This window comes from Tachysurus vachellii, chromosome 4 (assembly GCF_030014155.1).
Source record: "Tachysurus vachellii isolate PV-2020 chromosome 4, HZAU_Pvac_v1, whole genome shotgun sequence".
NCBI lineage: Eukaryota > Metazoa > Chordata > Actinopteri > Siluriformes > Bagridae > Tachysurus > Tachysurus vachellii.
Genome location: NC_083463.1, coordinates 13702432 through 13846610, shown reverse-complemented (window position 1 = coordinate 13846610; position 144179 = coordinate 13702432). Strand labels below are relative to the sequence as shown.

At 37.2% G+C, this 144179-nt stretch overlaps 1 protein-coding gene across 1 annotated transcript in view; it reads right to left on the bottom strand.

The window, feature by feature from the left end:
- Positions 1–3635, bottom strand: part of ptprfa (protein tyrosine phosphatase receptor type Fa) — a 194593-nt gene extending 190958 nt beyond the window's left edge. Inside the window, exon 1 of the mRNA XM_060867851.1 lies at positions 3283–3635. The gene's annotated coding sequence lies outside the window, so the exon portion shown is untranslated. The remainder of the gene's footprint in view (positions 1–3282) is intronic.
- Positions 3636–144179: the final 140544 nt, after the last annotated feature.

Here is a 144179-nt window from a genome sequence, read left to right as displayed (position 1 = left end):
TTACACAGATATAGGTGATTCAGATTACAGCCTCCTGCTGGTTTTGTTTTGGTGTGACAGACTCGACCTGTGGTCTGTTGATTGAGTCAGGCTCTTGGTCTATGTGGAAATAAAACACAATCATTGCTGAATGAATGACAACTGAGCAGGAGAGTAATTGTAACTCCGGGACTTCAGTTTTGTGAGATGTCGAGTGATTCTGGATACCTCAATCAGTAGACCTGGGTCCTACAAAACATCGAAGACATGCTTGACCAGCATCCAGTTATTTCCATGCTTGTGATAAGAAAATATGTTAATATATTCATCCAGTGCACTATGAGGTGACAGGGAATGCCATGGAGTGAAATGCAATGGTTTGATTATATTTTAGACACAATTCTGAAAAACAATTAATTAAAATGAAAGTACTGTACATCATACAGGTTATGGAATGTATGCGATTTGACAAACAGATTTAATTAAACCAGTTAATTTTATAAAACTTTTGCCAAGTTTGCTATTTATCCCAATGTTTGCAATTCATCATTTATTATTCAAAACACAAAGCTACAATTAACATAACAGATGGTGATGCATGTGGGTGGAAGAAGCAAATGTTCATTGATTAAAAAGAAAGTGGATGAAAAGCCATTAAAAATGAATCTATTCATTAGAAATGTAATTTGATAATCATTAGGACTGCATGGCAATGACTATTACTATTAATTAACATTATTATTTGCCTCAACATTGACATCACTAGTATCAAAAAATATTTCAGCCTATTTAAAAACAAATCTTTAATTTTAATCAATCAATGTTTATTCACTGGAATCACATTGTGCTTAACAATATTGACTTTCTTAAAATGTATAAATACTGGTATAAAGTCATACCAATGTATCGTCACTCACCTAATTACATCACTACCCAAAAGACGTCAGCATGACTCAGAAACCCATAAAACACAGAAGTAATTTTGCAAGCAAGCGCTCTGTGAATGAATAAAAAGCCTAAAATGGCTCACAGATGCATCATATAGGCATAAATGCATCATTACACCAAAGAGGTTAGGGGTTGATAATAAAGAAGGCGACCCTTTCCAAGGATATGAGTCATGCTTCAATTTCCGTTGGAACAGATTTCCTGCCCGTGTCATGGTGCATGGGGCATCATGGTGTGTGAGTCCATTCTAATGCAGAGCGATCATGGATCACTTCTGAGGTGTACCTCAGCTACTGAAGCCTGTTAGAATTAGTAGAAGCGCAGGGGGACAGAGAGAAAACATGCCAGGAATAATAAAGGACTCCAAGAAGAAATGAAAAGGCCATAGCAACCCACTTTGACTAACCCTGAAACTCAATATCACTAATCAAACCTATGCATGGGCTGATGAGCTGTCACCTGTGTTAAAAGAAATGAAGGAGCAAATGTCCCCAAAATATGAACCAGTTTCCCCTCAGAAATGAAAACAACGCTTCAAAATGAATGAATGTAATATTATGTATAATGAATTCTTGCATTGCATAGGCTTCCCTGTCTATCATTAATATTGCAGCTGATTTATTAACATGATATTCCAACTAAGCATGACAGTCCATTGAGAGAGAGAGAGAGAGAGAGAGAGAGAGAGGGAGAGAGAGAGAAGGAAGCTCTCACAGTCTCCATCAGTGTTAATGCTCAGCATGAAGGAGAAACTGAAAGATTGAGAGATTTTGTGTGAGACAGAGAGAGAGAGAGAGAGAGAGAGAGAGAGAGAGAGAGAGAGAGAGAGAGAGAGATAGGGAGAGAGAGAGATCTCCAGCAGTGCAATGTTAATCATCAGCAATGTGTTTGCTCTGTTTATGATTCAGGCCTCGGCATTGACACTTGAGTGGGATTCTATTAGCAGAGGGCAAAGCTTTATATTGGACTAGAAACGACAAACTATATTCTAATAAACTAGTAAACTGTGGGATAAGAAGATCGTTCCAAACTAATGCAGAGCGATCTGCATATATATATACACGCACACACACAGAATCGTCCCTGCCAAGGGAATACAGTAAGCGTGCAAGAGTCTAATATATAATCAGATTGAATTATGGGAGCTTATGAAAGCTCCTTAATCACTTAAAAAGTTTCTACACAGTACTAAAGAACATATATAGTATAATAAAATGCTAAACATCCCTGATTTTAACATCAAAACAAGACATGCCTGCAAAACGAGTTGAAAATAACAGCCTTCAACAGCAGATTTTTCTCTAGGCTTCTGTGCCAATTTAACTCTGACAGAGCCAAATTAAAGGAATAGTGACTTTTGCTTCTTGCTTTTACATTTTACACTTTTTGCAATATTATTGCAATAGCCTTGCAGCTTCAGTGCAAATATGATTCAAATGTTAGACATTGGTACAATGACTAAATGAATGAAAAATGGTGAACATATGGTGAATTATTTTAATACAGTACATATACAGTGCACTTGGATGCTTTTAAAGAAAAGCTAAGAGTTCATTTAAAATTGGCAATATTGTTTTGCTTCGAGTAAAGACAACCAGAAAAAGTGATTGAACTGCAGAGTCCGCTCCCTGGGGCATCTGTCTCGCACAAGCATCCAAGCACATGCCATTGTTACAAAATCCCTGAAACAGATGCAATGATGAACCCATATTCATATTCCAACAGAGTGGCCAATCTCCTAATCAAGCTCTTTGTGTTTGTATGTGTGAGTAGGTAGTGGTTCTTTAAATCACAGCACCTCGCACTCACATCTCTGCAGCGGCTTCATCCTGGAATAAACCTACATCGTGTCTGCTCTTGTTTCCTCGGATGGTGCAAAATACCATCATATTTAACAACAAGCAACCCTTGTCCCGTATTATACCCTGCTTTCTTTACTGTGCAATACATCCAGGTCTGAATCTGGTAGGCTAAAGTTTCTTGTCATGTGTCATGTCTAATGCTTACAACAGGACTGACACTGAAGACATGCTGCATCCGTTCTGAGTCATGTATGTGCTCTTATGCAATTCTAAATGCAACAGATTTGCAACACTCAGCCTGTGCAACCAAATATATATGTAACAGGTTTTTAAGCACAGTACTTCATGATGCTATTGATCTGGAAATACACCCCCCAAAAAAAATCAATTAACACTTGAGAAATAAGGGAGGAGGTTGGAATTCAACCCATGCAACTGCTGTCATGGGCGGTGAAAGAAAGAAAGAAAGAAAGAAAGAAAGAAAGAAAGAAAGAAAGAAAGAAAGAAAGAAAGAAAGCATGCATGAAATAAACACACATGCAGTTCAAGATACCTGAAGTGTTTCTTTTTTCCTCTAAACCCAGAGTCGGATAATGTGAGCGGTGCGCATTTTAAACTCTCTCCATGCATTGATGCTCTAAGGTTCCGTGTCCCCTGCTGTATCTCGTGCGCGCGCGCTCCTCTCTCCGTCTCTCCTCTCTCTCTGTCTCTCTCTCTCTCTCTTTTCCTCTTCTTTTTTCTCTCTCTAGCTCTTCTGTCGTGTCCTGTTTTCTCTCCACAGAGTCTTTAGGCAGACAGAAAATTCCCCCACGCAAATTCAAAGTATATTCCTCAAGCACGAACGTGTGGTCCGACGGACGATACAAATAGATCTTCTGTCGTACGTGTGCGCGCTTCTCTGTGTGACGGGCGGCGGAGCTCTCTCTCTCTCTCTCTCTCTCTCTCTCTCTCTTTCACTCTCTCTGTGTCTCTCTCTCTCTCTTTCACTCCCCCCCCTCTCTCTCTGTGTCTCTCTCTCTCTCTCTCTCTCGCTCTCTCTTTCACTCTCTCTGTGTCTCTCTCTCTCTCTCTTTCACTCCCCCCCTCTCTCTCTGTGTCTCTCTCTCTCTCTCTCGCTCTCTCTTTCACTCTCTCTGGTCCCCCCCCCCCCCCTCCCGCCGTGTCTCTCTCTCTCTCTCTCTCTCTCTCTCTCTCTCTCTCTCTGGACACCGGGCGTGTTTCCTTCAGCAGTGTCTCCCCCCAGGTCCTGCTCTTCCATTCCAAATCTCACACTGTTTGCTATTCCAGCACACATGATGAAACTCATCCTGAGGATAACGTGTGTGCGGGATCAGTAATTCCCATAGTTCCCCTGCTCACCTGACTGAACTCCTCAGCTCATTAACATACCAGCCAATGAGGTTGACTGGGTATCAGAACCTCATAATGTGCAGATCATCACACACTCACATCAATACGTGTTTGTTCATTCATCTTCAGTAGACACTTGATCCTGGTCAGTGTTACAGTGAGCATGAGGCAGTTCTCAGATGAATGGAAAAAGGAGGAGCAACCTTGATGGGACACTAAATGATTGCAGGTTACCATACTGTACATGCATTTATTCAAACCTACAAACCAGTGAACTGGAGGAAGCCCACATGAGCACAAGGAACACATTTTATTTCTTTATTTTTAGGTGTTGGGGGAATAATGTTTTTCATCCAGGAATTCCGTATTTTAACACCTAATGATATTTAACTTCATTCTAAAACTATTCAGTGGATGAAGGAGACGGATGCTTTAGAAGTGTTATAAATGTGTAAATAAACTCTCTCTCTCTCTCTCTCTCTCTCTCTCTCTCTCTCTCTCTCTCTCTATCTATAAATATATATATATATATATATATATATATATATATATATATATATATATATATAAAAAACTCTAGTAGCATTCAGATATAAAAGCAATCAGATGCAGGTCAACAGCTTCAGATAAAGTTCACATCCAATAGAATGTGGGATAGGAATATTTATATAATGCCATAAACCTTATTATGAATAAATATAGTCAGATTTTATAGTCAGAATTATAGTCAATAACATTCAGATTTTACCTAAAGCCATATGTAGACATTATATATCGAACAAACCGGGTGACTCTTAGAAGTAAAAGCAGAAATGTGTACAACAAAAACAACAACAATTAAACAAAGATATAGAAACCTTTACCCAGGTGGAACAAGCCACCTTCAAAGTAAAAGATGAGAATTCACATTTATTTTAGGATTAAAGGTGAGGAGACAAAAATTGGATTCAAATTCAATTGCTAATTGTCACATACACAGCCATACAGGTATGGCATGGTGAAATGCTCTTGGATTGTCCATATCATAAAAAGTAGAATAGAAATAGTGATATTACTGTATGTTAGCTATCTGGTTGAATATGGAGGTGACATTTATTTCAGCATCTTTTGTGTTCATCAAATGGCAAAGAAGAGCAAAATTAGAAAGATGAAAGCTTTAATGGTGGGTGTCCAAATTAGCTTGTCACTTAATTATCACCTTTAATCCGGTATAAAAGGTGTGGACTTACACTGGCATCACTTAAGTGTTTCTGTCTGATCCTTTCTGTCAGATCCTTGTCCAGGAAGTCAGCACCTCATGGCTAAATCAATGCACATCTTCACATCCTACATTTATCTTTATCTCTAAGGGAATTGTTTCTGATCCTTGCACTGTGTGGGACCAAGTCTGTAACCGGGTTCTTGTCAGATCTGGCTCCGCATTGGTGGAACAAACGGTTCAGTTTTTAGCATTCGACCAAGCATACATAATGGAGCAATACTGCTCATTACATAACAGTCTTCTTTACCTAATAACCTGTCACTCATAGCTCCAGATGATATAAATATAGATCTGTTATAAAAAAAAAAAAAAACTAAATTACTAACAAACTAACATAAATTAAAATATTCAAAAAGAGTAAAAAAAAGTCTACAAGACTTTGTTGGGTGTGCACTGTGATATTAAAGATACATATTTAATACTTCACTAATAAATATGACTTCTACATTTCAATGAAAATTGAAACAAAATTGGGATTTTTTTTGTTTTTATGTTTATATAATCTAATACTAAGTACCACACACAAACCTACATGCAAGAAACAAAGGTTTAACCACTTTCACTTTAGGAGAATAGCACACAAAGGAACTCTGGTTGTTTTCCTGTAGAAATGTAACTAGGCCTGCTGAACAAGCATAAATCACTGCTCTTATATATGTTTCCTGGAGAGTAAAGAAAGTAGGTACATTGAACTATAAAAAAAGAGCTAGGAATTTGTTCTGCCTGGATTGGAGCTTCTGCTCTTGTGACCATGTGGATGCTCCTACATGGATATTCTAAAGACATGCATTTTCAAAAAAGTTTATACTTAAGATCCAGCCTTACTTCAGTGGATAATCTTCTAACAACTGCTATTATAATCATAAAAGCTGTCTCCAAAGATTCTTCACAATATGCTTACATCTTTTTTAACACACGTACTGCAATTTTTTCTTTCAAATACTGATTATAATAATGATTTATTAATATTATTATAATGATTTATAACACCTCCAATCCTTGTGCCACCTAGAAGAGAGGTGAATGCCATTTAATCTCAGAGGGTTTTCCTTTCCTACAGCTGGATTTCTGTTAAGGTGCCTACGATGAGCTCTGTTCAAATGGCTATAAGAATAAGATCCAATTGAATATAATAACATTTCTTAGTTTTGCAATGTTTCTGAAGTGGAAATAGGCTCTCCTCTTATTCAAATAAGTGGCTGGCATCAATAACCATGCCAAGGTTTTTCACAGCTTCACATGATGCAACGTCAAGAGTTACAATATAATCAGAAAACTTACTGCTAGCTGCCTGAGGCCCTAGTCAGAGTGTGTCTGTCTTCTTGGAAATATGTAGCGTGAAGAGTTTAATCTTTGACATAGTCCTCAAAACGATTAAGCTGGTGTGTCATCAGCATAGCAACGGAAGCTAATACCATGTTGACGAATAATTGAATAATTGACCTTGGACCCATGTACACACAAGCAACATAATCTAGTAGCACAAACAGTCTGGTTGTGATCATTTGTGCATGATATGTTAGAAAGGCAGTACTGTGTTTGGTCCATGAGCTCATCCTCTGTCTGTGCAATCCGCTGCTTACAACGAGTGCTTTTATGTGCTTGCGTTTCACTTGTTATCATAAAGTACCATTAAAAAAAGACAAATCACATCAGAAACTATTCATAATCTGCTCTATTTAGGGAAGTGCATAGTGCTTAATTGGACTATCAACAATACATAATACAGTGACCTGAAGTGTTAATAATCCTGCATTGTGTTAATAACTACACCAGTGCTGAGGCAACCTTTTCAGTTTAAAGCTCAGGGGGATTATTAAGATTAATTTCTGTTTTAGAAACCTATTACACAGACGTAACTCAGCTCTCTTATTACTGGTCTAATATTAACATCCATCAGTCCATTGAAACTGAACCTCAGAATGAAAACTACACAAGTAAAAGTAATAAATGCTGTGATGTGAAAGTATGTGAATTCATCTCACGCATAATGAAGTAAAGCACAGGCAAACAGAAATTATTACTATTTTAAATACGGCAAGCAATAGAGAATTAGAGAAATGAATAATATTGAACGACTACACGTTTAGACAACTTGGGTTGTGATCTTGTGACCTCCATTGCCAAATCATACGATTTACATCATTTTATCCATTGCATGATTCTTGTGTTCTTGTGTATCATTGTGTCATTTCTTCTCTAGCACACGATGGACAATGGAGAGAAAGCTGCAGAGACGATAAGCTATGACATAACTTCTACATGTAATATAATTTAATTATTTAAAGACAAAATATTGTTTCCGTTCTATACAAGAAGTGACTAAAACGCTTGGTGCCATTGACTGCTAAGTTAAATGCTAACATCACAGTTTGGTAAATTAGACAGTTAACACAGAGAAGGAAACAAACAATACAATACATTGTAACAGATTTGAAACTATGATTTGTTTAGCAAAATCAGCACTTAATTCAACGTTAATTCAACAGTCATGCAAGCCCTTCACATCCGTTTGACAAACAATATCACAATATCAGCATTTATTAGATTTGATTCAGATCAAGTGACTTTGACTCAGTCGTGATGTTGAGCATTAAAATGCCTGCTAGAAAATAACTTGCTAGGACAAAATAACAAAGTGAAAAGATTCTAACCCTCTTAAGTGTCTTACGTACAAATTGGCATACTGTAACATTCCATATCATATAACCATTTTTATTATAATTCCAGTTGGAACATAACAATAGAGTGGGACAATATTTCATTTATGATGCTGAAGAAAAAAGACTTTCCAAAAAGTCCTTACATGATTTGTATTCAGAAACGTCCCAAGACTCTTTGTGTTTGTTCTGGTTTTGTATAGTTTGTATAGTTGCTTTTTTTTTCACCGCTGCTGCCATGTCCACATCTTCTTCTCAGTAACACTGAGCAAGTGGTTCAAGATTTTTTTTTTAACAGATTTATTAAACAGTGAATAAATTTCAAGCATAACTGGTTGTTTTTTTATATTATCTTATATTATTATATTTATTTATTTAATCTTTCACACAGTGTAAAGCGGTGCTTTATGAACTGCATAACAAATGTTCTTAACCTTTATTTTGAACAAAAAAGCATGCCTGTCATTTTGACAGCTAGGATGAAGAAGAGTCAAAAATCACTAAAGACTAAAACAAATAAAAAAAAATTTATTTCAGTGCTCGTTCATGCTCTGCCAAATGCTATAAATATAAATGTAAAAGAAAAAAGAGTTCAAACTGATATTTAATAGATATTACTCTGTTGAGGACTGTTATGTTTGTGTTTTAGGCAGATATCGGACATGAATATGATTGACTGTTGCAAGCTAAGAGTCAGCTTACGATGCTGTGTGTCTCGCCTCATACTAGCTCTTTAGTGAAATGTCTATTATCCTGTTAGATCTTTATAAAGGAGGAACCTTGTGCTTAAGACCCTGTCTGTTTTAGCAGAATATAGAAGAGAAAAAAGCATACCAGCAACTCATCACACAATCACAGAGTGAGCTAAAGTGAACACGGTCCGTAAATCGAGGACATGAGTTTGTTTGCCTATAAGAATCACAATATTATTAGATAGTAATATCTTACTAACAGCTTTTTAAACAGGAATGCTTTGACACATCTATACACAAGTTACCCAAGTCAGAATATCATGCCATGGTAAAGCAGTCTAAGAATATCATGGAGGTGGCAAAACTTTAAGAGGTGCTAAGAAAAGTGGAACATTTTCTTAAAATGGAAGCTTTTTGTCTAGCCTGTTCAGGGTTAAAGTTAATTCTCACCTCTACCCTTGGAGATAGAGTGTTCACGTTCTCCCCATGCTTCAGGGGTTTCCTATGGCTACGCTGGTTTCCTCCCCCAGTCCAAAGACGTGTCGTAGGCTGATTGGGATTTCTAAATTGTTCATAGTGTGTGAGTACCTGGAAGAAACAACAGGGACATGTGGAGAACTCTATGTACATAGGGCAGAGGTGGAAATTGATCCTCCAACCTCAAAGGAGTGAGGCAAATGAGAGCCACTAAGCCACTGCACCCACATTGTTCTCAGTCTTGAAAAAAGCTGGTCCTCTTGTAAGCAATGTAAGCAATGTCTAGTGAAAATGGATGTAGACATTTTGGATAGAGACATATATACATATATGTATGTCTGGCATGAACTTATATGCAGTAATGATCTAAGCAGTGATGCACATGTCTGATATGTTTGGAAAGTATGCATGATTCTAACACAGTTACACAATGTACTCAAAAATGAAGGCTTTTGTTTTTAAGGAAATGAACTGATTTGCATCCTGTAATTGCTTCATGTCATTTATTAATTACAATGCCGTACTTTAATTAATTGCCATATATGTTCCCATTGTTTGGTTGGACAGCCAGACAGACATGACATCAATGATTTAAAGTGATTACAAGAGAAGAGCTGAGTTTTGCTCCACGTATCCAGCATATATGATTAGTCAATGATGTGCAATTGGCTTGGAAAACTGGACAGATGGGAAACAATGTGAGCTTCAATAAGGCTCCTGGAATGACATCTGTCCCTGACAAATGCATCGCCCCCACTCCCTCACCATGACCCCTGACGTCAAGTGCAAACGCTTCGGTTGTTTTGAACCTTCGCATCAGGGTGGATTGGGTTAACCATTCAATTAAAGTGAAACACACACACACATCACATCAGGAGTTTCATTACAGGCTCAGACACTGAGTCATCAAAGGCTTCTTTATACTGCAGTAAGGGGATCAGCCAACCCTCTTTCATGTCTTAATTAAAAGTGCTGTTGAGGAAAACGGGGTGACTAAAGGGCTGTGATATAAATTTTGATTTGTCAAATAAATGAATAAATGAATTTATGTTCATTAAGTATGATTATATATATATATATATATATTATATATATATATATATATATATATATATATATATATATATATATATATATATATATATATCTAGAAGGGGTGCTGGAAAGTGCTCCAACCGGGGACTCCATCGTTCTACTGGGGGACTTCAACGCTCATGTGGGCAGCGACAGTGACACCTGGAGGGGCGTGATTGGGAGGAACGGCCCCCCCGACCTGAACCCGAGTGGTGTTCTGTTATTGGACTTCTGTGCTAGTCACAGTTTGTCCATAACGAACACCATGTTCAAGCATAAGGGTGTCCATCAGTACACATGGTACCAGGACACCCTAGGTCGGAGGTCGATGATCGACTTTGTGGTTGTTTCATCTGACCTCCGGCCGTATGTCTTGGACACTCGGGTGAAGAGAGGGGCGGAGCTGTCAACTGATCACCACCTGGTGGTGAGTTGGATCCGATGGCAGGGGAGGAAGTTGGACAGACTTGGCAGACCCAAACGTACTGTGAGGGTCTGCTGGGAACGTTTGACAGAGTCTCCAGTCAGAGAGAACTTCAACTCCCACCTCCGGCAGAGCTTCAACCAGATCCCGAGGGAGGTTGGAGACATTGAGTCCGAGTGGACCATGTTCTCCACCTCCATTGTCGACGCAGCCACTCGGAGCTGTGGCCGTAAGGTCTCCGGTGCCTGTCGTGGCGGCAATCCCCGAACCCGGTGGTGGACCCCGGAAGTAAGGGATGCCGTCAAGCTGAAGAAGGAGTCCTATCGAGCCTGGTTGGCTCGGGGGACTCCGGAGGCAGCTGATAGGTACCGGAGGGCTAAGCGAGCTTCAGCCTGGGTGGTTGCGGAGGCAAAAACTCGGGTCTGGGAGGAGTTTGGTGAGGCCATGGAGAAGGACTATCGGTTGGCCTGGTTGTTTACAGTGGGAGTGGGAATCTGCTGACTTCGACTGGGGACATCCTCGGATGGTGGAAGGAGTACTTCGAGGTTCTCCTCAACCCCACCGACATGTCTTCCATTGAGGAAGCAGAGGCCGAGGGCTCAGTTGTGGACTCGTCGATCCCCCAAGCTGAGGTCACTGAGGTAGTTGAGAAGCTCCTCAGTGGCAAGGCACCGGGGGTGGATGAGATCCGCCCTGAGTACCTCAAGTCTCTGGATGTTGTGGGGCTGTCTTGGTTGACACGCCTCTGCAACGTCACATGGAGGCTGGGGACAGTGCCTCTGGACTGGCAGACTGGGGTGGTGGTCCCTCTGTTTAAGAAGGGGGACCGGAGGGTGTGTTCCAACTACAGGGGGATCACACTATTCAGCCTCCCCGGAAAAGTCTATGCCAGGGTACTGGAGAGGAGAATTCGGCCGATAGTCGAACCTCGGATTCAGGAGGAACAATGCGGGTTTCGTCCCGGTCGTGGAACACTGGACCATCTCTATACCCTCGCCAGGTTGCTGGAGGGTTCCTGGGAGTTTGCCCAACCAGTCCACATGTGCTTTGTGCATCTGGAGAAGGCATTCGACTGTGTCCCTCGTGGTGACCTGTGGGGGGTGCTCTGGGAGTATGGGGTCCGGGGCCCTCTGCTAAGGGCTGTCCGGTCCCTATATGACCGGAGCAGGAGTTTGGTTCGCATTGCTGGCAGTAAGTCAGACTTGTTCCCGGTGCATGTTGGACTCCGGCAGGGCTGCCCTTTGTCACCGGTCCTGTTCATTATCTATATGGACAGGATTTCTAGGCGCAGTCGGGGGCCGGAGGGAGTCCGGTTTGGGGACCACAGGATTTCATCTATGCTTTTTGCAGATGATGTTGTCCTGTTGGCTTCCTCAAATCAGGACCTTCAGCGTGCACTGGGACGGTTTGCAGCCGAGTGTGAAGCGGTGGGGATGAGAATCAGCACCTCCAAGTCCGAGGCCATGGTTCTCAACCGGAAAAGGGTGGCTTGCCCTCTTCAGGTTGGTGGGGAGCTCCTGCCTCAGGTGGAGGAGTTTAAGTATCTTGGGGTCTTGTTCACGAGTGAGGGAAGGATGGAGCGGGAGATCGACAGGCGGATCGGTGCATCTTCTGCAGTGATGCGGTCGATGTACCGGTCTGTTGTGGTGAAGAAAGAGCTGAGCCGCAAGGCGAAGCTCTCTATTTATCAGTCGATCTACGTTCCTACCCTCACCTATGGTCATGAGCTTTGGGTCATGACCGAAAGGACAAGCTCCCGGATACAGGCGGCTGAAATGAGTTTCCGCCGCAGGGTGGCTGGGCGCTCCCTTAGAGATAGGGTGAGGAGCTCGGTCACCCGTGAGGAGCTCAGAGTAGAGCCGCTGCTCCTCCACATCGAGAGGAGTCAGCTAAGGTGGCTCGGGCATCTGTTTCGGATGCCTCCTGGACGCCTCCCTGGGGAGGTGTTCCGGGCATGTCCAACCGGGAGGAGGCCCCGGGGAAGACCTAGGACACGCTGGAGGGACTATGTCTCTCGGCTGGCCTGGGAACGCCTCGGTATTCCCCTGGAAGAGCTGGAGGAAGTGTCTGGGGAGAAGGAAGTCTGGGCGTCCCTGCTTAGACTGCTGCCCCCGCGACCCGGCCCCGGATAAGCGGTAGAAAATGGATGGATGGATGGATAAAATGAGAAAATATTATTAAAGAATTTTTTTTTTGTGCTTAGATGTATGTATATATACAGGCTTTTGAATTTTAATAAAGACGTTAATAAAAGACAGAAACAAACACCGAAAATGGACGAAAATGACATAATACAAAATGAGGACAGAGATTTGATTAGGAAAAAAACAACTTGTAGAATCTTCATGCCTCAAACTAATGCTTTAATACTCACAAAGTAAAACCACACACACTCACACACACACACACACACACACACACACACACAAACACACACACACACACCCCAAACATACAGAGTCTGGCCTAATTCAAAGTATACTAGGATAAACTGGAAGTAAGATGGAAAACGAAAACTAAGGAGCCGAGACTGTGACAGTATGTAAAAAAGAGAGAAACAGAGAGAAAGCAGTGAAGAGGAAAATCTGTTCTGTCTGCTGAGAAAAATGGAAGAAAACTTGACAGGCTTGTAGTCAGAGTTCAGTCTTCTGTTCAGTGAGTGAAAAACAGCAACTGAGCGTCACAAAGAAGAAAATGTAGACCTAGAACAAATTTACTATTTCCTCTGTGTCTGTGTGTTTTGTGTGTGTGTGTGTGTGTGTGTGTGTGTGTGTGCGTGTGTGTGTGTGTGTGTGAGATAGGCTATATAAACAGACAGAAAACAGCCAATTTAAAAAAATACATTTGCAATTTGAAGACATAATCTTAGCTGTAAAGTCTAATATATTGTAGTCTTTGTACACTAAGGGGGGACACGGTGGCTTAGTTGTTAGCACTTTCACCATATACCTCCAGGGTTGGGGGTTCAATTCCCGCCTCCGCCTTGTGTTTGTGGAGTTTGCATTTTCTCCCCGTGCCTCGGGGGTTTCCTGCGGGTACTCTTGTTTCCTCCCCCAGTCCAAAGACATGCATGGTAGGTTGATTGGCATCTCTGGAAAAATTGTCCATAGTGTGTGATTGCATGAGTGAATGAGAGTGTGTGTGTGTGTGCCCTGCGATGGGTTGGCACTCCGTCCAGAGTGTATCCTGCCTTGATGCCCGATGACGCATGAGGCACAGGCTCCCCGTGACCCGAGGTAGTTCGGATAAGCGGTAGAAAATGAATGAATGAATGAATGTACACTAAGTGAGCATTTAGTTTGTAAATTATTTAGGTCCAGAGTCAAATACGTAGAGTCGTACCTGTAACAGTCAGCTAGAACAACCTCTTGTTAAATCATAACTCTCTACAGACACAGTGCTGTTGAATCCTTGGATCTGATTGGTTGGATGATTATTTTGTTTATTTGTTTTTATTTTGCTCTGTCAGCTGTAGTGCCAGCTGTAATACAACATATTATTTATATTAATGTATTTGTTCTAATACATTATCATTTCTATAGTAACAGATCATTCACAGGAGCTGGTGCAGTGGTCAAGCCACAAAATCTAAAGGTAATATTAAATCGATTCAATAAAGTATAATCATTGATATGTTGAAGCTTTCTATACAAATACATTTATGTAACATTTATAGAAGGGTACCAGCACTTTGTAACTGTCGGTATTTAGTTTATGTTTTAGCTGTGTTGACATTTGTGCCAATAAATTACAAACTTTTCAAATTGAACATGATGTCAGTGAGCTGTACTTCGCTTTGCTGTGAAACACTCACACTTTAAAAGCTACAAGTACCTCTGACATCTTACAAGGGCATCAGGCAGTTTTTTTCTTGAGTGAATCACATCTGTCAGGGTTTTCAGACTGACAGTATGTATCAGGAGAGCCTCAGTTTCCAGGCAAAAAATGTTTTCAGGACCAGAAGATCTGCAGTGATGGAGGAACACAGCTTGAAGCCAATCAATGTCTTCTAGAGGAATCAATTAAGAAGACATGAGGCAAGAATGTACTGCCTTTTTCCTTCATGCATAGAGAGCAAATGAGGAAAAGCTTTATTTTCTTACCGTTGTAGTGAAATTACACAGTGATGCTAATGAGATGGAAGGAAGACAAGGTTGGATCGTAACGTGTGACCTTGGCAGCTTCGTCAAAAGTAGAGTGTCTTAAGATTTAAGGTCATTCTCACATGGGTGAAACTAGTTCCATCTCATGCATCAACTTAATTATAGGAAGTGACTTCTCGGGCACTTAGTCAAGGTGTACAGTTTAAAGATATATACATAACTAAAATAGTTTCTTTCTATCACAAATAGATATTTGAAGCTAGATGTATGCTTTTTTGTGCTACAAGGCTAGTATTACTGACACCTCAGGGAAGAATTTACCTGACACTTTAACCTTCCTTCATTTATATGTCAATTTGTTTGTTTCTCCTGTCCATCATTGGTGTGCTTTCATATTGTGTCCTGGTGTTCTATATTAAGCTCTTATTTTCTCTATATATTCCATACCCTGCTGTTTCATGTTAAATATTTCTGTATCGTTAAAAATCTTGAGGATTTTGTTTATCAGCTGCCTGCTTTAACACATGACTCATACACTCATAAAGATCACATCAGTTTTATACAGTATACGTCAATCCTGCCACCAACTACCATATTCACCATACACACAAATAGTGCTTATAAAAACAATAAGGCCATGAGATATTGCTGTATTAGGAATACAATTCAAATAAATTTGAAGGTTGAAACATGGACACCACAGATTGCAGCAGGTGGTCTTTACATGGGTGCCATGGACAGCTTAGACAATTGTCCTGTATTTATGTTTATGTCCTGTGCCATGTGCTTTTGTTTATGTTTTGTGTTTTTATGTGTGTTTGCCCCACCTGATCCTTAGCCCGTTCCCACCTCTACACATTCACTTCACTGTTCTTTACCTGATTACCTCCACTATTTATACCTGTTGTCTTGCGCTGTCCTGTTTTATGTTTTATAGTTGCTCTCCCTAGTGTATCTTCATAAAACCCCTGTCTGCCTTCTATCCTTGCATTTGGGTTTGGATTTTGACAGTGGGCCCGGTGTAGTGTTTTTTGTTTTGTTTTGTCTTATAAAAAATACCCCTTTAACCTGAACTGTTATTTCAACTCTTCTGTAAAAAATATAGAAAGAACTAACAGAAAATGAAAGTGCTTTATAAATACAATGAATGTAATGAATGAAGATCAACACTGTTACCTGATTAATCCCATTTGTTTGACAAATTTTAAACTGTAACATCAATATTGATTGTCACATTCTTAATACAATAATATAATAGTAATAATAGTATTTGATAAAACTCAATCACTGGGATTTGAAGCTGCAATATTCTCAAATGTGTACAATTGAATTATGGGAATTAATTTGATCATTTTATTGACAGAGAGGCCATATGGGCAGAGGTAGCTCAAATGCTTAAGGCTCTCGGTTGTTAAACAGATAGTCAGGTTTTAAGCCCCAAAACTGCCGAGCTGCCACTGAGGGGCCCCTGATCAAGGCCCTTAACCCTTTCTGCTCCAGGGCTGTATCATGTCTGGCCCTAACTCTGAGCCCAACCTCCAAAGCAGGGATATGTGAAGAAAGACTTTTACTGAGCTGCAATCTATATGTCCTAAAAATAAATAAAGGCTTTTTCCCTTAAGGTGTTTTCACTTTTGGCCCTCATGTGAAAACTGTAAAAAATTTTTACAAAAAATATTTGATGTCATTTATTTTAAATAATCTGAAGTGAAAATATAGGATGTCACAGAAAATGGACTACATTATATACAAAAAGGCAGTTGGATTTAGAGTTCTTGTATCCAGTGACAGATGCTACACAAAGCCAATATATTTGGAAGTTAGGAAGGCCACAGCTCTGGGTTCACAATGTACTGTAATCAATACACTGCTGCTGCCATCTTTCAGGTTTCTGCAGTTCTGTGAAATATTTCCTACAGAAGGTTGATGAAATCAAGTGTAAAAACAAAGAGCATATTCCTCTGTGGTAAAATTATAGCCATTTCATAAGGATTTGTTAATAATTATAATTAGTAGTTGATCTGCCCTTCTGTTTCAAGCTGTTTCAGCATTTTTGTGGATTATTGGGTTTCTGACATCACCCGAGCATCGGGAGTCTCTGCTTTCTATGACAGCCTGAGATATCAAACTGCTTAATTTTTAATCTGCTGAAGGCAAAGCCATGTAGTAGAGGGCTCTGAGCTAATGGCCTAAGATTGGATAACCCGTGATCGCTTCTGGAAATGGCAGAGATCCTCTTCTGGTCTTCTCTGGGGTGGCTTTCATTACATGTGATGGTAAAACAAGCTGTTCTAGGAGCTATTTATCCAAATCAAAACCCATCTGGAGACAAACTCTGTTCAAAACCATCTCATATTGACTGATACGTGACAGCTGCCCATTTTCTAATGCGTCTGTCTTAACTGGAAAACTTGACAATGGAAATTTAACAGAATATCTGAATATCTAAACATCAAATATGTAGTGAATTATTAATGATAGACTGTGCAGTTCAGAGTAATGCACAATTAGACTTGATCCTGGAAAAATTGCTTCTCAGTACTGTTCCATCAATGATAGTGGTATAAACAAGAAATCTGGCATGAAAACTAATGTTGATAGAACATACAATATTTGGGCATTTAATGGGACAGAAAAATATGAACAAGCAGTCTGTGAAAGGGAAAATAAAAATGCCTAAAACGTCATCATAATAATTTTTCATTGCAGTGGTTCTGAGCAATGGGAAAAGAAATACTATGGAAAGAGAGCAGTGATTATAGTTTTATAACACTATAGATGTTCTATATGTCATAAAGTATCTGTATTGTCTTTAGACATCACATGATTACAATCATAACTAATATCTTTCTTTTTCAACATCCCCCCTTCCCAACCCCTGCTTTTTTCACTCTCTCTCTGTCGAGCTACACATGCCACTCCCAAGCTCCCAGTGTTCTGAGATCCTAGACTGATCGTCTCTTCTTCCGGACCTACTTCATCAATCCTGACGCCCTACGCCTGCTTGAAGTCTCGTCGCCTGGTGTGCACTCCGCTGGGGATTGATCTGCATGGACAACAAATGAGTTATGGGATTGCTGTAGATTGCTGGGCCACTCAGAGTCTGTCACAAATTCTTTGAACCACTGTTGTGTCAGTCAGCTTTATGTTCAGGTCTTCATCAGTGATCATATGAAGACTTTGGCAGGAAGAAATTAGTATTGGGTCTGTGGTGAACTCGGAATTTGCTCTGACCTATTAGTTCCCAACTACAAACTGTTGTAGAAAGGACATTATTTACATTTATATGAATGAGGATGAGGTTCCCTTCTGAGCCTGGTTCCTCTTAAGGTTTCTTCCCCATATCATCTCAGGGAGTTTTTCCTTGCCACCATTGCCTCCTGTTTAAACAATAACTTAATTTTAAACTATTCTGTTTCTATACTTCTGTAAAGCTGCTTTGAGACAATGTGAATTGTTAAAAGTGCTAAACAAATAAATTAAATTATATCTACTGTGTGTGTGTGTGTGTGTGTGTGTGTGTGTGTGTGTGTGTGAGTGTGTGTGGTATACAGCGTATACAGGGTATATTTTGGGGTTGGATCTGTGGCCACTCTTTACAACAAGATGCCTGAAGTTAAAAAAAAAAACAGTAAATTAGAGTTTATTATTTTGTGCTATTGTTTTGAAGATACAGTATATTCACCCATGGTTTTTTGTTAGTACCCACCTGGTGTGGTGTCCCATCTTCCTAACACAATGCAGTGTCAGATTCAGGGGTGAGCAAAGTAGGACACAGAACTCACATCGCTATAACAAAGTCAAACCTATCTAAATAACTGTGAATATCTAAAAGCGCAAAATGCTATAGTTTGACACATCAGATTTTCCAGCTTATGTGCAAATACATTTCTTGGTTAGAATCATTGTATAGCAAATAGTGCAAATACATCATATTTGTAGTGTTGTTTTTATCTTTGTATTTATCCTGCATTTGCATTTTATTAAAATTCATGTACATTTTCCAGGCCGGCTATGCCTTTTCTTAACCATGCAATTGTCATAGACAGAGTCAGACTGCACAGACAGACGTGGGTTCAGGTGGAAATGATTTATTAGACATTTCAAACATGAGGCAAAATTAGGGTCGAAAAACAAGCAGGGTTCAGACGATCGGCAAACAGTGGTACAAGGGCAAAGTCAGAAACCAGGTTTGCACACAGAGAACAAGAGACTATGCCTGACACATCACACATAAGGGTTTATATGCATATGTATATTATGAAGTAAAGTAAAAACAGGTGAGTGAAATGAGGGTAATGACCATTTACATTTACGCCATTTGGCAGACTCCTTCATCTACAGCGACGTACAAAAGTGCTTTTAAACCTCTATCAGTGAATACATTGAACACTGGTTCACTAGGTTACAGACTTACCCAGAGACAATACAGGGGTGGATACAAGACAGGAACCAAATCAAAGCACATGTAACGTAAATAAAGCAAACACAAGAAAACACTGAAACAGTGAGAAACATCTTATCGATTAAAGAGATCAGAATAGAATAGCCAGACTGGTCTGAGCTAACAGGAAATCTACAGTAACTCAACAAAGCACAACCATGTGAAGCTGAAAAGCACTTCAACAATAACACAACACACAGAACAGAATCCTGAGGTGGATGTTCTATAACAGCAGAAGAACACATCAGACTCCACTCTTCAGAACAGGAAATTTGCAGCTACAGTAGGCACAGGCTCACTGAATCAGGACAGTTCAAGATTGCAAAAAGACTGAGAATTTTTTTTTAACCTTCATCTAAGTAATCTAAGGCGTCAGATTCCTGCTTTTGGCTGACGGACCGTAAGAAGACTTGGTCTTCTTCTGTCGCATCATTTGATTCAACATGCTGTGCAGAGATGACCTCCATGAATACCAGATGTGTCATTTATTTTGCTGCCTGCATGAAAATGGGCATATATTACTGATATATTATACATAATACAACCTACTCCCTAAGACAGATTCTCATATGTGTGCTCTACTGACAGCTGCTGTGGAAACCTCACACTTCACAAGATAAGAATTCACAGAGAACAGCCATTGTGATCAAACAGCCAGCACAGATCTCTACAGATCACATCAGATTTTTAGCAATCAGATTTTTATTATTTTGTTTCATTAAAAAACTGTCAAGCTTGCTTATAAAATGCTTATAAAATAAGAAAGTGTACAAAATACAACTTGAATACGAACCGGTAAACTAGCTAATAGGACACCATAATTACTGAACATACAGTTGATATGTTGATGATCATATCCGCCTTTTTTGTTTATTTGCTTTAGCTTTTCTCGCGATGAAACAAGATAACAATAACATGATACTTACAATGATGCTAACAGTAACAGTAAATGAGCCAGATCCAGATTCCTGTATAGCTGAAATACTTTCCCCACACACCTACACACACCTACACACACACACACACACACACACACACACACACACACACACACACACACACACACACACTTTCATTGACTTTCCAGAGTGAGTATTAATGCAGTTACTCTTATAACATAATAATAAATACTAATCACTTTAATAACATTAAATGCTTATTTAATGCATACAAAAACATTAACTGATGATCTGTTGCAAACATTGTATGGTTTCTCTTCCCTACAAACATAAATCTCAAGCTGATAGAAAAGGAAAAATATCCTCAGCTGATAAATCCCACCAGCTTTAGTGAGCAGAATGTCTAAAAACAAATTAGCACTAATCACTGAAGATATGACAAAACACAGGTCAGGAATTGGGGTTAATTTGCGGCACTCACTGAAAGTGCTCTGGGCTGCATTTTATTTTTATGAGTGAAAAGGCAAGGTCAAGAGCACTGTGTTGGTTTGAGTACATCTACACCGCGTGACATGGGACCCAAGCACAGAGCTGCTTGGACAGATGGCTATCCCCGGGACACCTTGTCCAACGGGATGTACACTGGGTGAGAACAGGGGGAAAAAACGCTAATATTAGATATATTCAAGTATCTCTCAAGGTAGCAGCACTAACAGATGGTGAAAAGAGCTCTGACTCACGACCCGGGAGGAGAGCGACAGTACAGACTGCTCCCGGATGATGCAGTTTGCAATGAAAGGCAGAAGCTATAAGAGATCCTTGGGGAGAAATAACTCAGTGAAGCTTGCACAACCAGCTTCGTTTCTTTCCTCTACAGGATTTTAAGAGATTTAAAAGGTATTCCTCTATAGCAACGCAACTGCTGACTCTGCCTAGGTATTGTTCTCATGAGGCCCTGACTCTTTTAAGGAACTGTACATGAATAACATTTACATTTATTCATTCTGCAAATTCTATTTTACAAAGCAACTTACAACTGAGGCAAGATACAATTCAGGAATAGAACTGAGAGGTAGCGCTAATACTTTTCTCAAGGTCCCAACTGTGGCTTTGGTTGGTATCCAGTTTGAACTTAGCAGCTTCCAGTCACTAGCACAGATGCTTATGAGTCCAGCTGTCCTACTGTTCGGACAAAGTTTCCTGTTAAAGGTTATGGTGCATCTCAGGTCACTGTGTAAAACTAGACATCCATGGATTCCATTTTTTCAGACTAATCCTTGTGAGCATTATGGTCAAACTGAGCATTATGGAGTTTAAAAGCACTATAGAAAAAAATACCTAAACGTCCTTTACACCTAAATTGTCTTTATCTCAGCTCAATCCCAAACAATATAGATACCATTTGTGATCACATTAAATAAGGAAATTGTCGTTTGTTTTTACAATAACATTATCATTTATGTAACAAAATACACTATAATAACGACCTTGGTGGCATAAATAAATAAAAAATAATTTGTTTAATGTTTATCAGGGCTGTCTTGAAAGATCTTATTAAGTTTTATGTTGGTTGCTACAATGTCCTACTAGTAATTATCTCCTTGTCCTGAGTGTTTTGTTGAAGATGTTGTGGCATTTAAACAGTAGAGAGTGCAAGGACAGCCAACCTCAGTGAAAATGAGTGCAAGCCGGTGCTGTGAATTGCACCTTGACTCTAGCAAGTGTAGACTGTCGTGAGAGAGAGAATAGAGAGCATCAGCGGTCAGAGCATGCAGACCTGAAGCCTTTTCACTTGCTACCATTTCTCTGCACTCCCTGCTCCAGATTCACTAATACCTTTGTGTGTGCACAATACTGTACACAGCACCTTGTGATCATTTTTAATGTCTACATTCACTGGCAATGCTATGGACACGCTCTATTATAATATTAAGATACTGCTTGGAATAGCATACAATGTTTTATTAGGTTATGTGTAATGTAGGATCATGTTTAGTAGTAAATTAAGCACAGAATCAGTCTGAACCCAAACCTGTATAAAAACGGGAGGGTTGCGCCAGGAATGGCAAAAACTGTGCCAAATCTAACATGTGGACCAGATGATCTGCTGTGGCAACCCCGAACAGGAGGCAGCCAAAAGAAGAAAAAACAAACAAACAAAAAAAAATCTGTCTTATAACCAATGCAAATTTTGGTGTTGATCACTAGGGGGGGCATGGTGGCTTAGTGGTTAGCACGTTTGCCTCACACCTCCAGGGTTGGGGGTTCAATTCCCGCCTCCGCCTTGTGTGTGTGGAGTTTGCATGTTCTCCCTGTGCCTCGGGGGTTTCCTCCGGGTACTCCGGTTTCCTCCCCCGGTCCAAAGACATGCATGGTAGGTTGATTGGCATCTCTGGAAAATTGTCCGTAGTGTGTGATTGCGTGAGTGAATGAGAGTGTGTGTGTGCCCTGCGATGGGTTGGCACACCGTCCAGGGTGTATCCTGACTTGATGCCCGATGACACCTGAGATAGGTAGTTCGGATAAGCGGTAGAAAATGAATGAATGAATGAATAAATGTATAACTAATTGAAACAACACAATTTTGATTCATTTCAAACTGACAAAAGACTAGTGACTACCAGTTTGTCAAACTGGTCCATTGTCATCAGAGTATTGTGTAAGTGTGTCTGACATATTAAATGTCCTATATTGTTTATACTACACTATATATAATAGCAGCTGAACTCCACAGTCTTTGTTTCCAACGTACAGACTTATGCTATTTGACATGTGTTTGAATCACTTGCATTCGGTAGGTCAGACCGCAGCCCAGCAAAAAGCTTATTAAGAGTGTATTAAGGGTTTAAGTATGGAATAATGTAGCCAGGAATTCATTCTGGAAAATCTTGTATGAAATGTATGGGATTGCTGTTCATAGTACCACCTGGAGACCATGGAAGTGGATTGGACTGCTGTTTCTATAGTCGGTTTTGTGCATCACTGGACATGACTGATGGCTTCAAAGGCAGGAAGGAATTTATGTTAAATGACAAATTTGAAGTTGCTCAAAAGCTAATGGTTACACAAATGTATTTGTCTATATAGAAAATAAATAATTTAAATCACACTCTCCAGTGTCACCCTGATGAGGATGAGTTTTTCTTGCCACTGTTGCCTCTAGTTTGCTCTTTAGTCATAAATGTAAATAAAAGTTTGGAACTGTTTTGCTAAATTTTTTAATTCCTGTAAAAATTTTAATTGACGTTAAACTAAGTCTGACACAAACATACATTTTGTCATAGTGTTATTGAGAACATCTTAGCTAATCTTGCCATGTTATTGATGTTAATAGGCATTCATGTCACCTATAATGAAAATAATTACAATAACATGCTAGTAATAAGGAAAAGTATATGATTTTATTTTACCACATAAAACCAGATAAAACCAGACATTTTTTCCCCCTCCTGCAGCAGACCTCCAGTACTTCATTGGCTGTCACCTTGATATTCCTCTGCTTGATATTCCTCTGCTTCCTCTGAAAAGATTTATTCTGTTAAACTGGTACTTTTTCATGGTCCTGTGAAGTTTGCTTGTAGTTAATTCTTGAAAAACTTTTCACCGTGTTAAAGTGGAAACTGGAGGTAATGTGTGGATTCAAAGTCGTTTAAAAATGTTTTAGTAGAATATTTTTTTATTGCAGGTACAGGAGTTTCATTGGTCCAGCTCACATCTGTCACAACATCAGGATACAGATGTTTTTGTTTCTCAGCCAGAGTTATATCCAGCATGTTCACATTGTGTGGAGGTAAAGAGCTGAGACTGGAGACAATATCCTTGTGTTCTGTGATACATGCCTTTATTTGTGGAAGTCCAGCAGTGGAATGAAAAGGTGACAATGTTTGATTTCAAAAGCCTTCACTTTTTGTCTGCTTATCTTTCATGGCGGTTGTAAATGTACTCCAAACCTGGCTGATGTGGCACAGACAACATTAGTAATTTAGTTTCATTCTATCAAATCCTGATCTGCTCCAGACACACAGCTCACACAAATCTTCTTTCATGAGAATACTGGTGGAATTTTTTTTAAGCAGCATTTTAATAAATGAATCCTGCTGAATGAATTGGAGTGAAAAGGTGATTTGCTTTAACAGATGAATCACCTGAAAATGATTCACGTTTTTTTGTCAGACAGGCTCTCAGAGGCTCATGTAACTTGTTGAACATAAATATGGCCTTGTGATGTTCTACCCATTTTTCAAACAATGAATACTGTCAAGTTATTTTGCAGACCGAGATGATGAAATAGCATTTTGCCACCAGCTAGTGCCCCAAACTAAGTAAGAGCTTTGAAATCTCGTTTGAAATGTCATCTCATGTCAGCCACTTAAGCTCTGTCATTTTGTGTCGATTGCAGGATGACTTCTGGATGCTTAATTTGTCCAGCCGCATCTTCAGTGACATCAAATACCAATTCATAAGTATTTCAGCATAATTACAAAGCAAAAATGCACAAGATGGAATAAGCTGACAGAAATATATTCCAGAAACACATGTTGGTTATAGCTAACCACCCAGTCTGCATATCACAATGTACTGTATGAACTCACATCTGATATCCTCATCAATTTGGATATTAAGTGACCTTTCACTAGTCAGTTTCACACTTTAAAATGTAAATGTCATTACTCTGAATGCCGTACTAACCATTGCTAAGAAAATTGATCTCAACACTAACTGGAACCACTTCAATAAAAATCAATCCACAGCTTTCTTTCAAGAAAGTTGGAAACTATTGAAAAAAATATCTCACATCCGGATACTAATTAAAAAACCTTTTTCACAGATGAACACATCCAACATTTACACACATCTATGTGTGTGGGATGTGTTTGAGTTTCTGGTACTCTAGCAGAAAATCTTTAATGCATAAATAAAAGGAGGAATGGACCTCAGTAGGGTAGAGCAGTAATACAGTACATGCTCTAATGTTGCTATACTTTTGCTCTCTGTGAGTCTATACATTGGGTCAGAAAGCACTGTTACAGACTTTCATGGTCTGATCCGTACGTTCAGTGCGTTTATGAGAACAAGTAAAAGAAATCAAAGTTCAATATCAAAGGTGTGTCAGGGAGCTAGTCCATTCTCTGGCTAGTCCAACAGCCCAAAAACGCCATTTATTGATGGTAATATATGGGAGTAAAATGCTGACATATTGCTGGATGGGACACAAATTACAAAGTCAACAACAAAATGAAACAAATGCCACTATTAGCTTACCACACTTACAGACATTCATACTGTATTTAAAAAAAATAATTATATCCCTACAAAGATATTCTATGCTATTTCTTTTAAAATTAATGTTAACCCTACAAAATTAAAATGATCATTTCCTTAAAAAGCTACATTTACAATAAAACAGATGGAAAATATATATGATTATTCATTCATTCATTTTCTACCGCTTATCCAAACTACCTCGGGTCACGGGGAGCCTGTGCCTATCTCAGGCGTCATCAGGCATCAAGGAAACCCCCGAGGCACGGGGAGAACATGCAAACTCCACACACACAAGGTGGAGGCAGGAATCGAACCCCCAACCCTGGAGGTGTGAGGCGAACGTGCTAACCACTAAGCCACCGTGCCCCCCCAATATATATGATTATGATATGCATTATTTTATATTATCAGTAGCCATGATGGTTAAGGATTGAAAGGTAACTGTTGTCACTATTCAGCTATCTAAGTTGCTTATCTAGACTTTTAAGATGAAGAAATTTTAAATTCAGATTTTGCTCAAAGTTTCATTAAATACCTCTGCCATAGAAATTAAATGCCAAAAAAGGTATTTATGATCAAATGTGCATGACCACATGGATATGGATCCACTACTAGACATTTATATAGCAAAGCATGAGGACAATTCCAACTTTTCTTTGAGACTGTGTTGCAAAAATGTTATCAGAATGACTTGCAAGGTGTGTCTCTTCATTTACTTTGATCAATGATTTTCAATTTAGCTTCCAGCCAAAATGTCTGCCTTTGCTCTGATTAGCCATATGCCTGTGCAATAGTGGTCATAAGCTTGGCTGCAGGCTCTATCACACTCAGCAGTTGCACTCTCAATAATGTCACTTCAGAACTGGGCAATGGCACATGAAGAACTTGAATTTCTTGCCAGAATATTTTGATTGAAATAGCAGAGATATGACACATCATGCCAGAAAAAGGCACAGAGAGACTTCTGCACTGCGACTGTTTTTAGCATATAAGTTCTTGATTCCAAATATTGTCCTCCACACTCAGATTAGCCATATGTCCATGGAATACTGGCCATAAGCTTGATTGCACCCCAAACCATCACAACTTCAGTGCTGGATCTACAGAAATGTGCAGTGACATTAACTCACCCTACCATTAAAGTGTGGATTCAAATGGCTAGAATATGTAAGAAGGATAAATGCAGACATAAAACATAGCTAAAGGTGTGTACTGTAGCTATCTGACCTTGACACCTACTGTACATGTTCTTTTTAAATATCTAATTCCAGATTTAGCTTAATTTACTGTTCATTCCAGTGGTGTTCTGGTTAGGGCTTTTGAGCAGGTCACTTGGGTTCTTCCACTCAAACTTGGGCAAACCCTGTTTATGTGGACCTTGCCTTGTACACTGGGGAAGTGTCATGCGAGATCATGTTTGGGTCTCTTAGTTCCAGAGAACAGAAATCTTATTTTTGCTACAGTATGCATCAGAGACAATTGTGTGCTTCTTACTTTATGGCAACAGTTTTGTAAAGGTAAAATATATTATCACCAACCTTGTTTAACACATGGAAGTCAGAAACGACTGTGCTAGCTATACTAAAAATCACACTAACAATAAGAAAAAACAAACAAACAAACAAAAAACAGTAAAGAACTATAATCACATGTTTTGGCACTATTTGTGATGCTGTCTTGGTAGTATAAGAGTCTAGAGTTAGGGTTAGGGTTAAGTTAGTTTGCGAGTACAGGTCTCGGTCAGGGAAAAAAACATTAGTTACGATTACATTAGGTGTGCACTTCTGTTACCATTCAAAACAGATGGCTTCCTGAGAATTTAAAAGAGCGGAACATTGATGAAAATAAGATCGTAAGAGAGCTGTGCACAAGCAATGTTACAAGGAAGAGTTGGGAGAAACTGATCAACTCGTATGGAAATATTTACTTCAAGTTGTTGTTGCTAAAGGTGGTTCTACATTGTACTGAATTATAAAGTGTACTTATTTTTTTCACTTGGTTTCTGAATGTTGGTAAAAAAAAAAAAAAACATACTGAAATCTGTTGTGTTTTTTTTTGTGATCTGAGGTAATTTCTTTGCTTATAGAAGTGAAGACTATTATATTATACTATAAATAGATCAGGAGGGTGCACTTTCCTTTCCTCAAGGCTGCATAGTGTTTAAAAACTAAAGAAACAGGCAATTCTTATTCATCTCATATTTTGGACCACTAATGATAATCATCTTTTATATTTTATATCGAGCTAAATGAGCGTGTGGAGTGGAGGAGTGGAGAGCTCTCTCATGCATTCAGGTAGATGTTTAACGCAAAGCCCCATCTACTTAGACAGCTAACAAAGTTATTTAGCAGATAAATGAAGTGAGCATCAAATATCTTACGATGATTTCCTTAATGCAAAACATAATATTTATGAGATCTTAAATACTAAGAGATGAAAAGTTTATTTTGGCTAAAAATCTCAATGTGACTAATAATAGAAAGCATATATCCTTATACAGTATAGCACAGTAAGAGCAACGGTCATGCTAACTGCTCACTACAGTATTACAGTATTTTTTAAATCCTTCATCTCATAGCCTGTAAATTAAAAAAATATAAGTATGCATAGTGTCATTATGAATGATTTTAATTAGTCCAGCATTGAAAAACATAATTATGGATGGCACAGCACTCCACTGTAGGGAACTAAAAATAACAAAGAGAAAATTAAATAAACAGAAAAATGATATTAATAATAAAAAAAAACTCTCATATGAATGACATCCTATGAAGTGATGTCATGAAAAAGGCTATTTATGGTAAATGATGATTTTTCCTTGCTGTCACATATCGTTGTATTTAGGCGACAATGATACAACAATACGACATTATATGGCTTCTGAAATTCTTCATATTTTATTATTCAAAATTTTTAGCTTTATCTGAAAATGTCTTTTGCTTATTAATTAGTAGCAGACTGTAATTTGATTTGTCGACTGATTTGTCGCAATACAAATTCAAACATTATTTTTTCTTAAAAACACACATTGTTTTGATTTCATTAGCATTATTCTAAAGTTAACCTTAACATGGCATTAACGAATCTTTAAACCGGTTCTGTGGTGATCTAATGTAAAAAAAACCCCAAAAAACAACTAGATCCAACTTTCTAAACTCTTGCAGCTTTTTAAAGCAATAACATACCAATCATTGCTCCTGTTCCTGACAGGATGTACAGTCTGTACATTTTTATCACTCTGTCTCTCTATCCTCTACCCAGAGAAGTGCAGATGCAATGATAAAATCTGCATTATGCAGACAATAATGTGTAAATCGTAGGCATTTCCATTCTCACACTCAGTCTGGTCCTCATTATCTCTCACCATTTCTCTTTCTCCACCGCTCAATTTTTAGCTCTCTCTCAGTCCTGAAATAAACATACTGCATGTGTTATATATTAGCAATATCAATCTGGAAAATCTTTACAAATATATCAATAATTAATGTGTGTTGATGTGGAACCAAGTGTTATCATGAGCAATATTAGTTGCTATGGACCAGTGCATCATTTCCAAAACCTTGATCTGTATCCTGCTTCTTCTTCTTCTTCTTCTTCTTCTTCTTCTTCTTCTTCTTCTTCTTCCCTTTCCTTATACAAAAACATGAAAAATAGTATAAAATCATCATAAAAGTGTGAAATAATGCACACGTCTAAAATATAACATATTACCACAATTGCATGCATACATTCAATATATATATACCACAAACCAAAAGCTCATACTGTAGATATTGTTAGTGATTTTTTGCAGTTTTTACCAGGAAAAAGCTCCTTATTTTATTATACCCCCATTGTTTTTCTTTTAAATAATAATTATTGATGGTATTATCTTGGCTGTGAAGCTCTTTGGCATTAAAGTAAAAGATAATCAGTGGCATTAGCCCTTGTCATTTGTGAAACTCTGACACTGACACTTATTTTTGCAGTTCATTCGGAAAAAGAAAAACACAAAGCTGGTGCTCATCAGGTCATTTAAGATGATTTCCAACAAAGCAGAGATTCATAGCCATTTTGCAAAAGATAGCTTGTGATGCAGATAATTAGCTCTAAAGCTGCCTAGTTACAAGGGGCAAAATTGCTTTGCATTTGTGAAGCCATTGTTTTCTTGCAGTGAGAGCAATAATGATTTACTTAAAGCCAGAACTACCTTGGGTGTCATGTACCACTTGACGTGTATGCGATTGCCATTGACCTTTCAAAGTGTTGCCAAAGGGAAAACCCCAAAAGGGTTTTGAGCCAAATACAGTGGAGTGGGAAAATGTACATAATAACATGACATTAAACTAACTAAGTAACTGACTGACTGATAAACTGACTTATTAATGTATTTCAGTTTCATAGTGCTTTATAAAGTTGTTGGTCAGAATAAGCAGAATACAATTTTGTAATAAATGACAGTGACGTCCTGGACACCACTTTTCAACGAGCAAAAGCACAATAGAATGTATGTGAAAACTTGCGTGAATCATAATTCTATGATAATCAAGAAAACTTAATGTTTCCAAGTTGTTGGCAGCCATGAGAAAAATTAAAGTGCCCTTAACATATTTGAAGGATGTGTTATATACACTAGCAAAGAGGAAATACAGTAACCTGACTTCCAATTTTTAAACATTACCAGAACACCATTAGGAAAAAAATTGGATAATCAACTGTAAACAGAACTTAGGTTGCTGCCACCAAACAGCCTCTCATTTAATGTTCAGTGACATGTCTAACATTTAGGGTTGTCAAAGCTAAGTAGATAATCTCAAAGCACTTTTTCAACTATCATAGTTTCTTTGCCCTGTGTTCTGACTCCTGCTTTGTTCATACTACTGCCTGAATGTGTGGATTTTAGTATAAAGTTCTCTCTCTCTGCGTCTGATGTGTTACATATGACCTGACTGGTGTGACATCAGAACAAGACACTGGAGCAGCAAAGTAGACACAGGGGGAACAATCAGAGAACAAGGGCAGGTGGAACTGCCACAAGGATTGGACACTCTATCCTATTCCTTTAAAAAATGTAAAATTAATAAATAAAAAGATACTAATTATATCTTGAATGAATATTCCTACATGCTTTACTAGTCTCTGTGCTGAACCTTGACTGAACATGTACACTTCCACCCCAGTGCAGCTACACTCTCAATCTCTCTCAGGCATAAGTCAAGAATTTACTGGGATTGGCATTCATTAAAAAAAATCTTTTTAATTAGAGAAACATTGTTTTAAAAAAAATAAAAAAATAAAAAAAAATATATATATATATAAATATATATATATATATATATATATATATATATATATATATATATATATATATATATAATATTATATAAAATATATATATAAGTCCACTAAAAAATAATTTAGTGAGACAGCTTTTATGGGTGTAATAACACTTACATCCCAGATAAACCACAGCTGTCAATAGATTTAGCTTTAAGTCTTTATGGTGGTAATTTGCAGTGAGGTCAGATTTAAGAAGGCTACACAAATCAGCACTGAATTACTTCAGATTACTGAGTTGATTAAAATAAATGTTCTTTTTATTACAAATTGGTAAATCTGTCCTTTCTGTACCTGTTATAAGTGTGGCTTGCACACAGAGTAACGAATGAATGAATGAATGAATGAATGAATTAATTAATAATTTTAAGTACATGAGCACAGATCAAAAGTAGTATGAATCTATATTATATAAAATCAAACTCTATATTTTTAGACGGAGGGTCAACATTACAGGAACAAGACTGCAAAGTGACAATACACCTTAGTTAAATTTTAATGTTCAGTGAAACAGTGCCGATCATTTCTGGTTTCTTCTCTAGTTGAATCATTGTACCAATCCAGTACGCAGTACAACTGCTCTTTCTCTCTCTCTCTCTCCCTCTCTCTATCTATCGCTCTATCTTCCCCCCTCATTTCCCCATCATTCTGTTTCAGGCTTCAGACATTTATCTCAGAAACATAAGCACTCCTTTAATGCTCTTCAATTTAACCAAATCTCTGTAGCTAGGGACAAAAAGCATGCCGCTACACTATTCAACAGAGGTGTAAAGAAGCATGTAGGTCCTGTGTTCCGATTTTTTTTTCTCTTTGCTGCATTTGAAACACAATCATTCAGTCTCAAACCCCTGCTGCCTCCTCAGGGAACAACCCGATTGATCTGGCTCTGCATTATCAGCCAGGCAGGGAGGTTATGATGACTACATCGCGGTTGGAGGGAAAGTGAGGAGAAAGAAAAACCTCACCACAGAGCTCTCAGTGGACTTACTGAAATTACAGAGCACACTGCACCATAGCTAGAAATGTGTACCAAAGATGACTATGATAATAAATGACTAGGAGTCCGTTGAGCAATCATTTTAAAAAATAAGAACTAAATAAATCTTTTTTTTTTTTTAAAAAAAGGAGAAATACAGAGGAAATGTACTAAAGTGTACAATCTTAGAAAATGTTTAAGCTTAAATGTTTAAAGCTTTTCTAAGAGTGTAGCCTACAGTAATTTGCACAATATAGCGAGTGCTGAGTCACTGGTTGGGGCACATTTTGGTCATAGATTAGAGTGAGGGTCAGATCACAGCAACAGTCTCTTTCTCTGAGCATTCCTTCTCTTTCTCCCAATCAGTCTTTAAAGACTGTCAAACAACTAGATGAACCTTGGGTCTGTGCTCATTCTCGTTCCCGTTCTTCTCTGTATCCATGCCTACAAAAAAGAGGCAATTTTACACATTCAGTAAATCAAATATATGGCATGGCATCTGTCCAAATATTAAACTAGACTTCAGATCATGCCATGTTGCATTTCACTCTGACATTTTGACATAAACAATCTCCATGATGTCAAATAATATATGGCCAGAAATATCACATTAACGTCACATCATGTCTCACAGTATGAAAGTGTCTATTGCAGATAAGGAACATATATGATATCAAAAAGCTCTCAAAACCCTTGATCAAGCACAGAAAACATTTCTATTCCTTCCTTTATTCATCTTAAGTTGAATAATAATATTGTATTCAAGGTCATGGTGGATCTCTGTTCAGGGATGTCAGAACTTCCATAATTCTAAAAAAGGAATTAATCATGGGCATGAATTCTTGAGGAATAATAATCATATACTTTAGGTGAACTAACAGAAAGATGATTAGAAACAAAACTAAATGCTTGTCCTAATAAATTGGTTGATATTTACAGCATATGGCAGATTTCCTCATCCAGAGAAACTTACAATTCATCTCATTTTATACAACTAAGGGAATGGTGGACCAGGGATTCAAGCTTTGGGTATGTGGTAGCCCAGTAGTTAAGGTGTTGGACTACTAATCAGAAGGTCATGAGTTCAAATCCCAGGTCTGCCACTGTTGGGCCCCTGAGCAAGGCCCTTAACCCTAAATTTCACAGTTGTATAAATTAAAATTTAAGGATAAGTGTCTTCACTCTGGATAGGGTGTCTGCTAAATGCCAGAAATGTAAATGTGAGCTCACAACCTTCTGATCAGTAGTTCAACACCTTAACCCCTAGGCTATCACAGCCATGTATCTTTAGAAGTCCAGGCATACAATGATCTTTCTTGTCGAGGCAAATGAGACAAAGTCATAGTCACGAAACAGGTAAAAGGCAGGTGATGAACAAACAGTGTAAACAGACTATCAAAAAATGATAAGAAAATCCAGAGAGACTAACAATACAGCAGAGGCTTGGCAATGAATAGAACAAAAAGACACAGAGCACATACTTCACACGTGTGTTTGTGTTCAGAGTCCTTATTACTGTGAGAGTGTTTTGTGAAGGTGATTGAGTCCAGGTGTGTGTAATAAGTTCATGTTTGTAAGCATCACAAACGGTGAGTCAAGATAGATGCAAATGCAGTTTAACAGTTAAAATTAAGGCAGAAAGGTATCCAAAATATTAGTCATCGCACTCATGGGTCATGTGTTGATCAAACAGTAGATTGTGCTAAATTCTGGGATATTCTTTCTGGATTCTGGTGGTATCTTGTGTGGAGGGAAAAATATAAAACCCAGAAAAGGCATATTTCTGAAAGCCACACATCTAATTACTACCTATGTAATTGATACCACTGAAAGGCAAGTAAAGCAATTTCAATTTCAAAAGCTCCTAAAGACAAACCAATATTAAACTGATTTACAAACTGTTAAATCTAAATTATTGTTTGAGTGACGTGGTAACAACAGCAGGGTAATTTTTGGATTCAAAATGTGCCACATATTTTCACCCCAGATGCCAATTGTCCTCTGAAAGCACATACAGAACAGTACTGTACACACATAGTAACTTGCACTCAACTCACACTCATGTCTCCATTCATTTTATATTTATACAGTTTTGAGCATGTTGTAAGCATCATTGCAGCCATACTCATGGTCAGACAAAAAGCGAGAGCGAGAGAGAGAGAGAGAGAGAGAGAGAGAGAGAGAGAGAGAGAGAGAGAGAGAGATCCATATATTGTCATTCATTTCAATGAATTTCTGTAATTTAAACAATAAGCCTATATAAAAAAACATCTTTAAGTCAATTAATATATAGTCTTATACTGGCTAATGTATCCAAACCTTGATTGGTATTGTATGCTACCAAATTCTTTAAATTGACTCTACAGTCATGGCTAAAAGAGATCTAATATCATCCTCCTAACTGGTGCAAGCACTATGCATGTAGTATCCTATTGGAAAAGCGATGGTGTTTTGCACAGCTGAGATCAGATAACGTTAGTCTGTTACAGGCATTATTTTGATTACTTACATTTACAACAATAACCTTTATCCCAGTATATACTGTACCCTGGTAATTACTTATTTTTAGTTCAGGAAGGTGTATAATCCATGTAAGAGACAAGAGCGAGAGCTCCTGGTGGGCAAACACACCGCCATAACAAGGAGGATTGTCTGATCATTACAGATGCAGCTCAAAGGTTATTAAACAAGACCAGTGTTCCCATTTAAAAAAGGTCCGAAATTAATTTTAGTGGTTTGATTTAAAATGGACAAGAATTGATCAGTCTCAGTATCACTGAATTCAGAAGTGTGACACTGTCAGAGGCAACAAATTCATCCTCATGGAATGGAATACATTTAGACTCCCTGCAGATGTAAATAGTATGAAGGAAGACAACTGCATGTGAAATCCTCTGAATTCTAATAGAGAGAAAGGAGGAGGAGGACAGACTGTGGAATCTAATGAGGCCCCGGTGTGTGAAGTGCACTTAAAACCGGCAGAGGCTGGGTCACAATGCAGCAGGGAGGCATGAAATGATGAATGTGAAAGCTTGCATGTAGTATATTGTTAAAATGTGTGTATGATATGCATATGAGAATAGGAGGGCCGGTGTGTTTAATGTCGGCAGATGATTCACTTGATGGAATTCAAGAGAAATTCAGCTAATCATTTCTAAAATTGTAGGCTGTCTTGTCCATATTGTGTGTGAATGTGTGTGCCCCGTAATGGACTGGCACCTCCTCCAGGGTGTTCCTCGCCTTGGGCCCAGAGTCCTCTGGGATAGACTCCAGGTTCCCTGTGACTCTGTGTAGTCTAAGCGGTACAGAAAATGGATAGATGGATTGCCTTCAAAAATTCATTCCACACATTTAATTTTTTATGCTATGCAGAAGCTCAATTATAAATGATGTCCAAACCAGTGATTCCAAATGAGAGAGAGAAGACTGCAAATGTGCTAGGAGTGCGCTGTTATTGATTCACAACAGGCATTAAAGCTCATTATGTTGTATTCAGACTTTCAAAAAACCTGAAAAAAATCCCAAAACATTCAAGCAAATACAATTTCATTAAACTACAATATACAACTACTTGATCATCTAATCTAAAGAAGCACATCATATTATGTTTGCTTGCTACTTATAATCACACCATCGCTGTAATATTAACTGATGCTATTACAATTGTGTCAATCAGCATCATGTCCTTCATTACTGTATAGCAAACATGTGTTTTGACAGGGCAGAGATAATTCTGGTTCTCAGATACCAGTTTCTTGGTATAATGTGTCCAAAATGTGTCCGAGACCTGAGCATTTGTATTTAAATCTGGGTTTAATGCAGCTTGTGTGCTTTCACAGTTCTGAATAAAAATGTGAATTAAAATCCTGATAATAATGATGCATGAAACAAGCGGCGTGAAAGACATCCCTGATATAAGACGACACACTGTACGACACATTGCGCATATATGTGCTTCTTTGTCTAATATTAACAATGTGTGTAATTTTTCTTTTTTTAATAAATATATAAATAAATAAAAACACCATGATTATGGAGTCAGTCTGAAAAAAACTGTAAAACAATAATCTGATGTTGTTGCTGTGAGTCACTCTTGCCAATCTTGTAATAGTAATCCACAGTCAGCAGTGTGTCAGGAGCTTTGAAGTGAAATTGGTAGAAAATTGGTAGGCATACATCATACAATAACTCAATTTATAACTAACTAGGAAATACAAAATTCCTACTATGTCAAAAGAAGTCAAACTACAAAATGACAGGAAGAAGCAGGGAGAGAGAGAGGGAGGGGGGGGAGAGGAGAGAGAGAGAGAGAGAGAGAGAAAGGTTTAACAATACTTTTATTCGTTATTTGCCAGACACATACAGTATGTGTGCTTCACAATTTTTCATCATGGGTCTTCCCTAGTATAATAAATCCCTTGAAAACAATTATAAAATAGAAAGAAAGAAAGAAAGAAAGAAAGAAAGAAAGAAAGAAAGAAAGAAAGAAAGAAAGAAATAGGCAAAGGATAAAATAAGGGGCACGGTGCCTTAGTGGTTAGCACGTTCCTTTAGTATTCACTTAGTGGTTAGCACCTGCGATGGGTTGGCACTCTGTCCAGGGTGTATCCTGCCTTGATGCCCGATGACGCCTGAGATAGGAACAGGCTCCCCGTGACCCGAGGTAGTTCGGATAAGCGGTAGAAAATGAGTGAGTGAGTGAGTGAGTGAGTGAGGATAAAATAAAAAAGCTGCAGACATTTTACCAGTTTAAAATAAGTATATCCTTAAGCAACCGTTAAGAGGTTAAAAACAAGTTGATTCCCATAAACTGTGCATAAAACCTCGTTCACACACCATGTTTCATTAAAACCCATTGCATTGCTGGTCAGCTTGTAGTAAGCAAATTCAATCTTTAGCCTTGCTGCTACTAGCCGCTTGCAGAGAACCTCTGGATCTACAGTAGCTCTTTGTAACCCTTTGTTTTTCCGTGTTATCCACACTGCTAGTTTAGTTGTGCCCATCAGATTGTTCAATAAAACCAGTTTTCTCCTTTTCAAGAAGCAGAATTTCAGCTCCTGAGTAGCTTAAAAAGATCTTTTAATCTCGGGCATCTTAAAAAACAAGTGTTCTAGGTCTTCCTTTACCCCACAGAACCTACACTCCCCCTTCACCACTAGATTGAGATGTGCCACATGTCCATCTGTAGCTATCACCCTGTGAATAATCCTCCACTGCAGGTCAGCAGTACGCTTCTCTACAGGGGGTTTATACAGGGTCGTCCACCTGTCTCACACAAGAACGTCTGGGTTCAACATCCCTGGCTACCTTGAGACTTTTTTCTCCTCAAGGAATCTTCGTGCAGCCCTTTTACCGTTATTTGGTATATGGTTTTCTTAGACATGTCCTTAAAGATGTTCGACTGTGGAGTCTTGAAAGACAAAATGGAGTCTGTGACTTTGTACTCTTCCTTCGCTCTCGCCGCAGGAAGAAAACGAATGTCGTTCCTCCTGTCATGAGTAGTCCCATGTCTCTGTCCATTGTACATTTTGTACCTGCTTGGTAGTGAATTGTACAGTTCTTCCTGCAGTTTTGCTGTTAGATGTGAAGATTTCAGCCCCATCACTGCTTTCAGCTCTTCTGTTGGTATCTAGCCTCCTTCGTCTAGCAGGTGGCCCAGCTTTGTGATGTTGTTGTCCAGTAAGCACTTGTCTTGTAAGTAAGTCCATGCTCACTGAGTACAGCAGTCTCAATTTTATGAAAGAGTTGAAGAGTGGTTCTTCCAAGAGTCCATTGCTCTAGATTGTCCATGACTCTTTCTGTTCTTGTTACCGTTTTCCATGTGTGCAGCACGGATCTGTAATAAGGAGTCAGCTCGTACAAGCTCAACACTTCCAGCTTCATTAAGAACAGATGTTTGTCTATCTCGAGGCCACCTACTCTTCTCAGGATGGCATTTGCAGTTTTCTCCCACACCACATCTTTGTGGTATAGGAGTCTCTGCGCATCTTTTATCCGGAAGGCAGGGATTCTGCTTCTCACGTCTACCAGCCCTTGCCCAGCTTCCTGTAATGGCAGGTAAAGTACTGCAGCACGCAGCCAGTGTTGTCCACTCCAAAAGAAGTCAACTATTCTTCTTTGTATGTTTGAAACCAGTTCTTATAGTGGTTTCATAATAATAGTCCTGTGCCACAGAGTTGAGGCAGCCAGGTTGTTTACTTATCAGAACTCTTCCTCTGTAAGACAAATGTGGTAATAGCCATTTCCACTTGGACAATCGAGCAGACACCTTTTCAAGCAGCCCCTCCCAATTTTCTTTCTGGAATTGTTCATTTCCCAAAAAAACCCAGGATTTTTAGTCCATCTCTTCTCCACTGTAGCCCTCCTGGAAGTTGTGGAACTGCTCTGTGCTCCCAGTTGCCTAGCATATAACCTTCACTTTTTGACCAGTTTTCCAGTGCAGAGGAAGCTTTTTCATGTCCCATGTCCCAATGGTCTTTTTTAAAAGTGCGATGTCTTTTTTCTCAGTGATAAAAACAGAAATGTCATCCGCATAAGCTGCTAAGATCACCTTAAAATAACCATTAACTTTTGGTATTAAAGTCCCTTTCAGTGTTGCTCTGAGCCTACATAGTAGGGGTTCGATGACTAGACTGTATAATTGTCCGGAAAGCAGACAACCCTGCCTAATACCTCTAGTCACTGGTACTGGGCACTTAAACCTCCCCCTGCTTTAACCATCACTCATACTTCAGAGTACAGAAGTTCTACATAGGATATAAAACCTTCCCCAAAGCCAAAGTTCTTCAACACATTAAAAAGTTACCCATGGTCTACCCAGGGTGTTTTACTCTGCATGCATTCTGATAAAACCTCATGTAAGTCTTGTCCCATCAAAATCCAGAAATGTTGATAAAAGTCCACGAATCCATCTATTCCATGGGATCGTCCCTTGGATAGCAGAGACATTGCCTCTGTAAGCTCCTGAAGGGTGATGGTCCTGTCTAATTCCTGTTTTTGAGTTTGCAGTATTTGTGGCAGCTCTTTGAGTAAGTCCTCAGCAGATTCAGCATCACAGCTCTCAGCACTGTATAACTGTCTGTTACTTGCTAGTCTTCTCATTTCTGCTGGGTCGGATGTGATGGATCCATCCGGAAGACAAAGATGGCACATCGCCTTCTGCTGAACACTTTTTTTCTCAAGATTAAAAAAGAAAGTACTGGGAGTGTCCAGGTCTTTAATGGAGCAGTATCTTGCTCTTATCAGTGCCCCTTTAGCTTGTTCCTGTAACAGGGAGCTGAGTTCTTGTCTCTTTTTTGTTAGTCCATCTTCCTTTGTGGTGTCATTGCTGTCCATGACGTCTTTTGTTTTTCAATTAGTTCAATGTCTCTTTGTAGAGACTGCACTGTTTCTTTTAGCATAGTACTTGAGAAGGATGTATAATTCTGACACAGCATTTTTATGTTGACTTTCCCCACATCCCACCACTGGCTAAGACCAGTGGAAAGAACCGTTCTTCATTTTCCAGCTATCCCAGAACGTTTTAAAAAATTCACAAAAAGAAACATCTTGCAATAATTTAACATTAAAAACCCAATAATAGTTTGCTTTCAATGTTTTCTTTATATTTATATCTAATAATACCATGTGATAATCTAAAAACCCATTGGGTGCAATAACAACATTCATCACTCTGTTATTCCAGGTCTTTTTTTTAAATAAAACCTGTCTAACCTTGCTCCACTGACCCTGTTATTTACCCATTTACTTTAAGCCAAGTGTACTGCATTACACCTTCATGTCTATTTCTCCAAGTATCAGTCATTTGAGATTCTTTGATAATTTTGGATAAAAAGATACCTGACTGACAGTAAGGTTCTTCCCCATTTCTGTCCAGAGTAACATCAGTGGTACAGTTCCATTCACGCCCCAATATAAAACACATACTGAGCCACTGCTGGGAGCATAAACATTTATAAAAACAAAATCAGTACCTTTATATTCTACTTTTGTTAGTAACAATCTTCCTTTAACTATTTCCTTTACCTCTAAAATGTTATTTACATGTTCAGAAAATAAAATTGCAACCCCAGCACTGTTTCTTGTCCCATGACTCATGGAAATATTCCCTTTCCACTACATTCCCCATTCTACTTCATTATCAGTGTCAGTATGTGTTTCTTGTAAAAAAAATAACATTGAGTTTTTTAATACTTATAAACTCCTTTACCATTGTTAATTTATTCCTGTCTCTGCCCCATTAATGTTTAATGTTCCTATTTTAAACATTTCCATGGGAAAAAGGTAAAAAAAACGATAGAGACAGAAAGGAGACAGTTAAGTACAAAAGACACCAGATGTGATTTATCCATTTAACTATTTTATATTACTTTGTTTTTCCTTAGTTGAATGAGTGTGTGTGTGTGCCCTGCGATGGGTTGGCACTCCGTCCAGGGTGTATCCTGCCTTGATGCCCAATGACGCCTGAGGCTCCCCGTGACCCGAGATAGTTCGAATAAGTGGGAGAAAATGAGAAAGTGAGTGAGTTTTTCCTTAGTTTCATTACCATCTTTTTCAGTCTAAACCTTTTCTTTTTATCCAGAACTTCATAACTCACTGTCTTTTGTAATAGTACTGCTGATGCTATGATTTTGTCTACATCCGACTACATGGTTGAGGGGAAAAAGTCTTTCATCTCAACCACTTTGCCAAATGTTACATACAGAAAATCATTTATGTCTTCAAGAGAGTACGTGTCTTCTATTGCCTGTGACCCAACATTTGTGTCTTCATCCCTCATTTCTGCATCAACAATGTCCGAACCTTTTGACCTGTCTTCTCTGACACCAGTTATTCCACCACTACCACTGACAACAACTTCTTCAGTCACAACACAATTTTCCTCTGATTCCACCATTTCAGTATTCAGGCTCACAGTGATCCCATCTGAGCTACACTCTTAACTGTATCTGTGGCCTGCACACCTTCAGCTTCCTTTACTGCAACACTTATAGATGGAGATGGACTCCTCATTACTATGTCTAAATTCCTCCTTAGTGATCTGTTCAACCACACCACCCTGTCCCGCTGCCTCCTCAATCCCCTGCCCAGCTGCCTCCACGTTACCCTGCCCATCTGCCCCCAGGTTACCCTGCCCAGCTGCTCTCATGTTACCCTGCCCAGCTGCCCTCACAATACCCTGCCCAGCTGCCCCCTCAGAAACCTGAGCCTTATGTGGACAAACTAACCTCTTATGTCCAAAATCCCTGCACTCAAAACACTTTATGTGCCCTGTGCTAGCATACAGCATGAATGATACACCACTCATAAACCACTCTACATGTCCAGTTCCTGTTGGTTTAAGAACATGAACACGTGTCTCCCAAAAGAACAATAGGCATTTGTTTATTTGCTCATTTATAAAAAGATTTTTGTCCATGACAAAAAGTTCTCTGATTTGACTGAAATGTGGTAAATACAGCTGATTATTCTCATTGTCAAATTTGTATTGTTACTCTGTTGGGATGTTGTTAAGCTGGACATATCATGAGTGTTGCCAGTATTTTTGTATTTACATCAGCTGAGAGTGAATCATCCAGGACATCTGCTTGCCCTTGGTGTGTAACTTATATTTATTACTATGTTTTGGCTAGTGTACTAACACTGTTGGGCTGCTGCCTAATGATTCTGACAGGCTGGAAAACAAAATGCATACATCAGGTAATAAAATTCATGGAGAACACAAAAGGAATAATAATAGCAAGAATTTAGTTCTCTACACTTTATTTGAGATAGCTAGTTCGGTTTATTCAGCAGGTTGGCATTAATCTGTCACCTCTGATATCGATATACACAAGTCTACACAGAAGCACACTGTGTGATTACGGTGGAATGTTTTTTCCATTTTTTCCATTTTTTTTTTTACAAACTCGATTCCAAAAAAAGTTGGGACACTGTACAATTTGTGAATAAAAACAGAATGCAATGATGTGGAAGTTTCAAATTTAAATTTCATAGCATCAATACATCTCAAAAAAGTTGGGACAAGGCCATGTTTACTACTGTGTGGCATCCCCTCTTCTTTTTATAACAGTCTGCAAACTTCTGGGGACTGAGGAGACAAGTTGCTCAAGTTTAGGAATAGGAATGTTGTCCCATTCTTGTCTAATACAGGCTTCTAAGACTTCTAGTACTGTCTTAGGTCTTCTTTGTCACATCTTCCTCTTTATGATGCGCCAAATGTATTCTATGGGTGAAAGATCTGGACTGCAGGCTGGCCATTTCAGTACCCGGATCCTTCTTCTACACAGCCATGATGTTGTAATTGATGCAGTATATGGTCTGGCATTGTCATGTTGGAAAATGCAAGGTCTTCCCTGAAAGAGACGATGTATCGATGGGAGCATATGTTGTTCTAGAACTTGGATATACCTTTCAGCATTGATGGTGCCTTTCCAGATGTGTAAGCTGCCCATGCAACCCCATACCATCAGAGATGCAGGCTTCTGAACTGAGTGCTGATAACAACTTGGATTGTCCTTGTCCTCTTTAGTCCGGATGACATGGCGTCCCAGTTTTCCAAAAAGAACTTCAAATTTTGATTCGTCTGACCACAGAACAGTTTTCCACTCTACCACAGTCCATTTTAAATGAGCCTTAGCCCAGAGAAAATGGCTGCGCTTCTGGATCATGTTTAGATATGGCTTCTTTTTTGACCTATAGAGTTTTAGCCGGCAACGGCGAATGGCACGGTGGATTGTGTTTTCTGGAAGTATTCCTGAGCCCATGTTGTGATTTCCATTACAGTAGCATTCCTGTATGTGATGCAGTGCCGTCTAAGGACCAGAAGATCACGGGCATCCAGTATGGTTTTCTGGCCTTGACCCTTAGCCACAGAGATTGTTCTGCACTGTAGATGATAACTTCAAACTCTATGCAATTTGAGAAACTCCTTTCTGATATTGCTCCACTATTTTTCGCCACAGCATTGGGGGAATAGGTGATACTCTGACCATCTTGACTTCTGAGAGACACTGCCACTCTGAGAGGCTCTTTTTATACCCAATCATGTTGCCAATTGACCTAATAATTTGCAAATTGGTCCTCCAGCTGTTCCTTATATGTACATTTAACTTTTCCGGCATCTTATTACTACCTGTCCCAACCTTTTTGGAATGTGTAGCTCTCATGAAATCCAAAATGAGCCAATATTTGGCATGACATTTCAAAATGTCTCACTTTCAACATTTGATATGTTATCTGAGATTTGTAAAGATTTGTAAAGTCACAACTCAACTTATTGGTGGCACACAATACAGGCACAGAAAGTCCAAGTATTGTATAATCTTTTTTTTTTTTTTTTTTTTTAATCAAATGATAAAGCAGGGAAGGCAAAAATAAAATAAAATAAAATAATAAAAAAAAAAAAAAAAAAAAATTCTTTTAGTTAAGGTGTGAGAGGGAATAAACAATTCAAGCCTTTGCTTCGAAAATTATATAACTAGACTCGAAAAATCTAAAAAATCTAGCAATATCTGAATACAATAAGCATTTGAACTACAAATGCAAAATGACACATCCTGAAGAAGAAAGAAAGGCTAAAGTAATAATGATTGATTTTCTACATCTGAGAAAATCAAACAGAACTGTGAGCCTTTCAGCTGCTCAACATGATAAGAGTGCAGCGGACAAAAAGCTGCTCCATTCCACTTCACATAAACACAAATACAAGCATAAATGGCCTAATGCATCTTTATATAAAGAATACATATTGATGAGCAGTGTAGCAGTGTAGTGTGGTGCAGCCAGGTCCAAGGCCAAAGTTATTTATTTCTATTCCTATAACATCACATCTTGAAGTGTTTTATAGATTTAATAACAAAGTAGTGATTATACTGCGTCTGTTTGTAACGACTGACATCATACTCTTTAATCATTTGCACTTACATTTAATTGTAGATAGCCTGCAAACCACATTATTGCCTGGTATCACTTCACACATCAAATCAGCTATTTACCAACTGCCCACATTCTCATTCTCTAAGTTAAATTAAGACAAAATACCTTAGAAGAAAACTTTAACAGTTACAGCTTTATCTGCTTGTAACAGATTTGTGATACTGGTGACTACTTCCATGGATATTAAATAAACATTATCTTACAGACTCACCGTGACAACAATTATATACTGTAGTTTTATTTGGTATATTACAACATATTTTAATCTGTTCATTATTCAGATCTATCTATCTATCTATCTATCTATCTATCTATCTATCTATCTATCTATCTATCTATCTATCTATCTATCTATCTATCTATCTATCTATTTCAGTAATCTCCTACAGGAACAGTAAGAAGAGAGGGACAGGCTCAATGCTCTGCCTGTTTCCTCTGACTTTTATGTGCTCCCGTTACAGCAGAACCCATTACCCAGAATCCCTTGGGCTCTCCTGGCTCACCATGATTAAATGCCCCTAGCTTGAAGTGCCTGAACTGAGCTCACCCCTCCGTGTTATTAAAATGTTGAATAAATGACTAAAGAAAGCAAACAGAAAAATGAAGCCGTGTCCAGAGATTGCAGCTCTTTTTTTCTTTAATTCAGGTTAAGGTGTTGATCATAGAAATATATGAAAACACAGCATACTTCTTCTTTTACTGTGTTTAATTGTATTTCTTTTCTTATTATAATGAATAGGAGTAAATTGCATTCTTCTTTGCCAGTAGACATATTCACACAGTAACGCACACAAATGCCCAAACTCATACAGTATACAGTATGCAGCTCATAACACACTCCAAAACATAACGCAGGAAACAAAAATGTTAAATATCATTGTCTGAAAATCAAACTGGTGACTTCACTGTTTCAAGTGAAAGAACAAGAGCTCAATTCTGCAACTTATGTGATGCACTGCATTTATTTATGTGTTTATCACTGTGTGAGAAGCACACTACAGCAGAGTAACAAGGTGACCCTGTGGAAATATATGGCCAGATGCTGCCAAGACTTCCCAAGGTGTTATTTGTCATCTGCAGGCCTCCTGTGCAGAATTTCAGAGCTACTCTATATCAGTCACATAATCAACACACACACACACACACACACACACACACACACACACATTTAGTATAAGATTTTCACATTTTAAAAAGCACAAATCATTTCCTTGCTGTACAGAATTTACTTCAAATACTGACCCAGAAATCTACTAGCAAGTTCATCACTTATCAAAAATGAATGCGGCATTTTACTCTGCTGATCCATATTGTTTAAGAATTCATCGTTGAAGAATGAGACAATCCTTTTTTAGTGGCATCTGTTTGAGGTCACTGTTTAAAATCTATCTTTATATACCATTTGCTTCATTTTTCATTTTACTCTGCCTCTTCATTGAACCTATAAATCATGTAACAGCTCCACAGTGCTAATCGTCAGCTACTGACAACTAAAAGCTTACTCACACAAACACAATGTTTTGTAGGAAAAATATACATTTTTAGAAAAATGAAAGCATAAGAAACAGAAACGTTAGTTTAACCTACCCTTATACCTTAGCCATAATCCTATTTAAACACTATCATTATATAACTTTATACCCTAATATAACTTTAACCCTATCTTTAGTTCAACCCGAACCAAACCACAGACCAGATTTAACCCTAGTTCAACCCTAACCTGGTCCAACCATGAACCAAGTCTAACCGTACCTCCAATCCAACCCAAACTAAACCTTAAATCTGTGCTGCCTTTTTTTTTTTTTTTTTTTTTTTTTTTTAACAAACATCTCAGAAAGTCAGGATGGTATCCTCAACCCTCAAGTGATGTCAAATCAATATTGCAACTCTTACAAAAATCATTAAGCACCTCTTACTTTTAAATGAGTGTTTATTCGAGTATTGTATAAATTAACATACAAACAGATTTGATTGTTAAATCCTAAACGCACTATTGAGGTGGTAAATATACATACAGCACCCACTGTAGTTAGATAACTAGCTTATTGCTAAGAAAAGATGGACATGGATGCATCCATGTTTCTTCCCAAGTTGTAGCTTTGTTCCCATCCATGACCGACTTTAACTCTAGCTCAATCATAACCTTAAACCAGGGGTGCCAAACTCAGGTCTGGAGAGCTACACAACCTGATACAGATTTGTGTTTACCCTTGTCTTACACACTAAATCCAGCACATAAATTGTGAGAATTAGCTGATGAGTGGAATCGGGTGTGATAAATGAGGTTGAAAGTGCTGCACAAGTTTCTGGGACTGGAGTTTGACACCTCTGCCTAGTTTAACCCAAAGTGCGACTTCTTAGCTCAGATAAAAAAATCTAAATGCAGCAGTAATGGGGTATTTCTAGAATGTCTATGATAAATTGAATATTAAAATTCACTTCCTATTATTGGCTTATTCCTACTTGTGGGAAGCTGGTAATGAGGCAATATATCAAGTCAAGTGCATTAAGGCTGCAGATGTCAAGAAATCAAGAAAAATGTATATCAGTCAGCAAAGATTTGCTAGAAAAATTGTATAAGTAACTATATGTAACTTTTTCAATTCTTACATCTCACTGTGCACAACCATTTCACATTTTCAAGCTTTTTTCCATCTTAACCCCATGATACACTAAAATGCATATACCCCAACATCACTTGCTAAATTCTAGAATAGCAGAAACAGTTTCTCTTTGTCACCCCTGGCAGAGAAAAAAAAAATCTCAGTATACAACCTTTTACACTGTGTCACTGAAGCCTGTGTAGGTTTGAAATCTATAGCTTGAAGTTCCTTGACCAGCATAATGTGACTGAGCTGGTGGGAGTTGTGTCAGATGGTGAGAATTAGACTCTCACAGGTAAGGCGTCTACTCACACTCACCTCCTGGAATATTGACTTTCATACAGATGAAATTTAATCCATCATCATGGTGCTCTGAGCTCCCTTCTTACACTTAGGGGAGTACAAACAAGCTCAGATAAATACCGTATCCTCACCCAGTAAAGACTGACCATGATACACAACACTGTGTCATTTCTTTTAACAAAAGATACAACAGGTAGAAACAACAGTTAAGAAGTATTCCCAAAGATAGGAAGACCTTCATATTCCTCACAGATGGAATCTGCTGTTAATAAGAGAACGTTATCTCTTTTATTTAATGCTTATTAGCTAATAGTTTAAAAGCATGGACATGAAATCCTACTGTAAGTATGCAGATCACTAACAACCATTTCATTGGGCCCAGTTTAATGACTAATAATTGTAGCATCTTAAGTCATGTTTTGTCATGTGTTTCATCCTTATCTTTTAAGTTCTCGTTGTTTCCCTCCGGTCTATGTTTTTGTTTTAGATAATAAATCGTGTTTTGCTTATTCCTGCATTTGGGTTGGGTTTTTATCCTCGCCTTTGCAACTGCGTTCTTGACACATACAGCTATAAGGTATTTATTTCCCCCTTTGTTTTATTGCAGTCATTTGATGATAAAAAGTCTCTAGACAGTTCTATATTAAAACCATGCCTTATACTGCTGTAAAGAGGGAGCTCTTTGCAATTATTCTATGTTGTTTATATTAATGTTTATGCTAGCCAGTTGTACTGATACTTTAACTAGCAAACTCCACCAAAAGAACAAACTCCTGGATAAAATGGTAAACCCCTGCAGGCATCAGACTTCCTCTCAAAAAACAGGGTAATTACCAATATTTTGTCAGGTACTGTACAGGTTTTTGTAAAAGAATTACTAATACATTACATTAAAAATGCTGGATTAGCTAATGTCAGCTAGCTAGAAAATAGTAGCTCAGTCAGTCATGACCGAAAGCTTTAAGATCTTCTCTGGATATCAGTAAAATCAATATTAATGTGAAAATTCTATTAATGCAATTTAGCACTTAATTAATAACATTTGAATTGCACTTGTACCATGTTAAGTGGCACTTCAGGTAATATTCTCTCTTATCGCATGCATGCTTCTGACATGAAAAAGTATCTATATTTATTATTACTTTTTAGTTTTTATATTTAGTTTATTTATATGCATAGTCATAAGGAAGAGCAGGCCATGTTTATCACCAATATGGGTAGGGGAAAGCAGGACTCATTGTCTGACTGTATCTACTGCACATGCTCGGTATTCAAGGTCTCAAACCCTGGCTGCAAGATGGCAACTCTAATTTCAACCCAACGGGAGAAAATGTGCAGTTTTCCGACACATAGTACAGTCACTGGTCTCGACACAAATTTATTGCCTAGCTTATGATTGCTTAAAATAATGCAGATGTATATTTTATCTGTTTATTAATTTTGTGTGTTTCTGCTTCATGCTTTTGTGTTCTGCAACAATCTTCAGCCATATGTTCATTAAGAAATTTCTTGTGCCTGGTAGTTTTGTAGGACCTTCACAAACCTGCATGTTGATGTAGAGAAAAATATTTTTGTCCAATAGTAAAAAAGTCAGAGTAACAGGATTAATCCTAAAGCTAAGCCTTCTGAAGTTCCACTTATAATCCATTTTCAGTTTGGTCTACTGTAGTGCACATTTACCCTGGCTCTTTTGCAGTATGTCACACTTCTGTACTCCAGTTGCACTTTACATCTGATCCACACATTGAGGAGTAATTCCCAATTCAAATCAATGAGGATGCCTAATGAGCAGGTCAGATGTAATGGTGGTGTACTGTTCTCTATATACGTCTTCTGTATACTTCAACAGCAAGTTAAACTTAAACAGCAAGTTAAAGTTAAACTCTGCAAGTTAAACAGAACAGGTGGCAAAGAAAAACTCCCTGTGACAACACTAGGAAAAAACTTCAACTGGGAACCCATCCTTTTCTGAGAGATATAATTATATGATTATAAGATTAGCGAATTAATAAAAGTCATTACAGAATACCATTATAAAAAAGTTGTTGAGAAAATGTTCTATCAGCAGCAGAATGTGAATCCAAATTGTAGTCAAGTCAAGTCAAGTCAAGTCAAGTCAAGAAGCTTTTATTGTCATTTCAACCATATATATCTGTTGCAGTACACAGTGAAATGAGACAACGTTTCTCCAGGATCAAGGCGCTACATAAAACAAAGACAGGGCTAAAGACTTGTAAGTAGTCTTAGCCACATAAAGTGCAACTGTGCAACCTGGTGCAAACAGTGCATCACAAGACAAACAAGACAGACAAAACAGTGCAGGACAAAAGACAGTGCAGGACAAGAGACAGTGCAGACACAAAGTTACAAGACAATACAAAAAGTACAAAAAATGCAATACACAAAAGACAATAAATAGTAAACAGTAGCCGACCGACCAGTGTTAATACTGTATGTGAATACTGAATGTTCAAACAATATTTCGTGCAGTAACTGGCATTGTAGAACTGTCCAAAGAGAAATAAAGCATCAGAACAGATCGGGTAGGTTGGTAGGTGTGTCTGGACCTGGCACCATCATCCCGGTTATTTCTAATAACTTACATAATATAATTATTATGTTTCAATTGAACATAGTTGGAATGGTGACACCAAAGGCAGTGTTGATGATTAATTAACAGCTCTAGGGTTCCTGTTCCAAGCCTCAGCTCAATTTAACGTTGAGTTTCTTTCTGTGTCCTCTCCTCTGGGTTCTCCGTTTTTTTCCGCACTGTTCAAAAACATGCTGGTAAATGGACTGACTACACTTAATTGCCTTTAGGAATATTAATTTAACTCACAAACATTTCATTGTTGAAATAACTTTTAGGCTTGGTTAATCCCAACATTTCATTGATTTGCATTGACAGTACCTTTTTTTGCTCTTATTTATTTTGCTCATGTGAAGGACACCATAGTATCCTCCATAGGACCTGTTAGTAAATCATGTTGCATGAATTTTTGCATATCTTTCCAAATTTCCATGTTTTTCCCCAGAAAAACTTTTTATATTGTGTATCTTTATGTTATTGCCTATTTATAGCTGTTTGAGGCAAACATAAAATACACTCCAGACTTCTATACCCTTAGAGTTCAAAAGCCTCATAAAAAGTTAACTACAGTCCAGGGTTGGACATCAGATAAAGACTTAACCTTTCATCCTCTTTGTCTGAGACAGGAGAAATAAAAGCTAAGAAAGCAGAACCCGTCATCCTCAAACAGCTTCAGAACCCCAACACAGATCAACACGGTGTTCCTTTGGCCTTAGCAGGCTGACGTTTTGTCAACATCGGCTAAGCTTTTGGTTAGTGATCCGGCCTTTGGCCTCTGCTCTGCCCTGAATAAGAATGAAGAATGGGGAGCTTGGCCAGTCTTAGCAAAGGATAAGTCTCTGGCTTATTGTCTTTACCTGCTGGCCTGAACCACGGGATTATGCTGGACGTGTCACCCATCATTAAACAGAGCAATACAGAACAAATCCTTTTGGCTCATGTGCCACTTCAAACCAGAGGATTAACGACCAGATTTCCTAAACCTTGCCCCTCGGATGTGGCTGCAGCTGCATATTTGTGCTAAGCTTGTAAAATTATATACCAAAATCTGGCTATGAAAAGCTTTAATATTGTACAAGTAAAGTGTTTATTTTTGGCCCATGGTAGTAAATCAATTCAAGTGGATTTAACATTGTAATCCTGATGACATTTCTCAATCTAAAAGTCTTCATCAGTTCTACATTAAACAAAGCCATTATAGATCCCCTTGACATTCCAAATCAATGAATTACCAAACAGATTTGTGAGTCTTGTCTTTTTGAAATGTGTGACGTTGCAGATCTTCATATATGCCAGTGATATACACAATGTACTTCCTTGTGCAATCACATGTGTATAATCAGACAACTCCATCACAATGTCTGTCAGCCAATCTGAGGCTTAAATATTGTATGTGACACAGCAGCTCTAATCAGTGAATTAGCTAATTGGATTTAAATCCTACAAAGCAATTAGTGATGATGTTGATTGATAAGTGGACCTCTGTATTTAATCTCTGTATGATGATGTTCCTGTTTGGCCCTCCAGCCACATTGATTGTTCTGAATTGTCCATTGAGGAATTTTGTACATTGCGAGCATGCTTCAACTCTTGAATGTGTCAAATATTAAATCTACAAACAGGATGGTTTATAAATTTGTTGAGCATTAATGTCTAAAGTGCTGAACAATTGAGAGCATTATGGGATTTTGAGGGAATTTTAGTTTAAAACGCCATGTTAATTATATCCATGTGAGGCTTTATTTGAGAGGGACACTGCACAGATATATAAAAAAAAAACTAATAACTAATAGCCTTGTAAAATTGTAAACCCATGGCATTGCTTGGTATTTATGTTGATATGTGATAGTAGCAATATTATAGTCTATCATAATCTTTTAATCCATTTTCAAGATTTGTTTTGAATTTTAATACTATTTGGGATCCTTTACAGCAAACCATTAAACCAACAAATTAGACCCATATAAAGCAATATGTAGCATTATGTAGCAATGTGAGCTTATCATAGGCAAATCAGTGCCTATGCCTAACAGGGCAATGTGTCAGCGGTCACTAAAGCGAGATCTGAATAAATATAATAAAAACAATAACAACAACCAACAGTGAAACATGTTACTGAAGCAAATCAATTTCATTTGTTTAGTGTTTTTAAAAAATGCACACTGTCACAAAACAGATTTACAGAAATTATGTAGTGGACTTGTGTTAATAATCTTGTGCGATTAAACAGTGCCCTAGTCTGTTTGTACATTGTCTGATCCTGGGTTGTTTTGTGAATTTTGTCTTGCCTAATGTTTTGGATTTGTTCATCAGATAGCAATAAAGTGTTCTAAGGTGCACCTGCTCCTATCTCTGCCACATGACACCATATTAGACAGAATGAAACAAGCATTAATGTAAAAGATCACAAAAGATTTCAATTTTCTGCTGTATTATGAACATTGTTACAAAGCAAAGATTTGTCATAATTAATGTTAAGCGCCAGGACAAGGTTCAGTGTATCATGTAGCCTTAAATATAACCATCATAATCATACATATTTAAAATTATCATTACTCTGAACCAATCACGTTCAGGCATGATACCTAATAATATGTCATTTATTTGCTTCTAAATCTTAAATTATAAATGAAACTTGGTAAAACTTTCAGTTGATTGTAACCTTGCACAAAACGTTTCTAACAAATCTGGGTATGTTGTGATTTAAAACTTTTTTTAATATAATATTCTAACTTCACTGAATTCAGGTTCGATTTGTTTATTCAGGGTTTAAAATGTTCAGCACTTTTTCATTGACGACTCTAGCATCAGTTAGCATACTGTAACTGTTAAACTAAAGCCTTCATTTTTTTTGCTTTGTTGTGTTTACTTATTGCTTTATGCATTCAGACATTGAACAAATAATAGTTTGGGCAACTTGATTTTTATATGCAGCTGTGTGCTGTTTATTATTCACCATATTTTAAACATTGTGTTGGATCAGCATATTTCTTCCAGAAGGTGGCATATCTCAAAAGGATTCATGAAAAATTTTTTTTTTTTTTTTTTTTTTTTTTTTGCTGTTGTTCCTGTTGATGAACCAGTGCTTTTTTTTAGTGTATGTGGACATTTGAAATCATGGGTATATGTTGGGCCACAATTTTTGAAGCACAAAATTGTCCTTAAAGTCTTCATATGCTGTGCCATTAAGATTTCTCATTCCCAAATATGTTCCAGCATGACAATGTTTTTGTGAACAAAGCAAGGTCCATGAAGACAAGGATAGGGGTCAGGACTCTGTCTGTGCAGGCCACTCAAGTTCTTACTTGAACCAAGGTTGGAGTAGAAGAACCTAAGTATACCCACACAGAGCCAGATGTCTTCACAGAAGAAGACATCACAGAGGATGGTGTCTTCTTCACAGGTGACACAAATCACAGAAGATGATGTATTTTTTTGCCAAGGTTGGAGTAGAAGAACCTGAGTGGCCCACACACAGCCCTGACCTCAACCCCATTGAACACCTTTAGGATAACAGAAACAAATCCCCTCACGCATATTCCCAAATATGTAGGAAAGCCTGCTCAGAAGTGTGAAAGGTATTCTAAAAGCAAAAGAGGACAAATCACGAATGGGATGTTTATCAAGCACATATGTGTAAATGTTAAGGTGTTCACAATGTATGCATTGAATGTGTTGATTGCTGTTGAATAGATGTTGGAGGTTTTGCTACTGATTTGCTGTGCCAGCTTTTTCTGTGCACTGTACATTTACAGAATAAAATGTTTCTGATTTCATTGTGCCACTGTGGATTCTTTCAAAGCCACCACTAAACAACAGCTATTGTTTTCTGTACTAGAAAGCTTATTACAGCAGAGAACATGGATGTGGGCTGGCTAGCATTTATTGGACAGGGACATGGCAAATCTCTCTGGGGCAACACACCGGAGAGTTGCTCAAATTAAACACAGCAGACTAACGACATCAATGAGGCAAAATGCCACCGACTCAGTCCAATTTGGATTAGTGCATTTTTTTGTAATGTCTGACATTTGAGGATGAAAAAAGTCAACAAATAGCCCCTTCTTTTGTATTTCTCCTCCCAAGGGTGAGAGGATTTCTGTGTGGAGAATGAAAAAAAAAATTTGGCTTCTGCTTTCACTCCCTGCATTAAATCTTCTAATAACCAGGAACAGAGACAGAGCTATTAGCTATCAGGAGTGGAAAACAGCTGGACTTAATAATCTGTTCACTAAGAAGATTCCCCCTATATATAAATCAATGCTTAGCAAAGACTCACACATGCTTTGTTTTACTTTGGATTACCTAATATACTACTACAACTACAAATTATATCCATCCATCCCCTGTACCACCTATACTACACAGGTGGATGGGGAGCCTGGACATGGAGCAGAAGGCAGATATCAACCCATTCACACCAACTCACAATCAGCCAGCCAGTGAATGTTTTTGGGAAGAAAACCAGTCTACCCAGAGGAAACCCCTAAAGCACAGGGAGAACATGGAAACTCCACACACACCGAGCAGAGACCCTGGAGGTGTGAGGTAAATATGTTAACCATTAAGACTCTGTACCATCATTATAATCAGAAGAAGAAGAGCAAGAACAAGTATATTTGAAAGGCCTGACATGAAAAAGGTTTTATTGAGAGACATTGAAATGACAACACTTGTCCAAAACTTTGCTAAAGTTTCTGTTTTACATTCAGTAAAACAGTCAGTAGCATTAGCAAAAAGCTATCCAAGTATTTCCATAATTGTAGTATAGCTGTAGCCACTATTGCAGCAACTCCAAAGCAAACATCCTTCCACCTTTTCTTTTTTAATGTTTCTCTCTTTTTTTTTCTCTGCAGAACTGATAGAACATGCAATTTTTTACTAGGCATTCTCAATTACTGTTCCATCAGAATGCAGATGTATCACATACTGTGTATGTTTATATGAATGAACTAGCTCTGCAAATGACTCATCAAACTGTTAGAGTACCATAATGGACCTAGATTTGGTTTGAACATTAGGGGAGGTGTGTATATAAGTATGCTTCCCCATATTTTTAATAAAAAAGAAATCAACTTTGTTATATCTGCAGTGTGACTACATAATATCCCTCTGCTTATCTATCTTTCTATCTGTCTACCTATCTATCCGTCTATCTGCCTAATATGTCTACATATCGTGCATGTTCAAATGATTGTTTTGTTAATACAATTTACACATAACGAATACACACTATGACTGATTAAAACATATACACACCATTTATTGTGTGATTTTTAAAAGACACTGTAGTGCCCGCAAGGAGCATTTGAAAACAGTAAAACTCCACCAGCTGATATACGTAGCCAACATTTAGCTAACGTAACACAAGGTTGTTTTTCAATAACTTCTTATATTGATAGTCATGGCTTAATTGCAGTGAATTAGCTAGCTATGTGAATTAGCTAGCTCCACAATGTGTGGAGCATGGTTAACAAGATTACACCATATTATCATACCTCCTTCTGAGTGCATTTTATTACCTTTACTCTCCCTCTCTGGCCAGACATGCTGCACCTCTCTTCTTAAAGCTACCTGTGCTACCTAACCCCCCCCCCCCACACACACACACACACACACACACTGCTCCAAGAAACTACAACCCTGCTACCATGTCAGCTGACTAACCTCTTGCTGCAATACTCAGTATGTACAGTAGCATGCATTTGTGCTGCTTTCTATATTTTGTAGTGACACATTTCTGAACATACAACGGACTGACATTTTCTTTACATAGCTCAAAGTGCACATCTTCACATAAATACATAGGGCTTATTTTCTCTCTTTGATGTAGATGGCAGAAATACTACTAGTAGATCATTTTGTTTTGGACTAATATTTTTGTTTATGACCTATATCTCGGTGCATAAGGGGTTTAAAAGCAACAGGCGCTATGAAATAGAAATGGAATATAAGTGTACTTAATGATTTTAGGAACACCTACAGCAAACATAATTGGAATGAACCAATTGTATTTTGATTTCCAAAATTTAGAAATGGGTGATATCTGCATATCATGCTGCTTTAGTGCTTCTTTATTTTTTGTTCATTTAGTTTCATGCTGTGAATTGTTTATTTTAGAATGAATTTCAATCATCTTATAACAGCATGTGATTCATGTGATTCAGATCTCATTAGATATTGCCTTCAGTCTTGTTTATTTATTTATTTATTTTTATTTTATTTTTTTTGTCCATAGCAATATTTGTAATGAATTGCACTTCTGGTGTGTGTGGGTATGTGTGTGTGTATGGGTGTTCACAAAATTACTTCCATGGTTAAAATTGTAATACATAGTCAATGTATTATAATAATACAATCTGTTTGCTGCCTTGATTTGCATATGATTTTTCTAAATATACTTTTATGAAATGCAGGGTTCAAAGTAAAGCAGAACACAATCCAGCCACACAACTGAGCTGTTAAAGCTTAAAAGTTGCTCTCTTCTAGCTCTGGGATTTAAACTCCTAATCTTTCCATACTAATACATAACTATAATGTAAATTGTGAAACATGAAAATTAGACACAGTTTTCAGCCAAAACATGTTGGGTCACTAATCCGTGGCACTGTTTAAGGTTATGGGCTACTGGTAGTGAGTTTAAATCCCTGTATCATTAAGCATCAGGGAAGTTGACAGTTGAAGACCTACTTATTCATGAAACACTTCAACTAGCACATCCTCCATGTTTGTTTGTTGTGTACAGTATGTATGTATGTATGTATGTATGTATGTATGTATGTATGTATATCTAAAATAAATAAATAAATAAATAAATAAATAAATAAATAAATAAGTGTTTTAGACTCATAGTATCTTAAATATGTAACCTAGTGAACCAGAGTTAACGTATCCAATGATAGAGACTTAAGCACTTTGGTACGTCGCTCTGGATAAGGGCGTCTGCCAAACGCTGTAAATGTAAATGTAGGGAATACTCCACTCTCACATTATATATGGGTAATATAGGGGTTGAATATTCTTTAGACTACATAGACTTTCTGTTTTACCAGACTGTGTTAAACTGGTTTTGCTTGAAAGAAGAGGAGAGGTTAGGCTTATTTTATGAGCTTAAGTCTAATCATATGCTGTAGTGGCAACCTGGCTTACTTAAATTCAAATTTTTTCACATACAAAGTCATACAGAGAACAACATTCAGTGAAATGCATTTTAGGACTGTCTGTATAATCAAAATTTAGTACAAAGGACAAAAGAAGGAACAATAAATAGACAAAAGATAGAAAAATGTGGCATGTGAATACAATACAATGACTGATGATATGAATAGGGTGTTATGAATATACTATTGCTGTTTATGAGTAAAATGCATATGCGCATGCAATGTGTGTGCAGTTTCAGTGCATGTTGCATCATGCTGGTGCAGAATATAGCCTACAGAGCATTTCAGTAAAAGTTTAATATGTTGATGCTTATGACAGAATGTTGATATTAAACTTACATCTGCGTGTCATCTTGGCTATTTAAAATAAAGTCGCATGTAAACATTTTCAGACTGGTGCCATATTTTCTTTCACCTCTTGGCACCTTATCATTTGAATTGTTGTATCATTTTAATTTCTTGAAATCTAAATAGATCTAAATTTATATTTCTCAAAAGCCCCTCTGTGACAATATATCTTGTAAAAAGCACTACATAAATAAAATAACTTGCACTACATAAAAAAAAATAAACTTGATCGAATATGTGCTAAAAATAGGTTTATACTGAATAGATTATCCTCATTGGTATGATACAACAAAAAAAAATCTGGATATAGCTTTGAAACCAACTCACACCGACTCACAGAATACAACAAAGCTAAGTGCTTATCTCCAACATAATGCATGCAAAGTAAAACAGCAGAGGTGGGAGTAATGCAAGTCACAAGCAAAGTGCTTTCACATACATGTCTTCAGTGGTGGCTTGCCAAACATCTCTCTAAGCCAAAATATTGACAGATTGCTTTCGAAATTTTAGTCATAATTTAAATATAAAGGTGCAAAAAAGTGTCACATTTTGATTCCTTGGATCCTTATTTATTTATTTATTTGTTTGTTTGTTTGTTTATTTATTACAATGACCAGAAAGGTAAGTTTCCACCAAAAACATCATTCCACATAAAACATAAAGGTAACATAATTTTATTTTCTGTGGTGCCAACAAAATGGTTAAAGAATGGATAAAGAATCCATAAATTGTTTTTCTAACACATTGTAAAGAAACTTTATTTTTAAAGATGAGTAGAGTTTTGTGGAGTATGACGAGTATCTAAGGTTTGTCGATGGTGTAGTAGAGTTCTGCTGGTGTCTCTGGGCTATCCCATGCCTGTGCTACCTTCTGTCTGCTGTTTTAGATAGGCTGTTAACTTTGGGCTTGGTGGAGCTCAGCTTGCACAATGATTATCATATACACCATATGTTTTCTATTGTATGCTCCAAACAGAATTAACAATCTGTGGTGTCTTTTTGCTGAGTTGTACATGCACTCCTGCTATCTCGCATGCTGCCAGTTTGTGGTCCTGAGGTGGTCCTCCTGCTATGGTTATGCCTACTAGAGCACTTCTGAGGCATGTGTGTCTGGCTCTTTGCTTTTCAAAGAGATCACAGACAACCATAAACTCCCTTTCAAATGCCTGGTTTGATATTATTTGTAACTAGCTGAACATTAGCTTGCTTGTCAGTTCTCTGCATGAAATTGAAACCTTTTCTGAACAGCTTCATAAAATACCATAAAATGTGATTTTTTACACTTGAGCACGACTTCTAACACCAACAACTGTAGTCTAGCAAGATATTTTTGTACTCTGTCTGTATTTTTCCTGTTGTAGACTGGTATCAACCACAGGATGATGAAATTTCACTTCCTTTCCTTTTCATTTTCAAACATTCTTATTAACTTTTCCTCACTGTAGTCACCACAGGGTGTCGGGGATGTGGGACTACCAATTGGAAGGTTGTGAATCCCATGTCCACCAGACTGCCACTGCTGGGTCCCTGAGCAAGGCCCTTAACCCTCAATTGCTCAGTTGTATTAAAAAAAGAAGAGATACATGACACATGTATTAGTGATTACAACACTTATTTGTATTTGCTATTGGACACGATTCGTTTTTTTTTTTTGCTTACGTAAAGTTACTGTTCGATACCTTGTTCTGTTATAAGTAATAATAAATTGCAAAGAAATTGGTTTGATTGATGTCCATAGAAATCATGGAGGTTAAATGTGCTCTAAAAACAGCAGACTAAAGGCTACTTACTAAACTAATTTGCTTTTACACATAAATTTCTTTACACAATTTTTCTTTTTAAAGATCAGCAATTTTATGTATTGCATGTAAGTTGAACAGCTCACAAGCCAAAACACAGTATGTTCTTGCTTTACTTGGCAGCTGGAAACATGCCTCACATACACACTGCAAATATACTGGTTTACTTACAAGCGGATGAGACCACCTTCACGCCACAATAAAATAGGTGAACGCAGTAGGGTTCGAATAAACTACATGTTGCATATGCTGCATACCTTTGAGCAATTTTAAATTTTAAAAAACCTACATATTATGTAATATTGTACACTATTACTACACTATTCTATCATGGGCAAAAGTATGTGAACACCCGAGTATTAAACCTACCTTTTTATAAACCATGTTCTTTAATACTGAGTTGTTCCCACTTTGCTGCTACAGTATCCAACAACAGCCTCCATTCTTCTTCAAAGGCTTTCCACTAGGTTTTGGACCATGGCTTTGGGGATTTGTGCTTATTCAGGCACAAGAGCACAAGAGGTTAGACTGTGTTGTTCAGTAAGAAGGCTTGGTGTAAAATTGGTGTTTCAATTCATACAAAGGTGTTGAGTAGGGTTGAGATCAGGGCATTTCTGCAGGACACTAACCACAGCCAGATTCTTTTCGGACCTTGCATGGTGCACAGGTGCCAAAAGCAGCTTTTTGCATCCTTGGTCATGTTGTGTCATTGCCAAAGTGGAACAGTTTCAGGCCCCTAGTTTCAACAGAAACAAATCTAAACAAACAGTGTACAAACATATTCTAGACATTTGAGAGTACTGAATGAAACCAGAAGGCACCTTGCATTAATACTGTCTGTGTATTGGCAAATTCCCATTAGCTGTGCATTTACAGCATGTTTGTGAGCATAAAACACTAAACAGATAATATATTGGATAACAGTTGTGTCACCCAAAATAATAAGACCATAAATTAATTTTTGTCATGCACTGCACACATTCGCCCCCATGTTTAACACCATTGTAGCCTGCCATAATCACTGCTGAAGGAGAGATTCACCCACAGATGATTACATGTTATTTGCCAATTGATGCTATATAGAGGTGTGTATTTTTGATCATTTTCTGAGCTGAAACACTTGACAAACAATATAAGTGGTCCATTAATTCCTGGAGGTTGATCACGAATTTATAAGCTCAATAAAACATAATGGCAGTAAAGGCTGTTCCCTATAACACAGTCTCTCTCTCCCTCTCTTGCTCATGTCTTTGTCTTTGTTTGGCAACAGGGTGCTAGAAACTTCACGCATAATTTATTTGATCATATTTAGTAGTAACATGTTTTTGTAGTTCAATACCAAAATGAAGATGCTCACTTCAGTAAACAAGTGAAGTCCTGTTTGTTGTAAATTGAACAAAAGAGTTGTGGGGAATGTGGTTGAAAAACTTAAACGGCACAAAAAAATACTGAACTAAACAAAAATAAATAGCTTCTTTCCATTGTTTGAAGCTATGTAAAATAATTTTCAGATTGAAGGAGCTTTGCTTAATACTCAGTTATACAACAGTTGTAATTTAAATTTTTATCTAAATATTTCTCCTCACTTTGGTCACCTGCTAATTTCTACCAATCGTACAGCGTACCCCTGTCATATAATTACAAACTGTAGAGGAGCAAAACCAGCTTGTCCTTCCATTGAGTCAAGTGAAGCTAGCCAAAAGCAGCTTTTTGCATCCTTGGTCATGTTGTGTCATAGGGCAATGTCTAACCCTTTTAAGAAGGTGCTGCCTGCCCTCTTCCCCATACCTGAGCTGACAGATCTCACTGTGACTGACAGGGGAGAAAAGTGTCATCCGTGTCACTCACACATTATGGCCAATTATGCTTCTTATGATATTGACCATGCATGGATGTGTCAGGGTTTCAACTTTAAACACATACTGTATTCAAGGGCAGATATGAAGTAAAGGATTTGCCTAAGGGGACAGTGTCTGTAAGAAGATATACATTTTATTTTCTAACAATTTTTTACAATTTTACTGTGACAACGTTATGGTTGTCTACTCCTACATTAAATTGAAATGCCATATAGTAGGAAACTACTGGTGACTTTTGAGATTTTTTACTGCTGTCATCTGCCAGAAAGCACACCTTATGAAGACCCATTTCAACTAACAAACAAGGAATTCTTTCAAAATTAGTAACTGTCTGTGTCCTTTTTTGGCTGTTTGTTCTGGGATTATTTTTTTATTGACCAGAATGCTTAAGTCTCACAAATGTGAAAAAAAAATCTTATTGACTAAACCTGTCAAGCTGTTTCTTTCTTTCTTTTTTTTTTTATTTTATTTTATTTGTATAGCACTTTTAACAATGGACATTGTCTCAAAGCAGCTTTACAGAACATAAGAAATATAGTACAAAAAGTTCAAGATTAATATTAGACAAAATTCAAGATTAATGTTAATATTAATATTTGTATTTATCCCTAATGAGCAAGCCTTAGTTGACTGAGGAGACTTTGCCAAGGAAAAACTTCGTTAAATGCAAGAGGAAGAAACCTTGAGAGGAACCAGACTCAAAAGGGAACCTCACCCTCATTTGGGTGACACTAAAGGGTGTGATTATAAATTATTATAAACACCGCAGAGTAACACCTTCCTATAGCCATATACAGTCCAACAATTCTGTATTAATTAGGAGGTTGGCGTCTTCTCTTTGAATGTCCGACGTGTCCATGAAGCGGAATACAACCGGAGCTCCTGGATCTCTTCTGTAACTGCTTTGTCCTGGTTAGGGTCGGGGTCATGAAACTGTCTGATCCATAGTTAAGTCTAATTAAAATGAAGAACTGTTGCAGGTTTAACTTAATCAAACTCATATGGTTAAGCAGTACCACATTCCTAAGTCAGGCTCTTTGGGAAAATCAAGAAAATGATTGAATGAATCGACACTTGAAACTAGACGCCGTTCCAAACTCCAAAATCTGGCTTGAAGCCACCTCCAAAACTAGCTGACTTGAACAGCCTTGGTGAACATAGGGCAGCTGAGACGATTTACTGTTAAAGGAAAAAGGAAGAATAAAACCACCTCGGCATGTCACTCTGAGTTTAGAGAACTTAGAGAGCACATTGTTATTCTGCTGGGTTCATAAAGAGCTGTCAGCACTGAAGCTCTTTCCCCCAGCACAATCCTTACTGACAGTTCAGGAACTGCAATCATGTGATAGGTCTGTTTCTATGGCAACGTATATTTCCTTTCTGAAGCAAAGCACAGAATTTTTAAAATTCAGCCAATGTGTGGGTCAACAAATTCACCGTGTTGCATTATCTCAGCCTGATGGGTATCAAAAATGTCAAAGTACTTATTTCTGAAAGCAAGCAAAAGGAGCCAGCAAAAAGACTGACAAAAGCATCTTTAAAGGAGTCATTTTTCATTCTTCAGCACATTTGTCCTATTTTCCTTCATAAAACTTACACATAAAACTGCTATTATTAAGGTTCTCTGTTCTTTTAGCTTCTATTATTTTTTGTTTACAGCTTTCCCATTTCCTTTACCAAAGATATAATCAAAATATATTTTAATTTCAACAAAATAAAAGCAAATATAAATAAAATGTGAGGTCATTTTAGTCACTTTTTTGAGCTTGATGCGAAAGGCAAGAAAACAAAACAAATCTTACATCATCTATACATACAAAACTATATATATATATATATATATATATATATATATATATATATATATATATATATAAGGTTCCTTTCTGTAGAATAAAAGACACGGTATGCTATTTGACATTTTGCTAATGATGCCTCCCATCATTGTAGTCATTTATGTAATTATCCTGTAAAGGACAAAATACAGAGAAACACTATAAAACTGAGTGTGAAATAAGTTTAAGCAACGTACATCTATCAGCCTACAGCTAACAGAGGAAAAAGTGGGGGAAAAATAATCAGCCCATGATCTAACATATTGAATGTGAATGTTTGGCCAAACACACTACTAGGCCTATGAAATCAAAATTATTGTTTTATTTTATTTATTTTTTTATGTCCTTTGGCACTTATATTGAATTTTTGCTTGTCGCTTCCAGGAAAATAGTAATAAATATCAGTGACACACAGATTTGGGGCTGTGTACTATATTTTGGCTCAGTGAAAGACTTTTTAGAGTTCTTATGTTCCATAAACATAAATTCTGCCAGATGATCTTAGACATCTATGGATCTTAGACACCTATGGCCTTAGTCAATTTATTGCATGCTAACATCAAGCCATGTATGTAAATAGTGAGTGCTATAATGTAACCTATACAGTATAATGCAGTATTTTGGTGAAATGACTGGACAATGTATTATTAAAATACAGTTTATCTATGGGTAAAGACTCTGCATCAGGGGTCTATCCTGGCAATACTAGGTAGGAATACACCACAATGCCAGTGATGCCAGTCCATGTAAGGTCATCCTGCACACTCATTCACACCTAAGGCCAATTGTACTGTAGCAAATCCACCTAACAGCATGTTTTTGTCAGTAGGAACCTGGAGAACTCTTAGACAAAGACAACATGGGTGAAACCCCACACAGACAGTAACCCAAGTTCACAGCACATGTGGGACTACTGCAGTCATTTACACCTTTTACTGCTTCGGCATCAATTCAGTCTTTGTCCCCTCTTCCTTTAGAAGTGTAGCTTTTACAACAATAGAGTACTAAACAGCAAGAGCGATACAGTGGACCACCGAGAGCCACTGCTCACCAAATTAAGATGCATGTCCACCCTTTGCACTATTGCCCAGTTTGGAAGGATGGTTACAACAGCATGAAGAACACAGACCTGGTCCAACTCAGGAGAAGTAGTAGAGTTCCAATCACATAAGATTGCACAGAATAGAGAGCCATTTGCCCTTGAGTGAACCCAATATAGTGCAAGAGCCATTTGCAGGTGCTCTGTAATTGAGCGTGCCAGCCAAAGTCGAAGGTCACTGACTTGTGTGGTGAGAGGAGAGGTAAGCTAATGTATCCTGCCAGAACTACAGCTCAGCCTGGCATGTCCCACACAAACCCTGTTGAACCGGAGTTCTTCCCATCATCCACTAAGTCTAAACCAAACAATTCAGTCTTTATCACAGAGGCAAAGAGGTAAAAGGGGCAAAGTCGGAAATGCAAGTTGAACTGTGACATTATTAGGCTATATATGAGTGAGCTGTGAATTTGCTGATGGCGTTTATTTTAGAAGGTTCATTCTGTAATGCTGACCAAGCGTTAACGGCTTAAGCCAGAAAGTCACTCATATGCTCATTATTACAGTTAATACCTTCTCAGTTAAATTTCAAGGACAATCCTTCCTTGTGCTCTCTCTCTCTCTCTCTCTCTCTCTGTATATATATAACATATAGACTATATGTTACTACTACCATTCCAACATGCTTCAACCAGTTCCTTATTATTATTATTATGAGTGGACACTTTCAGATTCAACCACTTCTACTCCACACCTTTAAAACTCTCCATTTTATCAACTCTATCTATAGATAGATAGATAGATAGATAGATAGATAGATAGATAGATAGATAGATAGATAGATAAAGACCTGCATCTGCAACTCATAAAGACTAAAACTTACAACATTGAACAATTGAACCTTCTTCTATGGTGACACTGACATATCACAATGCATAACACTCGGAGCTGAAGCAATACGGGTTTTTTTCTATATATTTTCTATTTCTATGTCCATGCTGGGGTGGAAATGCCAGAGCCAGACCAGGCAACTTCTTTCAATGTTTATGTACCTGTCAACGGGTGAAGCTGCTCCACTTCAGAAACCTTGTATGATGCTCTTTGTATCATCCAGATATACCAGTAAATGCATTCAAGCTGTGGCATCTGCACCACAGATGACTAGTAACTGAAATAAATAAGAAGCTTAAAAATCATTTTTTTCAATCTCACTTAACTTCTCAGACAGCCATTGATACGATAAACAGTATAATATTCATCTTTAGACTTTTTTGCCTTTCTTATGAAATTATTCTTATTTTCTTTTTGTGTATTTTATGTATTAATCTATTGCTGCAATTTTAATAAACAAACATCATTTTAGTCTGAATGTGTAAAAATATGCTCTTATGATTAGTGCTGTAAGTTCTATGATAACTGCACCCACAAGAAAACTAAGGTAAACAATAGTTAAAGGACTATATAGTTTGTACAGTTGAACAGTTTGTACCTGGCCCAGTAATTTGTCTGTGTGGTTACTTCGAAAGGGATTATATTTAATTTAATCTCACTGGCATGAGTAGCTTTCTGGCATTTGCTTTAGGGCATCGGTAGTTGGTGATGTCTGAAGGTTCCAGAGAGGTTTCTTCAAAATGAGAATAACCCGTGCTCTCTTTAAGGTAATTGGTACATTACCAGATGTAAGGGATCATTCTTACTTTAAGGTAATTGGTACATACTTTAAGGTAATTGGTAATTGGTGATCATCCATTGATGATCCTGGTTGTACAATGTAGTGGTTGTTAGGGCAGAAGTGAAGGTCTAGCAGATTTACTTAAGCTTCTCATCATAAAAGGAGGCGAAGTCTTCAGCAGTCAGAAAGGATGAAGCAGGTGGAGCTGATGGGGTTGCATAGTGAAGTGATGTTGTGATGGGTTGTGAGAAAAGCTTCAAGTTTTTCATGGTAGAAGGCAATCTTGGCAAAAATCACATCCCAGGAGAATCTGGACAGAAGCAAACAGTAAGAGGCGAGATCTGTGCCGAGTAGTGACTTTTTCCACTTTGTCTCTGCTGACCTTAATTCTCCCAGATTGCTCTTCACCATGTAACATTTCACTTCCTACTCTAAAAAAGGTTGCTATAGTAGTGTTCACGACATAATCAACCAACATGGCAAAAGATATTATTCAGGAATATGACTTTTGACTTAAAATATGAAAGCTGATCAGATGAAGATGAAAAGGAAGAAGAGAAACCAATTTTATCAATAGCACATTTAACAGAAATGCCAGCTAGATGACATGCTGTAAAGTGAGTGTGGCTTCTTTTGGATCTATTTTTATTAGTAGAGCAAAGATAATAACAGAAACAAACAGAATGTTTAGATGTTGTGTGTCCGAATTGCCATTTACTCGATATTAATTTCTTTTTTAAAGAACAGTTGTATAAACTCAACATAACATTTTCAATTGTGTCTATAGCTACATCCACAATTATAAAACTATTCAGTATAACTGCTCTCTTCCTCCTTTGATATTGCTTTAGTATATACTGGTGCTGCACATACACAGGATATGCAATTATTATTTTTTTAACCTTCATAGACTTATAGCTTAGCACTTAACTTTTTCTAAAGGTCAGCCATTGCCATAGCAACCCTCCAAAGCATCTAGTCAGACAGCATGCAGTTCAGAGGGCATGTAGAAGAGTACAGGTTCTTACCACATTTGCTGTGTGTATGAGGAATGAATATTTCTTGCATATATGTACAATTTTTCCACATTCTTATTGCAGCATTTATCCATGAGGCAACACGGTAGGCAACTTAATCTCCTCAGGCTATTATCTAGAATGTGTATGTTGTGAAATGTGAGTCTTTACAGTGCCATCTTCTTTAAAGGTAATAAGTGAATGCTGAATATCATTTATCTTTATAAATCATACACCCATTCACACTCCTACACACAGTAAGCATTCCTTTATTCTGCTATTTGTAACGGACCTGAAAAAGACATTTGTCTGACACAATACTTCATATTTTTAAGCATTTGCTTTGCTATTTATTCATTTGTAACTCACAGCATAAAACAGCAATGCAGTCTGAACTCCATTGTGCATGGATACAGACACATGATGGTCAATTAAGTAGCCTGTTAATTGTGCTAGATTTAATGCAATATTGTTATATAAAAGTGGAAAAATCAGTTAACACTATTTTGAGTAAAGTTGCCCTGTGCGTAAATAATGTCATTAGACCATTAACCCAAGATATTCATTAATTCTTAAAAAAGTCTGGGTACTATATGGTGAAAAGTATATCTAAACTTGAACATGGCAAGAGTTATATCGAGTCACATAAAACAATACATCAAAATCCTATGTGAAAATTATTGGAAATTCACCCTAAAACATGAAAAGGAGAAATTAATTCCAAACTTACTTAAACTTCTCTTTATTAATCCATTTATTCCCTCAAGCAGAAGTATTTTATTTGTAAGTAAATGTGCAAGAATTATTTCGGATGAACGTAAGTTGGAATGTAACCAACTTGTTTTTCAATGACCTTATAAAAGGACATGTACTGTAAAACAATTTTTCATTAAAAAATGAATTTAATTGAATGGCTTTATTTTCTAGTGAGTTTAGACTTGCAGACAAAACATAATTGAATTCTTCAATGTTGCAGAGCACTCAAAATAATCTCTTACAGATCACACAAATGGAAAAAAATAATAATTTAATAGTAATAAAAAAAAAAATTTAAAAAAAAGGACAAAAACTTGGTTGCCAGCTATAATTTTATGACCTTCCTCAAACATACTTTTTCCTTAATTCTACTAAGCACTGCAGGCACCCTGAAGAAAGTGGGCTGAATCAGACAGCCTTGCAAAACACAATTGCATTGATTTGTAGACAACTTAATACCAATTCACCAGTTATGAAATGAGACATACGGTAGACTGCTGTATCAGGACAAAAGTATGTTCTTTTACCTAGAAAATAAAAAAGCTTAATATAGGACATTTCTGTTTTTAGCATCTTTATCATAAGAGAGCTAGGCTGAGGCTTCATTCCCTTTACATATTACATTGTTCATTGTTCAAATAAATCCCTATAGGCCACTTCAAGGTAATTTCACATATTCACATTCTGATGACAGTAAGTACGATTACATGACTTTAACTGAGTTCAATCCAATTGCAGATTATGAAAGTACTGTTTATATGCACTCTAACTTTGCAATTTGATTCAAATAAATCTACAAATGCTTTATATTTATTCCAAATAAAAAGGACTGCATGTCTGTCACACTTTACTGCACACTTGAATCTAAATGATTATTTGGATTGAAACAGTCACATGACTTTTTTCCAATTTCCTAAATTATTTCATACGTACACCACCTCTTTAAATTTCAGTCAGATTGATTAAGATGCTAACATAAAGGCCTTTCAATCTGAATGCGCTCTCAATCTGACTACTAATTATTATGATTATTTAGTTAAATGTAAATGTCCTGTCTGACCTTGCACCCCTTTGTTATGATACTAAAGCCTGGTGATATTTATAGTATTGGCTATGCTGAATTGCATCTACAGTAGGCATGAATTTGTGTGCATAATGCTTTTGCCATGAAGTGATGTCCCTCACAGGATATGTTCCTGTTTGTGACACACTGTCTAGGAAAAGTGGTTCCTGTAGATAAAGGAATAAATAATTTGATTTGTTACATTCAAAATTTATTATAACATTCAAATATAGTATATGTCAGGACTGAACAAGGATTCCAGGATATTGTACCTGATTTACTCAACAAACCCTGATTTACTCAACAAAAGCTGATGACCGCTATATATATATATATATATATATATGTGTGTGTGTGTGTGTGTGTGTGTGTTATCTCATAAGCTATCATTAGCTGCTTGGAAAAATGCCTTCTTAGTGCCTTCTTTCTCACTAGAATGCCTTTACCTAGTAATCTTCATCATCACTTTGAGATACTCATATAACTCCCCTGTAATATTCCTGATAGGGAGTTCAAGCTTAAATGCTGGGGTCAAGGCAGAGATCAGTACAGACTGCACACCCAGTGGATTTAACTTTCATTGTAGGACACTAAAGACAAAAAAAGAAAAAAAATACAGTGAGGCATAATCATAGCATAGGATATAATGAGAACCACAACTCAACCATATCATTTTAACAATAAAAGCAGCATTATATAATGAGGCTTGATTACTGCCATAATGAGTCGTGAATAATGTTTGCGTGTGCAATTGTAATCTCTAGAGGACAATAAAGTAATAAATATGAACAAACAATACTTCTTAATCATGTTGTGATTAACTCACTGTAAAGTACTGTGTTCATTTGATGAGCTAGAAGAAACAAATGAAACAATTACACAAGTCTATTAAAAAGAAAATGAACTAAATTGTGCCTTTTCATCTTTCATTCTATAAACACTTTATAATCTACATCATTTCTACTGCTGCTCCCCATAACATAGCAGAAGGGGAATTAATGACAATGCAAATATGAATATAAGAAAGATGAACATAACCAAGTAAAGAAGATTTCAAATAAGAGGGTAGTCAAAAGATGTCCTTGTCTCCTGGCGAGCTGCAAAACAAGAGAAAAAGTGTGTAGAGATGAGTGGATTCATCAAAAATAACAGACCACTGAAGCAAAATAGACTGTATTTCACACACACACACACACACACACACACACACACACACACACACACACACACACACACAGCTATAACTAATCAAAGAAAAATAAGAGTCACAGAAGTAACTTTGCTTATATTAATATTACAAAAAGAAGAAGAAGAAGCCTTTATTTATTTGTCACATATACATTACATAACAGTGAAATGCTTTTCTTTGCATATTCCAGCTTGTTAGGAAGTTCATAGGGTCAGCCATGATACTAGTCATGTGGAATGACTATTAACTGTGTGTCTGTTTGCAAATGAGGCTAACTTCTAGAAAATATTCAAAGATTATATTTAAAAAAAAGATTTTCTAGACATGAGGTGTGATTTGTTTTATTTCGGCCACTATGTTTTGGCTGTATGGCTGCAAAGATCATGTTATTTAAGTAGTAAATGTAACAAAAGTTATAGTAAAAATAGTAAAATTCTGCTAAAGATGTCTAAAACTTAGCTACCTAAGTGTGCTTTGTGCACTTGTTGACTGCCTAATTAGCTCAGTTTAAATACTGGCTGCCAAAATATCTATGACAATAAACAACACTTGCATGCTCTGTGCAGATTAAAATGTTTAAATGATCTAATAAAAAGAAATTATTATTTTAGCGAAGCTTTTTACTGAGTTGAAGAGACGGCAATAAAGCTGCTGTTGAACTTTTTCAATGATTTTTGTCCTCAGGAAATGAGCCAGAGACTGACGCAAATCAAAGTGCGAGCTGACAAGCACATAAGATCTCATTACAAAGAAAACGCTGTCACTTCCTGGAATAGCTAGTTAGCAATGCTAGCTGCATGGGAGTTAACTATTGATGCTATCTAACTAACACCTATAGTGACAGATAAAAAGCTCAAGAGAGCTCATTACAAAGAAAACAGGTGAGAAAAACACTCAAGCATTCTCACAGCAACAAACTATGCTCTCATTAATTTTATCACTAGCTAGATGGCACCTTTAACTAACTTTTGTTTACATTTACAACATTTGGCAGATGCTCTTATGCAGAGTCACTTCCATTACATATTATTTTATACAACTGGGTAGTTGAGGTTTAAGAGCCTTTCTCAAGGGTTCAGCGTTAGAATCTTGGCAGTGGTGGGATTTGTACTGTACACACAACCTTCTGATCCTCCAGTGTCCTGACCACTGAGCTACCACTCCCCCTGTTTTGTTGTTGTTAGCATTTTACTGCTGTTAGCAAACTCATCAGCGAACAATGTTAACTAACTAACACAAAAAGCTAAGTACAAAAAAATTCAACAGCTCATACGATAAAAAACTATACGCTTGACCAGTCTAATATACTCTATCTGTATGAGCTGAATTCCAGAGTGTAATAATTTGCCTTTAAACCAGTTGAAAGTCAGATTAGGCAACAACACAGGTCATGGTATAATAGCAACAGTGGGAGAAAAGAGAGTTTGATGTCCATTCTGGCAACGATGCAGTTGTACCGAGAGTACTTGACTAGACAATAACATGATTAGAAAAGTCGCTCTGGATAAGTGAAACGTAATGACATGTTATCAATTGCTAAGTGCAATAAATGGAGCTCTTAGGAGATAGAAGCGCTTCAGCATATCTTCCTCGATATAAACAAGTCTTAAGCCATACTATTCACTGTTCACAATGTTAGGCACTTTTTTATGGTCTAAATAAAGTGAACGGCAACTATTTTGCTGCTTGAAAGTGTTGTCTTGATAATACTTTTCTATAATCCTTTATTTTTGCAAATTATTCTGTATAATATACTGTATGCACACTGTTTGGTGCTATTTAGTGTATTTGTCCTGTAGTTTTTTGTATTGTTTGCACTATCTTGCACACAATGCACTTTATGTAACTTGGACAACTTACTTTAAGTCCTTATCTCTGTGTTGTTTTATGTAACACCATGGCCCTTTAGAAACGCTGTTTCATTTCACTATGTACTGCGTCAGCTATATGTATATGGTTTACATTACAATAAAATATGTTTGCCTTGAAATGACTTAAATACTTGGTAACAATAACTCTACCAAACTTGCTGTGCATTCAAGTCCTTCTGGGAAGTTTGTATTCACAAGATGGAAAATCATAATTACAACTTCAAGTCATTTTGGTCAGAGCAAGATCAAGGTGTCTATCTGTCTTAATTATCTACAAAGATTTAAAGCAATTTCTTTAACTGTACTTCTAGAAAAGTAAGAACAAAGAACGTGCGTCAGTTATGTTTGGTTTTTAATGTTTTTATTCAATTTATGAAGTAATCTTTATCGTTACGTATTATAGTGCAAATGTACAATGTTATCATGTTTTATAATACAATGCTTGTATTGCTGCATAAACCAAAGACAAAATAAATCATAAAGATTCTGTGACAAATAAACATTCAATTTCCTTTAAATTTTTTCAATTAATTTATTATTAGAATTTGTACCTAACATTTCTTACAATTGTAGCTTATTTTACTCTATGTCTTGCTGTAGCAGCTCTCAGAAGGTGTTAAGCCTGAGTGTGATCTGCTCTACAGTCACAGCTGTAACTGTATTCAAACAGTAACTTTAATAACATCATAAGGACAGAGTTATTAAGTACATGTAATAGCTGATATTGCCCAGGAGAGCTCAGGCAGCGTCAGCTTCATTAGGCCTGAGGCCCATGGGAGCCCACACGGCAACCATGACTAACCCATCATTCACAAATGAGTGCCATTACATGAGGAGCATGAATATTCTCCCTGGTTAGACAGAGTGGAGGAATAATCGAGTGCACTGGACCAAAAAATGAGACGGCTTCGGTGTGTGCGCAAAGAGAGAGGCAGCAAAACACTCAGCTTCTAATCCTCCATGGGAGATGAAAAGTGCTACTCACACGCATTTAGACAAATGCTCAACTTCAAACCAAATGCACCTCTTACATGATGTCTCCCAGTGCAGATGAGAAAGAGTCATTTTCTAAACAAACATCATGGTGATTCAGTGCTTTATCACATCTATGCTGTATTATGGTATAAAAGCACCATCATGTGAGGGTAGCACTGCTCAGAAAATGGCTTATGTCTCTCTCTCATTATATATATACACACTGTTTTGGTGCCTAGAAGATATGAAAGCCTTAGTCTAGAGGCTAACAGATGACCCATGAAACTGCGGGCTACCGGCTGCATATCCTTGGCGACCTGACACCTTTCGCACCCATGTCCCTGGTGCACTTGAGTCAAAACTTCCTTATGCAAGACTGCTGGCAGAACTACCTGGAGAATCTCTTCACCACCATTAGAGCGAAACACACGGCGATGCAGAACCCCTTCTTTATCCAGCAACCGATCCCACTGACGCAGTAGGACTAGTCGCGCTTCAAAACTGGGGAGTGTTCCCAGTCTCCAGAACACCAAAATCTCCCCCAATCACCGGATCTGCCTCCTGCAACACCTTCATGTCACCCACCAGACTAGGAAAAACAGAAACGACAGCTTGGGTAGCTTGTGTCACTAGATCTGTACCTGTTGCTTGCGCCAGGACCTTGGGAACCTCCGTCCCTGGTAACAAACCTCTCACCTCACTATGACTAGCAGGGTCCTGTCTGAAAAGGGCATCAGCGTTCCGGTTACTCCTCCCTGGTCGATACCAGATATTAAAATCAAACGCGGCAAGCTGAGCAGCCCAGCGCTGCTCTGTAGCCCCAAGCTTTGCAGTGGTCAGATGGCTGAGAGGGTTGTTCAGGGTTGTACACAATACACTTCTGCCCTAACAAGTACTCCCTAAATTTCTCAGTCAGGGCCCACTTGAGCGCAAAAAACTCCAGCTTCATGGAGCTGTAGTTGGACATGTAGTTGGACATGTAGTTGCGCTCAGTGGGCCTAAGACTGCGGCTAGCATAAGAAATTGGCCGTACCTTACCTCCCTGTTCCTGTGAGAGGACAGCTCCTAAGCCACCATGACTGGCGTCTACCTCCAAGATAAAAGGCAGGGAAAAGTTGGCATAGGCAAGTACCGGGGCAGAAGTAAGCCTATTCTTCAGCTCATCAAAACACTGCTGGCACTGCTCAGTCCAGGCGCTAGAAAAACCCTGACCAGTTCGTGCTTTAGGCTTAGCAGCAGCCGCCCATTCAGTGCAGAGGAGCTGCCAATTTCGCGAACCCCTCAACAAAGCGGCGGTAATAGCTTGCAAAGCCTAAAAATGAACGCAACTCCTGCACACTAGTGGGGTGTTGCCAGTTAACTACGGCCTCAATTTTACTGGGGTCCGTGGATACTCCCTGTGCTGAGATCACATGTCCCAGATACTTTACTTCATTTGGAAAAATGCACATTTACCCATTTTAGCCTTCAGACCCTCATGTTCTAGATGACTTAGAACTACCTCCAACCGCTCTAACTGCTGCAACACAGAGGAAGAGAAGACTATGATGTCATTGAGGTACAGAAGTAAAGACCTACACTGCTGGTCCCCAAACATCCATTCCATTAGACGCTGGAAGGTGCTCGGGGCGTTGCAAAGCCCAAAGGGCACGCGGTTCCATTCGAACAATCCGAAAGGAGTGCAAAATGCAGTCTTAGGCTTGTCTCTCTCAGTGACAGGGACCTGATTGTACCCACTAGCCAAGTCCATAGTGGAAAACCAGCAGGCCCCCGTCAGAGAGTCCAACAACTCTTCGATGCGCGGCAAAGGGAAGGCGTCCTTGCGGGTCTTTGCGTTCAAATGACGATAGTCGACGCACATCCGCAGACTACCGTCTTTCTTTTTAACAAGGACAATTGAGGATGCATATAGGCTACAGCTCTCCCTTATAACGTTAACTTCCAACAGCTGATTGATGTGGGACTTCACCACTTCATATTCTGAAGGAGGTATACGCCTGTACCGCTGCTGGATGGGAACGGTATCTAGCAGGGGAATGTCATGGGAGATCAAGCCGGTACATCCTAAATCACCCTCATGAGTGGAAAACACAGACTGGAACCGGTAAAGCAGATCCCTTACCTGACCCTGTTCTGCTTCTGACAACACAGACAAGTCGAGTGAATCAATTTGTGCTTTAACACCGGAGATCACTTCACAATCTGGGGAGCCCACGGTGGCCGCTACAGACCGACCTCACTAACTCCTGATGGCAAACTAACCACACAAACATGATTCAGTGTACCAAGAACAGTGTTAGCATAAAGCAACACATCAGTGGTCCCCACATTTACTACAGGTAAATAAACAGTACCTCGTATAACCTGCACTAGTACAGGAGAAGCCAACAGACCAGCTGGCAACCCGGACTCTGGGGGTTCAAAAAGAACAGTACTCTTGGCATATTGTTCTGAACAAGTTGCTGCCACAAACTTCATCATGCCGCCTGGGATGCGACATGGTCTCCGCCCTCGCACTCTAACTCTTCCTGAACGTACCACAGGAGACTGATTATCAACTCGACGGCAATGTTGCAGCGCCTGAAAAACAGAATTTGGGACATCTATGGTTAAAAGTGAATCAAACAGGGCCGGTCCATGTTGTCCGAAAAGCCCCTGGTAGCATCGACTGAGGACAATCATTCCCAGAACACCTGGGACCCTTGTACACAAGCCACCAGGAGGATCCCGTACAACAAGCACGCCACATCCGGTAAGCACTTGACCACACAGTTCAATGCTCAATTCCATATAACCAATATAGGGGATTGAAAGACCATTAGCGTCTCTAAGCTGCAACCACTGGCACGATTTAAGCCGATCCTGCCCCCAGGGTTCGAAATGTTTCCGAAAACAACTCTCAGTAATTGTAGTTACCATGGAACCAGTATCGACCAGACAGGGCACTCAAACTCCGGCAATTAAAACAACAAGGTGTGGGCATGATGACATTAAATGCGACATATTTGAGACGGTTGAGCCAGTTACCTTCCCACCCGTGCTATGGCCCTGAAGCACGGTGGGGGCTAGTTTTCCGACGTTGCCGATAGTCCAGGCTGTCTACCTCCAGTTCTTAGCGGGATGGAGTGTGAGGGGAGCTGAGTGCGAGAAGGGACACGTTCCTCGTCACAATCTCTGGCAAAATGACCAGGCTTTTGACACCTTCTACAAATAACTGGTCCCTCTCGGGAAGATTGACCCCGCAATGGAGAAGCCTGCAAACGGGCAAAACTTTGTGTAAGTTTAGTCAACTGTGCTTGTTGGGCTTTAAGCATATCCCTCAACTCGGCCAACTCCGAATCCCCAGATGACCTACTCACCCCAACAAATGGGTCCCCTTGCACCCCATAATGAATCCCATGAGCTAATGGAACAGAATGACTTCGGGCCCTTGTGCTTCCTGGCATACTCTCCCGCTCCCATCTAAGGGCTTCACTACGCACCTCCAACAAAGTTAACGTAGGTTGACAACGTATCAACTGCTTTAATTCATGACGGAGGGCGCTATCAAAAACATGTTCAACGAATTGGTCCCGTAGTAAAACATGTGAATTTGGCATACCATGAGGTGATTGTTGTTTCACTTGCTCAAGGAGAGTCATCAGGACAAGGGAGAACTCCAACAGGCTCTCACCCTCCTGCTGCTTTCTCGAGATAAAGGCCTCCTGCAAAGAAACATACGACTGCGAACAACCATACAATTCCCGCAAAGCCGAAATAATTTTGTCTGGGTCTTTACGTTCTACTTCTGGGTGGTACTTTATCTCTTCCCTTGCCTCCCCTTCTAAATGGTCAAATAAATAAAACGCCTTATCGGTATCAGAAAGGTGACGAAAGCACATACAAGCCTGGGCCTCCTCAACCCACTCCTCAATACTAAGCCCGACCCTGCCATTAAATTTTGGACACTTTCTGTCTCGTGGTACAAAAACAAATCGTTCTGGTCTAGTAACCTCAACATTACTGGGTTGTGATGGAACAGAAGGCCCGGGAACAGGAGCAGAGGAGTCACCGGGACCTGGGGGCACAAAAATACGCTCCGGACGCAACCTCTCATTGTCTGCTCTTAACTGGGCAATTATATCCCTTAATTCTTGTAATTCCTCTTCCATACTCTAACTGCAGAAGCACTTACCAGTGAAAGGTGAAAATAGGCCCACAATAAGGGCTAGGTTTAATACAAGACGTGCACTGCTGTTCTGCTGCCACTACTCACAAAGGAGAAATCATTCCTGCAATACTCAAAAACAAGAGAATAAAGAAAAAACAAAAAACAAAACAAACACCTGTATGTACACCCACGTCTCTGTCAAATGTGGAATCCTGACGACTGCGCCAAAGTGTTGTGGGGCGGTGGAGGGCAAGAATTGACACTAATATACAACTAAAAATTAGAACAGACTACGCCACCCCGTTTCTGTAAACGGGGAAATTTATACCCAAAAATATAGCACACAGGTTCGTTACCACTGAACACAAGAGACGTGGATATAAATACAAAAATACTTTTACTGCACAATAATTAGTTAAAATGTAGAAAACTGTTGACCAAACAACGAAAAGAAGTAAAGAAAACAAGAAACTTTGCGGCTGAGGCTTACCAGTAGGGCAGCTATCTGAACAGTGAGTATCCTAAGACACACCACTCAAAACACTCACGCTCACACCACACCCATTCTAAGTGAGGGAGACGCAGATATCAAATAGCAAAACACTGTGAGAGAAACACCGCCACCACAGGGCCAAGGCAGCTAGCTTCCCTCACTGGGGCCTTCAGCTCCTGAAATAAACAAAAAAAAGAAAAAAAGAGAAAGTAAATAAAACACAATTAGTTCAACTCACATGCCATCCAACAACTTGCATTAGAATAAGTTCAAACCATAAAGGGGAACAATGGACAATTTACTGGCCACAAGGGTCAGACAAAGAGATGTAAAGACTCAACTAGGTTCGTGCTAAAAGCTCATGAACCTAGACATGCCATGGAGCAGCAAGAGGTGAAGGAGAAGAATAAAACCAGAAAGAAGAAATAAAACCAACAATACAAGTGAAGACAACAGGCTCAAAATTAAATCACATGAAATACAAAAAAACAAGTTACAAAGAACAAAAACTTAAAGTTGAAAAGATCTTTCAGCCAAAAGACTCAAATCAACATTAAACAAAACAAATAAAAACTAAATCTTCCCAGGTACGAGATATTACCCGATTCTTCCACGCCGTCCTTAGGAAGAGCGCAGATTCAACAAAAAAGACAACCAAATAGATAAACAAAACAAACACGCTGCTGGTGGCGATATAACAGCCAGTGGAGCTAAGCAGGCACCGTGAACGGTACAGCTCGCTTTAAATGACGACTCGGTCTAGCTTTATCCATAATCGGCGAACAGCAAATATGCAGGCGATCTAGAGCACACACAAACTGGAGGGAAGGACAGCCTGTACCCAACAGCAATGTTGTACCAATCGCGACCATAACCTGGCTATAAACATATATAGCTATAAACTGGCTATAAACATATATAAACCTGGCTATAAATATACACACTTAAATAGTGCACAGACACTAGCAGCAACATTAGCCAAACACACACCCACACACAATAATGGTTGTACGATGCGTAGCCAGGTGACGTAAGCTACGCCTTAAATACACCCGGAGCGGCAGCCAATAGGCTGTCGCACCTGTCATTCAGGTGAAAACCCTGTTTAATAGGGCGGTACCTAGACTGCCCTACAACAATTTACCCCTAGATCTTGCAAAGTCACCCCGACGATGGACAAAACCCCACAATGGCCAGGGAATGACTTAGTGCCAAGGCCTGAAAAGAGCAGAAACAGCATTAGATGCAGGAGCTACCATGGAAACACCCCCCCTCCCTACTTCCACTACCTGAGGGAGGTGGTGGCGATTAGAATGATGACCGGCATTTGTACTGTGCCAGCGCAACTGATGAAATTGTTGCTCTTATGTTTGGCCATATTTGTAAAGAAAGAAAGAAAAAAAGAAAGAAAGAAAGATAGATAGATAGATAGATAGATAGATAGATAGATAGATAGATAGATAGATAGATAGATAATTATCTGCAAAATTCAAAACAATGTAACTGAAGTATTGAAGGTAAGTGATAAGTATAAGCGATATTGCAGAGAGATAAAATATCTAAATATATACATTTTATATATATATATATATATATATATATATATATATATATATATATATATATATATATATATATAATTTATATATCTAAATATATAAATTTTAAATTATATATATATATATATATATATATATATATATATATATATATATATATATATATATATATATATAAAATATATATAATATGGCACCTAGAATTTGCTTGTTCAGAAATTAAAGAAACAAGCAGGAACAAACCTATAAATATTTTTTTAATCACTAAACACTTAAAAAAATTAGAAATGGGTCACAGTTTATATTAAAGAGTATTAGAGCTAAATCTGTCATACTGACAAAAAAGACAGAAAAAAATACAGCATGTGATAAATTATAAATCTTAAATAAGAAAGTTCACCATGTACAAATCTGTGTTTCACTGTGTGACCTGTGCTTAAAGCAGCAGTAAGTAACTACAGTATCATACAATATTAGGCCTCATTTATCTCTCTCACTCACTCTCACTCATTTTCTACCGCTTATCCGAACTATCTCGGGTCACGTGGAGCCTGTGCCCATCTCAAGGGTTATCGGGCATCAAGGCAGGATACACCCTGGACGGAGTGCCAACCCATCGCAGGGCACACACACACACTCATTCACTCACACACTACGGACAATTTTCCAGAGATGCCAATCAACCTACCATGCATGTCTTTGGACCGGGGGAGGAAACCGGAGTACCCGGAGGAAACCCCCGAGGCACGGGGAGAACATGCAAACTCCACACACACAAGGCGGAGGCAGGAATCAAACCCCCAACCCCAACAAGGTGTGAGGTGAACGTGCTAACCACTAAGCCACAGTGCCCCCCGCCTCAATTATCATTAAATGAATATAAAAGAATTTATTCATGCAAAAGAAAAAAATTTGTTTATGACAATTCTGTAAATTGCAAAATTTAAGCTTATAAAGATAAACTAATATAAACCTCAACTTGCACAAATCGTATAATTTACATGGATTACTGTATATGGAAGATACTGTCAAGTTTAAATGACTTTAAACATTTATTAATATTTATGCCATATAAATGGGAGTGAACGGGTATGATTTAGTACTACTGTATTATAAATTATAAATATATTTATTGTCATAGAAGTGAGTCAAAAGAACCTAAACTACTGCCTTTCAGTTTTTACTTTCTTCATTCATTTTATGTCAAAAAACTTCAACTTTTGTCTTTCAGGATTTATCTTGATCGATCGTTTTGTGCTCAGAGCTATCTGTGCTCTTGAACCTTTAGAATTTTTTAGAGCATCACTAAACTTCTGTGTTTCTGAAACTTTAAGAAATCCAGCAGAACATTTAATTTGGTTTGGCTCATGCAAACATTTACACACAGCTTTTCCAAATGATAAATGAGGCCAAGCGAGTCAATAGGAATACAATTTTAAATTGAACACATTTCCTGAAATAATTAATAAATAATTTTGTTAAATTTGTTAAATTTACTTGGTTAAATATTTATTTTTGTAGCTGAACAAAAAGGATCCTATAAAAAATCACAGCAGGTTTTTTTTAATTATTATTTTAAAATGTGTCATTCTCCTGGTACTTTATTAGCAAACCGACAGGGTTCTCTCTTCTGTAATAAATGCAAAGTTCTGGATTATTTTTCAATCTACCCACAATATTTTAAGCCTTTATCTGCTGAAGTGTGTTGGATTTGAAGTCTCCTAAGCCATCAAAAGCACACCCTACGCTTCACGTTCATATATACTGCAGTTTTTGATAGCTAAGCTAGTTCTACTGTAGCTCCACAATCTGTTAGAGAAAAAGAAACTCTTAATTTGTTTTTCAAATAAATGTATATTTGCATAAAGGTTTGTTAACCGCATTTTTAATAAAACTCTTTAATTAAGTTTTAATTAAAGAATGATGGTCAACTCCCAGTCTGCTGGGATACAGGAACCCCAAGTCCTTCTCTCTAAGACAGCAGCCATTTAAATACTAAATACTATTATTCTGTATATCATACAAATCTTATTAAACACTGTCTTGTAATATATCTTCAGTTTTGAATGTGCACCTTTGTTTCACTGGGAACATTCCCAAGGCTCTGTGTAATCTTGCTGAACCTTGTTCTCACCATTGCAGGACTCGACACAAATGACAAATGCACTTGCACAATGTTTTCTGGATTTAATTGGATGCCACCTACTTTATTCACCTACATTTATCAGCCTTCATTGTCTTCACTGCTAAAGCTGTCATGAAAACTATAGGAAAACGAGCCACTGAGTTTCGTGACTCTGATAACTGAGTCTCTGGTCATTTTTTGATTAAAGTCTTTGAGCTCATGGATACAGACTTTAGATCATCTGTGATGAGAAGTGCAATAAACTGTATTATATTCCATATTTTCTTTTTCCTTTAGGTTCATTACATAATTTCCTCCACCAACCAGCTCTCCTCTATCATATGACAACTGGAGTGTGTAATGTTTTTAAACTAAAATGTAATTTTGAACTGCTGTTTATTTGTGCATCACAGAGCATCTATAGGGCGTATATTTTTATGATGTTACAATATGTTATTTAAAATAACAATAAACACTATGATGCTAGGTGCATCATTTTGCATTACCTTTGTTGCTTTAAAAAGTAAAAGAAGTATACATATACTGTACACAGTGTCACCCAAATAAGGATGAGGTTCCGTTTTGTGTCTGGTTTCTCTCGAGGTTTCTTCCTAAGGGAGTTTTTCCTCACCACAGTCACCTCATTTACCTCAGGCTTGTTCACTGGGGATAAGTACAAACACATTTAAATATAATGTAATTAAATATAATATAAATATATTAAAGTCTAATATTAATCTTTTTATAATTTATATTTTTATTTTCTTGTACTACATTTAGTTTTTTCTGTAAAGCTGCTTTGAGACAATGTCCACTGCCCTATACAAATAAAATTGATTTAATTTTAATTCAAATTTAAATATTTGTGGCACCAACGGGATTCAGTTCACAGTCCCTTTTTCCTTATTATAAATTTCAAATAATATAAAGTTAAAAACAGTAGCAGCTTTCCAAAACATTAAAATTATTACTGTATTCGACTAATGGTTTAACATAACTTCTGGTTATCATGAAATATATGAGAATTGCAAGATGTATCAGTCAGAGTGGAATGTGCTTGAGTAGCACTGGCATTGTGTCTTTTTTGCCTGTTAGTACAGGAAAATGTATATACAATTTTTTTTGACTCGCAGACTATTATGAATGAATAAACAGGCTATTAGGTACTAAAGGTGTCATAATAAAATAGCGTATTTATGATAAAAGTCATTCAGACAGCTATGATTGAACAGAGGACATCAGCAAGGTTTTGAATCTGGATATTTCCATCTTACATAGTGACACTGATCATATTATTATATTATGACTTATATCATGTGTCATGACACATGATGTCATGTGTCAGACCATTTGTAGACTACTTATGCAGTAAAATATGCTTTTCTCTTCTGCTTCTATAATAAAAGCAACAACTTCAAAGCTTTAAACTGTTTGTAACTCAAACTCGACATTGTCGCAAATGAGACATTGACCTGTAATGTGTTTCATGAGATTTAATAAAATGCACTGAAATGAAATGAACACATACAATACTGTATGTCTGAGGGTAAAAGCTCCGTGATATCTACTTAAATAACTACCAGACGGGCTGGGTTTTAAAAAATTAATTTCCAGTACAAGGAATTGCTCTTCCTACAAGCCAGTAGGAACAGTGAAAGAGACATTACAAGGAGGCCACCTGTGAGATTATGGACATCTCTGTGCTGTGATGGTGAGGCAGGATTGCAGTGACGTGGAAACATCATGGCAGCATCCTGCCTGATGTCACAAAAATGTATTTGGTCCTTGAATGAGTGAAGAACTTAAACATCACCTACATTAAGAAGTTGAGGTGGAACCATACTGCACATGTTAATTACAAACATGCTGAATGGGTTCATGAAGAATTTGGGAAGATATTGTACAAGCCATTCTTGGGGTTTTAGTCACATACTTTTAGTTATTTACTAATTATTTGGGATTTTATGCATCATTTTACAGAGAAAACTGTGTAAGAAGTCTATATGTGTAGATTCACCCATTAACAAGCCACGGATTTAGCATAACTGGGAGATGAAGGAACAAACTCCTTCAGGAAGCATGTGAGGTAGAACAAGGCACTGCTCTCCTGCTGAAATATAAATGCTTCCAGATGAAACTGCATCTTGGATTTTGAACTCAGAACATGAATTAAATTTTGAGCCTGTAATTTTAGCATGTAACAGACAGCCCGTGGTTCTAAATAAAGGATTTAATCACAGTACAGGAAGAGTAGATCATAAACACATTCTGAGACATATGACTGAACTGCATTCAAGAGTTAACTCAGAAATACTGATCTCATAAAGATAAGATTAATGCCAGCCGATCGATAGCAGCATAAGTACTATATATTCCCAGGAATCCTTTTTCATGGGGAAATAGCTATCATTAAGGTAGTATTTATGCTGGTGATGAGTGACATATTTAATACAATTTTTTTAACACTTTTTTAAGCTTTTATAGTGTCATTTTGTTTGGCTACATTATAAAATGATATTTTGGTTTTGTTTTTTCTAAATAATTTCAAGGCAAGTCAAGAAGTTTCTATTGTCATTTTAACCATATATAGCTGACGCAGTAATTTGATTTATTTTCAGATTTTCTAAAAGTACATTATACATTACAGTACAGTTCATCTAGATTACTTTGAGCTGAAATTTAAGATTTTAAAATGTACTCATTTTATTCAATTTATTTGTATAGTGCTTGTAAACATGGACTTTGTCTCAAAGCAGCTTTACAGAACACATTAAAAAATAAAGTTTATTATACAAATAAATGTATTAAACAAAGATTAATATTATACAAAAATTCAAGATTAATATTAGAATTATATTTAATTCTAAATATATTCAAACAATAAATATATTGTTTGTATTTATCACTACTGAGCAAGCCTGAGGTGACTGAGGTGACTGTATCAAGGAAGAACCCCCTTAGATGGAAGAGGAAGAAATCTCGAGAGGAACCAAGAAAAGGCTCAAACGGGAACCTCATCCTCATTTTTTGTGATGCTGAAGAATGTGATTAGAAATTGTTATAGACACCAAAGAGTGTTATAATAAATAATGTATAATATTGTGTGTCTTTATAGACTGAGCATTTTGCTAATGCTTCTGGACGTTGAAACTCAGTGTACATCTTTCCTGTTCTATGTCATTGTGTTGCAAGCAGATGCAAGAACATTTGTCATCCGTAAATGTATGATGGGTGCATGCATTTAACAGCCAGGAACTGGTCACTATTGAATCATGTAGGTGATCAAAGAACACATACACTGTTGACAGATTTGCTGGGATTTGTATAATGCTCTCATCTGCTGAGAGATACATTCTCATACATTAGAAATCCATGTTGTGGTCCTGCTACAGACCTGCTCTCACTGCAGAACCAAAAGGAAGGTGAACAGTTCAGATAAATGCGGGTGAGAAAGTAGAAGGAATGCAAGAAAAAATGAACTTTTGCATTTAATGGTGGCACAAATAGGAGGGTGAACGAGTGAGGGAGCAATAGAGAAGAAAAGAGAAGAGAAGAGAAGAGAAGAGAAGAGAAGAGAAGAGAAGTGAAGAGAAGAGAAGAGAAGAGAAGAGAAGAGAAGAGAAGAGAAGAGAAGAGAAGAGTGTCATTAAGACAGAATCAGCCCAAAACCGAGGTCTATACACAGCAAACATATGTAGCCTATTTCACTCATTTTAATCATGAACTAAGGTGCTGCGAACTTCAAAATTACTCAGAGAGAACTTTCAAGGAGAGAATATCAGGAGAAATTAAATGAAAATAACAACATGAAAATCAATGTGGATTCAGAGTTTATTATTAACTCGCTCTCACACAGATTCTGGCCATGAAAAACTTCACAAATCTGAGTACAGGATAAAGGAACCTTTCTCTTATCTCAACTCCACACACTAGTGAGTTCAATTCACAATAAATGGCAGTAATTGATGATGGTCTCCTGATGGTGCATTTAGTCAAAGACCAAGATTGATTTGGGATTAGTCTTGCAGTGTGTATGCTTTAACATCTTGATGGATTTAAGAAGAAATTAGTGAAGGGGAGCTGGAGGCAAACTGTGTGTGTGTTTGTATGAATGTATGCATGCCTGGATAATAATGATGTCAACAAATCATTCATATTCAAAAGGAACTTATTTTGCCTCACAATTTTGCCGACTATCTGTGACATAGAATTTAGATGAACAGAATTTTCTTTTAGACACATAGAAAACCTAAATATAACACAAGAGGTATTATTATAGGTGACAGTGACATGGCATAATGTAAAAATACATCATTCTGATTGAACGGAAAATATGATCTAAACATTTACAAATAAGAACTACAGTACAGGATTCTTTCTTTCTTTTTAAGAAAGCATGCCAGAAAGCTTCACACTGAGACTAGGTACTGTACTGTAGATACAGCAAGACTGTGATCTAGTACGATGAAACAAATTTAGTTGTGTGAGCCCAAGGATTTTACTGTTATTCAGATCTTCAAAGATGCAGAGGATGATTCTTGAGAGCAGCGTTGGCAAATTTCAGCACAATTTCCAGCTTGCTCATAGCTCATAAACCACACAAAAAGACTCAATGGTAGACCAAAACATTTGGGCATTAGGCAAGGGATTTGAGCATTAGAAAGATAGTTATTTTTATTGGAAACTTGTTGTGGTGCAAAGACATCTCTGATATATTTATAAATCTGTCGCTTCACACAGACCACATGCAGTGCAGAGTGTAGCTGATCTTTCACTGGAAGTTCATTATGCATGTTTTTCATCATTCTAAATTCTGTTTTTATAAAAAGAAAATCTTCAGCAACAATCCTATAGGAATTGAATGAAATGCTGTTTAAAGGGCCCCAGTTTCATACACAACAGCACAAAGCAACATGTTTGTATTCATTTTTAGTAACATGTCCAGAGAATGTTCGACTGGTCTTTCTGAAAAGAAATAAACCCTAAAACCTAAAAAAAAATCTGACATAATTAGACAGCTTTTGTTATCAATGTATAGACATGTTGCTATGAATCTTGCTAGCATTTTCACATGAGGTAGAATCAAGTGTGCAGGAATGCCACAGAGTGTCTAGTTAGGGATCTGAATAAAGTGTTAACTTTCTATAACAGAACTTAATATAACAAAATGCTATTGTTGTTAGAATTCGTCAGCAGCTCATTTTTCTGCCCCAGTGTTTTTAATTTTTCATGGGAGATGACAGGCTGATTGGGGATGTCGTAGCCTAGTGATGGTCTACCAATTGGAAAGATAAGAGTTTGAATCTCAGGTCCAAGAAGCTGCCACTGCTGAGCAAGGCATGAGCAAGGCCGTTAACCCTCAACTGCTCAGTTATATAATAAGAGATAAAATTTAGGTTGCTCTGGATAAGAGTGTCTGCCAAATGCTGTAAATTTATAGCCAGACGCATTTCCAAATTACTACAATCACAAAAATTAGTCAAATCAACTCTACAATATTTGAAGAAACTTGCAATTGTTCAAAATGACTGCAGTTTTTCTGCAGATTTGGACTAAGACCTCTTCGATTTAAGTAAAACTCGAGCATTATTGCCTGCAACTATAACAAACAAATAGAGATTTAAATATTTAGAAAACTAATATGGCATTGCTTTATGCTACTAATGCATATGTGTGTGTGGAGTGATGAGAGATTAATTGCTTATTTCGAAATCACACTACATTAAGTGTGTGACATTTGATTATGTATAACCTTCATCTGTCTTCTAGCAATTCAGACAGTAGACAGATCATGTTTATGTGCTATAATCTGTGTCTTTTATAAAATGTTAAAAAAAAAAGCTCATGTGAGATATTTCTAAAAATACTACAATGAAACTTGGACAATTAGGTTCCATTGCTTGTACTTCTAGATTTAGTATAAAAAGGTTGTTTTATAACAAAAAACATTTCTTTAAACTAAATCCTTTACCACTCAAGGTCACAATTCTATTTTGCCTTATCAAATGTATGTGTAATCCTCTTTCACAGCACACACTGCAGAGTGTGTAACTGTAAACACTTTTGTTATCATTTTGACATTCATAAGAAGAGCATGCTGAAAAATTCACAACCTACAAATAATCCTCACAAAGTTTTGGCTCTTATTGTTTTTTCAATTTCAGCTTAAAAGCTACGCTTGAACTAAACTCCAAAGAGGAAGAAATTTGTTCCACTTTGTCTTTCCAAACCCAATCAAACCCATACAGCACACGACAACAGTTGTTTCTGTTGATTCAGCTGACTTCTGGATGTCTTTGAACTCTGTCTAGTTATCATTCCCCAGCAGCTGTTTAGAATCCTCAGTGAACAAAAAGGCTTAACAAAAAGTCCTGAAACGGTTCTGCCCGGCAGTGAAGGCACCATCAGATTGACTGGGAGTTGACTGAAAGTCTTTAAGCGAGTATCCTATCTGTGACAAACCTTCAGATACAGGAAGACTTGCTCAGCTTACAACTGGTGAAAGCAGTCAGTCAATGTCATACCCTTTCCATCCTTATCACCTATCATCCCCTGCTCATGTAGCTCTTCCTCTGCTTAGACACAAGCAGGGTTTTCATGCAACTTTTGTATGTGAATTTAAACCTAAAAGCAAAAATTCCAGAGAAATAAGGTGGCACAACAGGTAATGTTGCCTCCTCACAGCTCAGAGATCGCTAGATTGATTCTGAGCTTAGGTTACAATCTGTGGGTTGCTGAGGGGTTCAACTGGTTTCTCTGGCTTCCTACACCCTCTAAAACATATCAGTAGATGGACTGCATTCTCCAAGATGCCCTTGTGTCAAAATTGCTGACAGCTTTTTTTGTATTTTAATTTATTTTATTATTTATATAGCACACATTATACAACAGACTTTCCCCAAGGTGCTTCACACAACAGTCATATGAAACACTTAATTTAAGAGTTACATACAACCACAATACAGTATAAGAAAAATAAAAAACAAGCAGACATTAAAACAAGAGAAAGCTACCCTATCACTAGCAAAAACACAAAGGCCGAGCCATCTCAGACAGCGACTTTGCCAATTTGACGGAGTGTGGAAGGTCATTCCATAGTATAGGTCCAACACACGAGAATGGTCTGTCACCTTTTCGTCTATAATTTGTTCTCACAGTCACAAGGAGATTTTGGTTTTCTGATCTCAACGACCTAGACAGCGTGTACTGTATACCGACAATAAATCTGAAAGATATTGTGCCGCTGTGGTGGCAGATACAAACAACCCACAGATAACTGATACATAATTCACATATCACCGACAAACACACACACATACATATTTGGCAATTCCCCTTTAAGAAGTGGGAGAGTTAGTTAGTTGGTTGATGCGTTGTTCCTGCGCAGAAAGTTGAATAAAAATAAATACGACCATTCTGTTCACATGCAGCAACCCTGTCTCTGTGTATCTTTGATAGCTTACAAAGCTACATTGGTACCCGAGCGACGTTTTGACCACGTTAACATCGACCTAGTGGGTCCACTGCCGCCCTCCCGGGGGTTTACTCACCTTCTGACTATGGTGGATCGCACCACTAGGTGGCCTGAAGCAGTACCATTGACCTCAACGACAACGGCGGATGTTGCACGGGCCTTCATCGACACTTGGGTGGCGCGTTTCGGCACACCGTCAGACATATCTTCGGACCGCGGCCCTCAATTCACATCTGATTTGTGGACGGAGGTGGCTCGACTCTTAGGTGTGCAGCTGCACCATACTACGGCTTTCCACCCGCAGGCCAATGGCCTTTGCGAACGCTTTCATCGCTCTCTCAAAACTGCACTGAGGGCCGGTCTGACAGATGACAGATGGATTGAGCGGCTACCCTGGGTCCTGCTGGGCCTGCGAACGGCTCCCAAGGAGGATCTACAAACTTCCTCTGCAGAGTTGGTGTACGGTCAGACTCTACGGGTCCCCGGAGATTTCATTCCAGATTGCACAATGCCATGGAGACTACCTTCTGAACGCTCCACCCTCTTAGACAGAATCAATGCTTTCAAACCTGTTCCTACCTCTCAGCATGGACTGACGGTAGCTTGGATGCCCAAAGACCTCTCTGCAGCTGAGTTCGTCTTCATCCGTCATGACGCTCATCGAAACTCTTTGCGGCCCCCATACGACGGCCCGTTTCGGGTTCTGGAGGCTGGAGCCAAAACCTTCCTGGTTGACGTCGGGGGCCGTACAGAGCGAGTCACTGTCGACCGACTTAAACCAGCTCATGGAGAGCTGGGCCGGCCGATGGTTCCGGCGCTGGCTCCTAGGAGGGGTCGACCAACCACCAACAATGGTAGAAACCCCAAGAAGACATCTCAGAATGTTCAAGAGGTGCTACCTGCTACAGGCTCACATCATTGCACCCGTTCAGGGAGACATGTTCGTGCTCCAAGCAAGCTGATGTTGCCGCTGTTGGTGAATTCTGGGGGGGCCTGTGTGGTGGCAGATACAAACAACCCACAGATAACTGATACATAATTCACATATCACCGACAAACACACACACATACATATTTGGCAATTCCCCTTTAAGAAGTGGGAGAGTTAGTTAGTTGGTTGATGCGTTGTTCCTGCGCAGAAAGTTGAATAAAAATAAATACGACCATTCTGTTCACATGCAGCAACCCTGTCTCTGTGTATCTTTGATAGCTTACAAAGCTACACCGCCAAATTATGTAGTGCTTTAAAAACCAGAACAATAATCTTGTAGTGTACTCTATACTGGACTGGCAGCCAATTCAAGTATCTCAATAAAGGTGTATCATGGTCCGTTTATTGTTTTATTTAAATTGTAATTGCTTGAAACACATTTTTGTCTTGCAGAATTTTGTTTAAAATCAGACAAATCTCCCCCTCTTTCATTTCAGTCTGTCAAAGAGTGACCTGCACTCCCCTTTTCACTGCAACCTGAACCCCTCTGATCACAAGCCATGTCACAGGCCTCAATTTCCCAAAGCTTTTTTTTTTGGCTTTGTGTCTTAGTGTAAGACATTCTTTGTCTTCTACAGACCATCCACCAGCTGAGTGTCTTGACTTTGGCTCTGTGTCACTGGCATAATGTCAAACTCCATCATGGCCTGCCAATGCTGCAGATATTTTGGACAGAGAAATGCGGAGCGGCTACAAGAGCCTCAAAGGAACATGGCCTACTCAGACTCTCTATCACATGCTTTAAATTATGGTTCCTGGTTCTATGCCACACTGATTTCCGGGGGATGTTCCAGCCAGCTGGCAGCTGGAGCTGTGTGTTTGAATCCTGAAATGAATGACAGAAACCTGTTCCAGTGTATGGCTCTGGCTTTGGCTCTGTGACTTTCAAACTGAGAAAGGAGCTGGGGAATGACAAACAGGATCTGAGATTTACTTAAAGCTAACTACTTTAGTAAATATGTGGTGGTATATGAAAAAAGATGACGTTCTTTTCCAAATCTATTCATGAACTTTTGTTTCCACTACTTTATTTCTGTTTGTTTCTGTTACTACATTCATTTCATGCCTTTACTTTTTGCATAATATGCACATAATTCATAGCACGTTTACTTCCTAGACAACGCTATCAATTTTCAATTCATACTACAGCTTATTGTGCTCTACTCAATAGACAGTTAAAAATAAATAACGAAGTACAAGACAGTAAACTTAATGCACAGCAAGGATAGTAATATTTACTTCCAATTTTCTTCTGATACAGTTTATTATAACTCTCACATTACAAATGTTTGCATAATACAACACATGCTGGACACAACAAATGTGCCTAAGTTTCCTTAAACTGGACCTCTGCAGCTTCCTTTATCAAACTGCATACAAATACATATTTGTAAATCACACATTTTACACACTTACACAAGAAATGTGGTATTAATGAAACTCAGTTGATGTAAATTTATGTATATGGATTATGTTATTAAATTATTTATTTCAGTTTGCATTCATGACTTTATGATGGGGTGACTTCTCTCACTTTGTACCCACTGGGACTGGATCTGGATCCATAACACACCTGATCAGGATAAAGTAGTTACTGAAGATGAAGAAACTTTGTATGCTGACAAGCTTCATTACTGAAAGATGAGTTATTAGCATAATACCAGTATGGAGAAAACTACACCAGGTTACGTATGTAACAACGAGGGAACGAGATGTTGTGTCAGGGCTGCCTCTATGGGAATGCTTCTGTGAGGAAGTTGTGTCTGATGTTCTGTGTGCACACATAACAATTTAATGGCTCAGGAAGGACATGTGACAAAGTGATTACGTGCCAGTAAGTCCATATAAAGGCATCTACGTCACATTACTCCAGCTTATATTTGTTTGAAGGAAGCGCGTGAGGATGCCCGGGGCATGGCCAGTGACGCATATGTAACCTGGTGTAGTTCCCTTTCGAGGGAACTTGACGCTATGACAGGGCTGACGATATGGGAATGCCAATACCATGCCACCACGCATTGGTCGATGATTGTGCCAAAGGCCGTTAGTGAGCACCAGCAGACTGGGAACAGATCATCAATAGTTCTGCAGTATCAGATTATTGAACCTGATAAAGGTGTGCGGAGCGGACTAACCAGCCACAGCACAAATATCTTCAAGGGGAACACCCCTGGCTAAGGCACTGGATGAGGCGAGGCAAGACCGCATGCCTCATAGACCTGAGTAATGCGCCTCCACTACCCAGTGCTCCAGGCACTGTTTGGAAACCGGATTACCCCTGTTCTGGCTCCCATAACAGACAAAAATAAACTCAATATACAATAAGTAAATATACAATAAAGTCTCTGTCACCTAAGATGAGAGACCTGCCTATAGAAACTGGTCTCCCTCAGGGGCCAGTCCCAGAGCTTCCACATCTCATGGCGGGGGTGTAGAATTGCTCACTGCATCTGAGAAAGGAGATTCTTCCTGATGAGAACCTCCAGAAGAGTGCTGTTCAAGAGGGAGACTAGGTCAATGAAAATCGCTCTCAGGGAAAGAAACCTGGTCTCTACCCAAAGACCAACCTGAACAGGGGGTGCAAACGCAGACCGCCCCGATGATTGATATAGGACACCACCACAGTGCTGCACTAAGACATGGCAGCCCCTGAGGTGTGGGAGAAAGTGTTTCAATGCTAGAAACGCAGCTTTTATCTCCAGTTAATTTGTGTGCCATACGAGATAAGGACCCTCCCATAGACCCTGGGCAGGGCAGCCATCCAAAGCAACTCCCCACCCCGAAAGCAAGGCGTCTGTTGAAAGATTCCTGCAACTCTGTCATGCCCCTAGAGTGGGACCCATGGCCAGTAACCAGGGTCTTTTAGACATAAGAAGGGTACAAAGCCTATGGCACATAATCCTTTTAAACCTGAGGGGATGTCTGTGAGGATGGAAGAATGATGCCTAGAAACCTCATATGGGCAAGCACAGCATCTCAATGCTTGGCTGCCATAGCCTTCAACTGAGCCAGAATGAGCCAGTAGTCCAGGTGATTCAGTACCTGATTCATGTCCTGGAGATGCAGCAGTGCCAGGGCAGCATCCATGCACTTTGTAAATGTGTGGGGTAAAAGGGCTTGGCCAAAAGGAAGAACACAATATTGGTACGCTTCGCTCCAAAAGCAATCCTGAGGAACGTCCTGTGCTCTGGCAAAATGCTTATGTGAAAATAAGCATCTTTAAAGTCTACTGTCACAAACCAGTCCTCGGACCTGATCTGGGACACAGTAACCTTGAGCGTGAGCATCTTGAACTTGTAAGTCTTCAGAGTACGGTTCAGCGACCCACAGGTCCAAAATCTGACAAAGCCCCTGTCCTTCTTGGGAACAACAAAATATCAGCTGTAAAATCTGGAGTCCCGCTCTGGGAGGGGAACTATGGCCCATTTCCTCAGGAGCAAGAGAAGTCCCTCTTGGAGGAACACCACCTGGTGTGTGCCCATGATCTTGGGCAACTCACCCTGAAATCGCAGATGGCGGGAGGTGAACTGGATCCTGTACCCTTTATCAACGGTATCCAGGACCCACTTAGACACACCTGGCAGAAGTTTACATGCTGTCCGGTTGTCTGAGAGTGGTGTCAACATTGCACAGAACTCCCTGGTGTGCCCTGAAACAGACCACTGGCAGGTGCCAGCCCGAGGAACAGATATGTGCAAGGAAAAGGAGCAGGCACAGACCCTACTGCTCTTTAAAGAGCCAGAGGCAGCGGGGCAGTCAGTAGGGGGAGCCCTCGGGCGTCAGGATACTTTCTTAGCACGCTTGGCTGAGATGACAGACCTACCTCTCGCCTGATGGGTCTGGGCCTGGGCACGCTGACTGGCCTCCCTAGTCTTAGAAGGGAGGGCCACACTTGCACTTTTCACTGCTCTGAGTGAGCTAGGAGGGGGTTGGGTGCCCAGGCTGCTCGCCACGGCGAGGGATAAACTCCATGAACGCCACCGACTGGCGTTTCACCTCCTGGTGCCTGTCGACGACTGTACTAACTGTGTCGCTGAATAAGCCCTGAGGTGAAATCTGGGCATCCAGGAGAAAGGACTTATCCTTGTCTTTAATCTCCGGTAAATTGAGTCACAAGTGCCTCTCTGTGGCAACCAGCACAACCATTGAACAGTCTATGGAGCAAGCCATCTGCTTTGTCTCATGGAGCGTGAGATCCATGGCTCTGTGTAGCTCAGCTACCACCTGAGGGCCCAACTCCTCACCACCGTCAAGTTCTTTCAGCAGATCAGCCTGGTAGGCCTGCAAAACTACCATGGTGTCTACCCACAAGGGGTCTACCAACAAGGGCTGAAGTAGCTCTACATGATGGAAGTGCAATGTAAGCATGCAAGCAGTGTAGGAAAGAGATAGCTTGCAAGTGTCTCTTCAATCCCAGGAATCGCCCCATACCCATGACTTTCAATCACTATAATGGCTGAAAAGTCAGACATGTCCAGGGAAAAAAGCAGCGGAAAGCATACTCTCTTCTCGGGTCGGGAGAAATATATGTGTGTGTGTGTCTATATATACATATATATATATATATATATATATATATATATATATATATATATATACATATATATATATATATATATATAATTTGTTTGTTTTTTTTACTGCACTAGACAGACAGTACAGACAATAGACACAAACATACATGCTTCCTGAAGACAAAGAAGCTGGAGTAATGTGACGTAGACTTATGTGACTTATATAGATTTACTGGTGCATAAACCCTTTGTCACGTGTCCTTCCCAAGTTATTAAATTAGTGTGTGCACACAGAGCTGCAGACACAACTTTCTCAAAGAAGCATTCCCAAAGCTGGACACAACAGCCCTGACCCAGCGTCGAGTGCCCTCGAAAGGGAACCAGTGTTACTGAAACTTCTGAAAATCAGGTGGGAAATATTTCGTTTGGTCTAGTAAAAATGTTCACACACAGTTTTGCTACATGATTAATAAACAAGGCTAGTGTTCATTTACTGTACTTGAACTTTTTATTGCTCATTAGTATAATTAGCATATAGCATTAGAAGATTCTAATTATCTCTAAATAGCCACCTATTAACAGATGTCAACAAATCATATGCAAGGTTTGTTACACATAATACAAAATTTTACCATCAGCCCACAGTGAGCTGTTCACTAACTATCATTTAAATTGGTAATTTAAACTGGCAACTGAGTCAACAATTATCCAAATCCAGAAAAAAGCATTTTTATGATCTTAACAAAGAAGAAAAAGTGAAATATTTCTGTCAGGGACAGAAGACGATGGAGGCAGATATGATGTAAAATAACAGAGTTTATTGAGAGTTTGATGTAAATGAAATGAATAGTTGAAGATAAGTCCAGGTGAGGTTCCAACACACACACGCCGGGTCACAGGTTGCAAACAAAAGATTCCTAGATCCTATGGTGTATTGACAAACTCGGGAAACTTCTGGCAGAAAAAGAGTCAGGTTAGTAGATCCAGCATACAATAGCAGCTAGCATTTACAAGACCGGACAGTGTGTGGGAGAGCGTCTTTTATGTGGTGAGGTGATGAGGGATGCCAGGTGACGGTGATCAGAATTCGGGTGACGAGAATCTGGTGTGCTGTGTGATGGGAGAACCTGGCAAATCGTGACAATTTCATTATATAAATTTTTCCCAGAAAAATTTTTTTTTTCCCAGATTGCCACCCAAATAAATGTCCTGCTTATTATTCATTCTTGCTCACCTAGGAATATATATATATATATATATATATATATATATATATATATATATATATATATATATATATATATATATATAAAGAAGTTTGAATGTTTTTGCTCTATTGACGTGTAGAAGGAGAAGACATTCCATTATTCTTTGTGTTCTTGTGGCATGTGTCCATGCTTTTGTCTGATGCTTGACTCATTTTCCACTTGACTGAAAGCATTTTTCCCCATCATCTAAAAGTGCTGTCTTTCTGCCATAATGTCTCAGTGGCGAGGAAGAGGTCACAGCCACACGAGAGGCAGAAATAATGTGCTTTTGGGGAGTGTTGGTCTGAGAGAACTATAGACAAGAACACAAAGGAAAGGGTCGAGGAAAAGGGTCGCTAACAACAAGCATTAGCTCCACAATAGTTCACCAATGGACTCTTAATTGCTCTTTCTTTGCCAGGAGGTTTTAGCACCTTGAAGAGGATCAGAGCAGCCTTTCAGGGTCAAAGAACAGCAATAAGCAACAATAAAAAAGCTAAAAGAAATGTACTCAACCTGAAGATTTAATATTAGTAGGAACGCTGACAGAAAAGAAAAGAAACTACACTGATCCTCAAAGCTCAAGTATTCAGCAAAGTCATGGGCATGTCCTCTTAGATACTCTTATAAGACTGTTGAATACCCATGCACTAAAAATAAAAATATCTAGAAAAATATATCTATGTAGCTAATGTTTAAGTGTAGCAATAATGCATATCATGTTGGCTTTATTTAATTCCTTATCCACAATAATACGGACAAAACCTTAGGTCCCTGTGTATAACATGCATTTGTTAACCAGTTACAAGTTAAAAAAATTAATCACCTGGTTTTTTTTCCAGTTTTTCCAATTGTCCAGTTTGGGTGGGTCTGTGCCTATAATAGTTTTAGATTCCAGTTCTTGGCTGACAAGCAGTGGATCAAGATGTGGTTTTCTACTGTTGTAACTCATCGTCTGATAAGGTTTGATCTTATTTGTTTGCGGACATGTTTTTTCTGCTCACAACGCTGGTAACAAGTGATTATTTGAGTAATTTATCCTTTCTGGCAGATCAAACCACTCTGGCTAGAGATTTTTTCCTATTTTTTCCTTTTCCTCTACTTTTCTGATAATCATATATAAACCAACTGTGGTTATGGTAGGAGGAGAAACTCTTAAAAACAGGCCACATAAAGGGCAGATCCTGGCTGGATAGCAAAAAAAAAAATCTAAAACTGTGAGAGGAAAAAATGTGCACCATAGTGAGAGGGGTATTTGTAGTGTGTGTCTGTTGCTGAAATCAATCATCAGTTGCTAAATTTATCATTTAATGGTTCAGGTTCACACTAGGATACAAAAAGGAACACAGCTGTGTTTAGGTACACAAAATGAATCATTAATGACACCTCAGATGTTTTCATTGATAATAATCCTTTATAGTTCTCTATTTAGGATGTTGAAAGAAAAGATTTATGTAAGCATTTAGCAAAAAAATTTTGGATTTGGGAAAACACAATATGTCCTTCTGTTGAACATGCTCATAAATATAGCCAGTTAGCAGTGGACCTTAACACTCCCCTTGGTGAGTGATGACAATTGCAATTAGACTAGCTAAAGAACATGACAGTCCCATAACTATCAATATTTCAATTTCCACCAGATTGTGTGGTGGCTATTAAACTTCATACAAGTTCTTTTGGTATTCTTTTGGCCAAATGACTGAACTTACAAAAGTTATAAATGCAAAAAAAAAGTTGAAATGCAAAAAAGGCATTTTGTTGTTGGTTTTTGGAGGTTTCCAAAAAGAAGTGTCCAGTGATGATGTATGGAATGAAAAGAATAACACAGCTCATCAGTTTTACTCAACTCAAGGCTGAAAATGCATAAATAATTAAATCCAGGCTTAAGAGTTTCTGGGTCTATCAAAAATATTTATATTATTTTCTGATAGAATCTGAAATAACTGGGTACAGCGTTATATGTATTAACTGTATCTAGTACATCTGTAGATTTTTTTTCATAATCATTTAAAGCCTAATCATGGTCGCCTGCAATGTTGCTTTACAATTATGTACTGTATGTAGCAGGGTAGCTACTAGGTAAGTACTGACTTTACACCCAAATAAGGTGAGTCAAGCTCTATGCTGTACTAAAGATGTTCCGTTCAAAATAGTCAGACCTGACTTAAGCACTCTTCTAACCAACTGCCAGTACAACTGTAATCCCTAAAAATAAGCATTTACTATTATCCCAGTGCCACAGTGGACTCTACTTACTGTAATCAACCTTATATAATTGTAATCTTGTGGCACTTGCTACAAAGGGTATACAATACACTGAGACACTGGTTATATCCTACATAATGAACATTGTCTCACTCACTCAATGACTAATTCAATTTGTCCCTAACAACAAGAGGTCTGAAAATCTTCAGGTTCAGGTTCCTTGGGGTTATCACTGAGGGATTTTCATGAACATGTTCGCAATCCCTGTCAAAGCTCAGCAGTTACTATATTACCAGAGAAGGCTTAAGAGTTGTAGGCTACCCCAGCAGCTCCTGATCAATATTAGTCTACTGTTGCACCATTAAAAGCAAAATTACAGCAAGAATAATAAATTTTGCACAGGAGCTCATTGGTAAACAGTCAACCAACACTGATAGCATGTACACGTTCTGCTGTTTAAGCAGATCACGAAGCATTATCAAGGAAAATGCATTATTCACACACTCTCAAACATCACCTTCATGAACAATGCAATTTACAACAGTACCCCACAGTGATAACACAAGTCACATGTTATATATGTACACTACATTTTTATATTAATAATCATACTCTCCAGTGTCACCCAGATGAGGATGGGTTCCCTTTTCAGCCTGGTCCCTTTCAAGATTCCTCACACTGTCAACCCTGGCTTGCTCATCTGGAATAAATATATATTTATATATTTTTAATTTAATTATTCTTATTCTATTATGTTACTTATTAAGCTACTTGGTGACAATGTCCATTGTTAAAAGCACTATAAAATAAAATTAAAGTGAATACTGCATTATACTTCAATATTATATGCAATAACTAATAATCTGTGTAATAATTACACTAGGTGTGTGTATGTGTAATAATTAATAATAATACCACTATGTTTGAGTATGTGCTATAAAAATCTAAAACTTTAAAACTGCATAATATTTTAATAAATATAATAAAATTGAGTGTGTGGGGGAGGGTAGGATGGTAGGATTTAAGTGCTTGTATACTGTACATGCTTGTATGTACATGTTCTGTAAAAAGTCACTGTCTTTGGATATACGACTACAATTTAGACCTTAAACATATAATAATATAAATGGTTCAATTGGTACAATGATCACATTAATTACTGTTATTTAGTGTTATTTTAATTGACTTGCACAATGACAGAGAGCATAGTTTTGATGTGATATGTGGTTTGTGGATGTGTGGTTCTCTTGCAGTGTTGCACTCTGGGGAAATTAAGCAAGATAAAGTGGACTATTAATAATCCAGATTGTGTGGAAAAAAGTGTGGAAGACACATTTTGCACCGAACGGTTGCACCCTGCTTTATTTAGATGGGAAGATGAGAAATCATACGAGTTGGCTGGGCCGATTTTTAATGTGGAAGATGCACTGACACTGAACGAGAACACCAGCACAGTGTAGGTACAAAGTTGGAGCGAAAAGTTTTGAGTGGACATTTTGGATTAAAAACAGGCTCTGGAACTGTGTCCTGTTCCTGTGACCTGGGGCAGATTGGTGACATGAGAAACAATCCTGATTTAAACCATAAGACTTTATTGTAGGATGTAATCTTATGCCAAAAAAAAATCATATGCACATTTGATATATCTGTCAGTCTAAAAACTCCCAAGTATCAACATGATCATGATTTAGTGCATGATTCATATCAATTTTATACTGTTCACACTGTTGAGCCCTTGTGTCCTGTACTTGGGTCTGTTCATCCCAGAAGAAAGCATTCTCATCAGAATAAAACCGTTTCATCACCAAATAAAAGTGATCAGTCAGAATTAGCCTGTATTAAATTCATGCTTTATTGTGATGCATCCCTGTAGGAGGACAATGGACCCAATCTATACCATAAAAATGTTCTAAACATCTCAGAGTCACCTGAACCTCTCACTGTAAAAGTCAATCATTCAGAGTCTTTAACTCTGCATACACTCACTAGCAAACTTCTGGCAATATAGTCAGGGATATCATATCACATTTTTCGTCTCACCATCCCACCATCCCATAAGCTTTTTGCACTACTGAAGTCTCAAATGTGCATTCATCTCTGTAATGAGGAATTGATACACTGCAGCCCTACTAATATATCCCAGTATATATGCTGTTAATGGACTGTTACTGCCAACAGTCTCTTCTGATCTTCTGCTGTGCCTTACATATCACAGTAATGCATGAGAATTGTGTGTGTTCCAACCCAATTTACTGATGTTTTTGTATAGATATAAATGTTTTGCATTAACCATTCTGAGCCAATATTCATGTCTTACAAACATCTCTCTTTCCTCCTGTGCACTTGATAAAAACTGGGGTCTCACTGTTGCTTCAGTAGACAAACTTGATACTGTAGACAAACCTGGATACTGTAGACTTGTACCTGCTACCATAACCATAAACATACGGTACTGTCCTCTTATTCACAGTATACACAGTAGTTCACAGTATACAGTTATTAAAGAGCAAAGATTTATAATTCCACTATGTGCTGACACCTTTCGCATCCGGTTCCTGTAAATTTTTTTCTTCATATCATAGCAAAGCTTATGTCTTTGTATATTAGGGGTATAAATCCACATATGAATTTCTCTAAAGCTGCTTTGTGACAATATCTATTGTTAAAAAGTTTCTATAGAAATGATACTACACTTAATTAAATAGAAGGAATGACCATGATACTGCTTGTGCAGCATTTTGTGCTGTAATCAGTACTCTGTAAATGATTGTTATTCATGGCGGATATTAATGGCAGTGTCTACTGGCATGGTCTGTTGGGAGCATGGCTGGGCAATAGAAAGATTCAGACAGCTCCCTTTTCACATGCAGATCATTACATTCTCAGCAGTCAGAAAACACAGCTGTGTTTCTGTGAAAACGGTTGCCTGATTGCCCCTTTTAAATGTTTTCACAGCGGGAGCAAGCCTGGACCCTCGGTTCCACCATTTAACTTCTTGTTGATGCAATGTTTAAGTTCATACATATTTGCTACCATAAATCACTGACCTTTAAAATATTTCCAACTGCAGAGCAGGAACAGAGTCATGCCTATGGGCAATAAATTTGTAAACAATTGTCTTCTGGTTAAACAAATTCCCATAGAAATATGACATGATAGACTCAAATTCCACCTTCACCCATCAGGCATGTTCAGTAATCAGCTGTTCTGCAGTGCATAATTGTATTAAACTAGACATGAAGCCTTTACTATAAAACACACACTACATAATACTACTACATAACATAACATCTGCTTGTTTATCTATTAACATTTTCTTTTACCAGAGGCCAAAAAATGGAATTTGCATCTGTTATGTGCTATGTGTTTAATGGCTCATATAAAAATAAACACTCAGGGCTTTAAGAATCATAAGTATTTCTGTTTTTACCGAAACTAAAAAAAAATACAATTTGCTGATTTCTGCTCTCTGAGATGCTCCAAGTGATAATGGGGTCTTATCTTCAACCACTAAAATGTCTGTGTTAGGTTATCCAAATACAGGTCAAAACATCTCACACTGAATCTCAACATCGTCCTGAAAAACAGGCACTTTTTTTATTATGATAATCATAAATGTACAATAAAAAAAATGGTTAACTGGATTTAGCAACACTAAATCATCACTGTGCCCTAAATTGTAAGTTTATGTTTGGTGTGTGGCAATGACCTTGCTTAATATGTCTGCTATTCTGTAAATTCAGTCAACAGCAGCCATTGAAGGCTTCTCACATTCACCTACACTGAATGCTGAATATGTCTGGTGTTACAAATCTCATTTCATTACATCCTCAAGGTATTAGTAGAATAATGCAATATCTTGCCAGGTATGAACAATATACTTGCACCAAAGGTGTATAGAGAGTACAGAAATGCACAAATCCTGCATATTATGATCCAAAGCTGTTTTCCACTGTTCCACACTATCTGCAGGGCAATATCAATGCTTTTATTTAACCTTACAGTAGGTGAATAGACAGTGTTTCTACTGTTTCAGTGTCCTTCATTTTGTGCTTTCTTTTCTACTGTCCAGCAGGTCCAACATTACAGCACTGAAACTTGAAATGCTGAAATGTTGAGAAGATTCAAACCCAAGAAATGTAGAGAATAAATCTGAAAACCTGTTTTCCCACATGGTAGCCTGTACACGGTTGGTGCAGCTGGGTTACTAACCTCCAGCACCTCTACACCAGACTCATCAGTTCCACCATTCATACATTCTCCCTGGTTCACTCAGCTTTGCAGTCTTGTTGACATTTTTTTTTTGTTTTTGTGCAATTTTCTGTGTTTGATTTTTATTTGCAATATAAGTGTACTGATCTCTAAATCCTGTTTTCTGGATTTATTAGTTTGATTTGCCTTCTCTTTTCTTTTCTGTGCAAATTCTGGGTTATTTATTATTATTATTATTGTGGTCACTCTTTATTTTTTGGATGATACTTGGATGGTTCTTATAGATGAATTAAGATAAAATGACTTGAAATCCTATACATACTCTGTAATACATAAGAGATATACTATTATTCACTTATTACATACAGTATTTATATAATGGTTCCATAATCAAAAATGTTATCTTTACAAAAATTGTCCATACATTATATTAATTAATACACATTTTAACAAATATTATAGAAGTAAAGTTGTTACTACGCAGCCTATAAACATGGCCACCACAGACTTCAACGCGCCAGCCACAAATTGCACCCACGAGCTCACAGTCACCATCATTCTAATTGTTTCTACCTGGGCATAATATTGTATGACTGGTTTAACACCCTTTATAAGCACTTTTGTAACTTCTTGAAAAGTATACATTCAGTTCATGTGAATTCGTAATTTTGATTTTAATTGCTATTTTTAACCCAGTTATTGGACATTGTATATTCACAAATATACAATCTAACCTCATCAAACTTTTCAAATCTCATCTAAACTGTTATAAGCCTGTTTGACTATAAGCCTGGTTTGTTGTTCGAGCTAATGCTTCATGACACAAGTCTTTTTTTTTGCTTTTTTTTTTGAGTTTTTTGGCAATTCATGACAGGTTATGTAGAACAGAAGCTAAAATCATAGTTGCACAGTACTGCTTGAAACATTTTATTTTAAATAACGTGTTATAAATGTATTTAAATGTTCACTAAAAAAATTTGTTCACTGACCCATGCTCACACTCATCTAGTTGCAAAGCAATAAATGCATGTTTGTCCTTTAAATAACAAATATACTGTATAAGCAAGTGGCTGTAAATGCACAGAAGGTTCCAGAAATCAGTATTATAGCAGACAGCACAATGGAAAATAGCATAACAGACAAGGTTATCACAGACAAATCTATAATCACAAACACAGAAACAGGTAGCAAGGAAAAATCTATAACAATAAGATATAGAGAATTTGAATATTCTATAGAATTAGTGAAAGGCTTTGGCTGACTCTTCGCATAGGATTGTTTTTAATTCTAAACCCACCCACTCCCAAAATCATTTTATAGTTATTCTTTTTGTTTGTTCCTGCATTCTTTCTAATGAGCACAACTGGTTTTATTTCACAAAATATGAACTAATTTAAACAGCAACGCTGACCAGAATAAAGCAGTTAGTAAAAAAATAATTTAATGGACCCAATATGTGCAGCTCTCTAGTGTGTTCCCTTGTTACTCAGTGTGGCTGCCTTTGTCCCATAAGCTTCATACCTGACCACACAAAAGAGAATAAAGACAACCAAACCCTGACTTTCCCATTTATTTTTCCTTAGTTAGCACTAGCAGATTTCTGACAACAAACCCAAAATACAAATATATGCCATTTAAAAAATTTAAAAATAATAATAATAATGATAATAATAATAATAATAATTATTAAAAAGAATAAGAATAGGAATACTGGTCAAATTATAAATCTGCAACATTTCTTTGATACTGACCTTTTCATTTTCTAAAAAAAACCATAGATGTGTGCACAGTATGTGCATTGTCATGGAATAAATTAATGCAGATGTAGTTAGGGTTTTAATTATAGAAGGTTCAAGGTCACTAAAATACATAGGCAAAGACTATGCACAAGAATCAAATAACTAGACATGGTCGAACTAAAACAGAGTGCACAGCAACAGGCTGGGTATCATCAGGTGCACAGGACAAAATGGGTGTATACATCACAAAGATATGGTTAGTGAAAGTCTCTTAAAGGCTGTGTGTGGAAACAGGTGGGCTCAGGAGTCCAGTGACTGAATGCAGCAGGGTGTCGCCTGGAGCGGCCATGTTTGTAGTTCACAATTTGTGTCGGGAAATGGATTTTGCTGACTGGGATGACTTGCTATGTATAATATTTGTCCTTGTAGCATATAACTGGTTTAAGTTCAAGCATACCACATTTCCCATGATCCTCAATCAGCCAAGAAAATAACAAATAAATAATCACATGACACATCCCCACTTACCATCACTGATCATGCACAGCTCTTCATACCTACCTTTAAATAAACCTAACTCCTCAGCTTGTATAATGTTATTACTTAATAGTTAGTTTACCAACATGTCTCCTAGTAAATGATTTCAGTTATATTGTCCTCCTCGTATCCACATTACCCAGATAGTTTTAGATATTATGTATTTAAAGTTAGCCAATACAGAACTAATGCAAAGCTTCTTATGGAGAAGACGTTTTAAAAAAGAAAATAAAACCTTCTTCATGTTCTATCCGAATGCCAGGAATGATGCTAATAGTCATGAGTTGAAAGTGTGGATAAAGTGGATATTACAGACTGATGTTGCTAATGCATTTCAGATGAATACATACAAAAAAAGCTGTCAGACTATAGAGTGGTGTCCTCTTTCAGTCCAAATGGATTCTCTATAAGTGTTCCAAACTCCTTTTTAAAACCATTTCCTACAGAGGAGAACAAGTAAACAGGACATTTTCTCATTCATATATTGTATATTATAGTGTCATTTATATATAAAGCAAATGTTATATTTAGTATGCTTTTTTCTGTTGAATTCTAGACATGCGGAATTAAAAGTCAAAAGCAATTCCTGAAATTTAATTTTTTTATTATTTGTAGCAAGAAAATTGCATCTTTGTGAATTGGCTACCAATTCATAAAAAAGTGTACCAAAAGTGTACCAAAACATAAAAAAGAGAGCTGCTGTAGCTCTGTCATACAGGTACGTCCATCTTACAATGTAATTGAAAAGATAGGAGAGCCTATCAGTCCTTCAGTGAAGGCAGTTCTGTGAAAGAGTATTTGATTGCTAATTGGCTAAGGAAGTTGAAGCTGGTCTTGTTTTGATGGTGCAAAGTGGGAATTTGCAGCTCTATGTACAGTGTTTTCTGTGAAACTGGCTGTAATATGGTAGTGTTAAAAATACAAATTTAATATTAGCTTACCAAAATACTAGTTACATTTTTAATGAAATACATTTCTGGAAGGCTACAAAAAAGAAAAGAGGAAACATAAATTTGTGATTAGGTCTTCTAATTAGGTTAGTGTCAATCTTATAGATGTAAATAAAGTGGGAGGTCTTAATCTTAGGTAAATCTAATATAGTTTAATCTCACCATTCACCAGGCTGGTATCATTCGTCCCCCATACACGTTTTTATTACATTTCTAGAATTTGAAGTTTGTTTCAAGTCTCAGAGATGCAGCGAGTATCCAAAATCTAATCACAGCTCGTCTCCCGAATTATATACACCCACAGTGAAGCATAGTGGTGGCAGCATCATGCTTGGGGACTGCTCTTAAGCTGAGACTAGGCTCTATGTGAGATAGAGGAAATCATGGATAGCTCGAAATAGTACTATATTTTGGCACAAAATCCACAGGCCTTTGTTAGATAGCTTAAGAAGAAAAATTACAACTTCCAGCATGATAGTAACTCAAAGCACAAATCCAAGTAAACAAAGAAACAACTTCAGACGAAGAAAATCAAACAGCTTGGTTTGGCCCAGTCAAAGACCTGATCTAAATCGACAAAAATTTGTGGACAGAAGATCCTCATGCAGTTTGTAGTTGGTTATCTTTTATCTGAAAGACTAATTTCCATATTACAAAAAGGCTTTAACAAATGAGTATTAGTTAAGGGGTGTGCATACTGGTAAGTTTATTTATTTTTCCTTTCTCATTTCCCCTAAAATGCTTCTATTTTTAAATGTAAAATTCGAATCACAGGGTGGAAAAAGATTTGACATGGGTTGTCATCATTTAATTTTTTTTAATATCATGGTTTAATCACACAAACATGCCATTTTAACAGTGGTGCGCAGAATATTATATCCTCTGTAATCAATCAAAGGCACATGCCACTAACCATTTTAAAGTGACATGAAGCAAAAACTAGAGTAATTAGACATTCTGAAACATACTGAGTGGGCATACATGAATATCACTGAGTGCTCAGAGAATTACAGACTGCTGTAATCAACTCAGCATGGCTAATTTTAACATGCAGGAGGAGCAGTCACTTCAAATTGGAAGAGAGCTGGAACAGAACGGGACAGATTGGCACAGTTTGTACAACTGCCTATGTTGGACGGGGCACCACAGTTAATTAATGGGTATGCTGTTTGGCTCAGTGGGTTTTCTTTTTTGTCCATCTCCCCCCTTAGTTGCTTTGAGTCAAATCTGCATTACATATTTGATTGTGTTAAAGGAACAAATGAAATTAACTTGCTCTCTCTTTTAATAGAACAGGCATTTATTCCACCATGTATGTCTCTAGCTACTAATTGGGCTGACAGACAGTTGGGGGTTTAAATTGCCTGATTTGTTTCTGTGAAGGAGTCTCAATATTTACAAAAATTATGCCCAAAGCATGCAATATTTTAAAAATGCAGAGATTCGCCAAGATCTACAAAGCATCAATAAAAAAGAGTGGAAAATATTACTATTGTTACTATAATGAAGTACTATTTGGGGCTATTTATACTTCAGTTGAGTGTTATCGAATTTGAAATCTTCCATAGCATTTCCAAGAATAAAAAAGGCATTTAACAACTTATCATATTTTCATTTAGACCTAGGTACCACTTTGTAAGATTTATTTATTTATAAAGCATCCAATCACGTTCATCAGTGTAGAAAATAACATGATCAAAAGTTATGTCATATTTGGTGATTATCTCATGCTGTACAATGTAGTTAATGCTCTACATATGAGTCTCTGAATATGTACAAGCCACTGCAGTGTCGTGTCGCACTTGATGATGAGTATCCCTCAACTTATTTCAGTAAAATGTGTCTCCTTTGCCCCAATAGAAGTTATAACTCCATCTAACTGAAAAAAAAAACATTTACATTTATCTATTTTCAAATGTTAGGTTTGACAAGCATCAGATCAAGTAGCTCACATGTTGACAAATTCTAGCTTCTGGTAAATTAACAAAACAATTACTTCAGCACCACAGCCCATTTTCAATTTCTGGGGAGGAAATCTATCCATCCACAGATGGGTTAACACATAATGCCATTCCCAAGTCAGGATAAAATGTGAGGGTTGCGTCAAGAAGGACATCCTGCGTAAAACTTCGCAACTTCGTAAAACTTCAAAATCAAATATGCAGATCAGATGGTCTGTTGTGACCCTGAACAGGGAGCAGCTGAAGGACAAGAAGAAGAACAACAAGAAGATAACTTCTGATTAATTAATTAGCAAACTACTTTATATAGTGCTACTGTAGCTGTACCTGTGACCAGCAAATAAACAGAGACTGATTAGTGTTTTTAGATAAAACAGGGCAGTTGCATATAAAATATTTAGATAAGTATTAAAAAAGGTAGTGTTCACATGAAAAAAAAAACATTCATTTATATCATAAAAAAAATCTCCTTTTTTAATTTTTAATACTTGAGTTCTTTTAAAAGTAACAACTATTTTACAATTTTTAGATAGCTTTTGATCCAAGAGCCAAATCAGAGACACAGTTTTAGCTTTATCACTGAGTGTAACAGTAAAATTTACCGCATTAATGACACATGCTAAATATTTAAAAGAATTATTATATTATTCATCGTAAACTCAATCTCATTTAAAATGTCTATAGACCTGATGTAAAGGAAGAACAATTTCACTGGATTTTATATAAATGAAACCTTAAACTTTTATCTCACCTAATCATTCATAATTCATGATTCATGGATCTTCATTGCTCACCTGATGTTGCTATAAAATAATGTCACATTTTGTAAATTGCACTATAATTCTAAATTGTTTTGTTCCAGTAGAGATCCACATATAAAATGACATCTTCATAAAAATGAGGCAAATTGGTTAGTTTAAGTCAGAAAATATAAAGTTACAAATACAGAGTGCTGGCACTGGATACAGCTTCAAAAATGCTAACGTCTTCTTACAGAAAACCTCACTATAGTGAAGCCCTGGGTAAGTTATTACTATGGAAACAATAATGTATTATTGCTCAAGCACATTAATATAAACATTCAGCATTAATAAAAGCATTCATCACTACTATCAGAAGTACTGTTATATTCAGTATTAATGACTATAGTCTAACAATAAAAAAAAACGGTTACTGTTGCTAGTTAACATATGCAGTTTTTACTGTATACAAAATAGACAACATGTTTATTTTTCATTTCTGGCCTTGAATAGAAAACCATTCAGTCAGCTTGGATGATGGGAAGAACATAACGCAGAGAAGGACAAACAGAAGCCATTTTGCGGAACAATTGTAACAAACAAAGACGCAAGCAAGCAAACAAAAACCGCTGAAGATGAACAACATGCCAATATGCAAGCGGGTCAACAGCAACTTGGCAACGTTTTTCCGTCTTAATATGGAAGGATTTTTTTGTTGTTTGTTTTGATTTTTCTCCTGTTACAGCACATTGTCATCATAAATTTTCCATTTAATCAGTTAGGAACCTGCTTTTTCTTATGAATATACTGTACACATACAGTATATAAGTTTGCAGCTTTGCAAATAATATATTATTATTTATATTATAATATATCTATAATATATTACATAATATTTAAGAACTTATTTTATAATTAAGTATTTATGTTTAATGACTCTAAGGGCAAATCTTTTGTGTCATTATGCGGTGTTCTTATTTCTAAGGTCTTATTTTGAAGAGCTATCAACTAGATAGACTTTAACTTCCTTTCATCATAACTAAACTAATGGATTGTAATGAAATGGCCTAATGGAATGTTAGCTGGGTTATTAGCAAGCTCAACTCAAAAAAAAACAAATACAAATCTAAAGAACCTTGTTTGCTTAATAGGAAGATCATGTTTATCTGATCTTCTTCTTTCAGCTATCTTTATGTGTGATTTAAACCACCAGTGTTCTAAGACAGCCCTGTCTCTTAATGTTGATTTATTTCATCTCCAGACTCACATGTAATAATTAGGTTTAATTCAATTTCTCACACAGACAGATTCTCTTCCTTCATTAAGTGATATCATTTAATGTTTATCTAGTAAGATATATTTCTTAATTAATTTCAATCCATCAGATTTGGAAAAGAGGAATTGAATACCATGTTGCATTTGTGTAAGCATTGTGGGTAACTATGTTGGTTGTTCCAGCCAATTAAACTGTATATGGCACTAAGATCTGCAACAGCAGTGTCATTGCTTGGAGACTCAACGATTTTGCCTACAAATCAATAATTAGTCACTGATTCTTGAGTGAAGAAAATAGGTTTGCTAACTCTCAGCATTTTATCTCACTGAAGGTCCCTAATTCTTTAAATGTTTTTACCTACTTTTCTTTATAGTTATCTTTATATTATTTGATAAATTTTATCTGATAAGAATATTTAGCCTGTAAATGACTAATTATTCCAATGAATTCCAATGAACAGCAAATGAATAAATATTCCAACCTGTTTGAGGAATGAAAAGAAGAATATCAAGAACCTTAATTTAAGAGTATTAGGAGTGACCCTAAACTAATTTTTCCAATTAGCAAATTATTTTAGCAAAAAATTCCAATTAATTTCAGTTCAGCAGGTTTGGATAAAAGGCGAGTAATACCACATTACATTTAGTGGGTAACTATGTGGGTTGTTTCAGTACCTGAAACTGTATTTATGACTGTAAGGTGGACGGTATCAGCAGAGGCATTGCCTCATTCAGCTCACTGGCCAAGAACCACAAGAATTGGAAGTAAAATTCATTAATCCATATTTTAGACGACACATTGCTACAGCAGCTGCCTCACTCCAGGATCCCCAGTTTGATGTTGATGCAATTTATTTTTAGTAAAGTACTAATTAAACACAATAAGAAAGCATGTTATGGTGCAAAAACAGAGGGTGTTGCAACTATACCTGAAACACCACATGTCTCCATCAGCCATCCACTCATGACTACAAGAAACATTACTCACATTCAAAGAGTAATGTGAATATTTAGTAAATTATAAACAAACAAACAAACAAACAAATATTTATATATACATATATACATAGAATTGAAAAGGATTATTATATATAATATACAAATAGTGATTCACAGCATTCCGGTTAAATTCACAATCACTTGATTTACAGGAAAAACTTTTTTTTTTCTTCTTTTTTTTTTCTTTCTTTTTTTGACATAGGTCTCTAATAAAGATTACTCTTCCTTCAGTCAAAAATAATCCAACATCCAACTCTTAGCAAACATCACAAATGTCTTGTACTAAATATAGGCAAAATTAACAGAGTCTGTATATCGGTGCAGTGTCACACAGGAACATTTATATTGCTAATGAGATCTGTGAACAGCTGCTTCATGTTGTGGAGTTAAATATGCATAACCCATCATATGGGACATTTTGAAGCATGAACAGTGCAGCTGAACCTTTTTTCTCTTTTAATTTAGTAGATGCTTATATAGCATTGCTATCTTATATATACCTTACTACCTAAGAGAATTATCAAGACTATAACAAGTCTGTCAACTATCAAATATATTTTTTTCAAGCAAAAAAAACTGTCGTAAGTGTACATTGTTGATTGTACCTAGACTTATACATAACTTTGCAAATTCAGAATTTCAATCTACAAACAGCTGACTTCACTTTCTACCCCATGGATTAATTTCATATAACAGCACAGCGTAAAGTGTGTTATTCCACCTACACCTCAACCATATGCCAATGATTACAATTGTTTTTATTTTTAATGAAAGACAGGTTGTATACTTCAACCGTAACACTTAATGTTAAGAAAGGTCTGTGAAACAAGTTAGTTCCTATTAACATTAACATTATAGCTGGAAAAAACAGGCTCTGTCTCAACAGGCTCTATTTTTTTCTTGAAATTAATGTTAAAAAAATATCTCTTAACAAAATACTGTACAGCATAAATAACTACACATTTTTCTTTATTAAATAACAACAAACTTTAAAAACCGCTTATTACCAATCTTAGATTAATGTGCAGCATCTGATATACAAGTCCCTGTGCTGTTATCTTAGAAAATATAACGCATTAGAACCAGCCCATTAATATCCTATCTTATACATCCTATAAATCCTCCTATCATTTATATTACAGCTGGCACTTCTGTCAGAGCCGTGCTGTTATATAGTGTTAATCCATGCCTACTGATTTGAGAATTCAGCAGCACACTGGTATGATATAAAAGGCATTCATGTATTTGAGGACTTTCTTTTGGGAGAAACCGTGCAGGACTTTGAATCCTGACACTGACAACTCATACTGTAGTGGAGTTAAGAGTGTATAAAACACCCACAAGAAAAAGAATGAACTATTCTCAAATCAATTGTTTTGCCAATTGACACAGTCAGGGGAGCATTCATGTTTCAAACAGACAGCAGATTAACTGTGCCTGACTCAGACAAATTTAGTCTCTTCCCTGATTTAACACCCCTGACACAAAGCCATCAGCTAATTACTAAGCTCTGCAGGACTTCACTGGGTTTATTAAAGCAGAGAAAACAGTAAAGCTTAAGACGTGGCAAGCATGTGATACTATTAAAAATGCTTGTGATGCACACATTGCCAGATTGCATTCGCTGCTACCTGACATTTGCTAGCTGACACAGTTATTTTTATTCTGAGACAGAAGGACTGCAGCAGACAAATTCTCTTCTGCCACCACTTGTTATGTCCCTCAAACAGAAGCCTTAACAGGCTGCACGTCCTGAGACATGACTGGCAACCTGATCGTACACTATTCAAGCATCTGTAGTGTTGGAAAGTGAGTTATTATATGGACTTGGTTAGCTTTTTGTATTTCAGAATGTTAGGGTATATTTGTAATCACACCTTCTAGTGTCACCCATATGAGGATGGGCCCCCCTTTGAGTCTGGTTCCTCTCAAGGTTTCTTCCTTACCAATTTAAGGGAGTTTCCTTGCCACTGCTGCCTGAGTCACCTCAGACTTGCTCATTAGGGATAAACACATATACATACATACATACATACATACATACATACATACATACATACATACATACTGTACTGTGAACTATATATATCTTGAATTTTTATTATATTAATTCTTTATACTTCTCCTTATGTTTACCTTCTGCTCTATGTTTATGTTCTGTAAAGCTGCTTTGAGACAATGTCCATTGTAAAAAGCGCTATACAAATAAACTTGAATTGAATTGAATACTGTAGATTGAAGTGGCAGTAAAATCATTTATCCTTCCATGCATCCATCCTCTACAGTGCTCATCTTAGTGGGTCACAGAGAACCTGAAGCCTATGCTAGGAGACTCTGGGAACAAGGCAGTCAACACCCTGGACAGGATACCAGTCAATCATACATACACTCACACACACATTCACACACTACGGACAATTTAGAGAAGCCAATCAGCTTACACTGCTTGTCTTTGTAGAGCATGCAAACCACACACACACACACACACACACAGAAAAGGTGGGAATCAAACCCCTAAATCTGGAGTTGTGAGACAAACGTGCTGCAGTACATTTAGCTGAGCATATATTTTTAAATAACCGCAACATAATTATTATCACTCTCACTCACTCACTCACTCACTCACTTTCAGTAAACACTTCATTCCTTGTCAGGGAGGTGATGTACAGTATCTAGAGACTGTACCAGCAACACTAAGGTGTGAGGCAGGATATGCCTTGATCTCCATTCTAGCCCATCACAGGGCACCATGCACATATTCATGTACTCATTCACATTCACACCTATAGGCAAATTATCTAGGCCAAACCATCTCTGTACCTTTTTTGGAAGATCAAAAGAATCTGTATTAGCAGCTAGCTGTGAATGTGTGGGATTCCCTGTGATGGAGTAGAGTGTATTCCAGCTTCTTGGCCAATGTTCATGGGAGTGGCTGTGGAGCCCTTGTGACACCTGACAAAGATAATGTGTTACTGAAGATGAATTAATTTATTTTTCAAGCATTTTCTCAATGGATCAAATATGCTCAAGTGGAAAGATTTACTACTTATGCTTTTCTGGTATTGCTTTTCTAGTAAATCACCTTTTTTGCCCATGGTACTCTGTGTTCTTTCTTTTGAATCATCCCCATTTTGTCATTGTCTCTTTTCCCTTTATATCTCACTACAGCAATGTCTGATTTATTGCTGCTATTTTCAAGGAAATCCTCTGTGCTCTGGTTTTGAAGAGACTAGATCGTCACACATCACACTGTGCAGCCTGGTGCCAAGATGTTCCTTTGTTGCAGAGCTCTCGCCTCTTCAGCGCACTTCCAGCATGGGTTGCTGATATTTATCTTGCAAAACAACTTCATGATTAATTGGCTGGATTCGAGAAAACCACTACCTGTATTTCTAACTTATAAATGCAATAATTGTTTAAATGCACTTGTATATCTAACCACAGCATGTTTATGAATAAACTAGGCTCCTCTGCATGATGTTGCCTGCTGAGACATTCCAGCAATGTGGAAGTTAAATTAAATTTATTAGATTTTTTTTTTAAATTGAGAGAAATAAGGTCACAATTAAGATATGCATAATTAGTTTCACTCTTAAATGGAACACAAGACATTACATTTACATTTATGGCATTTGGCAGATGTTTTTATCCAAAGTGATGTACAACAATGGTTTTAAGTCTCTATCAATGAATACATTAACACTGGTTCACCATGTTACAGATGTAGGACACCATCAATCTAAAACTCTGTTCAGGTTTTTTTTTATTGTTTTAATATACGCATACAACAACAGGGAAAAGTGCTAGTTTAAGTGTTTTATGAAGCTATAGGTCTTCACCCATCATTTGAAGATAACCAGTGACTCAGCTGTTCGGACATCTAAGTGAGGTTCATTGCTGTATTCCTACCTTTTACCCTGAGAGATGGTCGGACCAGTCAAGTTCTGCTGGTAGATCTTAGGGAGCGAGGTGATGTGTGAGGTGTGATAAGATCTTTACGGTAAGAGGGAGCCGGTCCATTTTTGGCTTTGTAAGTAAGCATCAGTGTTTTAAATCTGATGTGTGCAGCTACCGGAAGCCAGTGGAGGGAGCGCAGCAGTGGGGTGGGATGTGAGAATTTAGGCAGGTTGAAAACAAGTTATGCATTTTGGATCATTTGCAGAGGATGAATTGCAATCATAGGTAGACCGTGTAGTCCTGAAATGACACGAGACTGAACAAGTACCTTAGCCTATATGGATAAAAATGGCCAAATTCTTTTGATGTTGTAGAGAAGAAACCGACATGAGCGTTTACTATTAGCAACATGTGAGGAAAAGGACAGTTGATTGTCCATGGTTACTCCAAGGTCACGAGCTGTCAGGTCACCGAAGATACAAGAGAAATAGGCAGAATATTAACTGCATGATCATAAATGCCTATTATATACACAAGGCAATGAAGGTATTAAACTGACTAAATAATAAATGAAGTAAACATTTAATTGCTGTTTGATTCACAGTGAAATCTTAATGATGTTTTTCTTGTCAATGTAAAGATGATCATCATAATCTTGGGTAAAGCTTTTTTTAACTGTTACAATTCCAATTAAACGTAGCCTAGGAAGCAGAACTGAGAGGATTTCAATCAAATTAGTTCATTCAAATGATACACCAAAAAAAAGGAAATATATACTAGAGAATTGTGTATTTACAAGGGGAAGGGGGGGTGAAGTTTTGAAAAACGCTGCAAAGCTTGACATGTGACATCAGACCACATGCACAGTCGCGCATGCATAAAATTAATTTAAGCCACACCCAGAACATTTGCATCATTAAATGCACCTTCCAAGTTTAGTATCAAACAAAAATTTATCAAGTTTTTCAAAATAACTCTATAATCATTATAGTAATATAAAGGGTGTAGAAAAATTGTCCTGTTACATTTTGTTTAATGAATGAACATTAATGTGAGGTCACAGAGGCCAGATCTGTCTGGTAAAGTGGAATTCTAGTTCCCACAAAACCATAGTAAGGGGGATTTCTGCAATGATGGAAACAAAAATAAGCACAAGAGCTTCTCAGAAGAGTAAATCCACAAATAATGAAAAAGACGGACGACCAGAATAGAGAGCAAATTGGGGGAAAAAAGAAACTCATGATAGGACTCGTGTCTAACACAAAAAAAGCAACACTGTAAAATTAGAGCAAACCCTGCAGATATAATAGTTTGACTCTTTAAGGTGAATTTGGTTTCATTTCTCAGTAAGCTAAAATCTCTGCTGGCTCTGATAGCGGTCTAGAAATTTCACAGCTCCAAAGAAAATGTCACATCAGAGAATAACCCTAATCCAGAGAGTGCAGAAGGGCCCAAAGAGAGAGATGAGTGAGTTTTAGTCTGGATGAGAAAGCAAGAACAAGACTTGGGAGGTTTATACTGCCAGATAATAGACATTACACACATGTTAATCAAATATGGCATACTTTCTTAAAAAATGATAACATTTTATTGAAATGCTGTTTACATTTATGGCATTAAGCAGACACCCTTAGCCAAAGTGAATTATGTTTTTAATTCAATTTATACAAGTGAGTAATTGAGGGTTAAATACCTTGCTCAGGGGTCCAGCAGCTGTAGCTTGGTGGACCTGGGATTTGAACCCATGACCTATCAGACCGGTAGTCCAACGCCTTAACCACTGATCTACCACTTGTTTTTTTTTTTTGTTTTTTTTTTTAAATTTTTAAATTTTTATTTATTTATTTATTTTATTTATTTATTTTTTTTATATTATTTTTTTATTATTAGTGATCTACCACTTGTTTAACTAGATACTGATTCAGGACCAAGCCAATGTCTCTATTAAAATCCTGAAAGACTACATTATTTAAATGATAGTTAAACAAATGATAGTCAAACAAAAACTGTGTAATTTATACTGTACATTAAGTCTTGTATAAACTAGTCGTTAAGTCTAAATGATTCATTTATACAGCATATACTTTGTATTATGTATGTAACTGGTGTATGCTGTTTTATTTTCCTGCAATGTTTTAATCACAACAATTTATAAATGCAGTTTTAAACATGTATAATATGAGTTGTATTAATAGCATTTCATTATCATTTGGAGCTGTTTATATGCAGGTCTTTCTAAGAAATGTATTCAATAAATGAATTAATTACAAAAAAATAATCCTATGATGCAGTGGCAGTCTGTGACTGATTCTCTCTTACTGGAAGCAACACTTCTTGCTTTGCTTGAAATCCAGACCAGAGCTAAAATACAAATTCAAATACAAACGAATTATTCTTGACTGTTGGCCTTTTCCTTGTGCAAATTTTCAGAAGACATTTGACTGCTTGTAGTTAAACAAAATGTAGTGAATGTTACAATAGTCATATCTTGACAAATGATCATCTTTCATCACAGTGATTTTCTTTTTGAAAAAAAAAAAACGTATTTTATAGCGCTTTGATAATGGACGACAAACAAAGGGCTGACAAATGCAGCCTCTATATTACTGTATATAGAGCCATTATATACAAAACACTAACTAACTACTGACTATTGGCACTGATTATTTTTTCCCTCTCATTACCCAAATCATTTTCTGCTGGCCTTTTACTTATTTGTCAAGATTTCATAGGTACGCCCAGGATGTTATATAAGAACTATATAAAAAACTGCTTATTTGGTCACTAATCAGAAGTACTTTCACTAAATATACAAGCTTGGAGAGAGCTGGTTGTGACTGAAAAGCATTTATAGAGTACTGTACTGGCCAATCTCCTTTTTCATAGGCTTAAGGACTTGATGGTAAAAAGGACTTGACTTTTTGGTAAAAAATTTTAACAAGTATTCCTGACTTTCTCAGGAACTGCAAACAGGAATAAAAATGTTAAATTAAACAACACAGACAAAGTAAGGTCAGGGGAAAAACACACCATAAACATAATCCCTCACTCGGTGTTGTTAGAAGTAGATGTAAATCCATTTGCAATGCTAATAGTCATATCGTTTACTAACATTGAAAATATTCAGCTTTTATCAAAAATGAATAAATTTCAGACATTTTCCATATGACTGTCTGTACAAAAGTAATTCAAATACTAAGTTTTATAGACAGAAAAGTCCATAAAGAAATGAATCTGCCACACCTCATATTAACTAGTAAAAGTTCGCTTGCAAAATTGAGCTGCAAGGTTGTCTATTGCTTTTTTTTTTTTAAGAAGAGATGCTAATAAGATAATCGGCTCACCGCTATGATATAAGAAAAACTGCACCATAGGACTCATCAGCCAGAGGATAATTAATCAAATTGGACATTAATTGTGTGTGTCAAACATGACTGCTAAATGAATATTTGGCCAAGCGCTCCCGGTGGTATTTGTGGCTGAGAACAGTCATAGTGTGTTGGCCAGAGCAGGGAGAGGAGTAGAAAGCGAAGAAAGATCGTTACACTTTCTGGTTATTCATAACATCAGGGCTCTTGACTTATTAGCCTAAAGAAAGGGGAAAAGTGATGTTTTTGGGAAAGGCTGTTTTAATGTAAGTGGTAACAGGAACTAAATTGTCTTGGTGACATTCCACAAAATCAAATTACATTTAGTAGACACCTTTATCCAGAGCATCTTATATTTCATACAACTGAGCTGTTTAAGGGTCTTGCTCAGAAGCCCAGCAGTGGCAGCCTAGTGAACGTGGGAATTGAACTCACAACCTTTCAATTGGTAATCCAGCACCTCAACCACTAAGCTACCACATACCACATATGAACATAGAATCATGGGACAGTAACATTTACACTGTTTCACCTTTGCCCAAATCACACCACTCTATTGTGGTATATTTTTCTATAAAAGCATCTTTGATTTGTGGCATAAAATAAAAAGACAAACCTGAAATGATCTGGAATAAAATTAAAAAATAATTAGTTGTTTGTTCTTCCAGAATGTCTCTGGCAAGCAGATTGAGAGGGACAGAAATGTAAAGGGATGGGGCAGTACTGTATGTAGTTTGACAGTAGGCCATTTCAGATTACTGATAACATTTAGTTCACTGAGCAGAGATACACAGGCACAGAGATATACCCGCTCTCTTTCTCATCTATCTTTGCTTCCATAGCAACCAGGACTAAAGCATGATGATTGCAGTTTGGTTGGTGGTAGATGGAATAGGACTGATTTGAGAGAGAGAGAGAGAGAGAGAGAGAGAGAGAGAGAGAGAGAAAACATACATTGACAAGATGTTTTATAACAGGCTACATTACTTCACAAGCTGTGAGGAACTTGCTGACTGCCATGCATTAAAAAACTCCCAAAACTCCATCAAATGTCACCTTAAATTAAAAAGAGAAAAATAGAAGCACTTAAGTGACATATCTACACTATCTGATTTTTTTTTATCATTATTTCTGGTGTGCCTGTTTACTCCACATTGTCACTTTAACCTCACATTAGATCTTTGCAAATCTGAATTTTTGAAATTGTTCTTTTTTTGATCTATGAGCTAAAATCTTGAAAAGTGTCAATATATGTTACTAGTATGTTACGGCATCATCCACGGGAAATCAGGAAGTGAAGCGACATCCCCCACCAAAACAGGTAGGGGTGAAGTCACAGGACACCAAAAAAACCAAAGCAAAACCAGGCTGGTGACATCGTCCACCGGCAAGAAGTGAGGAGGCGTCCTCCGCGGAAAACCGAAAGCGGAGATGTTGTTTGTGTCACACAAACAACAAAAGTCCAGGGATAAACAGGGCAGAAAAACAGTCCGGGAAAAAAAAATGCTCCCACAATAGGCCGGTCCAAGCTGAAGCTATCCTGCTGGGTCTTGGTCTGGCGGAATCCACAAAACAGGGACAAAGACACGACGAGACAAGACCAAGGACGAGGATTCCGTGCCGCCATAGGAGAACACGACACGGTTACATACACAAGACAATTAGACATAAGGAACAGGTGTGCAGAGGCGGGGAGGAAGAGACAAGAGTGGGGCAAACACGTGAACATAGAACATAAACAAACGCACATGGCCAAAGTCCGGGCTGGATCCTGACAAAATCAGCTTCACAACAACCAGCACAATGTTTCATCTCTGATCATTATCTTCACCTAATACTTTTTCAAATCTTTTCAAGTTAGATCTGTTTAGGTTAGAGACCTAGACTAAGGCACTATATAAATCATGAAATCTTTATTTCATTAGACAATAACTCTGTCCTAAGTAATGTCTAGTAAGTGTTCTTACTATATCATCAGACATTTTACAAAATGTACCAATCAGAACATTCTAACAATATACTTAGTAGTACTTTAGTTAGCGGTTCCAAAAAAATGGACCACTTCTCTAGAAACTACATTTTTCTAATATATCTTTCATTTTTATAACACCCTCACTTGACACATGACCTGTTGACTTCTTGTCCATCACTGGTACATCATTTTATGTTTTTCTCTCTTTTGCTCTGTCCATATGTTCAGCAGAAATGTTGATGTGTTAAGCACCCTAGAAATCAGTGGCATGAAAATCACATCACCCACTCATTCCCACCGCAACAGTGCCCGGGCTGTAGGCGTAGTGGCCCTTCCACTTTCAATCAAGATAATTTAACCTCATCACCGCATGTGTTCTGAGGATGACTAACATTTAAATATAGAAAGCTTTTTTGTGAAGAAGGGTGACAGCCGGCTTTAGTCATAAGCTGAGGTGTAAACACTTAGCCCCTTAAAGTGGGTTTTAGTGTGTTGGTTGAACTCTTTTTGATAGAGAAACACACTGTTGTTAGAATCTCAGAAGAGTTTTAGATTTATTGTATTTTTTCTTTGTTTGTATAGCTACTACAATCCCTGGCATCACAGTATCCTAGCTTAAAGGCTACTAAGATATCAATGTCATGCGTGTTAGAAGAGATTTCTGATTGTTTTGTTGAGTGTATTTGTACTATTCAAATAAAGGATTTCTCCTTTCTTGTTGAGATCATTAACATAACATTAATGACATCATCATTCATTCATTCATTCATTCATCTTCTACCGCTTATCCGAACTACCTCGGGTCACGGGGAGCCTGTGCCTATCTCAGGCGTCATTGGGCATCAAGGCAGGATACACCCTGGACGGAGTGCCAACCCATCGCAGGGCACACACACACTCTCATTCACTCACGCAATCACACACTAGGGACACTTTTCCAGAGATGCCAATCAACCTACCATGCATGTCTTTGGACCGGGGAGGAAACCGGAGTACCCGGAGGAAACCCCCGAGGCACGGGGAGAACATGCAAACTCCACACACACAAGGTGGAGGCGGGAATCGAACCCCGACCCTGGAGGTGTGAGGCGAACGTGCTAACCACTAAGCCACCGTGCCCCCCATATGACATCATCAACTATTTCAAATTTCAACTAGGGAGGTTTCACAGACAAGAAGATTAACCAACACTAAATTTGACCATAAACACTGAGTTCAGTGAAGCTGGCATGGTCTAACCAGAGCTATACTTTACAAAGCTTTTAGGACAAATACAAGTAGATAATAATCTTTTTTGTATGTATGTTGACTATAAGCAAGGAATTTTCTTCGTGTCTATAATTGGAGCACAGATAAATAGATTTATAATTGGTGCACAAGACAAAAAACTGGAGCATTGAATATTGAGGACTGAATATGCAGTCTATGAAAATAAGTTCATATTTTACTTTTTTCTTTCTAAAACAAAGATGAGGTGCTGTGTTAAAGAATTGCTGAGCAAGAGAAAGTTGTACAAAACCTCATTTATTCATTCATTGTTCACTAGATTGTGTAGCCTAAATTTGTGGTCAGCAGTTTGGTAGTCATTTTTTTGTTTGAATTTCACTCTTAAATTTAAGTTGTCTGGGTTACCAATGAAATGCCACTGTAGAATTATGATTAATTCAGTGATAAACAGAGATAGCAAATTGACAAATGATAAGATAAAAATAAGAATGGTTTCTTAACTGAAATCTAATTTCAGGACTAAACTTATGTTAATAGATTTAGAAACAATCATCTTCCAGGACGGGTTTCTACTGTATATAAAATGATCTTGAATCTTTTGAATATTGAATCTGGATCACCTTCATCTTTTACTTGGGTGTAATATAGCCACCATTTATCCATAGTGACTAATAAACCACCTGCCACATTAGTATTTTTGCCATGATTTTGCCTTGTGACCTTAAGTAGCTCACACTCTGCTCTGCCATTACATGATGAAGGCAAGGATACAGATTTGTCTTCTTGAGAGAAAGGAGTCACTGCAGACTTGTTTATCATTACATTTAACTGCTTCTTAGGTGCCTAAAAGTTTAAATAACTGTTAATAATGAATGAGAAAATTAAAGCTTTGCTATTTGCATTAAAGGAAAACCTCAAATAACATTGAAATAAAATGGAAATAAGGGATGTTTAGCCTTAATTTGAAATATTGGTGCTTTAAGCTAATTCATCAGAGAAATGTATATAGTCAGTTGCACCTATGACATCTCTGCCATCTCTGTTGTCTAGAATTAGGCCACAATTTACTGTAAAAGTGCATGCACTTATCCATAGTAACTAGAATGTACTTTTTTTTTTTCTTTTTTTTTTTTACATTTATACATATTTATATCTGAGCACAACTTGATCAATTGCCCAACAACAGCAACTTGGTGATCCTGTGAACTGACAATCTTCCTGTCAGAAGTCAGTTAAACACTGAGCTGCTACTAGTGATATGCCAATATCCTGGCACTCAAGGTGACCCTGATCTTGGCACTGATGTTTTACTACTTTGCAAAATATGCAGCTGCTTGCATAGGCAGTTGCCTCTATTGAACCTACCATTTGTAGTGTAAACTGTAATGTAACCTGAAACTTTAACCTATAATTGATCTGATTTGGATTATCTGTCATGAATCGGCACAACATATTAAATCGATGGAAAAGTCAAGCTCACTTGCAAAGTTTTTACAAATAGAAAGGATATCCTGATTGAGCATTCCCTCCCACTGGGAAATTAGTTCAGTTGCAAAGGAAATCAGGTAATCAGTTGGATTGAGGGCACCTGTGTGCAATTATACAAGTGTCACATGATTGGGTGCAAAACTATAAAATATGGAAAAGTTCGAGATGAATTCTTATACCCCACTGACAAATGTCCACCTTACATAATGGTGCATTTTATCAGCGACAGTAGCAAACTGTATGAATTATGTATTAAACATACAGTCTTTGTACATTATGCATATATTTTATGCATCATATTACTAAGACCTTAGTAACTAGTTTAGAACCTTTGCCTATTTTTATTGTTATCTAACTTCTGCCTTGCCTGTAGTAGTAGTCTGATCTTGTGTGGGTTTGACCCTTGTGTTTGTTATATTGGATTCTGCCTTTAGCATATATGTCTGGCCTTGCTTCTTCAATTGCTACAAAGCTTGTTGTCCTTGGAGAAAGTAGAATGTCCCTTGTTTTGCATAATGATTCTGCTTGTTTGCTCTAAATGCATCAAGACCTCCAGAAACATTTGTACATTTTGTACAGCATTTTCTCTCACTGCATGTGTACAGAAATGATCTAGGAACAATAACACCGAACATTACACACTATATGTGTTACAAAACAGATTTTGTAGGTTTGTTAGCTCACTAATATTCTGTCAGCATTGCTAAAATTGCATAATTGCTGGTGATGTTAACAGACATATTTCAAACTTGAACCACACTATATGAATGAGCTTGCCATGAATTTTTGACAATTAAAAAGAATCGACGTGCATGGCAGATATGCCAGAACCAAATTAATGCAAGCAGACACACTGAAGTACACCCATCACATTTTCCTATTTCTTCACCCACACAGGCGAGGATATTCTTTGTGGGCCCATCAAGCATATATTGTTGTTTTCAATAGTCAGTTTCCTTTTTGCCAGAGACAGTTTAAATGCAAATTAGTCTGATTGTCACAATCTTGTCAGAAGCGTGCTGTCCATCTTCTACTCAGGAAACATCTGAAGATTTTGTCTAATGGAGAGAAAAGCCTCTGATTGGAGTTCTATTCTTCCCATTTAAACAAACTTGTTTACTGTCTGTTGAACCACAGGAAGCAGTTTCTGGCAAGCACTTGGAAAGAAACATTGACTGATAATAAATCTGACCTTCAACATATTTTGTATGGAACTCACATGTTTTCAGCACTCAAACAATGGCATAAATGTTTGAATTACCTGACAAACTATTCTCTTCACAATCAGTTTTTCCCCTGTGAATTTCTGTTAAACATGGAACAATTTCTACATCTCTAGGATTTGAGAATTGATGGAGTGGTAAAATCTAAAAGAAAAGTCAAAAAATTCAATAATAATAATGATGATATTATTATTATTAATAATAATAATAATAATAATAATAATAATAATAATAATAATAATAATAATAATCGATATCAGAGTTTAGATAAAGACACAATAAAAAATATATGCATTCATCAGTGTATTAATGGGAAATGGGGCATGGATTTAAATCACTAAACTTATAAGCTTTAACATGGGGTAGCATTTTAATAAAATAAAATAATACAAAGCAGCTATTTAAATCAGGATAGTTTCTGAAGTAGGCTTATCACACACTCAACCCCACACACGTGTTCTCATCCCATGTTCACATCCTCACAGCACTAGGTTGTGTAACTGTTGTGTTGCATACGCTAACATAACCACAAAAGTAGTACATGTCAAGTGAGTGAGTGAGAAAGAGAGAGGGGGAGAGAGAGAGAGAGAGAGAGAAAGAACAGTAGGTGAGTGTTTCTCAACACTGCTGACTGGATAGAGTCAGTGAATTGGCTACAAGTTTTGCACTTACTGTCAGAGTGCCGACCGAACCACTCAGGGTCTTCTATTTTTACTGCACAAATGGATTTATGTAAATGCATAATTATGTAGGAAGACTACAGCTGTTTTAATCCTTCCTACTGCTCTCAAAAAGTGGCCATACAAAGAATAACGAACAATTCAGTGTGTATGAGTCAAAATGTTCCATTTTATTTAACATTTTTTTCTAAATCATTCCATGAATTCATGATTTTTTTTTCATGAGTTACTTATTTGCATTAGACACTATTGTATTGTGTATTTTGACAGTAATCTGGGTGGAAATGTTAGAACCCACAATTCTGCTGATTAACGTCCAATATCATTTCTTTGACAGAATAAACATCTGTCAATGTTCAAGCACAAAGTAACAAGGTTCTTGTTTTTTAAAGAGCTAAGATCTGTTTGGAACTCATATCATAAACACCAGTATTTAGTCAAAAAAGCGTGCTTTAAAAAACCGTTACCTGAAGATTGCTTTGCATAACACTTAATAATGTACTCTAGTACGTACTCTTGAGTATGTACTCTAAACTGGCAGATTTTTACAATGTGTTATTATAGTAGTTATTACATGTCAACATTTTTCTATTTTGTAACTAATATGTCATGGCATGAAGGAATGAGTAATTACAAAAAACGAAGTACAGTATAAGGTATCAACCTTGATGCATACTGTACATAGTTTAAAAGCAGACACGACCCCTATGAAATGCTTTTCATGTCTGTTATACACAGTTATCATGTTTATAATGCAAGCCACTCCTGGTGTGATCGAGCATTTGCAGTTGTTTCTCCTAAGCTCTTGAATTCATTGCCATTGTCAGTGAGGCTGGCCCCAACATCGTCTGTCTTTAAATCTTGTCTCTTATCAGTTGTGTAAATGTGCTTTAGAAATAAACTAAACTGAAACTGGGAGTTGAAGAATTTGAAATACTCCTCAGTATTAAATTTTTCAAAATTGTATGGCTGCACTAAACAACATAATTTTAACCTACATTCAGATTACAACCTAGCCATTAGGAGTTTCAACATCTACTGTGAAAATCCATTGACATTTAATGTTTTTTCTGTCACTCAGCATACCCACAAAGTAGAAAGACTCTTTTGGTGGTCTCTGCACACTTAAATCTGTACTATTTATAATATTACATGAAGTTTTTTTTGCTTCTTGCTGTCGACTTAGATTGAAAACTCTGATGTTTGTGGCACCCTGTCTCTGTAAAAAGGAAAAAACACAAATGATTCACTAACATCTATAAAACATTACTTGTTTGTTAAACATTCTACCTGTCAATACAGAAAGCTTACACTAATTATATGTGGTGTTTGAGAACAACATCCCCCTAATCAATACACAATTGTTTATACTTTATATGACTGTAGAAAGGACATTATTCATATCTTTGTTATTTATAACAATTTATATTCACACGATTCAGTGTCACCCAAATGAGGATGAGGTTCCCTTCTGAGTCTGGTTCCTCTCAAGTTTTCTTCCTCTTCCTTTTATGGGAGTTTGTCCTAACCACAGTCGCCTTACTCACCTCAGGCTTGCTCATTGGGAATAAATACAATCACATTTTGTATTTATCCCCATTGCAAAGTCTAATATTAATCTTGAAATTTTGTATAATATTAATTCTTGTATAATATTAATTCTTGTATAATATTAATTCTTGTATAATATTATTTTTTTCTGTTTTGAAACAATGTCCATTGTTAAAATTGCTATACAAATAAATTATTTTAAATAATTTTACACATTTCCTAATCTATGTACTGTTTAATGATGATCTGTGATAGTACATGTGATGAAAATTGTTTCTCTGTGTGACATGCAATGATCTGACTATTTTACACCAAACTGGTGACCTTTGCATGTCTGTGGTGCAACTGAAACTTCACCAGACATAATGGTGGTCTTCGAATTTAGTCAAGGTTTATGTAACATTTATGTAGGAACATTTATGTATAATTTGCACAGTTCTCTCAGAACTTTTTCAAATATTCTTTCAAAGATGGTTGTTGTACAGTTTCAAATGTATGTTGTAGCGTGATACCATTTGTGGTGACTAGTGGAGATATTTGATGGGAGGGCTAAAATGTAATATCTATGAACAACTTTATGAGTAGAACATTAATTACTACTATTGCAGCAGCTGCTGTTTTTACTACTACTACTACTACTACTACCACTACTAAAAATAATAATAATAATAATAATAATAATAATAATAATAATAATAAAGCTCATAAAAAACTTGCTAATATGTTCATAATATTGTGACAAATTACACACACACTTGTAAGCACCGAAGGAGCTTCACTAATAACTGGTTCTCTTTTTTAGTAGCTCACTGCATACTGAACAACATTGGATTATAGAAATGGTAACAGTATTGCTTGTACTTGAGTTACAGTGATTGTTACTAAAAAAAACAGTATATGAGCATATTATCCTCTATAAAAAAACACTGCTGTTTGCTGTTTATCTTTATCATCTGATTACACATCTGATATCACCACATTACAGCTAATACTCTGAAGGAGATCCATGACCAAGTGCACCAGCCACAAACTGCAAAACTACTCAGAATTTTGTCACTGGTGCAAACAGTCCTCTTGATCACTCAGACATGTCCAGTGTTTCAAGCACAGTACATCAAGTGTGTTTTCAACCATGAAATCAAAGTGGAGTCAGTTCCTTCATAAGAGGTTCACTAGCAATGAAACAGAGGTGTTTTGCTGCTAAAGTCTTTGCCATTTAATTTGTTTTTTGAGTACTGTTACTGAGACATGTTGTAATTACAGTATGCCTGGAATGATATTTACATCCCAATGTAAATACACAGTCATAGTGACTAACTTTTTAATTAAATGGATGGCAGTCTCTTGAATTAGATATTGAAACGTACTTCGATTTATTAAAAACTCTGACTAAAGGTGGTTTGCAGCAGAACCACATAACACAAGGTAACAAAGCATAACAAGAGTGAAAATTACTGTGTAGAAATGGATGGAAAATATCTGAGAGCAGATGCTACACATTATGGACAAAATTGTAATCATAGTGGTGCATCTTCCTAAATGAGACAGCACAATGTGCATCTCTATAGTGTAGCAATAGAATTTGGAGCAGTTTAAATGTAATACAGTTAAACACAGTTTAGCGTTGTGCTAACAGTTCCATTTGAATTACATCTCCTTTACTGAATCTGACAGGAAGAGGTGCTAAAATGAAGCAGGATCATGTAAAAGATTCTCAATAAAGATTGATATGTTGTTGGTGATATATGAAAGAAATAATAGTGCATGCAAAGTAGTGCAGGGTTCCCACTCTTTTTCAGAGATCATTTTCCAGGACTTTTCCAGGACATTTCAAATTTAGCAAAAAAAGACAAGGATCACAGATTCACGGCCTAAAGTAATATGTTCTTCTCTCCAGAAGTCTTAAAAACAACGTACACTTTATGGCTATTACTTAACTATACTTTTAAAGACAATTTGTCATGTGAATGAAATTTCAACATTTATAAAATAAAAAGACCGCACATATTAATACCCTCTCCTTTCTCAGGCCAATGCCGTCATGCATGCTTTAGTTTGCTGTGCATTCCCCTTGCACATGATATTCAGATTAACAAGGTTAATATAACCTGCTTACCCGTCACCATTTGCTGAAAACATTCGAGCACTTAAACCATTCCTAGCACCTGAAACCGGCAACACAAGACAGCGTCATCCGTCACAGCGAGATTAAAAAGCATAACAAAAACCCGTCAAAACTCAGCGTCCCTGAACAGAGCGCTTTCTGTTACTGTTAATTGTTTCGACGAGTTGTAAACTATTCTTTAAATGATCAAGAACATTTAAAAATAATAATTTTCCAGGACAACAAGATTTTTTCCAGGACAGTTTATGTTTTCTCTCATTTTCCATGTGTTTTCCAGGACTGGAACATTGGTCATTAATTTTCCAGGATTTCCAGGTTTTCCAGGACGCGTGGGAACAATGTGCTGACTGTTCTTCATAGCTGTGAAGTATGAAGTTTGGACTTCTTGTTGAACTTACCACAATTTCCACCTCTTCTTCTTCTTCTTCTACTTTTGGCTTTTCCCGTTAAAACATCCACCACTGTGAATCATCTGTTTCCTCCTAACTCTATCCTCAGCATCCTCTACTCTCGCACCAACTACCTTATTGTCCTCATTTCCTACGAACCCTTCTCCATCCTCGCCCAACAGTTGCCCAATTGCCGATGATGGTCGTTATTAACCTGGGCCTCGACCGTTCCAGTATGGAATTCACAGTGCCGACTTCACTGACACTGACGTTTTATGCCGGATGCCCTTCCTGACACAATCCTCTCTATTTATCCGGACTTGGGACCGGTACAGAAATCACTGGCTTGCAACCCCTGTGGCTTGATTCAACCCCTGTGGCTAGATTAACTAACCACACTTACCACACATATCCAAAAACTTACCGCACATAACCATAAAAAAACATTTGCATCAGTATTTGTATTTGTAAAGAAGCTGCTTTCAGTACCATCGGAGAAGCAGCTTCCAGCAAACAGACAAACAAGCATACAGGAAGAAATTAAATTAAACTAATTAAATAACTAAATACAGTGCGGATTCTCTGTCATTAGGAAAACTTTAACAGTCACAAGAAATATCTGTTTTAGTGAATATGGCTGAAATGGACTTCACTTCCAAACAAACTCATCTTCATATTTAACTGATTACCAGTCACTCACAACTGAGAACAATCACACCTCACAGTGTATAAGAGCTTCAGATTCACATTATCATTGCAAGTATGAGTAATGCTTAAGTAATGTTCAGGGTTTTCATGCAACGGCGAAATAGCAATAAATAGCTTGGTAAGTTTACCAAACTTTGTGATTTTTTATTACTATTCTGCTACTAAGCTCTCCTTGCTTTTTGTGTTCTGGATTTCCCTGGGTGAAGGGTTTGCCACTGACATAAAATGTACAGTTATGACATCTCATTGTACGCTTTCACATACATGACAGAGATCCTTTTAACTGTACTTCTCCTGGTTTGCTTTGTCACCATTCCAAATTATTATAATTTCTTGTCTACCATTAAAACATCTCTTTCCCTTTTACTGTGGAAACCAGAAACTTCATAGATGGCAGAAGATTTTATCATTTTGCAACTTGTATATCCATTAAAGGACCACATTCATATTCAAGCACTGGATGTAAAATCAGTGGGTGAGAGGGTCATCACCCAGCAAACTGCTGAGCTATATCAGCACTAACAGTGTTCACCACAATTAAGAAGATCTCGATTTTGCACATACAAGTTACTAATATCGTAATATGATTTAAATCATGAACTTGTCTACCAATTTTGGATTTGTTTGCCTGTGTTGCTTTAATTAATTATCTTTATATGCATCCGTATCAGCTTTTCAATTTCTAAAATTTCTAAAATAGAAAATACTCCACACTTAACATTTTTATGATAACTCTCATTGCTTAACCAACTAGGTAATCAATAGGGGTCATCAATGGAGGCTAAAAAGCTGCCCACTTTTTGTGTCTATAGAACGGAAATTAACGTTTTGGGGGTATTCAGTATTTTCACTTCTAGTTTGCAGAGGTGAAAAACAAATGTGTAAATGTTCATGTTCATAAACTTTGATAAATATGAACATGGATGTTTTATATTCATGCTTTAAGTATAGTACAATGCTTTCTCTGTAGCTTCAGTATGGCACTTTTATACTGTATATAAGAGGTGAATGCTTCAGTAAGCTTACCACACTAATTAAATGGATTGAACCCAGGTCTTTAAGGATACAGTAGATTATGCATTTGATTAAAACATAACATTGAACTGCTTATGTGAAAAGGGCAAAAGAAGCAGTGTAGCATGACAAAGCATTGCATTCTACCTGGTGAAAGGTGCTTTGTTACCTGATAGGCTACATTATTTTAAGAAAATGTACTGCAATGCTACTAAAAAAGTAGTTAGGCTAATCCCTGTTGACTGTTAGGTCAGAAAGTGTTATTGAATACATAATCAGTAAATGTGTAATTTGTAGCACAAAAATATGTGTTAGTTTCATACCCATGTCTGTAAGAACACCACTCACGTGATCATCACAACCTGCAACCAACCTCCAGTCAAGCTCCTGTCCTTGCCCACAGTCACCTGATTACTAATCTGTCTGTCTGATTGCAAACACTCACCTGTTGCAATCAGACAACTCTCTTGGTTACTCAGACTGTCAAACACATATTGTGATGTCTGATACATTGTATGTGATTATTCAAAACCTTTCATTAGTGCTTTTCCTGTGGACTGCTTCCTCTTTAATGATCATGTCTTGTCTAGATTCTGTAGTTTCTGCCTTTTTTTTTAACATTTGCCTGCCTCACTTTTTTAAGGATTGCCTAACACTTTTGGCTGTCTTCTGTATTGTTTTCATTTGCTTTGTTTTTCATAAATCTCGGTTTGGCAGCCTTGTGTCTGACTGTCCGTTTAAGACATTGCTGGAAACTTGAAGACAGCAGGTTTTTAGCAACATTCTCCAAGCTTTCTCCGCTCAAGGCTGTGTAGGTAAGTGCTTGAGCCCAGCACTGTAAATGAAGTGTTGACTCTGTAACTGACTTCTTATTGTACACTTTGACACACATGGCAGAAATCCTTCCAAGTGTCAAAATTTCAAGACCTATTTCTATATTTATTGAACTTCTCCTCGTTAAACCAGCATGGGGTGAGTATTCTCTGTACTGTTGCACCTAAACCATTCCAAAATTGTTCCACCACCTCTCTTCTTTGTCACTGAGGAGACCAGAAATTTAACAGATTTGGCATCATTTGGCAGTTTGTCAATGAGGGCATCCATTAATGGACCACATTCAAGCACTGTATAAAAAACTACTGGGCAATTGGGTCATCACCCATTAAACTGCTGAGCTATTTCTCTTCACAAGTGTTCTCTACATGGAAAAGATCTCCGTGCATATAATCCAATAATATCCCCACTGTACTTCATTTCAAAATCACAAGCCAAAAATCTTATGCACTGAGCAAAAAATCTAAATCTAGTCCCTTCGCTATGATGAGAATGGCTTGACCCAACCCTGTTCACCAGCTTATCTACAGAGTGCAGTGAGCTCAGAAACTACCCAAGTAATTATAATTCCTAAACGTTATGTTCAATTATGTGTTTAGCAAATTCTATTTTACCACTGCACAGAATCTATGACTGTGCCATTGCTTTGTTCTCAGTAACTCAGTATCTAAGCCAAATCAGTATGCTCTTTCTGACTTCCACAGAAAGAATGCCATTAAAGAAAGCATTAAAGAAAGAAGCAAGGCTACATCAGACTCTCCATCTCCATCTGCATCCTCGTGGTTCTTCCTCATGCTGAAGACAGGAGAGAGCATACAGATGTCTCCACATGGATTATCATTGATGGAACCAGATTAAGTTTAGGATTGAACAATAATACCTACTGTCCCTAGTGCCCTCAGTTCTTAAACAGCTTAAAACATCCACCATTTTCACCAAGATCTACCTCATTAAGTGTTTAGAACCTAGTTTGGAACAGAAAATACAATAAATGAAAGACTGCCTGCAGTACAACCTTAGATCACTCTGAATAATTAATTGTATGTATGTTATATGGTTTGTTCCCTCTGCCTTCCATGAAAATTTTTGATTGCCTATATGGATAATAAAAATGAACTAATCCATAAAAAACACCTCCATACCACCTTTCAACGGAGGTGTGTAGCTTATATCATCTAATCAAGAGTGTTTTGTCATGTATAAAGCCAAGCCCAAACAAAATTACTAGGGTTTGCCTATTTCTACTGACAGTTAATTATAAATGAAATGACCAAGCTTTTATAGGCTACCCACTGTGCTATTTGTACTCAGCAAGGAAATCTCCCTTTGTTCTGAAGGAAAATGCTCTGACAGTTTTGAACATAAGAAAGTAGAAGTCTTACCCTGACCTTCAGATAATTATGCCAGTGCAATCCTGTCAATGACAATTTTCTCTCTGTCATTTTACTCCATAATCTGCTGCCTCCAAATACAATACTTTACAACGGCAATATACAGTAAGTGTTTTTGTATTTGGCCGTTGATGTGTTAAATTGCTTTGATTTATTGCTACCAACAGACTAACATCAGCTAATACAGCTGAGCAACACAAATTGCTCTGCATCACTGTTCTATCAATGAAACAAAAATGATGATGTGTGAGGTCAAGGGAAAAACGGAAAGTGCCATTCTGAAAAATTGATAAGGGCACTTCATCCATTAATCAGAGCTATAGATGAATGGTTTTCATTGCAAGCTAAGCAAAAATGTGTGGCAGTCTTACTAGTATAAACTCTTACAAGTATAAAAAAATGAAGGAGACAAGGGTCACAGATGACCTACTGATAAGCACCATATGATAACAGTAGTATAAACAGTTTAACAACAAACATTTTAACAAATTAAATACGCATATTATATACATTTACAGATTCTGTCAGTATCCCAATTTTTGTGGTCTGGTTTGTTTTGCTGAAATGTTCTGGAAGATGTATCTCATGAAAATGTGAAAGTCAAAAACAGAAAAAAGTTCTGTTTAATATATATACAAAATGACATGGTTAATCAGAATGAGACTTAATAACTGAATTTGTATAAAACCTATACAGTAGATATAGAGAATTTGAAAATATTGGAGTACTATTAGCTTGCTATTCTTTTCTGCTTTGACATGACAATCACAGCAGCGATCATATTCAGCAATTCCAATTCCAATTGCTACATCAGCTCTACAGACACTAATGATGGAGCACAAGCAAACATAGCTTGGAACACATCACAGAAACTACAGGTTATAATCAGCAACATACAGTCAACAGTCAGCTTGGTGTGCCTGGGCATTTCTACATCATACAGCCTATACAACCTATACTGCCTTTTAAGAAATATTAAGTTAGTGCAAAGTTTGAAATGTATCCTTTGTAATGAAAACAACCATCTGGATCAAGACAGACAAGCATAGTCATCTACCTGCTTTTAAACAAAAGCACTTCATTAGATTTCAAGCCTCACATGGGAATCATTCACCACTGTGGGAATGGATTAATAAGATGCTGTTAAAATAATTAGGTGACATCCATAATTCATCCATGGTAATATCAACTCATGAATTTTCATGTGTTTGCCATGAAAAAGATAAAGGGGAAAAAGAAACCTTGTTGGATGCAGAACTTCAGTATTGAGAAACCTTGCTGAGACCTTTAAAGCTGGTAAATAACCGTCAGTGTGATTAGAGCTGGCCCAATTTTTTTCTTTTTTTTTTAAATTGTGACCACATATTTTTTGTAATTTCATTCATGTATACTCTTGACAAATTATTTAGTGTGGTTGTCTCTTAAGAACTTTTTTCTGTCTAATTTTCAGTGGATTTGGTGAGTCTGTGCCCATGAGAGCATCAGATTCTTCTGTTCTTGGTGGAGAGATGTGGAACTCAATTTGGTGTTATGTTGTAGTTCATCCACCTCAAGGTTCAATGTTTTGTGCATTCTGAGATGCTTTTCTGCTCACCGTAGCTGTAAAAAAATTGATTAAGTTACTACAGATTTCCTGTCAGCCCGATTTTTTTATTTTTATCCTTGTTGCAAATAGAAACAAGAAACTAATACATATAAGTATAGCTTTAAATAATACTGCACAAGATTCTTTTCAAGCCATAATTTTCTTTACATCACAGAATTATTATGTTAACACACAACTCTAAAAGTGTATCTTAGCATAGAAGCTAAGCTGTAGCCATGACAACAGAAAAGACTTGCAGAAATGAATGGATTGAATGGAAGCCAAATAAATCCACTACTGTATTTTTCTGTGAAACACCATCTGGCCTTCACTTTCAGTTATGGCTGCCTGCCATCACATACCCACTGAAAACAGTTTGGAGCACCAGCAGGGGTGGTTCTAGGATTTGTTTGATGGGGACGCTAAGGGAGTACAAACCCATTAACAGCATGGTCTTGTTGCAGCATTAACAGGATGGTCCAGCACAGGGCATACGTGTGTGGTGTGCTTGAAAAATTTCAGACAAAGCAATAATATACTTGTCTTGCTTTATTTTTTATCCAATGATTATTAGTCTACACAACATGACATTGTGAGGCAATATGAAAGCAATATCAAGTTAAATGAGGCCAGTGTGATATTACTTCAGGCAGATTTCTAAAAATAAAACTGCAACCCAGGATTCTAAAAGAGTTATTTTCTGTGGGACATGTTGCCTGTCAGTTCTGCATTTTGTTCTCTCAATCATTTTTAAACCAGAACAGATACAATAAATATAATTATTAAATATTCTTTATTACTATTACTACAAACATAGAAGCATTTTTGAGGCACAAAATCAGATGTGCCAAACAAAGACAATTCGATTTTGAATAGTTGGGAATTCTCTTTGTTTTTGCTTTTTTTCTCAGAGACTGCTGCAGTTTCTTTATATATATATATATATATATATATATTTTTTAAGGATTATAAGGATTTAAGGACATATATATATGTATATATATATATATATATATATATATATATATATATATATATATATATATATATATATATATATATATATATGTATATATGTATATATATATGTGTGTGTGTGTGTGTGTGTGTGTGTGTGTGTGTGTGTGTCAGACTGTGTCCCAGGCTGTAGCAGACATTTTTTGAGGTAACAATTGGACTAATCAACAAAGACAATTAGATTTAGATTTTTGTGTACAACAACAGTACCTTACTGCACAATGAAATAAAAAATAAGGTAAACATTTATTTCATTAATATATTCTATTGACTTTAATCTGTGAGTCCTATAAAGGCCTATAAAGTCCTATAAAGGCAGTGCTGTTTAAACAGATGTGCTTTTTTTGCTGATGTTTTGCAAGCTTGGCAAGATGTGATTAACTTTGTTTTTTCATCATTTATGTCTTACATACAAACAAGAAAACAGCCATTGATCTTGGCATCCCAATGTACCCATGTCTGAGTAAAAAGAGCATTAAAAAATGGGTTACAGTAAATTATATCCTCTGATACCTTCAACCAAAGAATGTCAGACTTCTTCTGCAATATTTTGTCTCCTGACAGGTTATGAACCTCCCAAAATTTCCCTGAATCAATCAACCTACGTATAAAACTAATCTCATCATAATTGATGGCCAACCACATCACTACGCCTCATCTCCTGAGAAACAGAACATTGTTCTAGAGCTTTTTAAGCTACAACTTTAAAGCAACAAGTAAGAAACCATAGTTACTAATTTCCACTCAGTCCTAGAACTTAAGAATAGATTTCTTAACAACAATAGAAAATCAAGATACTCACTTTTCAGAACTGTCAATAATATATATCTGTAAATATAGTATAGCTGTGTGTGAGCAAGATTAGATTTACATGCGCAGGTGGAGTAGTTTCATCTATTGCAGGTGTGACTCTGCATTTTTAATGCCGCCTGCATTACCATCTGTTTTAAAAACCCTACAGCAGCCTCATCTTTTTTTCTCTGACCAAATAGGCAAGTTTGATTTTACAGACATTTGTCACCCCTTATTATGACTTGCTGTATTTAATCAATTAAGAGAAAATATTTCTGGCAATTATGAAATAGCAGATGGCTGAGAACAGTCTTTAAACTAATGGGAGTTTAAAAATAGAATGAAATGTAAGCAAATGAAAGCGCACAAGCTGATATGCCACAAAATCATGATTGTAGTCTTCTATAAATCAATTCATGATCCAATAGCGTGAAAATATCACCATGTTTGACACAAACATCTGGGCTGAAATCTTTTAGTTCCTGGTAATTTATAGCTATCTGGTTACTAGAGTTTTATTACAGAGGAGATGCACAATATATTTTATTAAAGATGTCATCCTGTAACTCCTGTAACAGCCTGGGTAAACATGACAGTTTAAATTTTTGGTAATAAATCTACCTCGTCATTACAGTATGAGCATAGACATAGACATGAGCATAGACATCTCATTAGTGTCTGCCAGCTTAGGACTTTGACTCTCCATGAAATCTTTTTGTCATATGTAATCTTTGCTTCATTTGTAAACCAAACAATGATTTCTACAGTAAATTCTAAATGATTTGCTATTCAAAGTTGATGTTATGTTTGGTGGCATGATAAATTCACATGGAGAAATTTGCGGTATTTTCGACTATATAATGTTTGAACCCCCGGTGGTCCAGCAGCAGGATCCTGTGCTCTCATTGTCATAGCCCGGGTTTGATTCCAAGGAAGGGAATCCAGCCATTGAGGGATTAACTCTCAGTGCTGGTCCCAATCCTGGATAAAAATGGGAGCGTTGCATCAGGAAGGGCATCCGGCCTAAAACCTGTGACAAATCAAACGCGCAGACTGGATCTAGAGAAAAGAACCAAAAGAAAATTACAAAATGATTGTCTAAAATCATATATTGCTGAACTGAATCTGATTAAATTATATAATATTGTTAAAATATTTTTTCTTCTTCTTCTTCTTCTTCTTCTTCTTCTTCTTCTTCTTCTTATTATTATTATTATTAACAATATTAACTGAGTAATTGATTATAATACTATTTATTAATGATAAATAATATTTATAGATGATTAATGTTACCATTTAACCATGTCTATTCATTCTTACAGATTACTAGATTATTCATATTCCCTGCTAATACAGAAGTCATTCTTATGTACAGTGGCCTTATAGCAGCAGAAAGATGTGCAATGAACATGCCTTGGCTGATCAGCTCCTTTCTGGGTCAGGGTAAAATCCATTTTAAAATTCATTAATTCTTGTGTTCATGCAAATAGTTCACTAAACCATCTCTCTGACATGTGCAATGTATGCATTGGTGTAACTTGTACAGGCAAAGTGAAACATTCACATGCACACAGCAACATTTAACTCAACTAGTTAACACACAGACTTTGGTCGATTTCCATTCTGCTGGTGGAATGAAAAGCCAGTATTCTGGTAAAAATGGTTAAACACCAAAATTCAACATCATCAGTGCAACAGCCTGAAAAAGAATATGTTTTGCATCTGCATTCAAATGTGTGCACCTTAATGTGTGCGAGTCTTCTTCCTCCACAAAGTCAAGGTCACAGTAAATTAAATGATGATAAACTACACAATGGTTATAAACACATTTCAGGCTTAAATCCATTTCTCTTAGATGGTGATATGCAGTAATATCCATGTTGTCTGTCTTCCACAGCATTATTTTGTTTTTTATTGTTTATTAACTACTGAATCAACTGAATTACGAGATATGAACAATAATTACTAGAATTATATTGTAATACATTTTCCCATTTACTTCAATGATGGGATGAAAGAATACATTTCTTCTCAACATTTGTTGATGTTTCCATGTACACCAAAGATTTGTGATTGCAGTGATCGCTCAGCTTTCTATGTGTTTTCTTTGCAGAGATGACAGCATTTGAGTGGGACAGTTGTAGTGCAGATATTTTTAGTTTATACAATTCCCCTTTAATGGACTATCTTCTCCATTGCTATCTGGCTTAAAGCAGTAGCTTGATGAAGTTTCCTGGCACAGACAACATAGTTTTTGCTTTGGATAAAATCTGCTCAATGATCTCTGTTGATGGAGACGTTTCCTCTCTTTCCTCTTACTTCATAACACAGACTTTTTTCATCTTTTTCAATTGTCACTCTGCTCTACTTATGTACCTTAGTTTCTTTGTCTCACCTTCATATATAAAAAGTGAACATAGATGAGAAAGTTTAAATCAGTAGAAGCAAAGCACTTATGCAAGCTCTTTTCTGACACAATACAATCATGTTAAAACCCATTGTTAAGTTCATGAATTAAAATATCACTAAAGCAGCATTCTCTATAAAATTCTTCATAGATATACTTAACATAGACGTCACATGAAAAAGAACTTTCTTTCTGAAAAAGAGAAATCTTTACATTTGTAGAGAAGTCATTAACATTTAATTTTTCATTGGCAAACTGTCAGGGATCAGCTCGCACTTTTGGCCATGTGCTCTTGTTGTTATTGTTGTTGTCACGTGTCTGCCCCGCCTTCGTCTGCTCCTCCCTGTCTCCACACCTGATCCTAATTGTATCTCATTGTCTTTTGTATAAATGTGAGCCACGTTGCCGATGGCGGCGCGGATTCATTGGTTATGTCTAGTCAAGGTTAGGTTTCATCATTTGTATTGTCTTAGTTCTCGTCATTTACTGTCTTTGTCTTTATCATTTATTAAACCCCATTCATTTGAAGCTATCCTGTGTATGGGTCTGTCTCCTTCCTTCCCTGGTTGTGACACAAACACTTTATAAAAAATAATTAAAAACATTTACAAAGCAATCAGTTGAATAAGATCTGAGTAAATGCTTATAGAAGTATATCCTAGTTCTTCCAAAAGTATATTGCAATTGATGGTATTATTTACAGCACTGGGATAAAATCATTCAATCATCAGTATCTTTCTCTCCAGCAAGATTTAACATCAACATTCTTCATCAAACAACAAAAATAACCCATCACAAGACATGCATTTTCAGTCAGTTTTAAGAGATACAGTATACTTCATTTCATCTTGTGAATTTACCTGGATGAGCAAGATCACGCAATTATTAGCTGTCCTGTTCTGACATGTTTCTGTAGTGAATGTAGTGAATTCAGAGAACAGCTCGTTTTAACCATCTTGGCTTTTTTCTTTACTTGTGAATGATGACATTGACCAAAAAGCAGAAAAATGCTTTATGCTATAGTTAAAGAAAAATTAGTTCCTCAATGTTTAGTCTTCTATAAAGATGTGAACTCACCCCATGTTAATTTTCTTTAAGTCCATGCTTCCAAGATTGGCAGTTTAAAAAATGAATCAAGATCAAAGTGAAATCAAAGGAATTGGATTCAAAATTAACAGCAGTTAGTAATGAATCCCAATTTAAAACTTGGCTATTTTTTTTTTTTTTTTTTTTTTTTTGCTAGAAAGATTTTATTCACATTTGATGTGACTCCTGTAATAAAGCACAGTTATTTATGGGTCCAGTAGTCTGAGCCCAGCTGATTCAGATTGTGGTTTTCTATTTAATGTTTTATCAATTAATTTTGTAAATTAATCAATTGACCTTGCAGCATTTCATAAAGGTTGTGTCTGGTATGTCCCCTACAGTACTAATTAGACCATATGGTAGACATCAGACCAACTGTTGACAGGAGAAAGGCCTGAGACCTGCCCATACAGAGACTAGCCACTGAATGGTGGATGTCATGGATCACCACAGTCTACAGATGAGCCGCAGCTCCATGGTTTTACTGGCTCCTTGCAAATCAGATCAGTAGAAACACTATAATATATATATATATATATATATATATATATATATATATATATATATATATATAAAATACAGAAGAATATGAGATGTTTGTAGTTGTTTTTCTTGGCAAGAAGTAAGCGGTGTATGATATAGTATTTATGTCTTCTTGAAACTTGCTTGTAGTGTAGATAACTCCTTATCTTCTGGCAGCTGCAATTTTGATAGTAAGAATGCAACCAGAGTCAGTATTTTACATCTACAAATGTGCACATAGATACAGAGCTCATGAAAACATCTCTCTGTCTCTCTCTCTCTCTCTCTCTCTCTCACACACACACACACACACACACACACACACATACACACACATACACTTCCCACTGGCACCATTAATCATTTTTGCATTTCTGTCTATTTAGCCAATTTTCATACATTTCCCAGGAACAAGTATACCCAGATTCACAATTTCATGTTAGTAGTTAATTGGTAAGCATTCATCACAATAACCGTCTAATATTCTGGGGCCTATCAACTACAAAAAACCTTTTTAATTTTACTGGCAATTAAGGCTTTTTTTTCATCCCAGTCCTGTCACAATAAATATTCCACGGCTCAGCATCATTTTATGAGTGTTTTAGAATTTAGAATAGAGTTTTAGAACAGTGAGTGATACAGTACATATACTTCAATAATTTAAAAAGCACTGTCTGTGTTCTGCCCTGTTTCTGTCTGCTGGTCTGCCTTGCTGTTAATTGTTTGCTCCGCCCACTCATTGGTTACCATGGACACTAATTGAACTCCATCTCTCCCTCAGGTGTGTTGTCTTAGTCACTGATTGTCTCTGCTTGGTGATTGGTTCCTGTTTGTTATATCTACTGTTTGTTCTCTTCCCTGGTGTTGGTCGTTGTTGAATGTTTGTGTCTATGTTCCTGTTTGCTCAGTGGTCTGCCCTGTTTTGCCTGCCTGCCTGTCTGTTTGCCTGTTTCTTGTTTTGGATTAATAAAGGACTGAACTGCATTTGGATCCTCACTCGCCTTTGCCTCACCGTGACTGAATGACCAACCGGCTATGGATCCAGCAAAAATCTTGTTCTGTTTACGTCAGGGGGATTCCCCAGTCAAGGAATATGCTGAGGTGTTCGTGGACCTGTGTAACCAGGTGGCCTTCGGGGAAAAGGCTCTTAAGGACATGTTTAGGCATGGACTAGAGAACCAGGTACACTATCTGATGCCTTTGGGCCAAGAGATGGGGTCTTTCACAGACTTTGTCAATTTAGCGTTGCTCCTGGGCAGGTCTTCTCTAACCGTGAGCAGGGTAGAGACGGACACCGGCCCTAAATATTTTTTTGGGGGGGGGCAGTAGGCATCGGGGTCCGTGGGCTATGGAGCCAAACCAGCCACGGACGCCTGAATGCTCTACAGTAACTCTGTCCAGCCCAGTCAGCGAGTGAGGATCCAAATGCAGTTCAGTCCTTTTATTAATCCAAAACAAGAAACAGCCACGACAACATGAAATGTAATGTCTCAGCTGGAAGGGTGGAACAATTAATATTGAATTGAGTGCCTCGTAAAACCATATTTGACATCAAACAAACTTTTTTTTTTGTGAACAGATTTGTTGCTCTTTCTTTGCTCATTTTCTGTGAGATTCTGCTGGGTATCTTTGAGAAATCAACTGCAATAGGGAGAAAAATGAAGCAAATACTAAGGAAGTGCAGAATCACAGAGATTCTCTCAAGTAAATGTTTTCTAGAAGGTGGCAGTTCACAAATAAGTTATAACAAATCTGTTTGGATGGCCTAAAAATGTACTACAGAATGTGGGGGATATTGCATAGACTCTGATGTTACATGACCAGCAGCGATGGCACATGGAGACATGTAATAACCTTCACCCACTCTGACTTGTAGCTGTCGTGTGATGGGCAGAACTGCCTGATGGGTGTGAATTGGGATAGAGGAAAAAGGGGGGGAAAGTGCAATACAGAATAAAGCAGTTGTATAGAATAGCCTTCTACAATCATTTCTACATTGGGTTTGCTAGCTCACAGCAAGTTATACCCAGTGTGATAATCATAGTGCTCATTAAAAACAACAGCCAGTTTGGTGTGCCATGTGTGTAATATTAAAATAGCCCTGAAGTATAACCTTTTTGGAAACTTCTTTCAAGAACACACGAGAGAGAGATGTGTTTCCATCAACCACTTTTCAGGCAATGTTATTGAAAGGACAGCAACACATTTATTCCAAAAGACCTGTTTTTGTTACACTTTCATGCATTTAGTATTTATCCCAGCGACCAAAAATCGCACCTCAGACTATGGGAAACACTTAGGTTTAAGCAATTTTCAATGCATCGGCCATTTCCATTCAGCTACATGAAACATTGTAGATGGGAACTTCATTATTTTCACAAAAACTTTTGTATTATTGTGAGTATTTCTCTCTCTCAAGTCATATCTCTCAGTTTATGTATTCAAACAATTCTGTAAATAAACAGCTTTAAAATACAGATTCAGTTGCTCAACGTTTTATTCCAATAGACCTGTGACACAAATGTACCATTGTAGAATGAGCTTGGGTTTAGATTTTTACAGATTTACATTTTAACTGATGATCCATGGTCCCTTCACAAGCCTTATTATTCAATTCCCAGGTTTTGCTGATACATTCACATTTGTGTATAAATGTCATTGCTGTATGTATCTGACAGGAGTGCAAAACGACCAGCATCCACACATTTTTCAGATCAATACTGCTACCTTTGTGAGCCACATGTATTCTGAACAAATAGCAGAAGCACCATATAGGTGAGACAATCCATTACTACAGTAGCGAAACCCTTCAAAAGATAAAGATAAGCAAAGATAATTTGCTCTGGAGTGCTACTGTGGAGTTGTTTTACACATTTTAAGGCATTTAAACCTTTTGAAGCAAAATTTCTCAGAGTTAGGGTTTAGCACTTCAAAATGATCTCGATCAACAGCTTTTACAAAAATGCACATGAGAGAAAACACACTTTTGTCACCTTTGGGGTCTGCATAAGAACATTATCCATAATGGCCTCAAAATAGAGTGAACAGGAGATTACAGAACTCTGTCATTTCAAAATGTTTCTCTTAATGTGCGATTCACAAAGGTTTCATCTAATATGCTTTTGATTTTACATGCTACTGAAGGACTTCTTTTTTATTTTCTTTCATCATTATGCTTCATTTGGATTTCCACACTCTGTTGGAGTCCCACTGTTGATCATTTCATCTGAACCCTTGTAAACAAACAAACGGTACATATTAGTTCAGATAATAAAATAAGCAATGACAATAGTTATATAACAATAGCTACTATACAACATTACATTTTGTGTTTCAGTGTTTCATTTTATAAGTGTATTAAAGAATAGATCTGATAGAAAGATCTGTTCAATGGGACAGAGAAACTTTTCATGCTAGTTAGTGGTCAGATACAAAGATCATGGGGCTAAAATAATAACATTATTTAGTTTATAGTTTATGTTAAGAAGTGAGTTTAAGGTTTAAATACAATCCACAGCACCATATATTTATCCATCATATGACTGTATATGGGATAAATTACCCTCAATATCCATGTGGTTTAAATAGGACAGTGGAGACACAATTACATGTTGTCCACCTAATTTACACTCACTGGTGGAAACACTGCATTATTTCACACTAACACATGCAGGCTACACTTTTCTCTTATCATGCTATGTCTTTATGTTGCCAAACATTTGGGATGTAATGAATGAAGCATAATTAAATTTACCCATCTTTGTTGGGTGTACATGAATTTCTATGTGACATTCAATTTAGCAAGCACAAAGAGAGCCAGAGAAGTTAATTCAATAGTGATAGGCTGGAAAGCTGGGCTATTGTCATGACACCTATTGTGGACAGTTAAATAATGACCTGTATTGTAAAATGGGGCCACGATTCAATCTGCAGTTCCCCAGGTGCTCCAAACATCAGCAAGGGAATCTTTTATTAACAGCTTTATCTCAGTCCGCCTACTCTTAATGAAAGCATTCCATGTTACTATATCACAGAGCTATTGGGAGTTTTGCTTATCCATTTCTCAGTGTGATCGTTTCTAAGACAGGAAAGATTATCACAACTAGCACTGACTTTTTAAATAGCACAGGATAGTTATTATTGGACACACCTGCAATGACAAATTTGGCAAAAAAGAAGACAGTGCTGACCACCACTTTAAGGCATTTTATTCAGCTCCCAAACATAATAATAATAATGATAATAATAATTATTATCATTATTATTATTATCATTATTATTATTATTATTATTATTATTATTATTATTTATTGTTGTTGTTGTTGTTGTCAAAAGAGTTCTTAAAATACCAGAAAGAATTTTAAGTTTTTTTTTTTTTTTAAATGTGCTTGTTAAATAATTAATTGTATTGTTACACAATAAGTCACACAGATAATTGGTTCATGTAAATAAAATACAAATGTTATTAAACTTTTAATTCATGTGTGCTCATGCCCTGTTTAAATTTACAACTTATTTTAACAGACTTTACACACTATTCATGTGGACGGATTATTAGTTAACTCATAACCACAGTCTTTACAGGCCACACATTTGCTATTTCTTTGTTGAGGCTTGTATACAGACTTCTACAATAATTGTATACAGACTTCTACAATAATTGTATACAGACTTTTTTCCAACTTGGACAAATTGTTCAACAATTTTAGCTAACAACATTTTCTCCCTTATTGTATATCATCAACCCTCTGCCTTTTATAGGCCCTCAATATTTCAAAATATCCTCTTTTGAAAACTGCTAAAGCACAACAAAAAAAATCTTCTAACCTCCAACCTCAACAAATGTTGCACAAATTGTCATTAATTTCTGGAGTACTGAGAGAATCCGAGCCGATTCAGCAGCCCTCCAACAGGCGTTCTCTTGACATTTTTTCAGAAATTGTATTTTTTTTAAAAATGTTTAGTCAAGGTTAACTCTATAGGTTGATAAACTATAGGTGCACCTGTGGTAAATTATGAACAGAGATGCTTGCTCAAGGGCTCATGCCATAAAGGTTTGTCTTCATATATGCTTTAAGCTTAGCCTTGACTTCACAGCACAATACAACCATAGTCGTTTCTTTTTCCCTTCCTTTAATGTGCAAAGACCTGCATATTTTCAGCATATTGTACTGCACATATTCACATCACACCTCATACCTCCTAACTTTCAGACAACCTTACAGTGGGATTTGCATTTAAATGGCCATGAATGGACAAGGCACTCTGAGGGCTAATAGAGATTTCACCTGCATTACAGATGTCCTCTTCTTCAGTCCCCCTTCAATAAATCTCTCAATAAAAAAAGCACTGTATTTCTTAATGTTGAATATACAAACCCTATTTTCTTTCTTTCAGAAGCACAAAAAACACAACTCGTTATAAACTGGCAAAAGGCTATGCAGAAACATGAATTATTTGCATGAACCACCTGACATGCCTCAGCTGAGATGTAAATGCTACATTTAACCAAGTATATGTCATATTAATAGGCATAAGGTTACTTAAGCCTAACCATTATACAGTAGGCAAATGCTTTAAGACTACATGGGAAGTCTACAAAGCTTCCCCTGAAATTTCATTAAACTGCAGTAATAAAATTTTAAACAAAGTGTCTATATTATTAATCAATCTTGGTAGTAATCAATATTCTAGGAAAGCTAATTATTCCTTTGTTTAACATGAACCGTTTCTTGCAAAGCTTTAATTATTTGTTTTGGGGGAAACTTTAGACACAGCTAATACTCAGCTATTGAAGCCTGTGCTAACCCTCTTGCCCAGATTCACTAAGAGTGAATGGAGTGTGGGTGGGTGAATTTAGCTGAAAAAAATAATCTTAACATTTACGGAACAGTGTGCTTTTTTATTGTTTTGCCTCTGGATGAACAGCTTCCACAGATGATTGGCTTCTAGTTAAAAACTTGTGCCCCATGGAGAGAGATACCAATCAGTAAATCTGTGATAAGCATGATTGGCATCTTAAGCTTTGAATTGGTTGAATGTTGCTACAAG